The sequence below is a fragment of the Pecten maximus genome, chromosome 11, assembly GCF_902652985.1.
Source record: "Pecten maximus chromosome 11, xPecMax1.1, whole genome shotgun sequence".
In the NCBI taxonomy this organism is placed as follows: Eukaryota; Metazoa; Mollusca; class Bivalvia; order Pectinida; family Pectinidae; genus Pecten; species Pecten maximus.
Window position 1 is genome coordinate 23,899,414 of NC_047025.1, and position 114,448 is coordinate 24,013,861.

Genomic DNA, 114,448 nt, shown 5'->3' on the forward strand with positions numbered 1-114,448 from the left:
GTTTATCTAGCATTACTTCAAAGTTGTATACAGTATCTGCATCTATAATATGTTGCGGCAAATTATTCCATACATCTATTATTCTGTTACTGAAGAAATTCTTTCTTAATTCTAGATTACAACGTTTCTTAAAAATGTTCTCAGAGTGACTCTCGTCCTACTAGAACTGTCCATTTGGAAAAAGTTCTCAGTTACTCTATAATCATAAAGTTTTTTAACTATTTTAAAAACATTGATAATGTCCCCTCTAGTTGTCCGATGTTGTAAAGTTGGAAGATTTAGTCTCTCTAGACGTTCCTCATATGTAAGGTTTTTGAGTCCCGGAATAAGTTTTGATGCCCTTCTTTGAACGTTCTCGATCAGGTCGATATCTGCTACTCGATATGGGTTCCATACACTTGCCGCGTATTCCAGGTGTGGTCTGACGAGAGCTTTAAATAATAACTTGAACATTGACTCATCAAGATATACAAACGATCTTCGTATTAGTCCAACTATGCTGTTCGCTTTGTTTACAATGTTATGCAGGTGAGTTTTGGAATTCAGGTCCTCATCGATGGTAACCCCAATGTCCTTTTCGTGTGTGATGTTTTCCAGCTGAATCCTCTCTCCTTCCTGTCCATTCATATAGTAATGTCTTTTCTTGGAAGCTTTTATTGATATTACTTTACATTTGTTGGGGTGGAATTTGAGTAACCATTTGTTCGACCAAATTTGGAGTTTATCCAGGTCCTCCTGGAGGATTCTCACATCTTCCTCGTTCCTAATCCGTCTGTATAACTTTGTGTCATCTGCAAATAGCGGCGACGAAGATGTTGGTATTTCAGTAACTTGTTTTTCTTCTTATTATTATTCTTTCTCGTGTTTTTGCCCGGAGCATATGTCAGTTACTACTGATGATTTTTTTTACCAAACTTTGCTGCAATGCATGCATACTCACTGTATACAATGTGTAAGTGCATTTTTCATTTTTAGGCCGACTATCCAAGATGGCCGCCATGGCCTCTGATTGGCCAAAATCATATCCATTAACAACTGTTCTTTTATTTGAAGGGTCGCTTTGTAACTTAGTGTATAAGTTGATAATGGGACATGCAGCGTGGTTTTAAAATAGGTTGTATGACAAACGGCTATATATATAGGCCATAACGGTCATCTGACTCTTAAGACCCTTCCACTTTTGCATACTCTGTTGCAAGTATAGTGACACTGTTGGCCATGGCGGTCATCTTGATTTTTTTGACCGACTCAAAAAATACCAACACTTAGTCAGGACCGTCACAGGATCATTTCTAGTAAGTTAGAGCTGAATTCCACTGATAGAACTTGAGAAGAAGTTTGAAATAGGTGTTATCCAGAAAAAAAACATGGTTGTGCAATCATGTTACAAAATGACCGCCGTGGCTGCCATGTCAAAGTTTTTACGAGGCTGAAAAATTACAACACTTTGTTGGCTACCCTAGCTTCCTTAACATCCTCACCAATTTCCAGCTCAATGGCACCAGTGGAACTGGAGACTGCCATGGCGCCCATCTTGGATTTCGGACCGAGCAGGAAAATAATAACACGTGGTCAGGACCATCTCAGAACCATTGATGTTTTACGAGAGAAAATGGATTATACTTTTTAATTAAACCTATGTCTGATCACATTTGTATGTTTGCAAATAAAATATGTTTAATTAAAAAGTAGACAAGGACATACATAGATGTACGTGTACGTCCCCGAAACCAGTAACTAGATTCACTTTTACCGAATTTTGATCTAGCCCCCCAAGACGTCTCAAAATGTGCTATACACACTGGGGTAGATCCAAATACATATGTAGACTGTAACAAGTCCCTGTGTCAATGACGGACACATACCCATTTCGTCGACATATCCTGTAGTTTCACAACATTTTTCTTCAAAACTCATTTAAATATACATTCATTTTGTGGACCACAGATGACATGTACATCTTTTCTATAATGGCGGTTTGTTGACAATAAGTCCAGACTCGGTTAATTCAGTTACTTGAACGGAAATTTCCTTAAAAGTTCACGTTTTACTTAAAGGCAAAGGTCGTCGATCAAACCGGAACAAAAAAAGTAAGTTCTCCACCGATGTCAATACTCATGCTGGGGAGTTTGGATAACCGTCCCTTTTTTGATACTTCATACTGGTGTGCAGATAACAGATCGCAGAACACAATACACCAGCTGTAAAATATCGAAAATAATTCATTCTGTAAAAGTGATATTTTTGAAAAAACATCACTTTTTCTATCACTTTTTTTCTGAGAAAAAATGATAGAAAGTTATATTTTTCAAAAATATCACTGCTTACAAACGAAAAAAAGGGGAAATGAAAAGCTGACGATGTATATTTTGCTATAAAAATGTAATAAAAAGAATATGTAATGGTGTCTTCAGTGCGCACTCCTGAAAAATATCAAACTGAAGACATTGATAGATCTATATCCTCTATATTATCTTTCTATAGTAATTATTATATCGATCACCAAGCCGTTGAATGACTTGCACGCTGAAATTCAGTTTGGTATGTGTACAAATAAAGTTGTCATTTGGAAAATTGTAGTCTAGCATATATAAAAAAAAGATAATTACCACGTTTCGCTTTCAATAGGAAAGGATATGAGGAAACGATTTGTCGGCAAAGATGCTGCTTTTCATGAACTTTTTCAAACAAAGTTCAAATAACACACTTGACAATAAATAACACACCATCACCTAACAACTCACCCCTAAAATACAATGTATACAAGTTACTAAGACCAAATCATCATCATATGTCCTGTACACATTTTGTATATAATTCTCTACACTTTATATGTTTATGAGAATAAAATATTGTCATTGTCAATCAATTTGTGTAGCAAGGGGCTGCAGTTTTCATGTGATCATTGCTACAACAGGGCTCGTCGAGCTTGTATTGCGGAATTTGTTGGTATTAATTTATAGATAAAAAGATGCACGTGTTAGGTCTCTGATACAAGTAGGTCTTTGATACACTCAGGAATTGGCAATCAATTACGATCAAATGTAAGTAGATATGACGTAATCGCCCGTTAAGGATGCAAGCTGTTCCGATAAATTAAACTTTCTTTCCCATTACCTTTTAAGTCTCGTTGATATTAGCATTGCGATCGATAGTATCCCGATTCTCACCTGAGTATCACTTAATTTGCTTTACAAGTTTAAACTTATCTGGCAGATGTCGTCGACCAAAGGGCGCTTACACTTCCGGAACACGCTAGTCTTATTTTCCCTTGTAAATGTCTCTTTGTAATCTTCTCGTCGTTTTTTGGGTATTGATGATAAGATTCAGACGCAAATATTTTTAATGAACTAGAGATCGCAGTGTACTCTTGGCGTCCAATATCTTAATTATTGGTTCGATGCAAGTTTGAACTGCCGGTTTTTTTTTATTTATCTTAATCTTTTCTCTTAATCACCTGTCTTATGGTCTACGTGCGATCCATTTTTGTTCTTATCATTCCGCGAAAGTAGCATAACTGGAAAAGGAGGAGCATACAGAAGAAATTTAGGGAAAATCAAAATAAACCTTTCCAAGAACGAAATAACAATATGAATATTTATCTGTCAAAATCCAAGATGGCCGTCTGTCAGCCATTTAGTTTATCTGATCAGTCTGAAAATTGAATGGGCACAACCAACTGAGTCTAAATCGGTTACCGCCAGTTGGCTATTTTGTAAGATCAGTGCAGTAAAACAGATACACCAATATCTTTAATTGTCAAAATCCAGGAACAAGAAATTCTTAAAACAGGTTTTCTAATAAAGTAATTATTTTCACTGGCCTTTAATGATTCACAATCTGCTATGCATGAAAATAAACAAAATGAATATGAATAACTATTTTAAAATGAGTTTTATTGAACAAGACATATATAACTAAACATAAATAAATTAGAACAAAAACTGATTAATTTAAGGCAACTGTTTTATATATGTACATAATGTACTAGTTCATTTACCACTGCTCATCATATACATTCTCTTTTTCGACTTACAGACATGCTTTTATTTAATATCAAACTAATATGGTCAAAACATATGTGAAGTTAATTTTTAATTGATATAAGGATACCACATATGTAAGACACCAATCATGTACAGTAGCAAGTAACCAGTTATCTGAACAACAACAGCTGACTACAGTTTTCTCAGCTCTTATTACAAATCACTTACAACAAGAGTACTGTAGGGTGTCCGTCCCATGCCAAAGAGAAATGCATTCATTATATCAAAATGAATAGTTTGAAAACTGAGGGAGGATCGTCAGAAAAGATCAACAATGATCAAATACATAATGAACTGAGGATAACAAAGGGCAGTAACTGTAGCAAATTTAGTCCAATCATAATGACATTCAGGGAAACACAACTACATATCATGATTATAATGCCTATAAGATTTCGAAGGGATCAGTTGAAATACGCAGAAGGAAATCTCAGGACGGAAGGACAGACCACGCCATACCATAATATAACTGTCAAATTTTGACAGGTGTTTAAAAATCATAGGCAATTCATTAATTACTCCAGATGACAAAGACACACTGAGATCAGATAAGCAACACTCCAGAATAGAAAATATTGACAAAAACTGTATACGCTCTCAAAATGTCAAGGGGAGCATATAACTCAATATTACAAACCAAGGGAATCTTCGTATGTAATTTGAGACTCTCAATATGTATGATGTATTACAGGCCAATTCATTTAACAGCATACTAATGACATCTTAACACATTCAACATTTTATCATAATATAAGTTTACCAGATCAATATTAGCTTCAAATAAAAGAGATTCCCTTTCAAAACAGGTTTACAGATTAGAAGTCTGAATAAAACAAACCAAACCTTACACAAACTCAAAGCCTCCCTGTGTTTAATGTCACATATATCATGAAAATCAGATGTAAATGGGCAACAAATTAATTTCATCATATTGGATATAATGAGGAGTTACGATTTTATATGTTGCATCGTTTTAAAATTCACAAAATATATCAATATTGCTAAAGTCAGCATACAAATACGTTAACTAATGCAAAACCTGCATCATATGATGTGTCTGGGTGATATAGATGTATATTACATTAACATAAATGATCAGTTGTAATTCAGGATGTTTACATATCATGCAGTGTAAAAACATTTGGTATGGAAAACGTAACAACATCAAAGATGTGTATTAGTGTAAAGGGTATAGTGTTCAGTGATCTTCACAGACTGGTCAGTGTCTATTACAACTGAATCACTGTACCATTTTACTTCAAAGCTTACTCTCACTAACTTTCTGTTTTACTTATATTTGTTTGTATACAATCTGCAGTCATTCTGACAAAAAATATCAAGATCTTTCCTATAATTCATGGAGGCTTCTGTCTATCTCACTATAACTTAAGTCTGTGTTTAAGTTGATAAGATAGAATATGAAAATAAACAAGGATGGATAGTATTGCAACAGCAATACAAAGTCCCCTGCCTGACCCAGGAGTGCAACTATTTATTTCCCATTTTTTAAACTACGTGTTATACTGATCACGTATACAAAGTTTCGTTAAAATCAGAGTAGTACTTTAGGATTGTCCGGACACGCCTCAACCAATGAGAAACCGGCGGCCATTTTGAAAAATGTTTTTTTTCGAAAAGAAAAATTGGGATGCACAATTACATGTGATACTGATAATGTATACCAAGTTTCGTTAAAATCGGAGTAGTACTTTAGGAGGAGTTGTCCGGACAAGTCTCAACCAATGAGAAGTTGGCGGCCATTTTGAAAATTGGTTTTTCGGAAAAAAAATGTAGGATGCACAACTACATGTTATACTGATCATGAATACCAAATTTCGTTAAAATCGGAGTAGTACTTTAGGAGGAATTGTCCGGACAAGCCTCAACCAATGAGAAGCCGGCAGCCATTTTGAAAAATGAATTTTTGAAGAAAAAATATGTGGGATGCACAACTACATGTTATACTGATCATGTATACCAAGTTTCGTTAAAATCGGAGTAGTACTTGAGGAGGAGTTGTCCGGACAAGTCTCAACAAATGAGAAGTCGGCGGCCATTTTGAAAATTTGTTTTTCGAAAAACAAAATGTGGGATGCACAACTACATGTTATACTGATCATGTATACCAAGTTTCATTAAAATCGGAGTAGTACTTTAGGAGGAGTTGTCTGGACAAGCCTCAACCAATGAGAAGCCGGCAGCCATTTTGAAAAATGAATTTTTGAAAAAAAATAAATCCCATCAAATCAGAATCCTTTGGACCACTGGGGCTAGCAATGATATATATTCTTATCCCATATAAATCATTGTTAGTGCCTCTGTTTTTACTTTAGTGAAAACATACATTTTGTGCCTATATATATAGTCTTCCATTTGAGAATAAGAAAATATAGTTCTGGTCAGTGGTTAAGCAAACACTAAATTATATTCCAGCAGTAGTCAGACTTATATAATTAGGCCATGAAGCATACTTACTGAATTTGTACATTAAACCAAATGTACACAACAAGTAAGTTGAATCTGTTTAGAAATCAACTATAAATGCAATATCCAGCCAAAATGGCAATGTACCTTTGTAAAATGTAACTTCATCAACAATATTTTTTATCATATTCACCAGATTTTTGTGTAATCTGGAGCTTACAGTAGTATTATGGTATTATCATTCTACAGTTCAAACAAACAAAAAGGAAAAATGCAGTAGTTTATTTGGATAAGATGTCAAAAGATGTTTAAATGAAACAGGAAATCTGTTCAAATATAAGAGTAGGTTAAGTTTATTATTTAGATAAATTAAAACACATTTTGGTGACCTTGGAAGTAAATCAAGATCATTCAACTGAACATCCCTTTCACCACAGCACACTACTGACCAAGTATCTTGACCCTAGGCATCTTGATTAATGAAAATAAGAAATTTAAAGATTTTAACACATAAGACCAATTTGACCGACCAATTTGACTGACCAATATCTTGACCGTAGTCCTCATGGGTATTGAGAAGAAGTTGTTCAAAAGATTTTAACACATCTGACCCATGTGTCATCTTCAAATTAGTTCAAGGTCAGTCACTCAAAATTAAGATAAATCTATAGCTGAGTCCAGAAAGGATCTCTGATAAAAACAAAAAGTCTGATTGATGGATAACACCAGAAGCTTACACTAAGATTACTGTTGAGCAGATTGATACATGTCAGCATGAGCTTTGAGAAAATTATCTGTTCCCTGTAACACTAGATCCCCGTCTGATGGTCCGTAGTCATCCAGGTGGGTAGGACAAGTGATGTAGCCATGGTCATTTGCCCCATTGGATGTGACAACCACCTGGGTGGCCACCATTGAGTCTGGATTGTCCTGCATGGCAACTGCCACAGGAATCAGTTCACTTACAACACCGCCTACAGCAGCCACACTCTGTGCTAGAGATTCAGCACCACTGACAGTGGCCATTTGCATTGTGATGGGCTCTACAGTGTTGTTGTCCAGGCCTGTCATCATAGGCAGGTGCATCGGGACATGCTGGGCCTCTATAATGGTGATGGGCTGCATGTTGGTGTTGGTTCCATGTTGGTGAGAGACAAGTTGTTGGGAGGGGTGAGGCATTAGGTGTGTCTGAATGTCCTGCCCGGTGGCGGTGTTATTGTTCTGTATGTGTACAGTAACATACCTAGGCGCCACTGGAGGGGGAACGGGAGGAGGAGCACTCACTTTTACACAAAATTCAGGTTTTTTGCCTGATGGTGTTATGTTATTGCTTCGTGAAATACGCTTTTCTGGAACGGTTGATAGTTCTCCTCCCTGTTCCTGCTCATTCATACCTGCCACTAGCTGCTCATTCACATAAATACCACCAGATTCATTCCTTGCTTTTTCCTTCTGAACAATCACATTGTGTGCATCTCCCATAGCATCAGGTGCTGTAGATGATTTTTCCTCTTTATTGTCTAGCGTCATGGTATTTTCAACCTTAACACCATCAGTTTCAGAAGGAACTCTTTTCTTCGGACGGCCTACTTTCCTTTTGTTTCGAGGCTTAAATACATGGGCCTGGCCAGGCTTTAATGGGTGACATTTATGATCATGAAAAAGTTTAGGCCGGAAAAATCCTTTTCCACATGTTTCACATTTGAATTTAAAGTCTGCTCTATGTCCACGTTCATGCTCTCTTAAATGTGGTTTCCGACCAAATGACCGACCACACTCTCGACACTTGTAGGGCTTTATTCCACTATGGGTGAGAATGTGAGACTTCAGCTTGTCTGGACGATTAAATTCCTTCTGACATCCTGAAAATAAAAATAAAAGATAAACATATTTAAGATGAATATTATCCTGTTTAATTACAATGTACATAATTAACAGAACCAACTAGGAACTAGATTACTGACACGTCAGTGAGGGCCCTGCAATGTCTGATTCTATACCCGAACTTAACTTGAGTGATACGCTGACATAGAATTACTACTTATATGCTGCAAATATACAAATTACACTAAGATCTTGACTTTAACATTAGCAATTGTTTTGGACAGGCACATTGATTACTAAAGGGCACCCACATTTTCATGGGGGGACTTAGTATAAAAGTCAACTACAATAGCAATGTATCTTATGAATTTAAAGTAATGTATCTGCTTCACTATATACACTATCTTACAAATTTGGAATAATGAAATAAAGCAATTTTCCAGGTCCCAAGAATGTTGTTATAAGCACGTGTACCATTTCCATCATATAAAGCTGTATTTCTACAAGCATTATTAAATAATGGACAAAGATTATGTAAGAGAGAGGATCAATGGTTAGTTAGCATTAATCTTCATTAACCAAAACTGGATCTGACTTCTGTACTACATAAAATAAAATTTCAGAATTTCTATGAAAATAATGCATTCTTCTTATTTGAAATTTTAGGTAAAAACACTAATTCTTTCTAATGTTTAAAAATTTATTTCCTATAGAAATCTATGGTATAATGGAATACAGTACCTGTGAGGGCTTTGAAAGGACACCTATAACGTTTGTTTGAGTCATGTATTAGCATGTGCCGTTTGAGTTTGTCTTTCCGGTTAAATGAAGCAGAACAAACATCACACTGGAAAGGTTTCTCCCCACTATGTATCAACATGTGCATTTTAAGGTAATGCTCTCCCTTAAACCTCTTGTTACATGTTGGACACTGGAACTGTCCTGTAGAGGAAGAACAAAGTAATGTATTATTACAATTCTTGTTATACGGCATTTGAAACATTTTCCTACCCAGCTGGAATAAGAAGATGTAATCACAGATATCTTCTATTCATAGCCAAGTTAGGGCTATTCTAGTAAAAATTACATCCGATGGGAGGACTCCAGAAATAATTCTATACATGGTGGGTACTGGAGACAACACAGCTTATTATAATGATAGTGTTTGAATTAAACCACTTCTATTGGTGGTCCCTGTTTGACAAACCTGGAGTCCTCCCATAGGAGTTTTACTGGAATAGCCCTAAGGATATCAAATATATCCAAGATACAATATGCATACTATGCAAATATCAAAGATATAAGTCTTACAACTTCTACAGACATATTCCTGTAAGAAAATAAGAATCAAAGGAAAGCAATGTTGCAAATATTGATATTTCAATACCAGAAAAAGATTATTACAGTTACTTATATTAGCTAACAACATTTGATTCTGCACCAATAATTGGAAATCAGTAGACCAATGGTAGCTGTATTATCAATGTACATGTATAATACATGTATAAGCATATTCCATATAGAACGTAATTACTGGTATAATTAAACAGACGTGGATCAAAGAGTTTTTTATCCCACAGTAACGTTTTTTGCAGATGAAGGACAGTGACACTGTAAACGTGGTTATTTACACTGGGGGAACATTTCACAATATTTTACATCAAAGCCATTTACGCAGGGGTTATTTATACACAGTTCCGACAAGACTGAAATATACTTTGCAGTGTTATCTCCCTTAGTCCATGGTATGAGTACACAGGTAAGTATGTGGTCTCCTGACAGATGACAATAAAAATATATAAATATATGTGTCTTATTTTTTGTATTCCCAAGGAAACTGTCATAATTTATTCATTAGTGAGGAAGGATGTCTATCTTAAAATATCTAACAAAAACACTGACAAAGACTGTTCATGTGAAACTTGTTCATAATAAGAAAGCACTCCTTAAAACTGCTTTCAACTATGTTGGCATAGTTACCTAAGCATCTGGTCTGTGTCGACCCCTTGTGTATCCGGACTAAGTGTTTATTGTTGATGCACTCGGATTATTTATGACTTTCTCACATCATAAATACAATTATTTGTTTTTATTTGTACAGTAAAAATACTATCAGTCATATTGTAAATTTCTATTGTTGTTTTTATAGCAGCACTCGATAATGTATGAAACGTATTTAACACACACACGAAAAAAATATCACAAGTGGCCAAGTTGATATGCAGAGACGGGACCATACCCGCAGGGGGAAATTTACCAGACAACCCAGCTCTGCATAATATGTGTAAATTACCTCCCCCCCCCCCCCCGCACCTAATATTCCAAGTTCACAGTAATTAGCAAATACTGTTTGGAAAAATTAGTAAACAACATGATATACATAACCTTATTATACTCATTATTAAACAATTTATCTATAAACGGTGTGTTAAAGGGGAACAACTCATGTTTGAAAGTGTAAAGAGAATACATCAAACATAAATAGTAAGTACACTCTATTCATTTATAAATGGAAGCTTTTTCAAAATCTTTTTGATCAATAGGCAGAAAAGAATTGTTTCATGCATTTTTGTCATTGGTTGTGAAACATAAATTTATACTAAATTATGCTGCCTTTCTATGTAAAGTTTTTTTTTTCATGTATCATTCACCTACTAGCTATTGCTAAGCTACCTACATTCACATTGTATTCAAGATATATACAGTTTGTGTATGTAAGTGTGTGTGAAAGTTGTCTTTGTTTCTTTCTGTATCATGTGAATACTTTATGTGGAAAATCTGAATAAAAATGTCAAAAGTGAAAAAAAAAAGTTTACAGTAATTATTTATATTTTACTATCATTAATATTATGAGCCTCTCCCACATAGACCTAGCCACATCTCGGTTACTATGGTGCCCTTCCACCTAGGCTAACCATGACTCTGGGTACTACGGTTCCCACACACCTAGGCCTATTGATGTCTCTGGGTACTATGGTTCCCTCCCACCTAGACCTAACCATGTCTCCGGATACTATGGTTCCCTCCGACCTAGACCTAACCATGTCTCCGGATACTATGGTTCCCTCCCACCTAGACCTAACCATGTCTCCGGATACTATGGTTCCCTCCCACCTAGACCTAACCATGTCTCCGGATACTATGGTTCCCTCCCACTTAGGCCTAATGCTGTCTGGATACTATGGTTCCCTCCCACCTAGACCTAACCATGTCTTTGGATACTACGGTTCCCTCCCACCTTGGTGTAATCATGTCTCTGGATACTATGGTTCCCTCCGACCTAGACCTAACCATGCCTCGGCTTACTACGGTTCCCACACACCTAGGCCTATTGATGTCTCTGGATACTATGGTTCCCTCCCACCTAGGCCTAGTGCTGTATCTGGATACTATGGTTCCCTCCCACCTAGGCCTATCCATGCCTCATGGACAAGGGTTCCCTCCCACCTAGGCCTAGTGCTGTATCTGGATACTATAGTTCCCTCCCACCTAGACCTAACCATGTCTCTGGATACTACGGTTCCCTCCCACCTAGGCCTAATCACGTCTGTGGGTGCTACAGTTCTCTCCCACTTTTTTTGCACTTTCCTAAGGCACAAGAAGAGGTATTAATCAACTATTAATTGATAATTGTAACATCTTTTGTAATTGTTGTAAAATAAATATTATAAAGCTAACATTTACTTCTATAACAAACCTACCTTCAGATCCATGGGAGGGAAGATGGCGCCTCAGGTATCTCTCACAGGTGAATGTTTTCTCACAGTGTGGGCAGGAGTGATTGTGAGTAGAGGTTGCCAAGTGGTGTTCTAAGGCTTCTGGAGTGGAGTACTTGTTCATACACTTCGTGCATTGAAAATGCCTGAAAGCAACAAGGACAGCTTTTAAATATCTAAAAAGTTTCCCAGTTATAAGTTTATTATTTCTATTTATCATTATTTTAGTTTTATTACCATATAATGATTAATGATTTTTTCACGGCCTGATGTTATCAAGTTATCATTTCCTTAGACACTGGTGATATAAACTTTAGTCTGACAGACTAATTTTAATTTAGAGAAAGTTTGTTTATTCAAATGAATATATTTACAATACAGATAACGTATTTACTACAATGATCATTCAAGAATATTATTGATTGTGATGATATTAGTATTTTCATTTCATTTATTCCTAACAATTTCCTTCTATTCCAGATATGTCACAGTCTGAATATAATATTAAGCGTTAAAAACAACTAATCTGATATTAGTTAATTGATTAGTAGCCTGGTACTCACCGCGGCCCAGGTTTGATCCCCTGATTAGGGTAAAGGCTGTGAGTGTACTGATGGACACCAAGGTCGTACAAGGTCGGGAAGAACTTGTTGCACATATGACACCTGTAGGTCATGTCTTCCTCATGCGACTTGATGTGCTCTAAGAATGAATCCAGGTCTTTAAAGGTATCATGGCATTCCTTCACCACACACTTGTACACCTACAGATATATATTTACCTGTACTTACCAGTTGTTACACTGACAAAACCCTTACAACAGTCGCACGGTAAACAAATAACTTAAACTACCAATCATTATTGCAGAAGATTTTCAAACAAATATATTTATTTTCCTGTTGCTATCGGACTCTCAATGCTAATAATGAACTTCAGTTTACATCTAAAAACCATGTTGGAACAATTCCTTCTTTACTTTCGCAGTTCTGGCCTCTGACATCATTGAAGAGTACCAGAAGGATGAAACAGCTGTAGGATGCAATGTTATTGATCATTACTATATACTATTACTAAATTGTAACTTGTATAATCTTTTCTAAGCTTTTGTATGAACTTGACAGTTCAAAGTAGCAAAATATATTGAAATAGATAAATCTTAAGTTTGACAAGTATATCAATCTGTCTACTTTCAGATCTTACCTGCTGATCCTTATGATGAACCATATGCGTCTTGAGCTGGAAATAAGTCCTGAACTTAGCACAACAGTATTGACACAGGTAAGAATTGTCTACAACAACCTTTACCTTGGTATTCTCTGCATCATCTGGTGGCTGAAAGAAAAGCAAAATCAAATGAAACAGCTTAATGACATTTGTCTGCAGTTTTAACATCAATGAGAGACTTTGTTTAAAAGTCTTAATTCTTTATTTGAATTCAGTCCATTAAAACGGACTATAATCACATGCACAGCCTCCGAAATTCTGATTGGTTGCCTGTTCAGTTACCTACTCTCCTAAGCCTGGGAATTGGTCATGGAGCTGGCAACACAGCCTCTGAGGAAGTTTTGATATAACGGGATGTTGGGATGAAAAATCTATACTGTGGTCATATGTAAAATAAATTTCACTCATGTTCCTGCAACATACCAAGTCTTCAAGCTATGGACACTAACAGTTCTATCAATATGCACCAATGAGAAAATGTATCACTACCTTGGAAAGGTAACCCAACATGACAAACTAAAAATAAACTTATGTGCTTCTGGTCACCTTTTCTTCCAACATTTGTCCAGATTGTTGTAATCCACATGGATCAACAACTGTTGGATCCACAATAGGATTGTTATCCATGACGACCACCTGTGGAACATCAGTGATATGAGCAAGAGAATCTTCATGGGTCATAAGTTGGTTCTGGTTCAATTCCTGAGATGGAGGTGGATCTAGCGAAGATTCAAGAGGAGGCTCATCTTCCTCTATCAACAGTGGTGATGGCTGGTTTGGCAGGGTGGATCCTGCACCTGCTGGCCATACCTACAATAACAAAACAAATATGGTCTAAACTGGTGTAGGTTTAATTCATTGAGGTAAATAACAATACCAACAAGAGATCCCATAAGGGATCTTGGCGTCCACAATTTAATGATCTTTATTGGATCTAAGTCAGACTGATCTTCTCTCTATTTTTCGCTTCCTTCTTCTTTTCTTCTTAATAATCCGATACCAAGAACAAGTGGAACCTACATGTGAAGTTTGAAGAATATCCCTTCAAGTAATAGTGATAACAAACTTCCATTCTCAAAATCCAAGATGACCACTTTTTTCTTAATTGATTGGGTACAACTAGGGACCTAGGAAAACTCACATATGAAGTTTTAAGAATTGTTGATCATTTTGTTCAAGTAAAATGGCACTAATTTTCCATTTCTAGCATTTTATAGTAAGAGTTGTGTAACTTTACCTTATGTGTTGCCATATGTTTTTTGACGTTAGATTTCTGTGCGAAGGCTCGTCCACAAACAATACACTGGAAGGGTTTTTCTCCTGTGTGTGCTCGCACATGTTGGTTAAGATCAAAGTTCTTAGCAAATGTTTTATCACAGTAGTTACAACGAAGTTTCTTCTTCTCATCCAACACCATGTTGCCATTTTTACTGCGTTTGAGCTTTACTAGTGAATCAGCTGAAACAACTGTTACAAGGCTAGCTTGGGCTGATTTTCTTCCTGAGTGAACAGAAAATACGTTGATTTACACTCATTTAACAGAATAAATTGTATTGAAAAAAATATCACACATAATTTCATTTCAATTTGTTTTATCCGAATGAAAACTAGACCAATGAATGTCTTTTAGAAATATCACCTGTAATATTGTGGTGTCAAACTATATTATTCTTTATTTCAGTGAAATATCTACCTAAGAGGAGGACTCCTGGTCCCAGTTTCATCAATATTCCTTTACCTTATGAAAATCCTTAACTTTCAATTTTCAATAGGAAAACATTACAAAATCTGAGAAAGTTTCATTACAAGCATTTCCTCCTTAAATCCAATAATGCTCATCATATGAAAGTTAAGAAATTTCCATAAGTTAAGCAAGGTGGATGGAAACAAGGCAAGATTTGTCAAAAAGGAACCAGCAACAGAAGCGATTCAATTAAAGTAAACCTTATAACAAAAAACACAATTTCTCACGTACCAGCCTTAGTCGGACTAGGTTTAGCAATGTTTCCCATATTAGGGGCTATAGGTTTCTCGGGGAGAGTTGTCAAAGTGATTTGTTGCTGCACTGGCTGCAGGTGAATCTGATTGGTGGAATGGACTGTGCTGGTGAAGGCGGAGCCACTAGAGGGCAGTGATGTGGTCACAGGACTAAGAATGGTAACATTGTTTGGTGACCTTGAAGTGAAATTTGCAACCTGAGATAGAAATGGGCCAGCGGACTGTAAAGTGGAGGCTTGCTATAAAAAAATAAAACAATCTGTCAAGTTGGTCAAATATTATTTTGCTACATCAATTAATGTCATTGAATAATCTGTCTTGTGCTACTTGTTTTTATTTCCAAATACTTGAATTTTGAGAAAGTATCATTCTCTACTGTAAGACAAATTGTATTATAATTTTTATATTGCATGCATTTGAAGAAGATATCCTAAACATTTCATACCAGTTGCAATTGCACCACACAAGTAAAATATCTTAGCCATGTAAACTGATGGTATCATTTACCTTAAAGAGAAATCAGTGACATTATCATAACCTGTGAAAAGCACAGGATTAAAGACACAATGAGGTGGACACCATCTTACCAGTTGAATGGCTGATGTATCTACATTGGCAAAAGACATGAGATCATCAGTGAGGACCATATTCTGTGGAAGCTGGGTGATGGAGGTCTGTGGTGTGTAAGACGTCTACAATACAAAAACAGCATGTGACTATCAAATATAAGGTGCAAATGCCATCCTCTTAATGATTGGTTGAACAATATCGAAAGTCATATAAAATTATCAAGATCTACTCAACATTAGAACAATACATATGCTCTAATCAGATACAATTTTGTTTAATTTGAATAATTAGGATCTAATTGTTCACCAACACCAACAATATATAGCCTTAAACATAATGTTAAAAGTGTTTTCAGTTTTTAAAGAACATCAAATTTGTGATTCACAAAATATCACAACCTATTCTAGTTGATAAGGTTAATGTAGATTCCTGACAGTTGATTATCGCGGGCTGTTACAGCATGTGACAGAAGCTACCCATAAACATGGCCATACATTGGATGTGGTTATCACAAGAGAAAATACTTCCATTGTCCACAGAGAAGTTTTCGTGGCAGATCTGTGTCTGAGTGATGCATAGGGAAACCCATCTTATGACTATCTTGCTGTCTATGCCACACTGAATTGTGGTAAACCAAAACAAGCAAGGTAAAAGGTAAACTTCTGCAAATTCCACAAACTTTTTGTACCAGATTTCATCAAAGACATTCAGACTTTTTCAATCTTCCAGTCTACTGACAGTGGAGGTGACTGTCTTGTTGAAGCATACAAATCAAGTGTTGATGCTTTAATCAAGAAGCATGCAGTTCTTCAGACAAAGGTGATTAAATTGAGACAAAACACTCCTTGGTACAATGAGCAACTTTGTGATGCAAAACAAATATGAAGACCATCCACTTGCAGATATACTGAGAACAATGTTGGTTAGTCAGTTCATTTCTTATTCATTGTATGAAGTGTTGTTATTCTGGTAAAATCGCAGAATGTTTTTCGGATCAAAAAGAGCTTTTAAGACTTACCAGAAACCTTATGGGCAATAATTGTGAAATACTCCTACCAAACTGTTCTGAGAAATCTCTGTCCAACAATTTCAGCGATTTTTTTCCAGGATAAAATCAACACAATCAGACAAAAGTTTAATGTTGTGAATTCAAGTTCTGTCACCAATATCTCCGGTCAGCATCCAATTTGATGGCAAACTTTTGACACAGTTCACATCAACAACTGAAGATGAGTTGCACAGGTTCATTACATTCTTGCAATCGAAATCCTTTGAACTGGATCCACTTCCCACAATTTTACTGAAGCAATGTTTTGAAGCACTGCTCCCCTTGATAACCTCAATGGTGAACCAGTCATTAGCTGAGTCAAGGGTCCCATTGTGTTTCAAGAAGGTTCATGTGAGGCCACTATTGAAGAAGCCCGAAATGGACCAGGACGAATTAAGTAACTACCGTCCAGTGTCAAATCTTCAAAGATCTTGGAGAAGATTGTGTCCCAGTGTTTATAGAGGTTAATCTCCTCTCCATGCAGACAGAGCCTCGCCATGCAAACAGTCTCCATGACCACTTGCAATCAGCCTCCCACACGGGACATTTCACTGCCACCCTAGATAACAAGTGTAAAGCACTTCTAATCATGCTTGATCTGTCTGCTGCATTTGACGTCATTGACCATGGTATACTTTGAAACATCTAGAGTGCTCTTATTGGGTTGCTGGTGATGCACTCTGTTGGATCAAATATTACCTGAGAGAATGACAACAGTGCATGGTCATTTAATCAGCTGTGTCAGATGGCAAAATCTTAAGACTTCTGGGTTCCTCAGGGGTCTGTACTTGAACCAAGAAAATAATGTCTTTATTCTCAACCAATTGGGGAGATTTGTTGTCGCCATTGCCTTCAGTACCATTGTTATGCTGAGGACATGCAAATCTATATGATTATCAGACCACAAGACAACTAGGACACAATAAAAGTAAGTCTAAAAGCCTGTCTAAATGACATCAGTACTTGAATGAACTCCAACATGCTCAAATCAGTAAATGACAGAACTAATGGTCTTTTCCCAGAGGTGTCAGCACACTAAAGGTCTCTAGCTAAAGGTTGGTGCCTAAACTATTAAACTATGATAATGCTTTGCTCTTTGGTGTATCTGATACACTGGTTAGCTGCCTGCAGAGGGTCCAGAACACTGCAGCACGCCAGGGCTTCCCGTACTCGAAAGAGGGAGCACATCACACCAGTGCTTTATTCATTGCATTGGCTACCTGTACATTTCAGGTCACAGTATAAGATTTTAATTTACACATACAAGGCAATACATGAAAAAGCTCCGTAGTTTTTACAGGAACTTGTCATCCCCTACCAGCCGTCACAATCACAACGATTGGAAAGCAGAACCCTGTTATGTGTTCGAAAACCTTGTACTATGACTTATGGCCTATATGTTAACGAGTGGTTTGGAAAGGTAGTGGTCACTTTGTGGAACGGCTTACCATCGGTTGCGATGAAGATGAAAACCCTGGCCAAATTCAAGGAGGTTAAATCACACTTGTTTGTACATGTGCTTTTTGGAGTCTCTTGCAGACATCATGTACACATTATCATAATACTGCTCAAGTTGATATAGCTTACATATGTTCTGTACATTGTACAACACTTGAAATAAAATGTATAATCATATCATGTAATGTGAAGCACAGAATAATTTCACAAATTAGATAGTGTGCTATATTAATGTTGTATATCATTATTATTATTATCATCATTTTAAAATGTTCTGATATAAAATCTTACTGAATGCTGGATACAAAGTAAAAGAATGCTATATTTTCCAAGAATTCTCTGATGCCATTTGTCTCTCTACCTGTATGAGTTGAGGCCCTTTGTTGACGTTTTGGATTAAGCTTGATGATACAGGTACAGTATTGACAGCACTACAGATAGCATTGGTCATCTGCTGAAGGGTTTTCTGAGCAACACATCGACTCTGTTTGTGGTTTACAAAGGCACCAAGAGATGTGAACTGTTTTTTACACTTTCCACATTGAAAGACATCATCTTCGTCAACTACAAACATCATTGAAATGAAAAGATTAACAATATTTTTAAGTATAAAGCTGACTGAGTAAAATGATCATGCTGCAGATTTTCAAATAAAACTTTGTTTTAAAGAGGCACGTTAGCTTGCAGCAATTTTGTATTCAATTATAAAAATACACCATATGAATATATATTTGATTTACACCGATCAATGTTATAATTATTTAATCCACAAACTTTAGAATTTGGTGAACCATCTTGATTTAACTTAGGGGTGGACTTGTTATTTGTGAATGCATTATTATTTCTCTGATATCAGATATTGTAAACAACAAAATTAAATTTCTTAATTAGATTCATTTGTTACAGGAGAGGAAAATTGCAATGACCATTTTAGAACTTGAACCTGGGACCTCCAAACTCTATTTGGACACTTTAACCATTTGAGCTTAACCTGGACAATGACACTCAGCCCAGTCCAGTTCCACTAGATATATAATTTATTAACTGAATGAGAGCTTTTATCCATTTCTTTAGTAACCTGGCGTGGAAATACCTTATTTGAACTCTTAAAAGGTATTTATTATGTATAACAATAACAGGACACTTACTTGGTGAAGCTTCACTAACTGTAGACTCCAACAATGACTGAACTGCCACTGCAGTCTGACAATCCATCCCAGACACTGTAATATAAAAATACATTACATTATACTACATCCGAGACACTGTAATATAAAAAATACAATACAATATACTACATCCCACACACTGTAATATAAAAAATACATTACATTATACCACATCCCAGACACTGTAATATAAAAAATACATTACATTATACCACATCCCAGACACTGTAATATAAAAAATACAATACAATATACTACATCCGAGAAACTGTAATATAAAAAATACATTACATTATACCACATCCCAGACACTGTAATATAAAAAATACATTACATTATACCACATCCCAGACACTGTAATATAAAAAATACAATACAATATACTACATCCGAGAAACTGTAATATAAAAAAATACATTACAATATGCAACATCTGAGACACTGTAATATAAAAATACATTACTTATATATATATATATATGTATACCATACAGATACACTGTAATATTAAAACAAAGTACACCGAGGATATCTCAGTGTGTTCAGTAATACCAAATATATTTCATGAGAGTGGCTCATATTTTGATATTTTTCACAAGTAGTGAGTACTATATGTAAGATATTCTGTTTATTTCATTTAATAGCAAAATGTACTGAGGCTCACAGTCTCTCCCAGAATTCATTGCGGTCTCCTGTCAACGGCTCACAAATGTACGCCAAATCGTGACGTTATGTATTCTATCTTGCATTATGAGGTGCATATATATAACATGACAGAGAGCTATCTGCAAATCTTCATAATGTAATAATGTAATGTTATAAATTACATTATACCACAGAGAGCTCCACAATCTTTTATTGTATTTTGTTATTTGACATATATTGAGCATCATATTAAGGGAAAAAAACTTCATCAACTCACCCTCAAAAAAAAAAAAAAAAATGAGTGAGATAAAGTCCTAGAATGTCATGGCAACATTACTGACCAGTTTGCTGCTAATGCTATATTTGTGGCGTATTGATAAACAAAAACATAGTGACCTAATGTGGTAACAAAGTACTAAGAATTGTATCCTTAGGATTGCATATAAGGAATCAATGTATATGCCAAAGCACAATAGGCTATATTTAATTGGTTACTACATTTGTAAAAGATAAACTATAAACTTTTCCCCTTAGTCTTGCTTATATGTGGATATGTGAAAAAAAAATTAAAATATTTCTGTGGACTTTAATTTCCATGTATTGAACAAAGAATTTTTGACAATGCGTGGTAAAGTAATAGTTTACATTAGTTGAGAATTTCTCAAAATATAATCTGTATTTATAGACATTAAGAAGATGATAAATCACTACAACATCATTTATGTAAAAATAAACCAAAACGTAATAGAATTGCTTTTAGAAGAATAAATCTATCAGCACATACTCTAGTGCATTTTCAAACTTTTAATAGTCAATATGGAAGTACTGTGAGAATTAATGTTTCTCAGTGCAGAGTTTGCAACTCGGGTGACATAGAAGATTATATCACTTTCTGTTAATTTGTGCAATTTTCAAGTCTTACGATCAAGATGTATTAAAAAGTTCTATCAGAAAAAAACACTAGTTGATCCAATTAATTTAGTACAACAAACTTCAAAGATTTATCAATGTTAAATAAATATATATTTATGTGACTATACGATATCCCACACAATTAGGGGAAAACATGATCGATATTAAATGTCTAAATTTGTTGATGGATTTGTCCATTCATAGATATTGATACTACACAGCTATATTGCAGTGACCACCTATATGTTGTATGTTATGTACTGAAAAGTCAAAGTCAATAAATGAATTGAATATAAATCCTGTATTTTACCCTTTATATGAGTTATGCCCCTTTGATATTCAAGAGTTCTTATTAAAGTCTGCAGGCATATAATTACCTGGCATTAGCCACCTGACATATTTGTTATCCTAGTTGTACATTTCTTTTTATATTTGATTATTCTAGCATTAGGGCCGACCATTTTATTAGCATAGTTGTACATGCAACTTTGCAGTTTTAAAAAAAAAAATTATTTTCAAATGTGTAGACTCTAGAGATCTATACCTTTTTCAATACATTTGTTTTTATTATTTTGTTTCCGTTTAAAGCAGTTAAGATCCTTGTAATTTATATTGAAAACTAAAAATCCTTTACTTTTTTTTTTTTTATTTTCATCATGCAAGTTTCCTGGTAAACCTGTGATGATCTTCATGGTCTTACAAAATATACTGTAACACAAGTAACGAATGAAAATTAATGTTTATCAAGATAAGCATGTTTATGATAGACAAAATTGCATGAGTTTTTTTCCCCCGGATATGATTATCCGTGTTACGGTGTAAAACTAGCAGTTCTGGGTGGAATAATCTGACAAGTTTGTGACCCAGTGAGGTGAGGCTATTCTGTGTAATGTAACCCCCCTGTAAGATACGTTATATCTGGCAAGTTGGCCATTCCAGAAATGTTATTCACACCCATTCATGACAACACACAATTTCCATCATTTTACATACTGGTTCTTCTCTTTCGCGAAATCAATACATCCATCACAATATATACAAAATATGCAGACAATAATTAAGGAAGTTATATTTTTGATCCGTTGGGAGGCGATTTAATATTGACGTTTTCATGACAGCTATCTCAATATTTTGCGTGGAAATCAAAATGGCGGAACACCAACAACATGCAAATTTCAAGACTCCTCCATGAATGCTCGTATTCGGGATAGTTCAAAATAACAGTAAATAGAAATAATACGGAAACATTTGTCGAACAAATTGAAAATGTTCATGACCTGAAAAGGGCTCCAAAAACGTTTGCGCCATAATTTCTTTTTGTGTTTTTCGCCTTCAGATCTGCTGTTCCATCAATAGCGCCATCTACCAGAAGTGTATGAGGCATTAAAAGGGGGTAATTTTAGATACAAGATATGGTATTAATTATATAAATAGATTCGGGAATATATATTAGACAAATTTAGGTTGATTGATATATATGAGAATGTATGCTAATTTGTTTGAAACGAAATATGATTTATATGATTTTATACATTTTATGAAAAACCTTTAATGAGCCTTTCATTGCATTTAATCACGTGATTTGTCATGTGATATCAGTCATGTGATTAAACTGCTTTGCAGTCAGAACCGGGCGCTTTGCTTGAAAAAGATCGCCAACATGTGTCATAACACGTGTATCGTGTTGATATTGATGATGCTGAAAGTAAAGGACGGATACACAACAGAAACACCTAATGTCATAATAATGTTGATGGACGATGTGAGTGTTGTGTCAAAAACAGTGACGACATACCGTATCTATATATATAGATGTGTGTCCCCGGTCAGACTTGCAATATGTCACTGAACGTGAAAGCTTATGTACAGCTCTTATAAACTATAGCCTAGGGACTCAAATAGCATCTGTAATTGTCAATTATTTTCTGGCGATTCGGATTTTCTAACCAGATACTTACATAGAATGAAGAATTCTGATAATTATCAAATCCTATGGTCTATGATCAGTTCATACACAGGGACATGTCTAGTTTTATAAGTCTAGCTAGTTTTAAAATAAAATAAATATAAAACCAGACATGTCCCTGTGGTACATTATGAGTGTCGATCACTACATGTGTTTTGGAATTCCTCTAACAAGTTCAATAATTTGATGTGTCGACAGGAGTCTGAAGTGGGTGTCATCTTGAATTTTAACAAGTTTATTCAATACCATACCTGCATTGAAACAAGTGTAAAATTCAATTTAACACAAAACTCTAAATAACTTCAGAGGGGGGATAAGCCAACATCAGATCGAGATCAGTGCATGGGTTCTCATAGTGTGGAACTTCGCGTTGAGTATGGATACCCCGGAGATATGTACCTGGTAGTTAGGGCAGATAAACTAATTATAGATTGAAAATAATAACCACAGCATACTCTAGCGTTACCTATTAGTATTATTAGACTAAATGAAGTCCCAACTATAGGTATAATGCTTGAGTATGTTGCGGTTATTATCTCCTACCTATATATATAAAACTTGAAATATTTAAAAGAATTTACTCTCATTTATTTCTGTATATATAAGGCTGCTTAATTTTGACTATAACATTAAGTTATACACCACCAAAACAGTAATATGGCACAATCATTATTAAACTGGTGTTAAGTGAATGTCTCAATTGATATTTATGACATACGACTTGACAGCACATGCCAGCAAAGGCAGTTATGGTAATTAATAACTTTCCATCGTTAAAATATATGTTTCCAATATCCAATCAAATTGCTGATTTTACTGTGAAAACAATTCTGGATCAAAAGTAGTATGTATACATATACAGTCAAACCTGCTCTAACGGCCACCTTGAATAAGCGGTCACCTCCGTTATGTGGCCAGTCTGTGGTCCGCCCGATGGAAAACACTATACGTATAATGAACCTTAAATAAGTGGTCACCTGTCTAACGCGGTCAACGGCCACAAAAATCTGCCCCGAGTCGTTGTATCGTCCTGTTTTAAGCGGCCATTTTGTCCATCCGCGATGATCACATTACCAGGTATTTTTATCAATCGTCACATGAACGTGACAAACTATATGTGAAATGTACAAGTAAACAAACTACAATTGCAGATTTCTCTAAGAAACAATAAATTCATCAAAATATTGATCTTTGTTGGTTTTCATTTCAAAATACACTGTACATGGTATATTGTTATCAATATCAAAATATATGTATGAATATGTGAATTATAATATGATAAATTCAATAAACTGTTGAAAAAAGAATTGGGCAACAGGCCGTTTCTGGCCAACCTGGTTTAAGCAGCCACCTATCTTAAGCAGCCAATATCTGTCGGTCCCTTGGGTGACCGCTTAATACAGGGTTGACTGTATGTTGGATTTATCGTGCCATGAACACCTAGGCCACTTTGAGGCAGGGTATAATGTAGTAGCTAGAGGCTGATATGTATATAGGGATGCCGATATGTATATAGGGATGCCTATATGTATATAGGGATGCTGATATGTATATAGGGATGCCTATATAAAACAAATGTCATGCCCGACAATACATCCATGACGGCACAGGATGGTCTACAATCTCAGCTTCCTGAGAAAGGCAAACTACCAGAATAGGGATCAAATCACACACCTCAGACATTTACCTGAAGACTAATTGTCTACCAAATGATCTAAAAAGGCCCCCTCCATCTAGATGATAGTTCATCTTTATGTTCAGTCAACTATAGGGATGATTCCATGGTGTACGACATGATCCACTCTTTAAGATAATAAGTCATAAATTAATTAATGTAATATCTTAATGCATAGATTGCCTTAAAATAGACAACAATGTGCTAATATAAGTTATTTTGTACAGATGGGCTGGGGAGACCTTGGTGTATTTGGTGAGCCCAATAAGGAGACCCCAAACCTCGACAGGATGGCCAGTGAAGGAATGCTGTTTACTGACTTCTACTCTGCAAATCCTTTGTGTTCTCCCTGTAAGTACTGACTACAGTAGAAATAGGTCTAATTCAACCATAACTCCGCCATCATCTTGACTGAAAATATTCTTGTGGTGTTTCTCAAAAATGCTGTCCCCTTGTACTCTAGTTGTACATATGTCTGTTTGTTCACTAGTTTTATCACTCTGTCAACAGCCAGGGTCATTTTGAGGCTGAGTCTCCTTTCAGTGGCTGTTTATTCTCTCGCTGTAAAACATACGAAAGGCCTGTAACATACTGTCCAGAATAAATGGAGTTTTACACAAAGACACAATCACATCAGAACAGTCTGAGCTTAATTTACGGAGAAAGGCAAACAGCCCTGTGTCCAAATATGACACACCTTCCAAGATCTTCACCAGAGGTTAAATACATTGGTCTGATGTCCTACCAACTGATTAGTCAGATCTTCACCGGAGGTAACATTGGTCCGATGTCCTACCAACTGATTAGTCAGATCTTCACCGGAGGTAACATTGATCTGATGTCCTACCAACTGATTAGTCAGATCTTCACCGGAGGTAACATTGGTCCGATGTCCTACCAACTGATTAGTCAGATCTTTAACAGAGGTAACATTGATCTGATGTCCTACCAACTGATTAGTCAGATCTTTAACAGAGGTAACATTGGTCTGATGTCCTACCAACTGATTAGTCAGATCTTTAACAGAGGTAACATTGGTCTGATGTCCTACCAACTGATTAGTCAGATCTTCACCGGAGGTAACTTTGATCTGATGTCCTACCAACTGATGAGTCAGATCTTCACCGGAGGTAACATTGGTCTGATGTCCTACCAACTGATGAGTCAGATCTTCACCGGAGGTAACATTGGTCTGATGTCCTACCAACTGATTAGTCAGATCTTTAACAGAGGTTACATTGGTCTGATGTCCTACCAACTGATTAGTCAGATCTTCACCGGAGGTAACTTTGATCTGATGTCCTACCAACTGATGAGTCAGATCTTCACCAGAGGTTACATTGGTCTGATGTCCTACCAACTGATTAGTCAGATCTTTAACAGAGGTTACATTGATCTGATGTCCTACCAACTGATTAGTCAGATCTTCACCGGAGGTAACATTGGTCTGATGTCCTACCAACTGATAGTCAGATCTTCACCGGAGGTAACATTGGTCCGATGTCCTACCAACTGATTAGTCAGATCTTCACCGGAGGTTACATTGATCTGATGTCCTACCAACTGATTAGTCAGATCTTTAACAGAGGTAACATTGGTCTGATGTCCTACCAACTGATTAGTCAGATCTTCGCCGGAGGTTACATTGATCCGATGTCCTACCAACTGATTAGTCAGATCTTCACCGGAGGTAACATTGGTCCGATGTCCTACCAACTGATAAGTCAGATCTTCACCGGAGGTTACATTGGTCCGATGTCCTACCAACTGATTAGTCAGATCTTCACCGGAGGTAACATTGATCTGATGTCCTACCAACTGATTAGTCAGATCTTTAACAGAGTTTACATTGGTCCGATGTCCTACCAACTGATTAGTCAGATCTTCACCGGAGGTAACATTGGTCTGATGTCCTACCAACTGATTAGTCAGATCTTTAACAGAGTTTACATTGGTCTGATGTCCTACCAACTGATTAGTCAGATCTTCACCGGAGGTAACATTGATCTGATGTCCTACCAACTGATAGTCAGATCTTCACCGGAGGTAACATTGGTCCTATGTCCTACCAACTGATGAGTCAGATCTTTAACAGAGGTAACATTGGTCCGATGTCCTACCAACTGATTAGTCAGATCTTTAACAGAGGTAACATTGGTCCGATGTCCTACCAACTGATAGTCAGATCTTCACCGGAGGTAACATTGATCTGATGTCCTACCAACTGATTAGTCAGATCTTCACCGGAGGTTACATTGGTCTGATGTCCTACCAACTGATGAGTCAGATCTTTAACAGAGGTTACATTGGTCAGATGTCCTACCAACTGATCAGTCAGATCTTCACCGGAGGTTACATTGGTCTGATGTCCTACCAACTGATCAGTCAGATCTTCACCGGAGGTAACATTGGTCAGATGTCCTACCAACTGATTAGTCAGATCTTTAACAGAGGTAACATTGGTCTGATGTCCTACCAACTGATTAGTCAGATCTTCACCGGAGGTAACATTGGTCCGATGTCCTACCAACTGATTAGTCAGATCTTTAACAGAGGTAACATTGGTCTGATGTCCTACCAACTGATTAGTCAGATCTTCGCCGGAGGTTACATTGGTCCGATGTCCTACCAACTGATTAGTCAGATCTTCACCGGAGGTAACATTGGTCCGATGTCCTACCAACTGATAGTCAGATCTTCACCGGAGGTTACATTGGTCCGATGTCCTACCAACTGATTAGTCAGATCTTCACCGGAGGTAACATTGATCTGATGTCCTACCAACTGATTAGTCAGATCTTTAACAGAGGTTACATTGGTCCGATGTCCTACCAACTGATGAGTCAGATCTTCACCGGAGGTAACATTGGTCTGATGTCCTACCAACTGATTAGTCAGATCTTCACCGGAGGTAACATTGGTCTGATGTCCTACCAACTGATTAGTCAGATCTTTAACAGAGGTTACATTGGTCTGATGTCCTACCAACTGATTAGTCAGATCTTCACCGGAGGTAACATTGATCTGATGTCCTACCAACTGATAGTCAGATCTTCACCGGAGGTAACATTGGTCTGATGTCCTACCAACTGATGAGTCAGATCTTTAACAGAGGTAACATTGGTCCGATGTCCTACCAACTGATTAGTCAGATCTTTAACAGAGGTAACATTGGTCCGATGTCCTACCAACTGATAGTCAGATCTTCACCGGAGGTAACATTGATCTGATGTCCTACCAACTGATTAGTCAGATCTTCACCAGAGGTTAAATACATTGGTCAGATGTCCTACCAACTGATGAGTCAGATCTTTAACAGAGGTAACATTGGTCTGATGTCCTACCAACTGATAGTCAGATCTTCACCGGAGGTTACATTGGTCTGATGTCCTACCAACTGATCAGTCAGATCTTCACCGGAGGTAACATTGGTCTGATGTCCTACCAACTGATCAGTCAGATCTTCACCGGAGGTAACATTGGTCAGATGTCCTACCAACTGATTAGTCAGATCTTTAACAGAGGTAACATTGGTCTGATGTCCTACCAACTGATTAGTCAGATCTTCACCGGAGGTAACATTGGTCCGATGTCCTACCAACTGATAGTCAGATCTTCACCGGAGGTAACTTTGATCTGATGTCCTACCAACTGATAGTCAGATCTTCACCGGAGGTAACATTGGATCTGATGTCCTACCAACTGATGAGTCAGATCTTCACCGGAGGTAACATTGGTCTGATGTCCTACCAACTGATGAGTCAGATCTTCACCGGAGGTAACATTGGTCTGATGTCCTACCAACTGATTAGTCAGATCTTCACCGGAGGTAACATTGGTCTGATGTCCTACCAACTGATTAGTCAGATCTTCAACGGAGGTTACATTGGTCAGATGTCCTACCAACTGATGAGTCAGGTCTTCACCGGAGGTAACATTGGTCTGATGTCCTACCAACTGATTAGTCAGATCTTCACCAGAAGTCATATTGGTCCGATGTCCTACCAACTGATTAGTCAGATCTTCACCAGAGGTCATATTGGTCTGATGTCCTACCAACTGATGAGTCAGATCTTTAACAGAGGTAACATTGGTCTGATGTCCTACCAACTGATGAGTCAGATCTTCACTAGAGGTAACATTGGTCCGATGTCCTACCAACTGATTAGTCAGATCTTCACCAGAGGTTACATTGGTCTGATGTCCTACCAACTGATTAGTCAGATCTTTAACAGAGGTTACATTGATCTGATGTCCTACCAACTGATTAGTCAGATCTTTACCGGAGGTAACATTGGTCTGATGTCCTACCAACTGATTAGTCAGATCTTCACCGGAGGTAACATTGGTCTGATGTCCTACCAACTGATTAGTCAGATCTTCACCGGAGGTAACATTGGTCTGATGTCCTACCAACTCATTAGTCAGATCTTCACCAGAGGTCATATTGATCTGATGTCCTACCAACTGATGAGTCAGATCTTCACCGGAGGTAACATTGATCTGATGTCCTACCAACTGATTAGTCAGATCTTCACCGGAGGTAACATTGGTCTGATGTCCTACCAACTGATTAGTCAGATCTTTAACAGAGGTTACATTGGTCTGATGTCCTACCAACTGATTAGTCAGATCTTTAACAGAGGTAACATTGGTCAGATGTCCTACCAACTGATTAGTCAGATCTTCACCGGAGGTAACATTGGTCCGATGTCCTACCAACTGATGAGTCAGATCTTTAACAGAGGTAACATTGGTCCGATGTCCTACCAACTGATTAGTCAGATCTTTAACAGAGGTTACATTGGTCCGATGTCCTACCAACTGATAGTCAGATCTTCACCAGAGGTCATATTGGTTGATGGATGAGCTCCCTATTTGTGGATAAAAAGAATTATATGAACACTGGGTCTTGGATTTCAGGTTCATTATCCAGAAAGTATTAGGCAAATCTGATTTGGACGACGTTTTTTTCTTGGAATCTTGTTATAAAGAAGACTATAGCGTCCAAACAAAATTGTTCATCAAAAATCCTGTCCATCTTAGAAAACATTGTACCTGTAGTCAATATTTCTCTGGAAGTACATGTAGTATGGGACTTTTTTTTCAATTTGTAAACAAAGCCTGTCAGAGTTTTGTTTTGGCTGCTATAATTAAGTTGGTCCAATATGACTACATATTAACGGTATATAAAGAATTAGTTGGCTGCCAATTAACCATCTTAGATTTCAGGATCAACAGCCTTTTTTGTTCACCCAAGACAAAGTATTAAGTGACCTATCCTGGTCGCCTTATGTCTAGCGTCATGTGTTGTGCATCATCTGTCGCAAACAATTTACATTTACAACTTCTTCTCAATAACCAAGAAGCCCAGGGTCAGAACATTGGGTTAATAGCAAGCTGGGATGAAGGGCTGAAAGTTTGTTCAAATTAATGACCTTGACTTACTTTCAAAGTCTTAGGGGTCAAATGTGTTAAAACATTTAAACAACTTCTTCTTTTAGATAAAAAAAACTTTGTTTTTAAGATCCGGAAACTTATCATTTGAAATTTTCAACATTGAAATGGATAACGGTGAAACGTGAAATATAATTGTTAAGTTACCTATAAAACCAATATTTTATCAGCCTGAGATGATTGGTTAGTAGAAGAAAGTACTTGATGAATCACACTGGAATGTACACATTGATCCTAGTTCTGTCATGGCGCTTTGGTGCACAGGTGATCCAAAAGATGAAATACATGTATATAATTATTTTAATACAAAATATATTGTAAATTTCATTGTAAAGTCATAATACCTGCTGGTGTACTATAAACATTGGTTGTAACAAAATCAACATAATCAAGATAAGTCTACAGATAAAAATGGCAATTGACTGAAGTTATGTTGGTGATTATTTACATCACTTTATAAGGAAGAGTTCTGTGATGTATTGTTTTTGATATCTTAAGCTTTTAAAACAAAAAATAGCCATGACTTCAATCAAATTTCTCTGTGTTGTAGCTCGTGCAGCAATGTTGACAGGGAGACTTCCTATTAGAAATGGGTTCTACTCTACTAATGCTCATGCTAGAAATCGTAAGTCTTGTACATTATTCTCACACAATAAAAATAAGTTTTGTAAATTGTAAATAAGATCATAACAGGAGTGGGGGAAATACTATAGCCAGATAAAAGTCTAACCTTTGCTCTGGTCTTTGAATATTATGTCTGTTAGTAATCCAACCCAAGTTTTGAAATACAGTACTACCTAAAAATATATCAACACATGGAGACAGCTCTAGCCGTATATCAGTTGGCTGTCACTTCACTGTTCGTGGATGTGGATTACCAACAACAAAGAAACACAAAATATCTGGGCCTGGTCTCATCAACTTTTCTCATATTTAGGAGCCCATAAGTGATGAAATGCCCATGAAACTCATATCTATGGAAATCTTGAGCAAGGAAAATCGTTTTGGTTTTAAATTAAAGAATGTTATTGAAATAGGGCCCTGAAAGTGTCATTTTAGTTAAGATGTAGATTTGAGCTATTGTTTTCTGTAGAGTTGATACTTGGACTGACATAGATTTGAGCTATTATTTTCTGTAGAATTGATTCTCGGCCTAATATAGATTTGAGCTATTGTTTTCTGTAAAGTTGATACTCGGCCTGATATAGATTTGAGCAATTGTTTTCTGTAGAGTTGATACTCGGCCTAATATAGATTTGAGCAATTGTTTTCTGTAGAGTTGATACTCGGCCTAATATAGATTTGAGCTATTGTTTCCTGTAGAGTTGATACTCGGCCTGATATAGATTTGACCAATTGTTTCCTGTAGAGTTGATACTCGGCCTAATATAGATTTGAGCTATTGTTTCCTGTAGAGTTGATTCTCGGCCTAATATAGATTTGAGCTATTGTTTTCTGTAGAGTTGATACTCGGCCTGATATAGATTTGAGCTTTTGTTTTCTAGAGTTGATACTCGGCCTGATATAGATTTGAGCTATTGTTTTCTATAGAGTTGATACTTGGCCTGATATAGATTTGAGCTATTGTTTCCTGTAGAGTTGATTCTCGGCCTAATATAGATTTGAGCTTTTGTTTTCTGTAGGGTTGATACTCGGCCTGATATAGATTTGAGTAATTGTTTCCTGTAAGGTTGATACTCAGCCTGATATATATTTGAATAATTGTTTTCTGTAGAGTTGATACTCGGCCTGATATATATTTGAATAATTGTTTCCTGTAGGGTTGATACTCGGCCTGATATATATTTGAATAAATGTTTTCTGTAGAGTTGATACTCGGCCTGATATATATTTGAATAATTGTTTTCTGTAGAGTTGATACTCAGCCTGATATAGATTTGAGCTATTGTTTTCTATAGAGTTGATACTTGGCCTGATATAGATTTGAGCTGTTGTTTTCTATAGAGTTGATACTTGGCCTGATAAAGTTTTGAGCTATTGTTTCCTGTAGAGTTGATTCTCGGCCTAATTTAGATTTGAGCTTTTGTTTTCTGTAGGGTTGATACTCGGCCTGATATAGATTTGAGTAATTGTTTCCTGTAAGGTTGATACTCGGCCTGATATATATTTGAATAATTGTTTTCTGTAGAGTTGATACTCGGCCTGATATATATTTGAATAATTGTTTCCTGTTGGGTTGATACTCGGCCTGATATATATTTGAATAATTGTTTTCTGTAGAGTTGATACTCGGCCTGATATATATTTGAATAATTGTTTTCTGTAGAGTTGATACTCGGCCTGATATAGATTTGAATAATTGTTTTCTGTAGAGTTGATTCTCGGCCTGATATAGATTTGAATAATTGTTTCCTGTAGGGTTGATACTCGGCCTGATGTATATTTGAATAATTGTTTTCTGTAGAGTTGATACTCGGCCTGATATAGATTTGAATAATTGTTTTCTAGAGTTAATACTCGACCTAATATAGATTTGAGCTATTGTTTTCTATAGAGTTGATACTCGGCCTGATATAGATTTGAGCTATTGTTTTCTGTAGAATTGATACTCGGCCTGATATAGATTTGAGCTATTGTTTTCTGTAGAGTTGATACTGGGTCTAGAGTACTGTAGGTTAAGTATTTGCTAGATGTACATTGTATCTCAGCTAATATTTGTACAATAATTTACTGAATGCCTGTTTATGGTTTACTGTTTTAGCATACACACCCCAGGACATTGTAGGAGGTATACCCGACTCTGAAATTCTCCTACCAGAACTTCTGAAGAAGTCAGGATACCGCAATAAACTTGTCGGTAAATGGTAGGAGATTTTACTTATATCAGTCAGGATAACACAATAAACTTGTCGGTAAATGGTAGGAGACTTTACTTATATCAGTCAGGATAACACAATAAACTTGTCGGTAAATGGTAGGAGATTTTACTTATATCAGTCAGGATAACACAATAAACTTGTCGGTAAATGGTAGGAGACTTTACTTATATCAGTCAGGATAACACAATAAACTTGTAGGTAAATGGTAGGAGATTTTACTTATATCAGTCAGGATAACACAATAAACTTGTAGATAAATGGTAGGAGATTTTACTTATATCAGTCAGGATAACAAATAAACTTGTAGGTAAATGGTAGGAGACTTAACTTATATCAGTCAGGATAACACAATAAACTTGTAGGTAAATGGTAGGAGACTTTACTTATATCAGGATAACACAATAAACTTGTAGGTAAATGGTAGGAGACTTTACTTATATCAGGATAACACAATAAGATTGTAGGTAAATGGTAGGAGACTTTACTTATATCAGTCAGGATAACAAATAAACTTGTAGGTAAATGGTAGGAGACTTTACTTATATCAGGATAACACAATAAATTTGTAGGTAAATGGTTGGATACTTTACTTATATCAGGATAACACAATAAACTTGTAGGTAAATGGTAGGATACTTTACTTATATCAGTCAGATAACAAATAAACTTGTAGGTAAATGGTAGGAGACTTTACTTATATCAGGATAACACAATAAACTTGTAGGTAAATGGTAGGAGACTTTACTTATATCAGTCAGGATAACACAATAAACTTGTAGGTAAATGGTAGGAGACTTTACTTATATCACTCAGATAACAAATAAACTTGTAGGTAAATGGTAGGAGACTTAACTTATATCAGGATAACACAATAAACTTGTAGGTAAATGGTAGGAGACTTAACTTATATCAGTCAGGATAACACAATAAACTTGTAGGTAAATGGTAGGAGATTTTACTTATATCACTCAGGATAACAAATAAACTTGTAGGTAAATGGTAGGAGACTTTACTTATATCAGTCAGGATAACACAATAAACTTGTAGGTAAATGGTAGGATACTTTACTTATATCAGGATAACACAATAAACTTGTAGGTAAATGGTAGGAGACTTTACTTATATCAGTCAGGATAACAAATAAACTTGTAGGTAAATGGTAGGAGACTTAACTTATATCAGTCAGGATAACAAATAAACTTGTAGGTAAATGGTAGGAGACTTAACTTATATCAGGATAACAAATAAACTTGTAGGTAAATGGTAGGAGACTTTACTTATATCACTCAGGATAACACGTACAATAAACTTGTAGGTAAATGGTAGGGGATTTTACTTATATCAGTCAGGATAACATGTACAATAAACTTGTAGGTAAATGGTAGGAGACTTTACTTATATCAGGATAACACAATAAACTTGTAGGTAAATGGTAGGAGATTTTACTTATATCAGTCAGGATAACAAATAAACTTGTAGGTAAATGGCAGGAGATTTTACTTATATCAGGATAACACAATAAACTTGTAGGTAAATGGTAGGAGACTTTACTTATATCACTCAGATAACAAATAAACTTGTAGGTAAATGGTAGGAGACTTTACTTATATCAGGATAACACAATAAACTTGTAGGTAAATGGTAGGAGATTTTACTTATATCAGTCAGGATAACAAATAAAACTTGTAGGTAAATGGTAGGAGATTTTACTTATATCAGGATAACACAATAAACTTGTAGGTAAATGGTAGGAGACTTTACTTATATCAGGATAACACAATAAACTTGTAGGTAAATGGTAGGAGACTTTACTTATATCAGGATAACACAATAAACTTGTAGGTAAATGGTAGGAGACTTTACTTATATCAGTCAGGATAACACAATAAGATTGTAGGTAAATGGTAGGAGATTTTACTTATATCAGTCAGGATAACAAATAAACTTGTATGTAAATGGTAGGAGACTTTACTTATATCACTCAGGATAACACGTACAATAAACTTGTAGGTAAATGGTAGGAGATTTTACTTATATCAGTCAGGATAACAAATAAACTTGTAGGTAAATGGTAGGAGACTTTACTTATATCAGTCAGGATAACAAATAAAACTTGTAGGTAAATGGTAGGAGATTTTACTTATATCAGGATAACACAATAAACTTGTAGGTAAATGGTAGGAGACTTTACTTATATCAGGATAACACAATAAACTTGTAGGTAAATGGTAGGAGATTTTACTTATATCAGTCAGTATAACACAATAAACTTGTAGGTAAATGGTAGGAGACTTTACTTATATCAGTCAGGATAACACAATAAACTTGTAGGTAAATGGTAGGAGATTTTACTTATATCAATCAGGATAACAAATAAACTTGTAGGTAAATGGTAGGAGATTTTACTTATATCAGTCAGGATAACACAATAAACTTGTAGGTAAATGGTAGGAGATTTTACTTATATCAGTCAGGATAACAAATAAACTTGTAGGTAAATGGTAGGAGATTTTACTTATATCAGTCAGGATAACACAATAAACTTGTAGGTAAATGGTAGGAGATTTTACTTATATCACTCAGGATAACAAATAAACTTGTAGGTAAATGGTAGGAGACTTTACTTATATCAGTCAGGATAACAAATAAACTTGTAGGTAAATGGTAGGGGATTTTACTTATATCAGTCAGGATAACAAATAAACTTGTAGGTAAATGGTAGGAGATTTTACTTTTATCAGTGATGTATTATTTTAGTATACTTTTCTTTTTTATAACAAAAAACAAATAATTAATGACCGCAGCCTCATTGAATATGAAACTTATACAACCTCAGAATAGGGGCTTTATGTCCGGGTACCTGCGGGTAGACATTTAGCATGGGTCCTTGCCTTTGCATGCACTTGTAATACTAAATTTTGGCTGTGGCCATTGTCATATACTAAATTCATAAATTAATAAGCCTGCTCGCCATATTCTGAGGTTGTATAAGTTTCATATTAAATGAGGCTGCAGTCATGGACTACGAGCGTGAGTGCTATACTTTTATGCTGCAGTCTCTATTTCAGGGTGGGATATGGCGGGCAGGCATATAATTATAATTTTTGGTGTCATATGTATTTAATTCTGGTGGTATTAGTTATACTAGACTGTCCTCTGGTCTGCCAATAGTCTTGTTATGGCTTACCCTGGGGGACTAAATCTTGCTACGGAGGTATCCTAGGAGTTTCTGGCAGGCCAGTGCTAATTAAGTCTTAATATAATAATCCTGATCTGATAATGCTTGCCACGTGATATCCTGGGAGCTAAAGGCAGGATTATGGTTTTCTCCAGACTGGAGAAGTTGGTTCCTCTTGCGAGAGGTGGTTTCGATTTTTTACAAGTGCAGGCAAAATCTGCTAGGTCAGAGGGCAAGGGTACCTGTGGGTAAACATTTAGCATGGGTCCTTGCCTTTGCATGCACTTGTAATGCTTAATTTTGGCTGCGGCCATTGTCATACTAAATGCTTAAATTAATAAGCCTGCTCGCCATATTCTGAGGTTGTATAAGTTTCTTATTAAATGAGGCTTCAATCATTTTCTAGTGAAGTACTACATGTAAAATGTACCGGTACTGTGTATATATGTACCTTAATAAAGTACCTGTACTGTATATATATGTATCCAGTAAAGTACTACATTGTACCTGTACTCTATATATATATATATATATTTCTCTCGGTACAACTACGACAGGAAATTCAAATCTATATCTTCGGATCACCAACACTATATATATATATATATATATATATATAATTAAAAATATATAATGTCCTTGTGATGGATATACATAGTAATAATAATAAAAAACACAAACCAGAAATTCACACTAGCGCTTTCACATGCTTTGAGAGCAAGCTCTTCAGGTGAAAAGACAATAAGCTCTCAAAGCATGTGAAAGCGCTAGTGTGAATTTCTGGTTTGTGTTTTTTATTATTATTACTATGTATATATATATATGTATATGTACCTATTAAAGTACTACAATACATCTGTACTAGGTTTTCTGCCTTAATAAAAGTGTTACATTTTCCAGGCATCTTGGCCAGCAGCCACAGTACCATCCACTCCGACATGGCTTTGATGAGTGGTTTGGTTCCCCAAATTGCCACTTTGGGCCTTACAATGACATCAACACCCCAAACATTCCAGTCTACCGTGATGCTGTCATGGCCGGCAGGTTTGTACATGTGTTGTCAGTCATCTGATACTAATGACCAAGATAACAAAATCATTCATTTATTATATGATTATCAATAATGAAATAAGATGTTGGTAATGTGCAGCACCAACAGTTATGATTAAAATAAATATTTTCCTGCCTTGGGGGTGTGACAAAGAAATCACAACCCGAGACTTGCCGAGGGTTGGACATTTATGAAGTCCCGGAGGGATAAGATTTCTTTGACACACTCTCTAGGTAGGGAATGATTTTTAGTCCCCCACTGGAATCCGGGGGGGACTATAGGTTTGCGTTGTGTCCGTCCGTCTGTCCGTCCGTCCGTCCGTCCGTCCGTCCTTCCGCACACTATTTGTCCGGGCTCTATCTCCCATACTATAAGACACTGGAACTTCATACTTAGTGTGTGGGTTCCCTGTGGGAAGGCGGTGTGTCGCATACAAAAACCGGGTCACTGTGACCTATATTTTGACCTCTGACCTACATTAAAGAAAAAGCTTGTCCGGGCTCTATCTCCTACACTATAAAGCACTAGAACTTAATACTTAGTAGTATTGTTCTCTGTGGGAAGGCAGTGTGTCGCGTACAAAAACCGGGTCAATGTGACCTATATTTTGCTATTTTTTGACCTCTGACCTACATTAAAGTAAAAGTTTGTCCGGGCTCTATCTCCTACACTATAAAGGACTAGAACTTAATACTTGGTAGTATGGTTCCTTGTGGGAAGGCGGTGTGTCGCGTACCAAAACCGGGTCACTGTGACCTTTATTTTGCTATATTTTGACCTCTGACCTACATTAAAGTAAAAGTTTGTCCGGGCTCTATCTCCTACACTATAAAGGACTAGAACTTAATACTTGGTAGTATGGTTCCTTGTGGGAAGGCGGTGTGTCGCGTACAAAAACCGGGTCACTGTGACCTATATTTTGACCTCTGACCTACATTAAAGAAAGAAAAATTTGTCCAGGTTCTATCTCCTACACTATTAAGGATTAGAACTTTATACTTGGTAGTATAGTTCCCTGTGGGAAGGCGGTGTGTCGCGTACCAAAACTGGGTCACTGTGACCTTTATTTTGCTATATTTTGACCTCTGACCTACATTTAAGTAAAAGCTTGTCCGGGCTCTATCTCCTACACTATTAAGGATTATAACTTTGTACTTGGTAGTATAGTTCCCTATGGGAAGGCGGTGTGTCGCGTAACAAAACCGGGTCACAGTGACCTATATTTTGACCTCTGACCTACGTTACATAAATACCTTGTCCGGGCTCTATCTCCTACACTATAAAGATCTCGAGATAACAACCCGGTGGGGGACTGTAATTCGTTGAATTATCTTGTTTTTTCTCCCACATTTTTAGATAATTGCATATCCTGTCGATGTTCAAGGTCTGATTGTAAACAAATGCACATGGTCGGTGCACGAATATCCTCATTTGAAGAAGTACCCGTCACAACCCCAAGAAATTGCATATCAATATCATTACACAAGAAAACATAGGTCTAAAATTAATTTACAATATTTATTAAAAAAGACACTAAAATAAGGTGTCAGTGATACTTTTTTAATGTTAACAACAATACATCTTGTCATTTCATAAAACTTTGTGTCTCTTACAATTAATTAACATTAAATAACAACGCGGGAACTATAGTGACGTCACTCAAAAAGTACTCCTGTAAGTACTTCCAGTTCAGAAGGTTAGTGTGTGCAATCTGTCATACCCTAGGGGTTGACACAGAAATCTCTTACGTCTAAAACTGAAGATAAGTCAGTGAACTGTGGGAGAAAGGAATTGTTATCTTGAAATTTCAAAGAATTGTATTCCAAACAATACAGTTGTATCACTGTCCATCACATACAAATATTACCTATACTCCATATATCTATTGACATAACTATAAATGAAGATCAAGCTTTTAACTAGATGATAATTCTTATTACAGAAATATGACCTTACAACCTTGACATTACCTGATTATGTATGATGACCTTGACATTATCTGATATATTTTATATTATGACCTTAACATCAGAATGTATAATATAGGTTTATGATTGACTAGATATGTTGTTTAAATGAACATGAAAATCTGGACAGAAAATATAAATAATAACCTGTGATGTTACAGATTCTATGAAGAGTTCCAGATCGACAAGAAGACCGGGTTATCGAACCTGACCTTGTTATATTTAGATGTAGGTATGACCAGGTATTCTCATTAGATGTAGGTATGACCAGGTATTGTCTTAAGGTGTAGGCATGAGCAGGTATTCTCATTAGATGTAGGTATGAGTGGTTATTCTCATTAGATGTAGGTATGAGCGGTTATTCTCATTAGATGTAGGTATGACCAGGTATTCTCATTAGATGTAGGTATGAGCGGTTATTCTCATTAGATGTAGGTATGAGCAGTTATTCTCATTGGATGTAGGTATGAGCGGTTATTCTCATTAGATGTAAATATGAGCAGGTATTCTCATTAGATGTAGGTATGACCAGACATTCTCTTCAAATGTAAGTATGAGCGGTTATTCTCATTAGATGTAGGTTTGATCAGGTATTCTCATTAGATGTAGGTATGACCAGGTATTGTCTTTAGATGTAGGTATGACCAGGTATTGTCTTTAGATGTAGGTATGACCAGGTATTGTCTTTAGATGTAGGTATGACCAGGTATTGTCTTTAGATGTAGGTATGACCAGGTATTGTCTTTAGATGTAGGTATGACCAGGTATTGTCTTTAGATGTAGGTATGACCAGGTATTGTCTTTAGATGTAGGTATGACCAGGTATTGTCTTTAGAAAGACTTATGCCTGCTATGTATATGGCTATGTCTGCTATATGTATATAGTTGTGCCTGCTGTATGTATATGGTTATGTCTGCTATATGTATATGGTTATGTCTGCTATGTTTATATGGTTATGTCTGCTATATGTATATAGTTATGTCTGCTATATGTATATAGTTATGTCTGCTATATGTATATGGTTATGTCTGCTATATGTATATGGTTATGTCTGCTATGTTTATATGGTTATGTCTGCTATGTTTATATGATTATGACTGCTGTATGTATATGGTTTTGTCTGTTATATGTATATAGTTATGTCTGCTATATGCATATAGTTATGTCTGCTGTATGTATATGGCTATGTCTGCTATATGTATATAGTTATGTCTGCTATGTTTATATGGTTATGTCTGCTATATGTATATAGTTATGTCTGCTATATGTATATGGTTATGTCTGCTATATGTATATAGTTATGTCTGTTATGTGTATATAGTTATGTCTGCTATATGTATATGGTTATGTCTGCTATATGTATATAGTTATGTCTGTTATGTTCATATGGTTATGTCTGCTATATGTATATAGTTATGTCTGCTATATGTATATGGTTATGTCTGCTATATGTATATGGTTATGTCTGCTATATGTATATAGTTATGTCTGCTATGTTTATATGGTTATGTCTGCTATGTGTGTATGGTTATGTCTGCTATGTTTATATGGTTATGTCTGCTATATGTATATAGTTATGTCTGCTATGTTTATATGGTTATGTCTGCTATATGTATATAGTTATGTCTGCTATATGTATATAGTTATGTCTGCTATATGTATATAGTTATGTCTGCTATGTTTATATGGTTATGTCTGCTATATGTATATGGTTATGTCTGCTATATGTTTATAGTTGTGCCTGCTATATGTATATGGTTATGTCTGATATATGTATATAGTTATGTCTGCTGTATGTATATGGTTATGTCTGCTATATGTATATGGTTATGTCTGCTATATGTTTATAGTTGTGCCTGCTATATGTATATGGTTATGCCTGCTATATGTATATGGTTATGTCTGCTATATGTATATAGTTATGTATGTTATGTTCATATGGTTATGTCTGCTATATGTATATAGTTATGTCTGCTATATGTATATAGTTATGTCTGCTATATGTATATAGTTATGTCTGATATATGTATATAGTTATGTCTGCTATGTTTATATGGTCATGTCTGCTATATGTATATGGTTATGTCTGCTATGTTTATATGGTTATGTCTGCTATGTTTATATGGTTATGTCTGCTATGTTTATATGGTTATGTCTGCTATGTGTGTATGGTTATGTCTGCTATGTTTATATGGTTATGTCTGCTATATGTATATGGTTATGTCTGATATATGTATATAGTTATGTCTGCTATATGTATATGGTTATGTCTGCTATATGTATATAGTTATGTCTGCTGTATGTATATGGCTATGTCTGCTATATGTATATAGTTATGTCTGCTATATGTATATGGTTATGTCTGCTATATGTATATGGTTATGTCTGTTATGTTCATATGGTTATGTCTGCTATATGTATATGGTTATGTCTGCTATATGTATATAGTTATGTCTGCTATGTTTATATGGTTATGTCTGCTATGTTTATATGGTTATGTCTGCTATATGTATATAGTTATGTCTGCTATATGTATATGGTTATGTCTGCTATGTTTATATGGTTATGTCTGCTATGTTTATATGGTTATGACTGCTGTATGTATATGGTTTTGTCTGCTATGTTTATGACTGCTGTATGTATATGGTTATGTTTGCTATATGTATATAGTTGTGCCTGCTATGTTTATATGGTTATGTCTGATATATGTATATAGTTATGTCTGCTATGTTTATATGGTTATGTCTGCTATGTGTGTATGGTTATGTCTGCTATGTTTATATGGTTATGTCTGCTATATGTATATAGTTATGTCTGCTATGTTTATATGGTTATGTCTGCTATATGTATATAGTTATGTCTGCTATATGTATATAGTTATGTCTGCTATATGTATATAGTTATGTCTGCTATGTTTATATGGTTATGTCTGCTATATGTATATGGTTATGTCTGCTATATGTTTATAGTTGTGCCTGCTATATGTATATGGTTATGTCTGATATATGTATATAGTTATGTCTGCTGTATGTATATGGTTATGTCTGCTATATGTATATGGTTATGTCTGCTATATGTTTATAGTTGTGCCTGCTATATGTATATGGTTATGCCTGCTATATGTATATGGTTATGTCTGCTATATGTATATAGTTATGTATGTTATGTTCATATGGTTATGTCTGCTATATGTATATAGTTATGTCTGATATATGTATATAGTTATGTCTGCTATGTTTATATGGTCATGTCTGCTATATGTATATGGTTATGTCTGCTATGTTTATATGGTTATGTCTGCTATGTTTATATGGTTATGTCTGCTATGTTTATATGGTTATGTCTGCTATATGTATATAGTTATGTGTGCTATATGTATATAGTTATGTCTGCTATATGTATATGGTTATGTCTGATATATGTATATAGTTATGTCTGCTATATGTATATGGTTATGTCTGCTATATGTATATAGTTATGTCTGCTGTATGTATATGGCTATGTCTGCTATATGTATATAGTTATGTCTGCTATATGTATATGGTTATGTCTGCTATATGTATATGGTTATGTCTGTTATGTTCATATGGTTATGTCTGCTATATGTATATGGTTATGTCTGCTATATGTATATAGTTATGTCTGCTATGTTTATATGGTTATGTCTGCTATGTTTATATGGTTATGTCTGCTATATGTATATAGTTATGTCTGCTATATGTATATGGTTATGTCTGCTATGTTTATATGGTTATGTCTGCTATGTTTATATGGTTATGACTGCTGTATGTATATGGTTTTGTCTGCTATGTTTATGACTGCTGTATGTATATGGTTATGTTTGCTATATGTATATAGTTGTGCCTGCTATGTTTATATGGTTATGTCTGATATATGTATATAGTTATGTCTGCTATATGTATATGGTTATGCCTGCTATATGTATATGGTTATGTCTGCTATATGTATATAGTTATATATGTCTGTTATGTTTATATGGTTATGTCTGCTATATGTATATAGTTATGTCCGTATATGTATATAGTTGTGCCTGCTATGTTTATATGGTTATGTCTGATATATGTATATAGTTATGTCTGCTATATGTATATGGTTATGCCTGCTATATGTATATGGTTATGTCTGCTATATGTATATAGTTATATATGTCTGTTATGTTTATATGGTTATGTCTGCTATATGTATATAGTTATGTCCGTATATGTATATAGTTATGTCTGCTATATGTATATGGTTATGTCTGCTATATGTATAGTTATGTCTGCTATATGTATATGGTTATGTCTGCTATATGTATATAGTTATGTCTGCTATATGTATATGGTTATGTCTGATATATGTATAGTTATGTCTGCTATATGTATATGGTTATGTCTGCTATATGTATATGGTTATGTCTGCTATATGTATATGGTTATGTCTGCTATATGTATATAGTTATGTCTGCTATATGTATATGGTTATGTCTGATATATGTATATAGTTATGTCTGCTATATGTATATAGTTATGTCTGCTATATGTATATGGCTATGTCTGCTATATGTATTTAGTTATGTCTGCTATATGTATATGGTTATGTCTGATATATGTATATAGTTATGTCTGCTATATGTATATGGTTATGTCTGCTATATGTATATGGTTATGTCTGCTATATGTATATGGTTATGTCTGCTATATGTATATGGTTATGTCTGCTATGTATATGTGGTTATGTCTGCTTAAGATTATGACATCAACTTGTCGGTTTATAAAAGATTATTAGTATGCTATACAACTTGTATACAGGAAGCTGTCCAGTTTATTGAACAACAACACACAAAGAAGCAGCCATTTTACCTTTACTGGACTCCGGATGCTACACATGAGCCTCTGTATGTGTCTGAGAAATTCTATAACACCAGCAGACGTGGGTTGTGAGTAATATTAAACCTGCCATCTAAATCAGCTAGCTTTTCTGGTAGACACCTTCTGAAACATTCTTGAGAATTCATCAATTTAAACAAGATTTTATATTTATATATTATGTATATCCAGATCATATGTACTGTATACCTGGAATCTTGTAGTTATATACTCAAGTGAGTGTGACCTCACATGTTACATGTTTATAGGACAATAAACACAGGACAACCCCATAGTTCATACAATCAGTCCTGTGACAGGAGTATCATACACTGCTGTTTTATACCCAGGTACGGAGATGCGGTCCGAGAACTGGACTACGCTGTTGGAGAAATCCTGAAAACTTTGGTGAAACTTAGGCTTGATAAAAACACTTTTGTATTTTTCTCATCAGACAATGGAGCAGCAGCTTACGCAAAAACCTCAGGTAAATGAATTGTTGTTAAGAGGATATATTATGTATAAGCTTGGCCCTGTAGATTATTAGCAATGACACACCTGACCTGAAGGGGCATTCACTGTAACATATATCTCAGTAAAAATAGGAATAGCAAACACAAAGAAGTCTGACGTCAAACAGAAGTGGCTATCAGCCATTATTTAATGGATAATTTTTCTTTTCCAAGCTAGGTGAATTGACAAAAGTTAAAAGTTTCATGTTTTTCCTGTTAATATGTTTGTTTGACAGAACATGACCAGGCACTACTGGTTGAGTTTCTTGTAAAATTTTGTGTCAATATGTGTTTTTGTGCATGCCTTCCATATTTTAAACATAAGTACAGTAATTCTAAAATATCCCAAACATCAAGGTGGTATTGTTGGGGCCTGTTCATTTATCTAGACAAGTCTGTTCTATGTTTTTAAATGTAATATTTCAGACATCGATCTTGACGGACCTGTAGATGTTAATATAGGCCTTGGAAGTCTTTGTCAAGGGTGTCTGGAAACAACATAAAATCATCAGTTCCATCCTTATTTCACAACTCATTCATAACTCTGGTCCAACCATTTGGACCACGATAAAGGAAAATGACCCTGGTTTAATATATGAAAAATAGAAAATTAACAGATGAATTAAGTCAAGACCTGCAATAATAATAAATTGGAGATTATCAAACTTTAAATGACATTAAAATATCTGCTTTTAATCTGTGATATATGATGATTACTGAAATGAGTTTGTAAATAAGTAAAATAAGATGTGTTTTCTTCCAACCATCCCAACAGGTGGTAGTAACGGGCCATTCCTCTGTGGAAAAGAGACAACATTTGAGGGTGGTATGAGAGAGCCAGCTATAGCATGGTGGCCAGGGAGGATTTCACCAGGCCAGGTAAAATGTATTCTTATCACATAGAATGTACCATAATTTATATAGAATCAAATATATCTTCACCCGTCTGTATGGTAAAGTATAATGACTTAGTTCCTTGGCTAGAATGTGGAAACTGCTGAGATTACAAACTTTTTTTACTATTATATACTTGTATGCAAATGCTGGACATTGACACGGAAGATGGTTCTGTCTGTGTAGTGGTGTTGATGTATTTACAGGTATCTCACCAGGTGGCGTTGGTGTTCGATCTGTCTCGGTAATAGTATTGATGTATTTACAGGTATCTCACCAGGTGGCGTTGGTGGTAGATCTGTCTAGGTAATAGTATTGATGCATTTACAGGTATCTCACCAGGTGGCGTTGGTGTTCGATCTGTCTCGGTAATAGTAGTGATGTATTTACAGGTATCTCACCAGGGGGCGTTGGTGGTCGATCTGTCTGGGTCATAGTATTTATGTATTTATAGGTGTCTCACCAGGTGGCGTTGGTGATTGATCTGTCTGGGTAATAGTATTGATGTATTTATAGGTGTCTCACCAGGTGGCGTTGGTGATTGATCTGTCTGGGTAATAGTATTGATGTATTTACAGGTGTCTCACCAGGTGGCGTCGGTGATTGATCTGTCTGGGTAATAGTATTGATGTATTTACAGGTGTCTCACCAGCTGGTGGCATTGATGTCAATCAGTGAATCTGTCTTGGTTCTAGTATTAATGTATTTACAGGTGTCTCACCAGGTGGCGTTGGTGATTGATCTGTCTGGGTAATAATATTGATGCATTTACAGGTGTCTCACCAGGTGGCATTGATGTCAATCAGTGAATCTGTCTTGGTTCTAGTATTAATGTATTTACAGGTATCTCACCAGACTGGATCACTGATGGACCTATTTCCCACTATACTTGACCTTCTGGGGCTGCAACCTCCTTCTGACAGACTTATTGATGGCATTAGTCTCAAAGATACACTATTCCAAAACACTCAAATTCAAAGGTAATTTGCAGTATAGAAACACAACTTTCTCATAATTATCTGGTAAATATTCACAATAACCTGAAAGGTATATTTTTATAATTTGATATTTGAATTGGATTAAAAAATGCCTTAAAATGCTCAGGTAGCCATGAATTAATTGTCAAATCTATACCTGTAACTCAAAGTATAGTATGTATAAGGTAGTAACATGTATACAGTCAAACTTCGATGTTTCGTAGTTCCAGGGACTAACAGAAAAACTTCGAATTATTCATGGTTGACAATAGATTGATGTTTTCTTGATAATGACCATAGCTGTTAACGTTACAGTACATGTCCTCCGTGTCTTCGTGTTGATCGCCGCCTGTGTTTATGTTATGTGCATCTAAAATACGGAATGCCGATCAGTTGGAGAATGCATGATTGAATGATAAATAATTGATTTAAATGGATATTTATGTATAGGTTTGAAACGTGACACTTTGAATATGAGTGAAGACATCACTAATTATTTGTGTTTAAAATTGATCTGCTTGTTTTACTCTTCCGTAAAATTTACTCACCAACCGCTGATTTCAATGGTGGCGGAGATACTCAAAGACGACTATCGGTATGGTATACCAGAGTGATTAAATGCCATGGCTTCTAAATACACCATTTATCTATCAATTTAGTCTGATTATTAGTTAACCCCATGATCAGGACTGACAAACCACGCTATCGTTATCCCTATTGTCAGTCAGGGCATTTGTGGGAGGGGTGTGAAATCTTGCCTCGGGGGTCACGACAAACACCTGTCCAGTGGTCAGTATAGGTAAATTTTTTGTTCGAATCATGAGATGTCAATTACATATAATATCATAGCTAACGGGCCATGAAAAAAGTTCGATACATCGAAAACTTCGATTTATAAAAATTTGAATCATACATAGGTTCGTTAGTAGCGTTATATAGTGAGGAAATGGGACCAAGCAAAAAGTTCGATACAGCGAGAAATTCGAATCAACGAAGTTTGAATCATCAAGATTTGACTGTATATAGAGGTTAAACAATGAGTGGTTTTTGGATATGGAATTTATTTCACACGAGTAAGTTATTCTTTAAAAGTTACAAAAGACAGGAGCTTACGAGCTAAAAGCTCGTGTCTTTTGTAACTTTTAAAAAATAACTTACTCGTGTGAAATAAATTCCATATCCAAAAATCCAGAGTCATGTGATCTGTTTCTACCACAATAATATTGGCGTGAATCAAAGCAAAATGTTGCCAAGTCTTACTTCACGTATACAAATAAGGTGTACAAGTGACGGCTGGGACCCAGTGATGTGACGTCATTCGATAATTACAATTGCAGCTCGGATCAAAGTTCGAATTCTTGACCAATCAGAAGACCGGAAGGTCATATTCCACTAGTGGTATATAACATATATTTATCCAACTGTCGGGCCGTTTATACAATGGCTTGAGAGTGGAATAACATAGGGTCTTGTGGTAGAAAGTAAGTTACATTACACAGTACAATATTTGAGCGAGATAACTCTTCTTTTGGTTCAAAGGAGAGGTATTATAATTTTGTCCAATCTTTCTGTTAGTATTCAATTGAATCCATGTAAGTGCTATTTGTAATCAGAGACTGATAATACCTAACGAAATGTGACTCATCATGCAAGGGTCATTCCATAATTCTATGGAGGTTATTCTAATGGAACATACTGTCTGGTGTCCTCAGTGACTAACATATTATTTGCTGATGATAATTAAATCATTGATATACCAAAGAAATTTTGTAGATGTTACACAACATGTACATGTCACACTGTCACAGCTGTCTAACTCCACACCAGGTATATATCACACTGTCACACCTGACTGACTCCAAACCATGTGCATATTACACTGTCACACCTGACTGACTCCAAACCATGTGCATATTACACTGTCACAGCCGACTAACTCCAAACCATGTGCATATTACACTGTCACAGCCGACTAACTCCAAACCAGGTACATATCACACTGTCACAGCCGACTGACTCCAAACCAGGTACATATCACACTGTCACAGCTGACTGACTCCAAACCAGGTACATATCACACTGTCACAGCTGACTGACTCCAAACCAGGTACATATCACACTGTCACAGCTGACTGACTCTAAACCAGGTACATATCACACTGTCACAGCTGACTGACTCTAAACCAGGTACATATTACACTGTCACAGCTGACTGACTCCAAACCAATTTCATATCACACTGTCACAGCTGACTGACTCCAAACCAGGTACATATCACACTGTCACAGCTGACTGACTCTAAACCAGGTACATATCACACTGTCACAGCTGACTGACTTTAAACCAGGTACATATCACACTGTCACAGCTGACTGACTCCAAACCAGGTACATGTCACACTGTCTCAGCTGACTCCAAACCATATACATGTTACATTGTCATAGCTGACTAACTCCAAATAATGAACATTGTATGTTTGCATGTTTATATTGTATGTGTGGTATTTATATTGTACGGTCGATATTAACATTGTATATGTGATTCAATATTGTATGTGTGATGTGATATTGTATATTTGATGTTGATATTGTATGTATGATGTTTCTGTTGTTTGTGTGATGTTTACATTGTACATGTTTACATTGTACATGTTTACATTGTATGCATGATGGTAACATTGTGTGCGTGATGTTTACGTTGTATGGGTGATGTTTACATTGTATGTGTGATGTTAACATTGTATGTGTGATATTTAAATTGTATGTGTGATAATTACATTGTATGTGTGATGTTTACATTGATGTTTATATTGTATGTGTGATGTTAACATTGTATATGTGATGTTTACATTGTATGTGTGATGTTTACATTGTATATGTGATGTTAACATTGTATATGTGATGTTTACATTGTATATGTGATTCAATATTGTATGTGTAATGTGATATTGTATATTTGATGTTGATATTGTATGTATGTTTCTGTTGTTTGTGTGATGTTTACATTGTACATGTTTACATTGTATGCATGATGGTAACATTGTGTGTGTGATGTTTACATTATATGTGTGATGTTTACATTGTATGTGTGATGTTTACATTGTATGTGTGATGTTTACATTGTACATGTTTACATTGTATGCATGATGGTAACATTGTGTGTGTGATGTTTACATTATATGTGTGATGTTTACATTGTAGATGTGATGTTTACATTGTATATGTGATGTTTACATTGTATGTGTGATGTTTACATTGTATATGTGATGTTTACATTGTAGATGTAATTGTGTTGTTATATTGTAGACCACTGTTTTATTACCGTGGGGACACATTGATGGCAGTGCGTCTAGGGCAGTATAAAGCACACCTCTGGACCTGGACTAACTCGATACAGGAGTTTAACAGGGTAAGTGTGTAGGAGGTTAACAGGGTAAGTGTGTAGGAGGTTAACAGGGTAAGTATGTAGGAGGTTAACATGGTAAGTGTGTAGGAAGTTAACAGGGTAAGTGTGTAGGAGGTTAACAGGGTAAGTGTGTAGGAAGTTAACATGGTAAGTGTGTAGGAAGTTAACAGGGTAAGTGTGTAGGAGGTTAACAGGGTAAGTGTGTAGGAGGTTAACAGGGTAAGTGTGTAGGAGTTTAACAGGGTAAGTGTGTAGGAGGTTAACAGGGTAAGTGTGTAGGAGGTTAACAGGGTAAGTGTGTAGGAGGTTAACAGGGTAAGTGTGTAGGAGGTTAACAGGGTAACTGTGTAGGAGGTTAACAGGGTAAGTGTGTAGGAGGTTAACAGGGTAAGTGTGTAGGAGGTTAACAGGGTAAGTGTGTAGGAGGTTAACAGGGTAAGTGTGTAGGAGGTTAACATGGTAAGTGTGTAGGAGGTTAACATGGTAAGTGTGTAGGAGGTTAACAGGGTAAGTGTGTAGGAGGTTAACATGGTAAGTGTGTAGGAGGTTAACAGGGTAATTATGTAGGAGGTTAACAGGGTAAGTGTGTAGGAGGTTAACAGGGTAAGTGTGTAGGGGGTTAACAGGGTAAGTGTGTAGGAGTTTAACGGTTGTAGGAGGTTAACATGGTAAGTGTGTAGGAGGTTAACATGGTAAGTGTGTAGGGGGTTAACAGGGTAAGTGTGTAGGAGTTTAACGGTTGTAGGAGGGTAACAGGGTAAGTGTGTAGGAGGTTAACAGGGTAAGTGTGTAGGAGGTTAACAGGGTAAGTATGTAGGAGGTTAACAGGGTAAGTGTGTAGGAGGTTAACAGGGTAAGTGTGTAGGAGGTTAACAGGGTAAGTGTGTAGGAGGTTAACGGTTGTAGGAGGTTAACATGGTAAGTGTGTAGGAGTTTAACATGGTAAGTGTGTAGGAGGTTAACAGGGTAAGTGTGTAGGAGGTTAACAGGGTAAGTGTGTAGGAGGTTAACAGGGTAAGTGTGTAGGAGTTTAACAGGGTAAGTGTGTAGGAGTTTAACAGGGTAAGTGTGTAGGAGGTTAACAGGGTAAGTGTGTAGGAGGTTAACAGGTTAAGTGTGTAGGAGGTTAACATGGTAAGTGTGTAGGAGGTTAACAGGGTAAGTGTGTAGGAGGTTAACAGGGTAAGTGTGTAGGAGGTTAACAGGGTAAGTGTGTAGGAGGTTAACAGGGTAAGTGTGTAGGAGTTTAACAGGATAAGTGTGTAGGAGTTTAACATGGTAAGTATGTAGGAGGTTAACAGGGTAAGTGTGTAGGAGTTTAACAGGATAAGTGTGTAGGAGGTTAACATGGTAAGTGTGTAGGAGGTTAACAGGGTAAGTGTGTAGGAGGTTAACAGGGTAAGTGTGTAGGAGGTTAACAGGGTAAGTGTGTAGGAGGTTAACAGGGTAAGTGTGTAGGAGGTTAACAGGGTAAGTGTGTAGGAGGTTAACAGGGTAAGTATGTAGGAGGTTAACAGGGTAAGTGTGTAGGAGGTTAACATGGTAAGTGTGTAGGAGGTTAACAGGGTAAGTGTGTAGGAGGTTAACAGGGTAAGTGTGTAGGAGGTTAACATGGTAAGTGTGTAGGAGGTTAACAGGGTAAGTGTGTAGGAGTTTAACAGGGTAAGTGTGTAGGAGGTTAACAGGGTAAGTGTGTAGGAGGTTAACAGGGTAAGTGTGTAGGAGGTTAACAGGGTAAGTGTGTAGGAGGTTAACATGGTAAGTGTGTAGGAGGTTAACAGGGTAAGTGTGTAGGAGGTTAACAGGGTAAGTGTGTAGGAGGTTAACAGGGTAAGTGTGTAGGAGGTTAACATTGTAAGTGTGTAGGAGTTTAACATGGTAAGTGTGTAGGAGGTTAACAGGGTAAGTGTGTAGGAGGTTAACAGGGTAAGTGTGTAGGAGGTTAACAGGGTAAGTGTGTAGGAGTTTAACAGGGTAAGTGTGTAGGAGGTTAACAGGGTAAGTGTGTAGGAAGTTAACAGGGTAAGTGTGTAGGAGGTTAACAGGGTAAGTGTGTAGGAGGTTAACAGGGTAAGTGTGTAGGAGGTTAACAGGGTAAGTGTGTAGGAGGTTAACATGGTAAGTGTGTAGGAGGTTACCAGGGTAAGTGTGTAGGAGGTTAACATGGTAAGTGTGTAGGAGGTTAACAGGGTAAGTATGTAGGAGGTTAACAGGGTAAGTGTGTAGGAGGTTAACAGGGTAAGTATGTAGGAAGTTAACAGGGTAAGTGTGTAGGAGGTTAACAGGGTAAGTGTGTAGGAGTTTAACAGGTGTAGGAGGTTAACGTGGTTATGCATTAGGTTGCAGTGTGCTGGAAGAGGATTGTCAGATATATTTGACCGATAAATGACGGTACATTACTGAGCCACAATTTGTTTTTTATTTCATATCTATGTCATTTATATTTACAAATTGATTGCATATGTCAGATAACATGAGATCTACTTCTGCATTGCCATCTGATATGTTTTGACAGGGAGTTGATTTCTGTCCGGGGGAGGAGATAAAGAATGTAACAACACATGATCAGATTCAACATGATCCGCCATTACTATTCCATATCACCAGGGACCCAGGCGAGAAATACTTAATCAAGTAATTTAAGTTATATTTTAAATGGATTTGAAAGGGTATATTTACAAGCTGTATTTGTCTTACTGTTTGTTATTTTGTGATTTGTACTACAAAATCAGCATTAATATTTCATTGGTTATATATCTTTAAAACAAACAAAATGAAAAAAAGGAAACAACCATGGGTTATTATTGTTAAATGTGCAACAATATCACCAAACATAATGAAAAATTATGTTGAATTAATAAATAATTTGATTTTCAGACAGAACACAGAGGAGTATCGGAGTGTGATGCCAGATATACAGTCTGCTGTAGCTACACACATCAAACACCTGGTACCAGGCACGCCCCAACTAAATATGTGTAACAGAGCTGTCATGGTAAGGTCAAAGGTCATCACTGGTCTGTTGGTATTGTGTTGTCCACTTAATTTTGAGGTCGTAGGTAATTGTTGCTACTAAGGTGACACCTAAGTAAGATGATTGTGTCCAAGTAGCTATTGAGGTTGTTCGAGGTATTAGGTCCTCATAACCACTAGGGTGATACCTGGGTGAGCTGGTGTCCATATAGTGTGTGAGGTTGTTCGAGGTAGTAAGTCCTCATAACTAGGGTGATAGGTAAGTTGGTGTCCATGTAGTTTGTGGTTATTTGAGATGGTAAGTCCTCATAACTACTAGGGTGATATCTAGGTAAGCTGGTGTCCATGTAGTGTGTGGTTCTTTGAGATTGTAAGTCCTCATAACTACTAGGGTGATTGATATCTAGGTAAGCTGGTGTCCATGTAGTGTGTGGTTCTTTAAGATTGTAAGTCCTCATAACTACTAGGGTGATATCTAGGTAATTAGATGGTGTCCATGTAATGTGTGGTTCTTTAAGATGGCAAGTCCTCATAACTACTAGGGTGATATCTAGGTAAACTGGTGTCCATGTAGTTTGTGGTTCTTTAAGATTGTAAGTATTTGTAACTACTAGGGTGATATCTAGGTAATTAGATGGTGTCCATGTAGTGTGTGGTTCTTTGAGATTGTAAGTATTTGTAACTACTAGGGTGATATCTAGGTAATTAGATGGTGTCCATGTAGTGTGTGGTTCTTTAAGATGGCAAGTCCTCATAACTACTAGGGTGATATCTAGGTAAGCTGGTGTCCATGTAGTGTGTGGTTCTTTGAGATTGTAAGTATTTGTAACTACTAGGGTGATATCTAGGTAATTAGATGGTGTCCATGTAGTTTGTGGTTCTTTAAGATGGTAAGTCCTCATAACTACTAGGGTGATATCTAGGTAAACTGGTGTTCATGTAGTTTGTGGTTATTTGAGATGGTAAGTCCTCATAACTACTAGGGTGATATCTAGGTAAGCTGGTGTCCATATAGTGTGTGGTTCTTTAAGATGGTAAGTCCTCATAACTACTAGGGTGATATCTTGGTAAACTGGTGTCCATATAGTGTGTGGTTCTTTAAGATGGTAAGTCCTCATAACTACTAGGGTGATATCTTGGTAAACTGGTGTCCATATAGTGTGTGGTTCTTTGAGATGGTAAGTCCTTGTAACTACTAGGGTGATGTCTAGGTAAGCTGGTGTCCATGTAGTGTGTGGTTCTTTGAGATGGTAAGTCCTCATAACTACTAGGGTGATATCTTGGTAAACTGGTGTCCATATAGTGTGTGGTTCTTTAAGATGGTAAGTCCTCATAACTACTAGGGTGATGTCTAGGTAAGCTGGTGTCCATGTAGTGTGTGGTTCTTTAAGATGGTAAGTCCCCGTAACTACTAAGGTGATATCTGGGTAATTAGATGGTGTTGAAATAGTTTGTGTGGTTGTTTGAGGTTACATTAGAAAATGAGATAGTACATGTTTGTCTACTTTTTCAGTCTATCCCTCTTCATGTTTGACAGAGTTTACTGATACCATCACTTTTCTCATCAAACTGGTTTGGTAGACCCATTTTCTGGTACAGTATAACCTGTCCAAACTGGTTGTCACCGGGTGATGATGTTGATGTTGCAGGTTTAAAGTCTCAATTTAGGTTACAACCTCTACTCACGACTCTAGGTTAGAACATTAGTTCGGGGTGACTGTTAGGTGTTGTCAGTTGGTGTTCCCCTCCTCCTTTCTTGTCACCACAGGACTAGAATGTTATCATATTTGTAAACCCCTTCCCCCCCTCTCTGATATTTTATAATCTCCCCCAGATACATTTATGATGGCTATCATATTTGTATCCCCCTGATATTTTATAATCACCCCCCGGATACATTTATCATGGCTATCATATTTGTATTATTTGATGGGCCAAAATGTATCCGGATACCTTTTTGATGGGGGATACAAATATGACATGACACCGGTTTACACAAGTATATAGAGATTGGTAATAATCAGCATCTGAGAAATGGGTTTTGACATAGATTTAACTACTGTAGTATATAGATATAGATAAAACAAACAAAATGTACATCTCAGCTATTCAATTGCTTACTACAAAAAAAAAAATTCAACTTTTGTGCAAAAATGTCTGTAATTGTTTTTTGTGTCTTAAAAGCAGAATAATTCTTTTGTCACCGTTTTTAAGTCCGATACAGAACGTAAATATCAATATCATTATTCATTGCAAACAAGAAAAAGAATTTTCTAATGAACCTGTGAGAACACATCTCACCTATGTCCATGTCGGAACCCAAGTAAGTCAGCTCAGATTTTATCACTGCCTTGCTAGGCACACATAAATTCTGGGTTGTCCTCTGTATCAACGTCTGGGCATTCTTATGTCTGCATCAACCAGACACTCAAAAGGCATGCGTGTGGTTTATTTTCAAATAATCAATTTTGAAAAGTATTCACAATGTGTGACGTTAATCCTTTCGGAGAGGTGAACCACCACGAGATGCCAATTATAATTACAGGTAAATCACATCTGGGGGCACCTCAGTCAGCAACATGGCTGTTACCTTTGAAAAATTGATTGTTGCTTGGTGAGATAACATGAAGGCTGGTTTGACAAGTCGATTTTAGAAGTATACTTATACCATGGTTAGTTAAACAACGCCGGTTTTCAGAACAGACAGGTTTTAACTACTAAAGTATAAGAAGGAAAATGCTGGTGCCAAACAATAAAGCTGGAATAGAAAGGGATCCGGATTAGACAGGGGCTGGTTTTGACAAGTTATACTGTATTTGGATATTTTGTTCCAAAATAGTTAATTGCCTCTCTGAATGTATGTATTTTATGTGTTATTATTTGCCATCCAGTGAGTAATATTCACTCCTCTCAACTTACAGCTCGAGCACGAGCTTGACCAGTAAAATGACCCCTCATTAGCATAAAGTTTTCAATGGCCAGCCTTTAGGCGCCTTTTTGGAGTAGCGCCTTCCAATTTTTTCTCTCACTTCCATTTAGAATCCTGAGGTGTCCGGACAGATACCATTGTATCTCCTTTCTTGAAAAAATAGGTATTAGGTATTAGTGAATATTGATGGACTTTTAATATATTCGAGACATTTGATCTGGGATGAAAGGGCTTTTTGTATACTTTATTATCTTATTTCATTAAATGGCAAAACTTTAATTATGTCTTTGTTATATATATATATAAGGGGAGGTAATTACAGTACTATGTTATTCAGTGGTTGACTTTGGTAAGAAAATTGGAAAAACATTCAATATGTAGCTCAATGTAGACAAATTTCCTACAGTGATAATACACTGATACTACATCACATCATTATTTTATGTTTCTAGAACTGGTCACCACCTGGATGTGACAAAGTAAACAAGTGTTTAATCCCACCTGCCTCCAAACCTTACAAGTGTACCTGGACTCATTAGGGAATCAGAAAGATAACATATCAGTGATGCACAAGGCTGCTACAGACCATACAACGACACCATACAAGGCTGTTACAGACCATACAACAACACCACACAAGGCTGATACAGACCATACAACACCACACAAGGCTGTTACAGACCATACGACACCACACAAGGCTGATACAGACCATACAACACCACACAAGGCTGTTACAGACCATACAACAACACACAAGGCTGATACAGACCATACAACACCACACAAGGCTGATACAGACCATACAACACCACACAAGGCTGATACAGACCATACAACAACACCACACAAGGCTGTTACAGACAATACAACAACACCACACAAGGCTGCTACAGACCATACAACACCACACAAGGCTGTAACAGACAATACAACAACACACAAGGCTGTTACAGACAATACAACACTACAACACCACACAAGGCTGTTACAGACAATACAACACCACACAAGGCTGTTACAGACCATACAACAACACCACACAAGGCTGTTACAGACCATACAACACCACACAAGGCTGTTACGGACCATACAACAACACCACACAAGGCTGTTACAGACCATACAACAACACCACACAAGGCTGTTACAGACCATACAACAACACCACACAAGGCTGCTACAGACCATACAACAACACCACACAAGGCTGATACAGACCATACGACACCACACAAGGCTGATACAGACCATACAACAACACCACACAAGGCTGTTACAGACCATACAACGACACCATACAAGGCTGTTACAGACCATACAACAACACGACACAAGGCTGCTACAGACAATACAACGACACCATACAAGGCTGTTACAGACCATACAACAACACCACACAAGGCTGTTACAGACCATACAACAACACCACACAAGGCTGTTACAGACCATACAACGACACCACACAAGGCTGTTACAGACCATGCAACAACACACAAGGCTGTTACAGACCATACAACGACACCACACAAGGCTGTTACAGACCATACAACGACACCACACAAGGCTGTTACAGACCATACAACAACACACAAGGCTGTTACAGACCATACAACAACACCACACAAGGCTGTTACAGACCATACAACACCACACAAGGCTGTTACAGACCATACAACGACACCACACAAGGCTGTAACAGACCATACAACGACACCACACAAGGCTGTTACAGACCATACAACGACACACAAGGCTGTTACAGACTATACAACGACACCACACAAGGCTGATACAGACCATACAACACCACACAAGGCTGTTACAGACCATACAACGACACCATACAAGGCTGATACAGACCATACAACACCACACAAGGCTGTTACAGACAATACAACACCACACAAGGCTGTTACAGACCATACAACGACACCACACAAGGCTGTTACAGACCATACAACGACACCACACAAGGCTGTTACAGACCATACAACGCCACCATACAAGGCTGTTACAGACCATACAACACCACACAAGGCTGTTACAGACCATACAACGACACCACACAAGGCTGTTACAGACCATACAACGACACCATACAAGGCTGATACAGACCATACAACGACACCACACAAGGCTGTTACAGACAATACAACGACACCACACAAGGCTGTTACAGACCATACCACACAAGGCTGTTACAGACCATACAACAACACCACACAAGGCTGTTACAGACCATACCACACAAGGCTGTTACAGACCATACAACGACACCACACAAGGCTGATACAGACCATACAACGACACCACACAAGGCTGATACAGACCATACAACGACACCATACAAGGCTGATACAGACCATACAACACCACACAAGGCTGTTACAGACCATACAACAACACCACACAAGGCTGTTACAGACCATACAATGACACACAAGGCTGTTACAGACCATACAACGACACCACACAAGGCTGTTACAGACCATACAACGACACCATACAAGGCTGTTACAGACCATACAACAACACCACACAAGGCTGTTACAGACCATACAACGACACCATACAAGGCTGATACAGACCATACAAAGACACCACACAAGGCTGTTACAGACAATACAACACCACACAAGGCTGTTACAGACCATACAACAACACCACACAAGGCTGATACAGACAATACATTAACACACAAGGCTGTTACAGACAATACAACACCACACAAGGCTGTTACAGACAATACAATGACACCACACAAGGCTGTTACAGACAATACAACGACACCACACAAGGCTGTTACAGACAATACAACACCACACAAGGCTGTTACAGACAATACAATGACACACAAGGCTGTTACAGACCATACAACACCACACAAGGCTGTTACAGACCATACAACAACTGTTCAAGTGGAGCAGAATCTCATCAGGACATGCAGTGTCAAAGCAATTATAAACAAGTGGTGATCATAATGACTGTGAAGATTTGACACTCTGAAGGATTGTAGATGTTTCACACCAAAACTTTTTAACTCATTTTCATTTCATTTCACCCTAATTCATATGTTTTTACCAAAAAGAAATTTTCACCATAAAACATTTTCACTCCAAATGTTTTAACATCCTTGGATTATGCTAAATCGGAAACTTGCCTCCTGGCAGGTAATGTGACTTTGGAACATAAATCTAATATGTACGTCCATAGGAAAGAAATTAAAAAAAAGTTGTTAGCTCACCGGTTACGAGTAACCGTGAGCTAATGCTGTACCCCCGGCGTCGGTGTCCCACCCCACTTTAAAGTTTTTGGGATCAGTTTTTTGAAAGCTTGTAAGTCCAAAAGTATACACCTTACACCCTTCTAATTTGATTTATACAAAAGTATACACCTTACACCCTTCTAATTTGATTTATACAAAAGTATACACCTTACACCCTTCTAATTTGATTTATACAAAAGTATACACCTTACACCCTTCTAATTTGATTTATACAAAAGTATACACCTTACACCCTTCTAATTTGATTTATACAAAAGTATACACCTTACACCCTTCTAATTTGATTTATACAAAAAGTATACACCTTACACCCTTCTAATTTGATTTATACAAAAGTATACACCTTACACCCTTCTAATTTGATTTATACAAAAGTATACACCTTACACCCTTCTAATTTGATTTATACAAAAGTATACACCTTACACCCTTCTAATTTGATTTATACAAAAGTATACACCTTACACCCTTCTAATTTGATTTATACATTCATTAGAGCTCTAGGAGTGATGTAATGGCAAAATCATGCAGAAAAAGTTTGTTTTTTTTGGCATTTTACCATTTAGTGGACTTAATTTTTTTGGCACCAAAACCCACTTTAAAGATTTTGGGGGTAAGTTTTGGAAAGTTTGTAAGTCCACACCCATCTTATTTGGTTTATACATCCATTTGAGGTCTAGCAACGATATTATGTGACGTACAATTTCAAAATAACATGCTTATACATACATAAAAAATAAATGCATAGTGTGATTGCTGCCGCCGGTGAGCTTTCGCAATCATTGATTGCATTTGTTTTTAAATTGCTGACAAAGTCGGAATTATTTATGTGGATGATTAAAACAAGGACATATGGATTAACATTTGGTGTAATGTAATCAGATGAAGGTAATTATGACTTTTGGTATGGAATGGCAGAGGATCAAAGGGTAAAGTAGAGGTTTGGTTTATTTTGTTTAACATTCTATTAACAGTCAGGATAATTTAAGAACGTGCCAGGTTTTGGAGGTGGAGGAAAGCCGAGGTACCTGGAGAAAAACTACTGACCTACGGTCAGTACATGGCAACTGCCCCACGTGGGTTTCGAACTCGCAACTCGGAGGTGGAGGGCTAATGATAAAGTGTGAGGACACCTGAACCACTCCACCACCGCAGCCCCTAAAGTAGAGGTTAATCTTTTTTTTTTTTAAAGTTGACATTAAGTCATAAACTAAAGTAACTGTTTATATTTTAAAAAACAGGAGTAAAGGCTAATCTTTAATATAAACAGTAATTTTAATTAATGACTTAATGTCAACTTTTTGTCGCAGTAATAGCTCTCATGAGCTAATGTTGTCTGTATAGCTATGTGACTTTAAATTAAGATTATTGTCTTGCATTTTTCTACGAAACTGTTGATATTTTTATGAATGTGTTGGGAATAAATTATTATTCTAAGTAACTGAAGTTTTCCTTTGTGGTTTAAATCAACTAAATCTTATTGGACTTTACATTAGTTATAGTGATGGTAACTTCTATAACTAGCCTGGCCATGTTATACACCAATACCAAACCTGTTTACATTAGTTATAGTGATGGTAACTTCTATAACTAACCTGGCCATGTTATACACCAATACCAAACCTGTTTACATTAGTTATAGTGATGGTAACTTCTATAACTAGCCTGACCATGTTATACACCAATACCAAACCTGTTTACATTAGTTATAGTGATGGTAACTTCTATAACTAGTCTGGCCATGTTATACACCAATACTAAACCTGTTTACATTAGTTATAGTGATGGTAACTTCTATAACTAGCCTGGCCATGTTATACACCAATACCAAACCTGTTTACATTAGTTATAGTGATGGTAACTTCTATAACTAGCCTGGCCATGTTATACACCAATACCAAACCTGTTTACATTAGTTATAGTAACTTCTATAACTAGTCTGGCCATGTTATACACCAATACCAAACCTGTTTACATTAGTTATAGTAACTTCTATAACTAGCCTGGCCATGTTATACACTAATACCAAACATTTTAAAATTAGTTATAGTGATGGTAACTTCTATAACTAGTCTGGCCATGTTATACACCAATACCAAACCTGTTTACATTAGTTATAGTGATGGTAACTTTTATAACTAGTCTGGCCATGTTATACACCAATACCAAACCTGTTTACATTAGTTATAGTGATGGTAACTTCTATAACTAACCTGGCCATGTTATACACCAATACCAAACCTGTTTACATTAGTTATAGTGATGGTAACTTCTATAACTAGCCTGGCCATGTTATACACCAATACCAAACCTGTTTACATTAGTTATAGTGATGGTAACTTCTATAACTAGCCTGGCCATGTTATACACCAATACCAAACCTGTTTACATTAGTTATAGTGATGGTAACTTCTATAACTAGCCTGGCCATGTTATACACCAATACCAAACCTGTTTACATTAGTTATAGTGATGGTAACTTCTATAACTAGCCTGGCCATGTTATACACCAATACTAAACCTGTTTACATTAGTTATAATGATGGTAACTTCTATAACTAGCCTGGCCATGTTATACACCAATACCAAACCTGTTTACATTAGTTATAGTGATGGTAACTTCTATAACTAGCCTGGCCATGTTATACACCAATACCAAACCTGTTTACATTAGTTATAGTGATGGTAACTTCTATAACTAGCCTGGCCATGTTATACACCAATACCAAACCTGTTTATATTAGTTATAGTGATGGTAACTTCTATAACTAGCCTGGCCATGTTATACACCAATACTAAACCTGTTTACATTAGTTATAGTGATGGTAACTTCTATAACTAGCCTGGCCATGTTATACACCAATACTAAACCTGTTTACATTAGTTATAGTGATGGTAACTTCTATAACTAGCCTGGCCATGTTATACACCAATACCAAACCTGTTTACATTAGTTATAGTGATGGTAACTTCTGTAACTATTCTGGCCATGTTATACACCAATACCAAACCTGTTTACATTAGTTATAGTGATGGTAACTTCTATAACTAGCCTGGCCATGTTATACACCAATACCAAACCTGTTTACATTAGTTATAGTGATGGTAACTTCTATAACTAGCCTGGCCATGTTATACACCAATACCAAATGACATCTCCAAAACCAAAAGGCCTAGAATTTGGCCGATTGGTTCCAGGGATGGAGCTCCACAATGTGCATGTATATGAAAAATTATTTTTACCCATATTCAAGGTCACGTGAGTCGCTTAGACATCTTCTCACAAACCAAAAGGCCTTTAATCATATTTGGCTGGATGGTTCCTGGGATGGAACCCCAAAAAGTTTGCGAAAAGAAATGACCTTTAACTTTTAAATGATGTTTTCTTTGAAACTGAAAGTCTAGAATCTTTATTTCTATTTACTAAAAGCAACGAATCCTCGGAGTGAATACTAGGTGCAATGCAGTCCCATTGGGCCTCTTGTTGAGAAGAAGTTGTTTGAATAATTTAATATGTTTGATCCCAGAAACCTGAAAAGTAGATCAAGGTTATTCATTTGATTAAACTTGGTAGCCATTCATCCCAGCACTCTACTGGCTCAACAGTGAGAGACAATGTGCATGCTTTGTCATTAAAAGTTGTGTAATGTTCATGCCATATAACCTAATCAAGTTTGTTCCATTATGCCAAATACAGTAGAGTTATTTCCCCTGATTCACTATGTGTTAGGGGCACAGATCAACAAAAAAATTTTTAGTTTTGGTTTGGATTTGAAAACACATTTTAACAAAAGGAAAACATAATGCATAGTGAGGGAAACAATAAAATTTATTAAAATGTCCAACAAATATCTCAGACAGCACCATCATCACTGTCCTATCAGCCATATTTTCAAACAAAATATCATGTTGTACATCCAGTTAAAGTCTAATGATTTCAACTTTGACCTTCATTTAATGATACATGAATTATACAATATGGCCGATAAGAAAGTTATTTCAGTGTTTTTTTAAAATCAGATTCTGTAGCTGTAGTAGTCGGTATTAATGCCCCGTAAACATAACATGCATTTGAATAAAGATATTTATGACTAGTAGTGGTCGAGCAACTGAAATACTGTAATAATTTATCTATTAAGGATCAAAGATCCAAAAAATAGCAGGAAAAATGAGACGAGGTTCTGACACATGAAACAATACATCATGGTCAAGTCTAGAAGAATTATATTCATCAGGGTGGGGTTTTAATCAACATCTTCATCTGCGAGAATTTCTAAAACATGATAAGTTAGCTTTATACTGTAAAATCAGAATTCTTGTTTAAGTGAGCTTCACTGGTAAGGACATATATCTTAATTCTTCTGTCTCTTCTGGATCTGCGTCCTCATGAATGAAAGTTGACCTTCCGATAAACCAAAAGTGTTGCATTCCTGGAATTTAGTGAAAGAATTATCAAATGCTTCCTGTCAGAGATCTGAAATCGAACTGAAGTCTCCATAATAAAAATTTAGCATGTGTCCTACTTTACTAAAATATTCCAATATGTTGCTTTGTTCTTAATATAGATAATTGTATTCTGTATACCATCTCGGATACTATGTGCTTATGGTCAATACTGATCAATATACCTGGGTAATTATAGTGTAGAAATTCTGAAAAATTCTGCTCAGTTTAACTTTTGTCCATTTGCCCAATTCTTATAACATTATCATATTAGTGCTAAGAATTGATCTTTGATATGTTAAGCATTGGGCTAATATATTATTCACTCTATCAATTTTTCCTGTTCTGACTTTAAGAGAAAGATTTCTTGTTAACTAAACACATATTCATATAAAGGTTAATCTAAAATCCTTACCTGATCAAACTGCTTTATTGAGCCATAACCACCAAGATAGCCATTGAGTCTGGCAGTAACATGAGAAGTCAAAATGTCTTCATCAGAAAAATTCAGTTTTTCTAAAACTTCATTGTGCTGTCTCAGCATGTACTTCTGGTGATAGCTACAAACAGAAATAAACAACTTATTGCTAGAAAAGAAAAGTTTTACATCCTAACAGCATAAAACCTTGTCTATATCTTAAACAAACATGAATTTACAACACAAGGACCCCCCCCCCCCCTTTTCGGAGGAGGAAAATCTTAAAAATGTCTTGGCAGCCCCCAGACCCCTCGCCAAAAAATAATTTCGGCGAGCAATTGGGAAATGGCTTCATATGAGTTTGAAAGCCTTTGCCCAATCCTTTTGTATATATTGATGCAAATAAAACATGTTTTAATCAAATCGAAAAATAATATGGCCGAAAGTTGAAGCTTAATATATATAAACGGTCACGAACGCGCAACACACTGCAATCTCCGATTTCTGATCTGTTAGCGAAAAAAATGTTTTAAAAGCCTTTTATTTTTGTTTTAGTCCATGTTGACTTTATAAATATGGTGTATTAACGAAAAGTCAATAACTTTCTCTACACGAGCAAGTTACAAACTTTCGATATTATTCTCGCACATAAAAGTCACGTCAGATATAACTTTGAATGCATCGATGAATTTGTGCAACTTACTCTCCAGAAAGCGATCCTGAATGATTGCAAATTTGCTATATTCATTTTCAGCCAGGGGGCTTTACCCCCCTGGAACCCCCTACCAGGGCACTGCCCTGGACCCGCTGGGGGCCTTGGCGGCCCCCACACCCCTCGCCAAAAAAAATCGGCTCGCGCCTATGGTGCTCGCATTATCACTAAATTACTGGACACCCCCCCCCCCCCCCCCCCCCCCCTCGAAAATCCTGGATCCGCGCCTGTACAACACATTTACCTATAATATCTATAAACCTATAACATATGTAAACCTACAACATTTGTAAACCTACATCACATGCACACCTACAACATTTGTAAACCTATAACACATGTACACCTACACCATTTGTAAATCTACCACATTTGTAAATTTATAACACATGTACACCTATAACACATGTACACCTACAACATTTGTAAACATAATCACATTTGTAAACCTAACAACATTTGTAAACCTATAACACATGTACACCTACAACATTTGTAAACATAATCACATTTGTAAACCTACAACATTTGTAAACCTTTAACACATGTACACCTACAACATTTGTAAACCTACATCACATGTACACCTATAACACATGTACACCTAGAGCACACTTACACCTAACCTTCAACATGTGTACTACACTTACACCTACAAGACATGTAAATCTACAGCACATATACACATACAACATGTGTACACCTACAACACATGCACACCTACAATACACATGTACACATACAACACATGTACAGCTCCAACATCTACACTACTACATGTGTATTATAGTGTGATGTATCCGTATTTGTTGTTGTCACCTACTTCTCAGCATTGTAGAATATGCCAGCAGGAAGAATTTTAGTAACAATTGGTCTTGAAACTTCTTTTTGGAGTTTGTCCCTCGATTCTTCTGCCATCATCTTCTGTTTTGTCCCATGATAAAAGATAGCAGACATATATTGGTTTCTACTTTGAGTATAAGGGCTGTGATTTTTCCAGAACATCTCAAGTAGCTCACCATAGCTGATCTTCTCTGGGTCAAAGTCCAAGGCCACAGTTTCAGTGTGATCACCTCTGAAACAGGCAATTGTTTCCCTTTGACCATTTTTCTTATAATGACGCCTGATAAAGGACCTTCACATTGTATGAATTTAAAAACCCTAATCATATAATTTCAGCAAATAGTCCCCTCTAATAAGCTCTCAGATAAACACAGAATAATATTAGATAAGTCAATCTCTTCAAACATTATGATACAAACTCTAATGCTATAGTTAAGTTCCTGTCAATTTGAAGATTTTTACTGAGATTACTTGTATTTCAATTTACTTAAAAGCAAAGAAAGGAATTCAAACAATGTTACATATTTCGATATGTTGCATCCTTTGTTGAACCACCAGTGAATCCAACTCGGGTTTTAACCACACCAGGAACACATCCGAACTGGGCCTCTGGGAACCAGAATCAGCTCATGGCGAACGTGGCCTTCTCCAGTCTACCGCCAATTATTGTCTCGGACATTATCTACATATGAAAATAAATATTTTGCTTGGATTTTGTCATCATCTCACCAATAACAGGGATACCTTTTTTTAATGTTACAGGGGATACAACAGAGGGAGATATAACAGTTATGAGGACAAGCTAGACAGATCACTCTTTATATAACGTTTGAGAAAGTTTTAGTAAATGAAACATTGTGAAAAATACTTAATTAAGATTTATCACGGTTTATAAGTCATGGCAAATGGAGCGTAATGCCCCTATGATGCACAAATCGTTATATAAGAAAACATTTCATACCTTCGATGTCGACAACTTCAGAGATGTTTACCCTATTTTATGCAACCGCGAACCAGGAAATGAAAACAACAATGTTACATCACATGATGTACATGTGATTGTCGTAAATATTAGGAACTAAAATAAGCACATCCAGTTATATATGAATTTATCTCAACTAACCGTTGTCCGATATATTTAGTTATTCTAATCTGATGGTGTTCTTTTTAAATCATTTATCTATTAATTATTCAATGTTTACGACAACTGTAATTTCGGTAGCATCTCCGAAACGTTTGTGCTTCACGAAACTGTTTAACCGAAGCGTTTTAACGACGTTGAATGCCTGTCAAGAAGCTAGAGGAACCCAAGAAAGAAAATTCTTGCTAGGAGAAGGATAAGACTAAATCCTATGCATACGTATCTAAGTCTCATAATTTCTCCAATACACTTCAGGTGAGCAGTTGATATTTCGAACTGATGGTTGAACTGTCTTAGTAAATGAAGCAGAATGCGGAAAATGCTTCCTGGTATTGGTGTGATCGGTACCACAACATCAATACGGTCTTACGTTCCACTGCTGAAATCATGCGGATTTCACGTTGCCGCATTGTGGGGGCGAACGAAAGAGGAGGCAGACGAGCTTGCAAAAGAATTAAACATACCATTCAGTACAAACAGAGTGGATGAAGTCTTGCTCAACAGGGACGTGGATGTTTTAGTAATTAGCTGCCCTCCTCATCTCCAATCTCCTATAGCTGTAAAAGCCCTGGGAATAGGCAAGCACGTGCTGTGTGGGGCACCCGCAGGACCATCTCAGGTAGACGCTTTAAGGATGGTCAACGCCTCCAGATATTATCCACGATTAATGTCATTTATTGTTTTCGGATTGCGCTTCTTGCCAACAATTTGCAAGATGAAACAACTAATGGAAGATAGTTTTATTGGAGACATGACTATTTGTGAAGTCAACATTCATTTTGAAGCAAGCCCAAAAGAGAAGTTTGATTGGATGTGCGATGAAATGATGGGAGGTGGAGTTCTTAATACAATAGGAAGTAATATAATAGATGTCATTTCTTATCTGACTGGACAAAAAGCTACACAAGTCCATGGAATGTTGAAAACATACACAAAACAAACTGAAAAAATCAAAGGTATCAGAGAAATAACAAGTGATGATTTCTGTTCCTTTCAAATGGAACTTGACAAAGGATCCTGTGCTACTGTTACTATCAACAGTCATATACCTGGCATGTTCCTCCAGGAAATACTCATGGTTGGGACCAAAGGCCGTCTGATTGCCAAAGGTGCAGACTTGTATGGTCAGAAGCACTCTGAAAAGAAAGAGAGACTTATACACTTTGATCCAATCAACTTCAAAGAGGAGGAAAGACATGGAGTTTCAGATAAAACTAGAGCCGAGATTGCAACACCATATTTAAAGGGCATCATAAGAATGATTGAAGCAGTGAAAGATGCATTTGAAAAGGAAGAAGAACGACAAAGATACTGTCAAGATCCAGTGTTGCAAGCAGCAAATTTTGAAGACTCGCTGTATGTTCAGACTGTTGTAGATGCCATTAGGAAATCAAATAAAACCAAAGAATGGATGAAGGTAACTGTGATGAAAGAAGAGCCTGATCCTAATCCGTTTCTGTCCTCATCTATTCGCAGCAGCACATACTCACTGCACTAGGCTTTTTACACAGAAACTGTTAATATCCTTAATGTGTTTCAAGGAAACAGTTATCAATCAATTTTAAGTTAACATAATTACTGAAAGAACAAAATGTTGATTAGTTAATATCACACTAATCACAGAGATTATATATACATGTAATGAGCAAGGGTCCAGTTAATTATTAGCCATGAAACAACACTGAAATGACCCATAATTATAACATCTGAGAAAATTTAATATGTTAAAATTATCTTCACAAGATCTGACCCAATTTTTCAATGAATAACAGATAAAAAAGTGAATGCTTAAAAATCCATGTTATTATTAATTACCATGTACATGAGCTCCTTTCTGAATAATTTATCAATTGCAAAATCTTACATAAAATCAAAGAGATTACTTAAGTGTTCACAGATTTTTTTGTTGTGATATTTTAATATGTCTATATTGATAAGCCTAGACTTTTCTCTGGATTAAAAAGAAAACATCCTTGATATATTTCTCACTGGTTAAGTTTCACTGTTGTATTTAAGATGTTACTGTTGAAAAGGAAATGTGCAGTACATGGACCTGTTCCACTTTCATACCAACTAAAATAGAATTTGATGTTAACCCACATTATTATGAAGTTTTACAGTGATTGTTAAATTAAATCATACTTGTTGGTCCAGATGGAGAATAATTTCAACAAAGTGTTCAAATAGTTTTTATTTTAGCAATTTAACCTTTTTCTTTCTCTTCCAAATTCAGTCATTAACAAGAGAAATTGATAAGAAAATCCGTAAGAGGTATATTGGTAATGATTTATAGGATTAGATTATACCTTAAATATGTATTTTGTCATTTTATACATAACTTCTTACATGAAAATTTTCTGAAAATAATTATATATATAATGCAGCAAATTTGAAATATATACTGATAAAAATGCATGCATTGGAGATAAAAATAGCATTGCTGTCCATCATCCAGCAAAACATTATATATCTGTATTTGTGAATAGAAGTTTTAAGACGTTGTGAAATGATATTGAACATTAAGTTGCTTACAGAATTGATGATTGGTTTGATAAAAGTCAGTCAAAGTGTATGGGGAATATTTATAATGGATAATGTATGTGTGTGGTAGATAGTCTGTGTGTATGGTGGATTGTCTGTGTGTATGGTTGAGGGTCTGTGTGTATGGTGGAGAGACTGTTTGTATGGTGGAGGGTCTGTGTGTATGGTGGATTGTCTGTGTATGGTGGAGAGTGTGTGTGTATGGTGGATAGTCTGTGTGTATGGTGGATAGTCTGTGTGTATGGTGGAGAGTGTGTGTGTATGGTGGAGAGTGTGTGTATGGTGGATAGTCTGTGTATATGGTGGATTGTCTGTGTGTATGGTTGAGGGTATGTGTGTGTGGTGGAGAGTCTGTGTGTATGGTGGATAGTCTGTGTATATGGTGGATTGTCTGTGTATGGTGGAGAGTGTGTGTATGGTGGATAGTCTGTGTATATGGTGGATTGTGTGTATGGTTGAGGGTCTATGTGTATGGTGGAGAGTCTGTGTGTATGGTGGATTGTCTGTGTATGGTGGATAGTCTCTGTATATGGTGGATAGTCTGTGTATATGGTGGATAGTCTGTGTGTATGATGGAGAGTGTGTGTGTATGGTGGATAGTCTGTGTGTATGGTGGATTGTCTGTGTATGGTGGAGAGTGTGTGTGTATGGTGGATAGTCTGTATGGTGGAGAGTGTGTGTATGGTGGATAGTCTGTGTATGGTGGAGAGTGTGTGTGTATGGTGGATAGTCTGTATGGTGGAGAGTGTGTGTATGGTGGATAGTCTGTGTGTATGGTGGAGAGTGTGTGTATGGTGGATAGTCTGTGTGTATGGTGGAGAGTGTGTGTGTATGGTGGAGAGTGTGTGTGTATGGTGGATAGTCTGTGTGTATGATCGATGGAGAGCTTGATTCTGTGTGTTTGGTGGATAGTCTCTGTGTATGGTCATGGAGAGCGTGAGTCTGCATGTTTGGTGGATAGTCCGTGTGTATGGTGGAGAGCTCGATTCTGTGTATTTGGTGGATAGTCTCTGTGTATGGTAATTTTTTTGTTTGATTCTGTATTTATACATTACCTAATGACTGGTTACAAATGGACAAATTGTTATTGATCATGACTTTTCAATATTGTATATGAATTCATGACAAGTTAATGTTATTTTTAGAGCTGGTAAGACAGTTGATTACAATCTATGTTTGTTTTGTATTGTGACTGTAACAGTTCTACTTTGTCTATGACATCATTTCTAGAATGCTTTTCTCTGTAGTTTGTAATCATATGCTTAATATAAAATATGTTGATGCTTCATGACATAGTTTGTACCATAGTGAATCAGACAGAAATATTATACACTTTGTATATGTAAACATCTACATGACAAGGTTACTAAATATCCACATTAGAATATTTTAAATACCTACATTTACCAAGATTACTAAATATCCTCATTACCAAGGTTATTAAATATCCTCATTACCAAGGTTACTAAATATCTAGTATCAAGATTAATAAATATTTACATTTCCATGGTTACTAAATATCCACATTACCATGGTTACTAAATATCCACATTACCAAGGTTACTTAACATTCAGTTTGATCAGAAAAACATGTTACTGATACTATAATTTATGTATCAGTTCAATTATCTTTTTTTTTCACATTTACTTTTGATTTTATTTGCGTCCATCTTTTTAGAATGCCTGATATTAATTTATTTTTGCATCATTATATTTCCGTTTGTAAGATTAATTACACCAAAAGCAGAATGAGATTCTTTATTTTCCATGTTTGCAAATATTAGAAAATGAATGTCCCTTTTTTCAGTGTTTGAAGTATTTCTCTACAAATGGATCTGAATTGACTATTCAGGAGTATGTTGATATTTTTCTGTAACTATTATAGTGTACTAGATACGTATATGTTGTTATGTATATACCTGTATGTGTAGGACCCAGCTTATTAATTCTAGTTATATTAACTATCAAACTTAAACTACACTTGCACACATGTACAATGAAAATATATGTTTATTTATAGAATTGACATTTTGTTATATTGGTCATTCAAGGGACATAATTCCGTCATGACTGTACTCTTATTTTAAGATGTTACTCTTTTTCTTTCAAATCCTGATCAAGTTATTTAAATTTTTTAACTAATTACCTTGATTCCTAAATTCTGCACAAGGTGTGAAGATATAGGTTCCGTACTGATCGTTGTATTCTTATGAACAATGTAGGTTCTGTATGGTCGCTGTATACTTATAAAAAAATATAGGTTCTGCACTAATTGTTGTATACTTATCAGCTCTTGTCTACATTCCTTATACGCAACTGTTGTTTCTTCTTTGAGTGTTTGCAACTTGTTATTTTGTTGGTGTCTGTTTAAAATATTGCCTTGTGGTAGCTGTATGTATATATACAATATATAACTTGTATTCCTGGCAAATGTACTTACATAATTATTAGCATGGGTTCTAAGTCACTGTATTGTTTCCTAAGGATTGGCTGCTGTATATAGAGATTGTATCACACAATTGTAGTTATCAACTTTACTACATGTGTATAAACTTCTTATGTGCTTGTCAAATTTGACGAGAGTATTATGGAATGGCATCATCCAACCGTTTGTCTGTCATAAACTTTTGTTTGGCAGGATATCTCCTACATTTTTTGGCTGATCTCTTTGAAACTTGGTATATAGATGGGGTTTTTTCCAGAGAGGCCTGATAATTTTACAGTTTTTACAGAAATTGTTGCCCTTTGTTTCAGTATTTGATATGTTGTCCTGATCTTTTACATTTTTCTGCTGATTTCTTTGAAACTTGGTAGGATTTATAATTATACCATGAAGTGGTGTTAAATGAGTTGGAGACTAAATCCTGATTACTTGTATTCCTGAAACTGTTAGAAGAATAAGCATTGACTTTGTAGTGACAGATGAGGGTTATAGGATGACATATTCCAAAGTACTCGCGTTATGACACATACAGTTATAGAGACTTTACATTATCATTCTTGTTGGCATGGGTCGAAGCATGCAGGGGAGAAGTTTGGAAAGACACCAAGGAAGGGTGGAAAGACATCAAGGAAGGGTGGAAACACATCAAGGAAGGGTGGAAACACACCAAGGAAGGGTGGAGAGACACCAAGGAAGGGTGGAAAGACACCAAGGAAGGGTGGAAAGACACCAGGGAAGGGTGGAAAGACATCAAGGAAGGGTGGAAAGACACCAAGGAAGGGTGGAAAGACACCAGGGAAGGGTGGAAAGACATCAAGGAAGGGTGGAAAGACACCAAGGAAGGGTGGAAACACATCAAGGAAGGGTGGAAAGACACCATGGAAGGGTGGAAAGACACCAAGGAAGGGTGGAAAGACACCAGGGAAGGGTGGAAAGACATCAAGGAAGGGTGGAAACACATCAAGGAAGGGTGGAAAGACACCAAGGAAGGGTGGAAAGACACCAGGGAAGGGTGGAAACACATCAAGGAAGGGTGGAAAGACACCATGGAAGGGTGGAAAGACACCATGGAAGGGTGGAAAGACATCAAGGAAGGGTGGAAAGACACCAAGGAAGGGTGGAAAGACACCAAGGAAGGGTGGAAAGACACCAAGGAAGGGTGGAAACACATCAAGGAAGGGTGGAAAGACACCAAGGAAGGGTGGAAAGACACCATGGAAGGGTGGAAAGACACCAAGGAAGGGTGGAAAGACAACCGAGTACCTGGGAAAGCCTACTTGGTTGGACAGGACTCTACCCCACCCCCTGTTAACTTTTTGTGTCCTATCTGATTCAGGTCTCAAACCTCAGTTGGCATGGTGAAAGGTGTGTACAATACCAACTGTACATGTATACAGCAGTCAATCATTTGGAAAAGTAAATTTTGAGCAGTATATGTGCTTACTTATATGGAACCTAAGCTCAAAGAAATTAATAACCAAACTTATTACTTGATGTGTAGTTATAGTTTTTGTTGTAATGACTGGTTGAAGTTACCTGTATTGTAATAGTAGTGAAAATGTGCTATTTTAATTTATGTTAGAGTACAGCTTTGAGGTTTTGGATATAGATTAAAGGATAAATGTATTTAAGCTATACAAGTGTAGTTTGATAAAAGAGAACTTTTGAAGGTTAGTTTGAAATATATACATGTACCTGGAATATCCATGAAAAATTTGTCAGTGAATTAATTCCTATAAACATAGATTCAGAATGATAATTGTCATACAGTGGCATGTTTATAATAACATATGAAGGAAGAATCAAATTCCATTATCACAGTTGACCATTTTGTCAAAATACTACCATCTTCATTTTACAGATGTTGAAAGTGCAATAATATAATTGTGTTCAGAAGTGACATTAGAATAATGGACAATTTGTATCATCGTTAAATGCATTGTATTACAGTATACAGATTTCCTTTCCTGGATTTACTTTAAATTTTGCATAAAACATGTATGCTAATGTGAAATAATTCCATTATGGGACAAAGTGCATGTGTATGCTTCCAATTTTATAACTGAACTTTTTTATCTGCTTCTAATGTTGTTTTTATGTGGTTTTGGGAATTTTCTATACTTATATGGATAAGGGAGTATAACATTGAATTTTCATAGATGTAATAATTTAAAACTACAATGTATATAATCCACTTACCAAATAAGAATAACATTGATTCTCATATATTAATTTTAATAGCTTCGTTGTCTTCTACATCAAGATCATGTTGACATTTTTGGCAAATATGAATTATTCAAAAAATAGAATTTTGAATTTTATGACTTCTTTGCTGTTTACTTGTAAAACATTTATAATTACCCAGGTATTTAAAATTGTAATGGCATTGTCTAAAGATTATAACAATAGGACAAATAGGTTTCCTGGTAAACTTGTCTTTTGTAAGTGTTTTTTGAAACATATAGAAATAACCTCCTTTCTGCCTAAATTCATATTTTCCTTGTTTTCGAAAAAATTCTGCAATATTTTCCCAGTCAAAAAGTCAAAAAGTCACAAATAGCTGTAAAGTGGTGATCAAAACAACACTGTCGGCCAGCACTATATCACATTTCATCTACCGGTATTGGTGCCATATTGTAACTGAAGATCAGGATGATTATAAAAAAAGATTTTTTTTTTATTTATTTGGGGTTAGAGGGAGTAAGACAACATAAAATGTTAATGATACATGTAATATGTACTAGTACATGTATTTAAAAGTAAAGCCATAGGATATACAATGTTTTCTCACAAAAATATAGTCTGTTTTGATTGAAATAACTGTAAAATTGGTAATGAAAAAATGTATGAAACTTTCTTTTACCTTGAATATTGATAGTTGATTTTTGTATGTTGAAAATCGGTATGTAGTTATTATCAGTAGCTTAATAATGAGTTGATAGAGAACAGTCATCAATATCTCCTTAATTATGTTTTCTGACCAAAAAAAAACATGTATTTTTCATGTCAATATTCAAATCCCTTGACTCCGAGTAATTATTCTTACCCACTTTGTCTATGTAATAAGTCAATATATTATTCAATACACCCCAAACAAAATGTGATGATGAAACCAACAAGATTGCTTGGACCAAGGTCAAAGGTCGACCAATGCCAAAGTTCATACAGGACCAAGACAAACCCTTCTCTACAACTATTCCATGTTTTGCCATTAGTAATTGTGCCATTAGTTACTGAACCACGTTGTTGTCAGTATTATTTCTATTGTTGAACTTACCTATATAGAAACTGATGTTGAATATTAAAAATACTAAAACAATTCTATGTCTTCTTCATTTCCTGTATCATAAGGGTGGATATGCTTATTTGACCAATAAGTATCCGAGATAGAGAGCTACATATTGAGTTCAATCAATGTCAATTAATTGAGTTGAATTGGTCAAAAGTGTTTAAACCCTTTAAATGAAATAAAATGTTTTATATATACCTAGGGCCATATTTGATATTTTATTATCATATAGCAGATATAAGGTGCTATCTTATTTAAGGTCATAGGGATCAAATCATTTGACCAGCATGTAACTGGAATGGTAAGTCACGAGAATTTTTGTAAAAATAAACACTTGAAATATCCTGTTCTGAAAAATACAGTTATCCTATTACTATTAATCTTCTGGACCAATTTAGTGGCTGGAAGGATTCAATCGGGAACACTAACCTCCGTGTTACTATGGAGAAGCTTGAAAAATCTCATTAGTTCGTTTAATATACGATGTGCAGGTAAATGTATTTATGTGAAGAACGTTGATTTCATAAGCTCGCATGTCTAAAGGGCAAGTTAGCTAATGCAGTAGTCTGGCATCTGTCGTCTGGCCGGTAGTGTGTTTGACAGTTTGTGTAAATAAATGACCTTGATCTATTTCAAAGGTCACAGGAGTAAAATGTGTTAAAATCTTTAAACGACTTGTTCTCTTTAACCAATAATATAATGATGGTCATTAACCAATAAGTCCAGGGTCTTGATATTAGACGTCAAATCCAAATATATGCTGCTAAAAAATTAAACAACATTTCAAAAAACGAGATAAGTCATACACATAGCTAATATGAGTACTGGCATGAGAATTTATACTTATCGTTCAGCCTATGGTGGTGTAAAACACAGTTTTCTCCCATGTACAAACAATCCCTGGAATATACAGGATAGGAAATACCTCGGAATGAAGACTCGCTAACATGAACATTTGTGAAAAGTTTTAAGTTTTTATTACCCGATTATTTTCGAACAAACAAAAAATGATTTATTCTGGAAACATTGTGTGCGGGGTAAATACCTAGTTTCATAATATATTACGAAAATAATCTATTAATAGAACGCCCAATGTTGGTTAAATTCAGACAATTGTATCACAGGCTAATGTTGAGGTGATTGCCAAATGGGTGATTTATGTTAAAAGAGGAGGCATCAGTACGATTGAGAGATACTTGTTGACACGTTTTGTTCACCGGTATGATGATGAGAGATTTCCCTTTAACAGCGTCTGTGGAAATTTTACGTTACCTGACTTAAATCGATACATACGTTATTTAAACGTTGAAAATGTATAGTTTTTGTAAATTGGAAGGTATGTAAGTCTCTTATTGTAGATTTGACAAATAAATATCGTCTGTGTTATGTTAGAAGACCATCATTATAAAAACACAGGAACATACCACATGTCACTCTTTATACCGGCCGTCAGCTGTTTCAGTGTTCGATTCATACGATGCAATAATTTAAAAAATACGTAATAGGCCATTCAGTTACTCTCTCAATAAAACTCATCAGTTTTATATTGTAAAATAATTCGGACACGAATAATTCTCTGTTTGAAAAATGTGATAAATCCTATTTAAAAGTTTCTCGGCATTGACTATATCCGACACGAATTTCATTATTTACTTTAATGTACAACATTGTCTGCTCGTAGAGTTTTACAGACAAATATTATTGGTCAAGACCAAATATTATTGAGCCTAATAAGCTGATGAATACAGCTAATATTAAAACTCTAATGAAAATGTGTATACTTTTATAAGAATAAGTAACATTAAAGTAGTATTTTGAAACAGTGCTGTGTATCGACTACGAACACTACAATAATTGCTTGTATTATATTGTAAATATGTTTTCTCTATGCATTATCTTTGTGAAATAGAAATAAAATTAATTTGAATTTGACACAATTAAAGTTGCCTCTAGCACATTGTATAGGTATTGATGGGCAATGAAAATATATTGTCACATACCGTTGTATAAAAACCTATATAGGGCACTACAACGTATTCATACAGATACAGATAGTTTTATAAACTACACATTTATATTACGTTCTTTTTTGCGCATGCGCAAAGACATTTGTCACATTGTTAATTCCAACAATGAATTTAATGCTTGGACTTAAATGCCTCCAACTGTAGATTGGTCGTAACACATTATAAAACAAAAGGTTTGTTTTTTTTTTATGAATACCCCTCCCCCCCCCCCCCCCCCCCAACCCCTTTCTCCTTCAATAGGCATCGAAAATATGTGCACTCAATTGACCTTTGACCTGAAAATGAAGGTTAATTGGACCCGAGTATAGTACACTTCACATCGCCTGTTTGTGATGCTTTTAGTGCCATCATGGTTTCTTTAATTGTTCAAACGTTATGTCCCGGACAAGATTTTACTGGAATAACACCAACAAGAAGTGATAAGAAGTCTGAAGAACCAATATCTTTACCTTCACTTCAAGTCATTTGTCGTCATGGCCAACAGCACTACACATCATCTAGTGGATGATAAAGGTATGTATTCAGCTTTTAATATTTACCAGTTTAAACGTACTGTGGCCCAATGGCAGTGCAATTCAGATAGGATTTAGGTGATGCAAATAAATGTATATATTGCAAGTTTCGTCAACATATTCTAACGGTTTAGAAGCCATGGCCTGGGCAGAATTCACTCATTTGACCTTAAGCCTTCAGGTCAAGGTCGCAGAGCACTGCACGTCGCCATTGGGTGATACATGTGTACAGCAACTTCCATTGAGCTATCTTTAACGGTTTAAAAGTTATCGCCCGGACAAGAAATTATTTGGGAAAATCCCACTTATTTGAGCTTTGACCTTGAGGCCACGGTCGCAATGATCCAATGACAGAGCATTGCACTTTTGCCATTGGGTAATTAAGGTATACAGCAATTAGCATTAATACATACTTAACGGTTCAAAAGTTGTTGACCGAATAATAATAATTATTGGATTTTTTTGCACTTATTTGACCTTGAGGTCGAAATCACAGTGCATCAGCTTTAGGGGGTGCAAGTATACTGCAGGTTATGTTAGATATCTTCAAGGATTTAGCCGTTACAGTCCGGACAAGAAATTATTTAAGAACCGGTATTAATACAATTTATATCCCGTCATTCGAAGGAGAGACCTAATAAAGCATCGTTGAACGGTACTAATCCCCCGATCGATTTATTTTCCAGGAACTGTTTTGTTATTTTCAGTAATTGTGACATTTGCATTTGACCCTTGGCCTTTTGCATTGAAAACCAATTACACAGGCACTGCTAATGGGGAAGCAGTATGTAAGGTGTCCATATACGTTTCGTTATCTTGTGAAATTTGTGATCCGAACGGAAGGATATGTCCAACAGAGATCATGTTATTGAGCAAAAACGAATTTCCTATTCATAGTAACAGTGACCTTGGCCTATATTCTGTTTACCCGAAAAAACAAGTAAGCGCACCCAATAAAGGAGCGGTGTGTAAAGTTTGTGCTTCATCGATCCACATGAATGTTGTCCGAATAAAAAAAACACACAACAATTTTCTATATATAGTAACAGTGACCTTGACCTTTAACCTTTTGGAAAGAAATCCCAATAAAACCCTTTTGATGCAGGACCAGTGCGTGAAGTTTGAGATTGATAGCTGCACGTGAATTTGAGTTGGAATGATTAAGGGACGGATATCATCGTTACTATAGCCCCTTCCTATCAATAGTTGTATGTATTAAATTGTAAATATGGTATCTCTATACATTATGTGAAAAGAGAATAAAATTAGTTTGAACAGAGACCTATATACTATATAGGTCTCTGATTTGAATTTGAACTCGAATATTTTCGATCGGTAGGATATCTGAAACTCCAGTCATGCGATGACTTAATCGAGACACCCAAGAACTATCAAATGTATTTTGTTATAATCAATGATTGTTTTTAGTGGGAATAGTCCATAAAAAATGACTGTGTGTACCATTCAACATTACCTGTTTTCGTAATACATGTATAGCCTGTGTCCGATATATATAATTGTGGTTTATCCCAGGGAGAAATCATTTTTTTATGTTGACTTTTTGGAAATGGACCTGATTGTTTGAGTTTACTGCTTTGTAAAACCATGGCTTTTCAATGTGTTCGAAAAGTTATGCTTCTATGACCATACACAAAATAATAGCCGTATAATATTCTTTTGGCCCGGATATGACGCGACAGGTGGCGTTACTGGTCAAGATGAAGTATTTGATTGGTCAATGTAGCGGTAAATGCAAAATGCAGTTCAAAACGAAGTTAAGATTGAATGCAAGCCGAATAAGTGGATGTATCTTTTCAAATGACACATTTATAAAATTATATTCCTGATTCAAATGCAATCTTATTATCACCAAAAATGATTCAAACTGTATAATTTTGTTATTTGTGCTGAAACACATTAGTTCGTTCATTTATTTCACCAGCAGTTTTATAGTATAACCACCAGCATTAAAACTATGCCGTTTATCTTTTTAAAGATATTTCTTGTTTTGTCTATGGAATCATTATGAATATTGTTATCACACAGGAACATGAACTGAGGTTTCCGAGAGTACAAATATGACTTGATTTCTGTGATGATTAACCAAGTGGGTATTGCTTATATTATGGTATGAAGAAAGCCTCTCGCAACATCAGGTTGCATATAATTTTTGCATTTCGTATATTTTGCATCGTATCCCCTGCATACTCGTTGCCTTCCTTCATGTCTCCATCACTCCCCCCCCCCCCCCCCCCCCCCCTATTCGATTCGATTCAATACCAGTAATTACGTAGAACATGACGATTTGTGTCATAAGTAGAACTCCTGGCTATCTGACGCCAGATTCGTGACGACCTCTCGTAACCGTTCTTATGTGTTATATGCTCTGACGCTATCCAGGCGAGGGGGAGAAGATGGGAGACCCCTGGCCTGATAACGTGGTATCTATGGTACGAAATGTGGTCTACCGTATCGATTGAACAGCTGAGCCAAGCATTGTCTCGACAGGAGCTTATATACCAGCATGTCCTTGGGTACACGTAACGGTACACAAAAGTGGGTCACTCTTACACATGCATCGGTACCAGGGGACCATTAATAGAGAAAATTCTCGCTTTATTTTATAATGACTGCATATGTTTCCGCGCATGTCTTTATATAGGTTTTACCATGTATAGTTGTGGTAATAAGATGCATTGTATGTACATGCATAATACGTATTATTAACATTATGACGTCATTCAATTGACGTAACCTGTATTGACGGTAACGCGTACATAGTCCTCCGTGATAATGAATGGAGCTACATTTGATATTAAACGTGTGTAAATAATAGTCGTGTCTTCCATATCTAATTAAAATCTGGTTTCTCCTAGAATTTAGATTAGTCTCTAGTCTCAATTATAGTCCAGAGTCTATCGAATCATCGGACGAAATATCGGCAAAATAAACTTGGTGTATGTATACGTCATGGAATATATACATTATTTTTCAAATCGGATTAAATTACCTTTTTTTTTCATAAATCAGAACATCAAATTCAATAGATAAACGTATGTAATTAGATAGTACACAGGTATGGATCTAATTAAATTGATTGATTGATTTAATTGTAAAAATATGATCGACAGGTGTGCTTCAAAAAACCTTAATACAAAATGTATATACATAATACATGTACATGTATGGCTGAAACTGCATGATCTTTCCTATCGGATTGATATTGTGTAAATTAATTGCGAAATTTAAAGACCATCCTGTAAGATATTTTAACTTAATAGCCGACAATTCATATATATTATCCTTAATTGGCTTACCGATGGTTGGGCTATCATAAAAAAAAAAAAATAAGATAACATTTATAATTGAACAGACTGATTGACAGCTGTCCAGTATCGAATAACCGTGTATTCTGAATAGCGCGTGAAAAATATCAATCAATTTAAAAATGTACCTTCTGTGAAAAATGTAAAGGTAAGGGATACGCTGTAAGAATAACTGCTTTATATTTGAAAGTCAGAATAGTTTTGTGACCTTTCAACAACAAAGAATAGGGTCATTCATGTCCATACTACCACGGTTTAGTAATATTATTGTCGCATAAACGTAAGCAGCATTTATTTCGTTATTGTGTTGTTGTTTTCTTCATAGTTAATATATTTATAATTATATTATATATATTTCTATCAAGCGGGGTTGGAAAAAAATCACTCCCCAGGGGAATTAACTCGCAGAAAAAAAAACCAGGGACACTCCCTAAATCGCTGTGTAGCTGAGTATTGAGTACATCATATTTATATCGCTGGCTTATTTACATGTAGTAGCATTGTGTTCCTCTGTCTTCATCACCAGGAGCAATGGATTTTATTAATCGGCATTTTAAGACGCGTCTTTGATATGGTGTCCACTCCCTACATTTAATATGTGGTGGTCAACCAGACATAAAATAAAGATAATTGACTACAGGAGACTATATTAAGGTCTCTGTATGATCAAGTCGGGTATTTTATGTACTCCGAAAACTTAAAAAAAAAATCAGTTCCACGCGGAGACATAGAGGCAGTAGGCAGTAATACACAAATTTGAAATGAAATTAACACTAATATCAATAACAAAATCCTTGCTTGCCATGATCTTCTAGACTTAACGTTATTGTTTCTTTTTAAAATGGGATTTCTGGGATTTCGCTAATGTCATAAGTTCCATTTGTTCCGGGGCCACGTATCAGCAGTAGTTATTTTTTCCATTAAATCTTTGACATGTACATCACGTGTATATCTCATATTACATATAAATGATCCAATTAGCGAGGACTGATCAATATTTTACAACTGTCAACAAGTGGAGATTACAGTAGTAAATGTGTTTGTATCAATTTACATGTACTGATAATATCCAGGTTCTAAACGAGTCTGCTACACATTTTCAGTAACTACCGTGTTGACTCGGGATGAGGCAAACTGTATCGGTCAAGTTAAACTATGTAAAAAGGTTAATAAATCAGATACCTATGATAGCTGGTTATATCGGTTTCTGGTAAGATTTACTTAAATAATTAAACAATGATGTGCTTTCAGTTTTATATAAAAAGACGTTTGAACCGAGGAAAACAAAGTACACGTATGTATACATTTAATACTGCATAAGTTTGTTTTTAATCTTGTTTCCTTGTCTCTTAAATTCAGCACAAATTGAAAAATTGTAAAAACAATAATGAACTTTTAATTGAACGTAGTTTGATTTCGCATTAAAAACATGACTGTTAACCATTTGTCCCTGTCTATTTATGTTAATAATAATTTAAGGCTCAATAGTGTTTTCCGTTAGCTGTAGTGCTTACATCCATCATTATCATTCATTTCATGGTCTACATCTTTCAGCGCAAAATCAAAATAGATTTAAATTTTAATCGTCCGATCATGGTTATCTTAAATTTAAAACCAATATATTTCTTAATAACATGTCAGTGTCTTGTTTTAGAGTCTTAGGATATGTGTCTTATAAACGTAGATCTCGAGGTTAGAGCTGGTCACGACCTCATTTCGGACTCCAAACTGTTGATTTATGAGTGTTCACACGCCGTACACAGATGGAGTGCCTAAGGCTATGTCCAGCTATCGTAGCTACTCACGCAGAACCTTGCCAGCCCTGAACCATGGACATGAGTCCAGTAATGGACACATACCTATTACATAACACATGCCCGAGTGATCCCCACCCCGCCCCTTATTTGCGTTGTACAGGAAATCCTGCATTATTTTGCATTATTTTGATATATTAGGAGAAAGGGCAATAAAGCTTATGGTCTTCAGCATGCCACGTATAAAAATAGCAAAATAATGTTTTATAGATCGGTTCAAATAATACACTTTGTTATAAATATGTAGCACTTAGAACTGTGCGGGTCATTATGTAATTTCGGAAGTGACCACATGAATGAAAATGATAACAGGTGTGTCGTGTGATTTGATTGGCTGACGGAAATGAATGACAGCGTGGCAAAGTAGGTTAGAAACGCCCACTTATGATATTGGAAGATGGCGCCGTACAGAGGAAACGAGGACAACATTGCTCGTTTTGAGATGAGGTGCGTTTGTGCTTCGAATTACACACCCAAGTCGTGATTGATACGTAAGTTTACAACATTTTATATGACTTTCATTCACACTGACCTCCCAAAACTGTGTAGAAACATTAGAAGTTGACTATGACCTACTCTTAGCCGGAGAACTCCGTGGTTGGCAGGTTACCAACCTCGATCCCTTTCGAATGGTGCTCTGATACTCTCAGTTACGTACGCTAGAGACACGCAATGTAAGGATCAACTTTTTACGTTCGATTTAACCAATCTACCTCATGCTCTACCTCGCCGATGGCCGCATATGCCGACTCGATTGGGGAGCAGTTGGGATGCCCTCTCTGCCACAACCGATTTGACGACCCTCGAATATTGCCATGTCTCCATTCCTTTTGCAAGCGATGCCTTGAACAGGCCACACGGGACCAGGGTCCCTCCCCGTCTCAGCCAGGACAGGAGTTTTCGGGACCCCTAGAATGTCCGACATGTCACCAAGTCGTCCCCCTTAACTCTGGGGGGATCGACAGCTTGCCTTCCAACTTAATTGTGTCAAACATTTTTGACGTAATGGTATCAACACAACATGATTTAGAAGACTCCTCTATAGATTTGGAACGACAACGACCCATAACAGGTACGAAGTGGTGCAACTCGTGTGACGAGGGTAGCAAAGCAACGTGCGTTTGTAAAAACTGCAGCGAATACCTGTGTGATAACTGTGTACGGGCACATCAAAGAGTTAGGCTCACTAAAGATCACTTCATTGAACGTTTTTCGATGTTAAATCTACAATCAAGCAGCATTTTACATCTAGGTACAACATGCCAACCTCGACTGAGCTCACCATCAATGCAACAACAACAGCAGCAACAGGAATATCAACAACAAAAACAACAACAGCAACAAGCCATAGCTCACCCTGATCACCAGGACAGTTATTGTACTCGACATGAACATGGAATATTGCGTTTATACTGTGATACCTGTTCAAGGGCAATATGTGGTGATTGTACCATGAATGAGCATGTTGGACATAATTTCATATACCTTCAAGATGCAATAGATAATTCCAAAACAATAACATTGAAACTTCTCGCAGATGCCAAAGCAGGGATCAAAGCTCTTGAAGAAAGTATTGAGCTCACTCAGGGAATGGCCGAGCGTGTGGAAGTTAGAACTCAGGCAGTTACAACAGAAGTGAGAACTATCATTCACAGACACATGGCAGCGCTGGAAGAAAGAGAACGCGATTTATTGCGTCGTGTAGAAAAAATTCGCCAGGTCAAAGGAAAATCGTTACATATACAAGTTGATGATCTTAAACAGGGACTTTCTTCACTTATGCAAACAGTCAGTGAAGTTGAAAAACTTCTAAATACGGGTACACAGATTGATATACTCAAAACCAAAGACCAAATGGTTGCAGAAATGCAGAATGTTCGAAAATTGCGTGGTCACTTACAACCACATGAAGATGACTGTATCATGTTTACACCTCCAGATTTGGCATTGTATAATGCTATCGGCAAGATGGGAATAATCAGTAGTAGTGCATATGCACCGAATTGCATTGCTACTGGTGATGGGCTAAAGAAAGCTTTAAAAGGAAAAGTTTCACTTTTCATGATTCACACTAAAGATCATCATGGGGAGCCTCGCGTAATCGGTGGGGACCCAGTGGAGTGCATCATTCATAGTTCAGATGGTGCATTCTATCGGGCAGAAGTAATAGATCGACAAAATGGCACTTATGCAGTCACATATCGTCCACAACTAGAAGGACAGCATATCATATCAGTGACAATACATGGCAAACATATAGCAGAGAGCCCTTTCACTGTCAATATTCGCAGTGGACGTAACTACGCAACAATAGGACCAATGTTGTTCGAGTTCGGAGGGGAGGGAGAGGTAGAAGGAAAGCTGTGTCGACCCTGGGGCGTTTGTTGTGACCGTGATGGAAATGTTGTAATTGCAGACCGAAGCAACAATCGTATCCAAGTCTTCAACTCGGACGGCACATTTTGTCACAGGTTCGGAACCTCTGGTACACGAAATGGACAATTTGATCGCCCAGCAGGTGTCGCATGTGATAATCAAGGGCGAATAATTGTGGCAGACAAAGACAACCATAGAGTGCAGATTTTCACAATAGATGGGACATTTCTGTTGAAGTTTGGTGAAAAGGGGAATAAAAATGGCCAGTTCAATTACCCATGGGATGTAGCTGTCAATAGTGATGGCAAGATTCTGGTTTCCGACACCAGGAATCATCGAGTTCAACTTTTTTCACCAGATGGACAGTTTGTGAACAAATACGGGTTTGAAGGATCTCTTTGGAAGCATTTTGATTCACCACGTGGTGTGTGTTTCAACAACGAGGGTCATATGGTGGTTACCGATTTCAACAACCACCGACTTCTGGTAATCCACCCAGACTTCCAAACAGCTCGGTTTTTGGGAACTGAGGGTAGTGCAAATGGTCAATTTCTACGACCACAAGGCGTGGTGGTGGACCAAGAAGGGAACATCATTGTAGCTGATTCTAGGAATCATCGCATTCAGGTGTTCCAACCAAATGGCAATTTCCTGTGTAAATTTGGAACCCCTGGAGCAGGCCCAGGGCAGCTTGATCGTCCCTCTGGTCTGTGTGTCTCCCCAGAAGGCTATATTATTGTGGTGGACTTTGGAAACAATCGCTTACAGGTATTTTAAGAAATACTAAAAACTAAAGTGGTACATTGTACTGTGTCGTGGAGCTAGCTTCTACTCTTTAAGGGTATGCTTTTTGCATTGCTGCTCAGGTGTACAGTAACGTTTCATTATTTGCTAACTCAGGTTTTGTACTGCCAAAGGCAAACATAAAGCTCAGGGATAAAGTTAGTAGATTGTAGTATTACTAGTACTCTTGTCACATGCCATTGATTCTATGTGTTTTGTATAGTTTATTGGTAACGGAAACTGGAGATTATTTATTGGATTATTCAAAAGAAAAAAATATTTTCAGTTTTACATGTACTTTTCAAGGAACTGTGTTTTATATTTTACACATTTTCTCTTCCTCTTATTTTTCACTTTTTTTCCTTCAATACTGACTGTGTAATGCCTAGCATTGAATTGAATGTCTTGACAACACTCTCTATGCCAGAAAACTCAGTTTTTTTTATTATGGAATATTTTGGAGAGAGAAAAATTATAACAAATTACCTCCCCTTATTACATTTTTCTGACTACTACCTCATTGGTTTTGAATTATGTTGTCATGCTCCGTTTTCTAATCATGAAAAAATTCCATATTTTGTGGCAATAAATTTGTTTTTAGATAACTATAGATAGTCAGTTCTTTCGTAATCTTGGGTGAATATTATTCAGCACTTGCCACACACACTTCAAGAGTAGGAGGGATATTTTATATGTTGTTTACATAATTTTTTAACTGTATTCATTTCAATCTGCGACAGTTTGTATGGCAAGTAGACCTCTGGGACACAATTTGCCATAGGTGTTTGTTGGAGTTATAAACTCCGTGATAGAACCGAAAGGCCTTATGAATGTTAAAAAAGACATGCATTTCAGAGTAGTGATTTTTTTCATTCAATAGAGCAAAAAAATTGGCATATATTTATATATATATAATATTTATATATATAATTAGTATTAAAATTCAATATGAAACTTATCCATTTCCCATACATCGTTAATGTGTGATAGGATGTACACAATTTAGCTATATTTCAACCTGAGAAATAGACATTTATATATAAATATGTATGAGAAAAATAGAAACTATAGCTATGCCAATTAACAAGACCAACTGGATTCAGCATATTTGCCAATTTACATTATTTTTGCAATTTTTGTCCCAAATTTTAAAGTATATTTTAACGTAGTTAAGCTTTCACCTTGCACAAACATGAATATTATTGAAAGTGAACTCCACACAATTCTCAAATTTAAAATTATTTTCATGAAAACTCATCTAAAACATAACATTACATTTAATATGCTTCTTTAACATGAAAAACAATAGATTTTAGGTGCTTATCAATTTTAATATAGTGGCATAAAAGGGTAATTCATGTAAAAATTTGTATAAGGTTTCCCTGTTGGGAACCTCACTTGTGCTGCCATGTGGTAGAAATCCCCAATACTGATAATCAGTACATAGATCTAGTATACCTCTACACAATGGGCCCTGTGTGTACCAAGCCACTGGTCAGTTGTGACTGTGTAGTGGGCAGGCAGCCTGTTGCATAATACTTGACCAATGGTTTCAGGGCTTAGCAGCTAGGTCAGGTGACCAGGTAAACTGTGTTTATGAAAATGGTCAGTGCTTTATATTTATACAGTAAACATTTTCCTTATCAAACATTCATGTGCTTACAATTCCCTAGCAAATTGACTTTCATGATGAGAAAGGTACAACCTATATATATTCATGATAATTGTGTGGATAAAGTATTCTAATATTCAAGTGTAAGCTATAATAAAACAATTTTATTATTATACTTTGTCACCTATGCTCATCATCAGATCAATGTTTCTGAAGTAAATAGTGTACACAATATATGTACACCTGTTTTTAATGAAGTTAATCATGTTAACAGATGCTTGTATGCTTTTAAAAGTTTTTACTACAACACTGTTAGTAATGACGCACTAATCAGTTTAAGCTTTTGCTTGTGCTCTGTTTTTTATGAAATACCCAGTACAGTTAATCAATTAAATTTATTAAATGTTTATAAATAACTAACCAAAGTATATTATAATAAATGTCAGTATGATGGCCGTTTCCTCAATGCTCAAGATATTTACAAGTTATTTGCATCCATCAGTAATTAAAAAAAAAATCTTGGAAGATCCTCATACTCACCTGTATACACGATTCAGCTTTTATTTATGGTTTTAATTGAAAATGAGCCTCCAAAAAAAAGAGAAAATATACAGAAATTAAATGGCAGACACAACATAGAAGTAACGCAAAACTTTCGGGAAGCGTTCAATATCCAAAATTTTGTTTAAAATAAACTAGAACTGCCTGGGAAGCTTATTCGATTGAACACTGAGGTCAACTGTAATAAGATGTGCAGGAACTGTGTGTAAAAATCAATACCACGATACCTACAACCATGTACAGCTATGTCTATGTGGAGATGGCTCCATCAGCACCAGGCTGGGGACAAACCGTTTTACAGAATAACAGGAGATATTTTCTCAAACAGTTGTGTTATAAGGCAATGAAAGTTTTTAATCGCATCACCATTTATAAGGCTAAGTGTTGGAGATTGTTTGGAAATAAAGAATTCAATTTTCTGTTCTGTTGTATGGAATATTTAAGTATAAAGATTTTTTTATAGTTTTTCTTAAATTTTGCAAATATGTAGTTTGGGAAGAATGGAATACCTGATAAATAGGCTTGGGAAAAATATTTATAATGAAGTACACTGCAGTTATTAAAAGGTATTAAAATAAATTACTGCTATAGTCCTCACTCAGATTTATAAAATTAGGAGAAAGGATATTGTTTTTGTAATCTAAACAAATCTTCCTTGCTAAAGATGTGTAATTGCTGTATAATCTAAAGATATGCTACCATTTGATGACTTTTGAAGATTATTTGTTGAGACTTATAAACGGATATGTATTGATAGGGAATATTTTCTCATGATGGAAAAAATTGATATGGAAAAATGGGGTTTTATAACTCTACAACAAATGTGCATGTCACACCTACGCATTTTGTACATGCTCCAATATATGTACATATGATTCTGGTATTGATAATATACTGCTGGTATTGATAACAGAGATCTGTATACTTTACTAGCTATGTATAGTACATAAACACACACACATACTTGGTGTGTGAGTGTGTATGTGCTAGGTCAGGAAACACAGGTCATTCTGCTGTTGACCTCTAGATCTACCACAGCAAAATTCCCCTGTAGGGTACACATACCATGCCTGGTCAGCCCAGTGGACACTGGCCACCACTATAGTTAACAGAGGCTTAGTCCACCATTGGGTCATCTGATAGTCTATTGACTCACTCTAGTTCCAGCTAGGATATTGACAATGGGATTATTTCACTTTAGACAAATTTGGTTTTAGTTGAAAAGCAACTTAAAAAAAATATTCACACATGATGGGACAGTGCATAACCTACAGCTACATATCAGTTATGTCTTTGATTTTGAGAAAGTTTTTCAGACCAGGAACTAATAATATATATATATCCTTATTTCAGACACAAGTTTGGATGAGAATTCTGAACATATAGAAAAATTGTCAATTAGTTAGTTTTGATTTTGCTAGTGGGTAACTATTGAATTAAAGTTGTAGGTAACTGACTTACATCATCGCATCTTCAAAGTCTGTAGATTAAATCTACATAGTGTAGCGGGACTGGACTGGGTCGATCATCGGTGACCAGCTGGTAGCTCAATTGGTAGAGCATCTGGCTAGTGTTCGTAGGTCCCGGGTTCGAACCCCGGTCTGGACGCTACATTTTCTCCTCTCCTGTTACAATAGCATTAGCTGTGTATATATCGTGAGCTGTTGAGGACGATTCCTCCATAGTTATATATATATGCACATTATTTTGTCATTGATAATGGCTACATATATTTCCTAGTATAAAGCAGTCTTCGTATGCTGTAAGTATCGGAAACTAGAGCACTCATGCTGTCATACCCCTGTTATTATCCATACCGTAACTTGTGTATTTCAAAGCTTTCTGATTGTGATTAAAATCAAGTAAATGCACCGGTGAGAGTCAGTTACCATGTAAGGGGTGGCGTAGTATATTCATATATGTAAGTAATGTTATTGATTTTTGTGGATTTTGTTTCATCGTCAAATGGCTGTTGAATTGAGCATTATGTCTTTCTGAGGGTTCAAAACTAAATAGCAGTACCATATGTAGGGTGGAGTAAAATGAGGCTATGCCTTACATACTGATGTATTGTCTAACCCTGGAGTTGCTACTGTCGTGTTATAGACATGTTGTATTTGTATATAACCTTGCAGAGGTGTTCATCTTGTTGATTTTTCATTTGAGGAAACATTGGTAGATTGTTTTGCTTAGGCATAAAGAGACATTTCTTCATGTAATTGATTTCTTTATTTTCAAGAGGAAATTTGATTAGCTTTGATTTTCAGATTGTAAAATGCTTCTTCTCTGTTGTTTGAACTACCACTTGTATTATTCTGGTTTGGAAATCATATTTGAAATGAAAATCCGTAAGATTTGGTCTCAAAAATCAAAGTTAAACAAATTGTTTGTAAAATATCTTCAAGTATATACCAAAGGTGACATTCACAGAACAAGAGCTAATTTAAGAATATTTCTTTTTTACCTGAAGAAATCAAAACATTCAGTAATATGTTGTTTAAATTTTTTGTAAAAGATTTGCATTGAATTCTTTGTTAATTTACTTTTTATAAATTAATTTTCCCGACTATTCGCTTACATCCAAATTGATGAAATTTTACATATTTCTGAAGAATTTAAAATTTTCCCAGCATTGGTAATTTATATGATCATCTATAATACTCTATTTATCAAATTCATTTTATTTTATTTAACAACTTAACTTAACAACTTCATTATGTTAAAAAAAGTGCGGTTTATGATTTGGCGCAAAAAGATATGGACGAATTAACTAATGTAAGAAACTGAGAAGCATTAGATTATCAAAATGGAATGAAAAGTAAAGGAAAATAATTGAAAAAAACCGTAAATTAACATAGAACCTACAGGGTTTTCTTAACCATTTTGTATGCTTTTGTATGGAAAAATGAAAAAGTGGTTAGGATTTGATTGAGAGTAGGGGATTTGTCATGTCATTAAATGAAGATAAAGGAATGGAGGAAATGTTTGTAATGATCTTGTGATATCTACTTCTCTTGTCTTCCTGAATGGGATAGCTGGCATCCCTGTGTGTTAATATAGATATATACGATGTGTTACAAATTATACCAAAGTTTTATACTGGGAAATTCATAGCCAAACCAGTATTTTACATTTAACTCTATCTTATACGATTTTACACATAACACCATTTTATACACGACACCATTGATATCTATCCCATCAGTAACACCACGGCCGTCTTATAACACCACCTTACATGGTTTTACACATAACACCATTTTATACACGACACCATTGATATCTATCCCATCAGTAACACCACATCCGTCTTATAACACCACCTTACATGGTTTTATACATAACACCATCTTATACGATTTTACACAGAACACCATTTTATACACGACACCATTGATATCTATCCCATCAGTAACACCACGGCCGTCTTATAACACCACCTTACATGGTTTTATACATAACACCATCTTATACGATTTTACACATAACACCATTTTATACACGGCACCATTGATATCTATCCCATCAGTAACACCATGGCCGTCTTATAACACCACCTTACATGGTTTTATACATAACACCATTTTATACATGACACCATCGATATCTCAAAACAATTTTATCAATAACATCATGTTATACCATTTTAAGCATAACACAATGCAAATAACACCATTTTTACACTATGACCACACCATTCACTATATATATGCTGCACATGTATAAAACTAATATTCTTCTACAGAGGAAATAAAAGTAAATGTTTTATGTTCAATTTCGAAAAAATAAATCACCCTTTATTCAACAAACGGGAATCACTAAGAATATTTATTTTTCAATATTGTTTCAGTAGGAGTGTACATGTTTATATACCACACTGGACAATTTCTAATTGGGAAAGAAATTGAAAAGTGTATCAATATGATGAAGACAGAACACTTTGACGTTTTAACGTAGCACAGTTGCTGCTTGTTCATATATATGTTGATGTAAATATAAAAGTTTTGTACATAGCTGGTTGTTATGTTGGACAGGCTTATAAGTAACTGTGAAAACCAAAATCTACCTCAGATTCTTTTGTTTCCTTATTTTTGGAGCATGTAGCATTACTATATATAGTGTGTAGGTTTGTATATGTCTGATCTAGATGTCTAGTATCATAAATGTTAGTCCATGTACCCCGATAGATATTCACGATTACTGTTTTATGGTGTGTTGATACTAAGGTAAATATGGTAATGAGTGTAAGGTACTGCAAATATGCTTGTGTTGTACTGGTACGTGTGTACCTGGATAAAGGTATGTTGTTTATTCACAAACCAAGCTTTTTTACCCCTCATTCACGCATCTTCTGATCTTCCTAAATGTTACCTGTGTTATACATGGGAAGATAAAATTGTTGTGACTCTTACCTCAACACTTTTTAAATTTGAGTAGTATTGTTACATTATTGGTCGTGGTTATCTGAACATAAAATCCAAATTTATTAATATTAGGGTTAATTTGTAATGTTATGCTGACTTTAAAATGAAATAAGAGTTAGTGAAAAAGATTTTCTATCAATCTAGTTTGAAATGTATTACCTGTGATTTCAAAGTTGAAAGTAATTTAAAACAAAATTAATTAAAAAAAAATGTTTTTGAGAAATATTGGGATCAAATAACATTTAGAGCCTATATAAATATGCTCCTGTAATCCTTAAAATGTTCAAACAAAAACAAAAAACCCTCCAAAACCCCCCCCCAAAAAATCATGCAAAAGAAAAACAACAACAAAAAAACAAACAAAAAACATTTGAAGTAATTTTGTATCTTTTAAGAATTATACATGTATTTCAGAACCTTATTTTTAGCTAAATGATTCTCATAATTTCTTGGAATGCTTCTGACAACTAACATTTTTTCCCCTCACATATAACAGCAGTCTTGTTTAGATGTATTTCCAAATTCAGGTTTCATTCTTTGTTACGGAAACAATGCAAAAGAGCAGATTGATCTCCAGATACTTTTACCTCAGACAACTAAGGGGATATTTTATTGAACCTTATTTTAACGGGCAATTGTGTGATTTTAACCGATATACAATGTATACCAGGTACATACTGTGAACATTTCATTTTAATCTATAGAAATCTTAAGCTTCAGCAACTGCATGAACATTGCTGAGGAGGTGAAGAAACAATGCTAAAGCTTAAAGCTACTTTACATATGTTTTTAATGATGTTGATGTGAAGAGACAAAATGATTTGCAAATTAATATGTTTTGTATATATAAATATATATATATATATGCGGGTTTACATGTAGGGAGTAGTAGATCATATCCATGTTTATATTTCATCGCTTCACCAGATACACAGATTTTAAAGTCGTGAACATTTGTGCTTTTTCTAGTCTGTGGTGTTAAAAAAGAACATCACTATATAAATTATTAATGGACATGTGTTTTAGCATATTGGTGAAAAAATAATCATGTTTGAAAAAATCACAATTTCACTGCTAAATTGTGTGAAAATTGATGATCACAGAGGTCATTTATTAGCGGACTTGTTTGCTGTCATAATGTTGTAATACCATAAAAATTAACTGCTCATTTAAAATGAAAATTGCGTTTCTTTCCCCTGGCTGCTTGTAGCTGACATGCTTGCAGCATGCATGTCGCAACCTGCGTTAACTTGATGTCAAATTTTATCATTTAATTACTACACACTTTTTTTGTCGTAACTTAAAACATTAGTGTTAAGAGACCAAAAAAATGTTGGAGGGTCGATTAGACCCATAGAATTGTGGTGGAGCGGTGAGACGGATTGACTGCAGTTTCCATTAAAGTGACAAGGGAGGCTGATGATAACAGGCGTGTTATTGGCAGCCCACAGTTCCAGGATTGGGGAGGCTGGCAAATTAGCAAAATCGAAAAAAAAAAAAAAAATCGAAAAAATCTTAATATTATTATTTCAATATTTGAAGAAATGAATGTCTGTTTCAATTTAAATTTGATGTATATTGTTTTAATAGGTTCATTTATTTTAAAATTTAATTGTTTCAAATCTTTTTAAAATCAATTCGCACCAGTGACTATAATGGAAGCTCCGGTTCTAGTAATGAATACTTATCCTTAAACAGAAGTAATAATAGCTCTCAAAATTTAAAAATATTTATAGGTATAAAAAAAATCATGAAAACCTTATCAAATCAGCTGGGGATCAGGAGAATACACAAGTGACTTAAGTGTTTTATTCTTTGTGCCTGAACTTTTCAGTGCTTCACTGGTAATGTCACATTCTCTAGACAATAATATGTTATTAATTCCTATTAATGTATTACCGGTAATGTTGCCAGCTTTGATGAGGGTGATATGTTTATTACAGCAGCTGTGATCCTATTAGCCTGTGTAGAATGTAGACCATTGTTTATCCTGTTTTATTGTATGTGAAAAAAAATTGTATTATTCTGACTTTTTAAGACCTGATAGGAATAGTATAGCTATGTTTCATTTATAGAACTTGTTTAGTTTGATAGTGTTAGTATTTAGCACTGGTTCTTTAATACTTTCCATCTTTTTGTTTGCATTGGCATGTTAAAGTTTCAGATATAAGCACGGGTTTTACTTTATTTCAAATATTTTTTTTTCATTTATTTCATCGGCATGTATCTGTTAATTAATATTTCATCCAGAGTATCACTGTAGCGCTAATATCATTGCATGTACACTAATTTTAGATAGAAATTAATTTTGTGATATTACTCTTTGAGCCAACCTCAATTTTTAACAATGTTTGTTATTTTTGATAAATATGACAGAAAATTATCAGATTGAAATTTTCTCACAGATGGTTTCTGGAGGTGGTGTTTAGGTACATTTTTAACATCTAAAGCACTGCTACAGACATTTCCCAAGATATGTTAAATTTTGGCGATGTCCCCAGCAGTCTATAGGTAGACAGCATCCTGCTACCCCCTAAACCAGTAATAGACTTGCCAATTTCACAGGAATGATGAGTCTTATCATGGAATTGGAGGGTAGAGGTTGGAATTGAAAAAAAAAATCCATAATGCTTACTCACAGTATACATGTAAATTTACCAGCCAAAAACGTGCATAAGGAATATGGCTGCAGGGAGATCTGGCTTCTGATTGGATAATGATAAGGAAACCACTTGCCCTTATTTGGTATGGCGATAACAGTTAAAACAGGAAAGATGGACTGAAATTTCACTGTCTGTTCAAAATCTGTTCAATTGTCTGTTCAAAAGCAGTAAAATAGAATAGATAAACTGTAGAATTACTTTTGTCTGTTTAAAAACAAGACTAATACATTAGACTTATGTTCCTCTTTCCATCTCTAATGCATGCTTACTGTGGCATGGTTGTATACAAACATGTGTACATACAGCAAACAGTTCCTCTGTTGTAAGTTTACTAATATAAGTATAATTATAGATTTGTATAAAAATTGAAGTAGCTAACTAGCCCAGTTATATGTAAGGTTGCCTATGTATGTGTTTTAAATGAGCATTTTTGAGTGATGGTTAATGTTTGGAGTAGTGTATACCTGTAGTATATCGACACAAGTGTTAGAACAATAGGTTACATACATGTATTGATCCTACCCATGAATTCTTAACACAGTTACCCAGCAACTAATGCAGAATGTATCAGATTGATATTTAAAATTTTATATCAGAAGAAAAATCAGACTACAACATTTGTATTCTGTTAATCCTTGTTCGATTTGTAAAGATATGCTTGAAAAGCTACTATTTCTAGTGATGTTTTGAACAAAAAATTTTCAGTTTTGGACTTCGAGTCTTTGTGTTTCGGACTTTTGACATTCTGAGACCTACCACTCTTTTGATAATGAGATTCAATAATATTTTGAAAATGTCGAAGTTAAGTTCTTCCCTGAAAAGGTCCTAGATTAGTGCTAAAAAAAATTCAGATGGGTCAAAGATAATAGCTCGGGGCGAATTCATTATTTCTAACTTGTGTAGGCAAATGGGAATTTACGTAACTGATTAAGTTTGATTTCCAGCATTATGTTAGAAACTCTTGTTTTTGTCATTAAAACGGGTATAAACTCTTACGAATGTTAATTTTATTAGTCAGTTCTTTGATGTTATCCCAGTCATTTTAACCATGTATTAATCAACCTGCTTGAAGCACCTGTTATAAAAAAAATGGTGACATAAGTATGATAACCTATTACCTCCTCGCATAGATGTATATGTCTGGGTAGACATTATAACTGGTGTGTGTATTATATATATAAGCATTGTTAAATGTTACCTAGTTTCTTGTTAAAAACTTCATATTGCGCATTTCAACAAATTATAACTCAGGCAGCGGCGTGTGTTGATGAAGGTATCGCCAAAAATATGTGTGTATATTTCAGTTAATGTCCATTGCTTGTGAAATGCTTCAAGGGTTGCATTTTGCAGTCAAATGCCATAGTGTTTGCATTGATTTTTTATATACATATTTTTTCTTTTTATTCTATAGTGTACTGTTTCTTGTTTGGTCAAAGACCGCTTTGCATGCATGTTTTGTGCAGGAAAGTGTATAACTCCGCTCAGAGCGGTGTGTACTGCCATTTGAAAATATTTTGGAGAAAGAAACAGCAATTTTTTTTGCGAATAAACCACCAATGTTCTTCTTTTGCTTGAAAAGCATTGATTGTACATGTATTTGTACTAAAAGCTTAGCTGAAATAATATACCCAGTGAGAACTTGCTTGTTAAAAAGTTGATGTGTAATTTGTTTGTGAGTAGCTTGCAGATAGTGTTATTTGTTTCATCATTCTTCCCTCTCTTGCAAATCTCAACATTCATTTGTTGTAATTTTTAAAATGGAAGCAAAATCTTCAAATTTTGAATTAAAAGACCAAAATATTAAAGAAAATCCCATGTTATTTTATTCCTTAGTATTACGATTTGGACATCAATTATGTTGTGATAAAAAAGTCAAAATAACTGAATGGCTGAATTTATATTTGAGAATTTAAAATTTAGAAAGAATAACCAGCGCAATTTTTGTTGGATTTTTTAAAGCCATAATTTTACATCACAAGCACATAAAAGAAAAACCAGAAGTGGAAAAAATCACTTTAAAAAATTGATATGTGCTTTTTGTATAATGCATGTGCTATCATAAAAATGAAAAACACAATATGGAGTGCTCATCAGAAATTTGCAAAGCAAAGACATATACATGCCATAATCACTAAGGATTTTTTAATTTATTTTAAATAAAATGATTTTTTCTTTTCAAAAAAACAATCTTCTGTAAGTTCTGTATTGTATAAAAGTGATAGCTAGAGTAACAAAAAAAAATCATATTTCTCAATCCACTTTTACTTCTGTCAATTTATTTTTTGGTTGAAAGAAAACATAAATATTTTGATGTAAGAAAGATGTTCTTGTTTGCTGATATAAATGGGCTGATCCCCATGGACAGAGAATGGTGCTGGTTTTGATGTTGTTGTGATGCCCCTTCTCTACAAGAGACTAGCAAAGGTGAAATCACTTGTAAGGTTGCAAACCATAAACCAAGCAATGTCATTGTGTTTTGGATCCAGAGCTACATTATTAGTGTTCTGTTGTGTGTACCTCCGGATCTTTTTGTCCTTATTAATACCCTAAGCTGACTGTTATAAACACTGTTTTGTCTGTCTTTATCTGTCACTGTGCAATTGTCACATAAAAAAAAATGTTTGAAAATAAATCCTCTTTCCTGAACTGCTTTCTTCTGGTTTTATGTTTAAGTTTTTTCCGCACCTTAAATAAAGGACTTGCAACGTGTTGTCAATTAAATGTTTAAGACATACGTACGTACGTCTGATGGAAACTTCTCCAGATTATTGATACAATGGAAAGATCTTTCAGAATGCATTGTTAGCTCACACGACACAAAGTGCCAGTGAGCTTATATGGTATGGTGCATGGGTGAGATGTCTGTCGTCTGTTTATCCCCAACTTTTAACTTCTTCTAGAAAACTATAAGCAACTTGGAACTGATATTTGACCAGGAGGTATATGTGAAAGAGTACATTAATGTTTCCCTGTATAAAGACTTAATTTCAAGGTCACAGCGGTCAAATATATTAAAAACTTGAAGAATCTTCTCAGAGGCCTGATATGTTGCCAACAAGTACCTAGGATGGAGTGGTCTTTTCCTCATATAATGACCTTGACCTATTTTCAAGGTCAGGAGCCAATAAGTTAAAAATTAATTTGCAAATCTTCTCCGGATCTAAAAGACACAGGGTACACATTTTGGCCAATAGGTTTGTGTTATGGTCTGATATGGAATTTCCTCATATCAATGACCTTGAGCTGTTTTCAAAGTCACAGTGGTCAGATTTGTTAAAAACACCAATGATCTTTTCAGGTTACGAATGACTCGCATTCATATTAGATTTATCCAGCAGGTAACAAGGATTGAGAGCTAAACATTTCAGCAGCCAAGTGATCTGAGCCTGTTTTCAAGGTCATCAGTATTTTTGTAAAACATTAAATGTGACCATGTATACTCTACTACACCTGATCAGCAACATCCTTCACATTGCTATGTGTAATGGGTTAAAAGTCATGATCCATGGAGTGATTTGACATATTTTCATAAAAACTTCAAATGTCAAGTTCACAGTTGCATTGAAAACCTAGAAATGACTGAATGTCATAAGAATTATCTCACAAAATCTCACCAGAAACATTGGTGTTAACATTTTTTGGGAAAATGTCAAAAATTGATGTCAAGGTCAGAGATTCATTAGAATATTAGAATGTCTAATTATCTTAGGAACACTTCATGCTATGTTTATGTACCGGGTATGTTATCCATTGGCAAATTTCTAGTGACTAAGGCTTTTATAACAAAATTGTTTTGACCTGAATTGACACGGCCATTTGTTTTGATATTACGATGTCAGTGCTTTCTTTCGACAATAATCTATGTCGGTAATTTATTTTGGTCTGCATTGACGTCAGTGTTTTGTTTTGACATATATCGACGTCAGTGTTTTTTTTTTTTACACAAATTGACGTCAGTGTTTTGTTTTGACCTGTATTGATGTCAGTGTTTTGTTTTGACCTGTATTGACGTCAGTGTTTTGTTTTGACCTGTATTGACGTCAGTGTTTTGTTTTGACCTGTATTGACGTCAGTGTTTTGTTTTGACTTGTACGTGTATTAACGTCAGTGTTTTGTTTTGACTTATACGTGTATTGACGTCAGTGTTTTGTTTTGACCTGTATTGACGTCGGTGTTTTGTTTTGATCTGTATTGCTTCAGTGTTTTGTTTTGACCTGTATTGACGTCAGTGTTTTGTTTTGACCTGTATTGACGTCAATGTTTTGTTTGACCTGTATTGACGTCAATGTTTTTTTTTACATAAATTGACGTCAGTGTTTTGTTTTGACCTGTTTTGACGTCAGTGTTTTGTTTTGACTTCGTACGTCAGTGTTTTGTTTTGACCTGTATTGACGTCAGTGTTTTGGTTTGACTTATACGTGTATTGACGTCAGTGTTTTGTTTTGACCTGTAATGACGTCAGTGTTTTGTTTAGATCTGTATTGACGTCAGTGTTTTGTTTTGACATATATTGACGTCAGTGTTTTGTTTTGACCTGTATTGACGTCAATGTTTTGTTTTGACCTGTATTGACGTCAATATTTGTTTTGACATAAATTGACGTCAGTGTTTTGTTTTGACCTGTTTTGACGTCAGTGTTTTGTTTTGACCTGTATTGACGTCAATGTTTTGTTTGACCTGTATTGACGTCAGTGTTTTGTTTGACCTGTAATGACGTCAGTGTTTTGTTTGACCTGTAATGACGTCGGTGTTTTGTTTTGACCTGTATTGACGTCGGTGTTTTGTTTTGACCTGTATTGACGTCAGTGTTTTGTTTGACCTGTATTGACGTCAGTGTTTTGTTTTGACCTGTATTGACCTCAATGTTTTGTTTTGACCTGTATTGACGTCAGTGTTTTGTTTGACCTATATTGACGTCAGTGTTTTGTTTGACCTGTATTGACGTCAATGTTTTGTTTTGACCTGTTTGACGTCGGTGTTTTGTTTTGACCTGTATTGACGTCAGTGTTTTGTTTTGACCTGTATTGACGTCAGTGTTTTGTTTTGACCTGTAATGACGTCAGTGTTTTGTTTTGACCTGTATTGACGCCAGTGTTTTGTTTTAACCTGTATTGACGTCAGTGTTTTGTTTGACCTGTATTGACGTCAGTGTTTTGTTTTGACCTGTATTGACGTCAGTGTTTTGTTTGACCTGTATTGACGTCAGTGTTTTGTTTTGACCTGTATTGACGTCAGTGTTTTGTTTTGACCTGTATTGACGTCAGTGTTTTGTTTTGACCTGTATTGACGTCAGTGTTTTGTTTTGACCTGTATTGACGTCAGTGTTTTGTTTGACCTATATTGACGTCAGTGTTTTGTTTTGACCTGTAATGACGTCAGTGTTTTGTTTTGACCTGTTTGACGTCGGTGTTTTGTTTTGACCTGTATTGACGTCAGTGTTTTGTTTTGACCTGTATTGACGTCAGTGTTTTGTTTTGACCTGTAATGACGTCAGTGTTTTGTTTTGACCTGTATTGACGTCAGTGTTTTGTTTTGACCTGTATTGACGTCAGTGTTTTGTTTTGACCTGTATTGACGTCAGTGTTTTGTTTTGACCTGTATTGACGTCAGTGTTTTGTTTTGACCTGTAATTGACGTCAGTGTTTTGTTTTGACCTGTATTGACGTCAGTGTTTTGTTTTGACCTATATTGACGCCAGTGTTTTGTTTTGACCTGTATTGACGTCAGTGTTTTGTTTTGACCTGTATTGACGTCAGTGTTTTGTTTTGACCTGTATTGACGTCAGTGTTTTGTTTTGACCTGTATTGACGTCAGTGTTTTGTTTGACCTGTATTGACGTCAGTGTTTTGTTTTGACCTGTATTGACGTCAGTGTTTTGTTTTGACCTGTATTGACGTCAGTGTTTTGTTTTGACCTGTATTGACGTCAGTGTTTTGTTTTGACCTGTATTGACGTCAGTGTTTTGTTTTGACCTGTATGACGTCAGTGTTTTGTTTTGACCTGTATTGACGTCAGTGTTTTGTTTTGACCTGTATTGACGTCCAGTGTTTTGTTTTGACCTGTATTGACGTCAGTGTTTTGTTTTGACCTGTATTGACGTCAGTGTTTTGTTTGACCTGTATTGACGTCAGTGTTTTGTTTTGACCTGTATTGACGTCAGTGTTTTGTTTTGACCTGTATTGACGTCAGTGTTTTGTTTTGACCTGTATTGACGTCAGTGTTTTGTTTTGACCTGTAATGACGTCAGTGTTTTGTTTTGACCTGTATTGACGTCAGTGTTTTGTTTTGACCTGTATTGACGTCAGTGTTTTGTTTTGACCTGTATTGACGTCAGTGTTTTGTTTTGATCTGTATTGACGTCAGTGTTTTGTTTTGACCTGTATTGACGTCAGTGTTTTGTTTTGACCTGTATTGACGTCAATGTTTTGTTTGACCTGTATTGACGTCAATGTTTTTTTTTACATAAATTGACGTCAGTGTTTTGTTTTGACCTGTTTTGACGTCAGTGTTTTGTTTTGACCTGTAGTACGTCAGTGTTTTGTTTTGACCTGTATTGACGTCAGTGTTTTGGTTTGACTTATACGTGTATTGACGTCAGTGTTTTGTTTTGACCTGTATTGACGTCAGTGTTTTGTTTTGACCTGTATTGACGTCAGTGTTTTGTTTTGACCTGTAATGACGTCAGTGTTTTGTTTTGACCTGTATTGACGTCAGTGTTTTGTTTTGACCTGTATTGACGTCAGTGTTTTGTTTTGACCTGTATTGACGTCAGTGTTTTGTTTTGACCTGTAATGACGTCAGTGTTTTGTTTTGACCTATATTGACCGCGGTGTTTTGTTTTGTCATGTCGGTGCTCGAAGGACAAGTAAGCTTATGCTCTGGCGAGGCACCTGTTGTCCGTCTGACGTCAACGTTTACTTCCCAGTAACAAATTTAAGAGGCTCGTGCCATGATTAAGTAAAATCTGTGTAAATTTATCACCGCGACTTATTTACTAATGGTGTTCTTCGACGTCAGTGCATTTTTCTTTTTACATGAATTGACATCAAATCTTTATTTTTGACGAGAAATAATTTATTTATACATTTTGTATTAACTTAAATTCTGAAAAAAACCTGTTACAATATGAAATTTATCATCATATATTTAATTGATTTTGGGAACAATTCAGGAGAAATGTCCCTAGGTCAGAGCTAAAATCGGTACAGCGGCGGAGCAGGAAGCTGGGGTGGCGTGTTCGATCCCTGGTAGACTGCCTTTCCCGTTACAACTATCAAATAGATTAGATTGTAGAATCTGAACCAGGCACGCTGAAATGGTGTCGGGTAGAGAGATGTATGTTTTAATTCAAGTGACATGTACTTGTAGATTATTGAACATCCCTGGCCTATATACATGTAAGGGCGTCGATCCTTTGAGTATTGATGCATGGCTCTACTGTATTGACCTGGCAGACAGTATGTGTAAATGATCATTTACTGTTTAATAACAAATCCTGAGTAAGTCACCCTTGCCAACTGTGGAAAATATGGATCAGCTACTTTTGGAAAATCTGTAACATATGATACACTACCTTGTCACCTTGAAGATCAATGATGCAGGCACTTTGGGCCTCTTTATATGTGTTAAGTTCAAAGGAAAATGTGTTGTGTTTCCTGTGTTTGTGTATTTCACTGTCCACGTGTTGTGTATTCAACAATTTCTGTGTTCTTATATTCCACTATATCTCTATCCTATTTTGTATGTCTAATGTAAGACGTTTCAGAATTAAATTTTAAATATTTAACATGATATGTTAACCAGTAGGTAAAACATCTCATTTTTAACAGGCTTTCTATCGATCCTTATTTAATACTCGACCAGAGATTCATTGTGTACACGGATAGAAATTGTTGAATTTTAGGCCATGTATAACATAAACCCGGGATGTGTTAGCTATAAAAAAGTAACGCGTGGAATTTGTCTTAGTATTTTGCTTCCAGCCACTAACCTCATCTCGATATGGTCACAGTCGTGAAGTGTTACTCCCGTCCCAGACTGTCACAGTCCGGAAGTGTTACTCCCGTCCAAGACTGTCACAGACCGGAAGTGTTACTACCGTCCCAGACTGTCACAGTCCGAAAGTGTTACTTCCGTCCCAGACTGTCAAAGTCCGGAAGTGTTAATACCGTCACAGACTATCACAGTCCGGAAGTGTTAATACCGTCCCAGACTGTCATAGACCGGAAGTGTTACTCCCGTCCCAGACTGTCAAAGTCCGGAAGTGTTAATACCGTCACAGACTATCACAGTCCGGAAGTGTTACTCCCGTCCAAGACTGTCACAGACCGGAAGTGTTACTCCCGTCCCAGACTGTCACAGCCCGGAAGTGTTAATACCGTCCCAGACTGTCACAGCCCGGAAGTGTTAATACCGTCCCAGACTATCACAGTCCGAAAGTGTTACTACCGTCCCAGACTGTCACAGACCGGAAGTGTTACTACCGTCCCAGACTGTCACAGACCGGAAGTGTTACTCCCGTCCCAGACTGTCACAGACCGGAAGTGTTAATACCGTCCCAGACTGTCACAGACCGGAAGTGTTACTCCCGTCCGAGACTGTCACAGCCCGGAAGTGTTAATACCGTCCCAGACTGTCACAGCCCGGAAGTGTTAATACCGTCCCAGACTATCACAGTCCGAAAGTGTTACTACCGTCCCAGACTGTCACAGACCGGAAGTGTTACTACCGTCCCAGACTGTCACAGTCCGAAAGTGTTACTTCCGTCCCAGACTGTCACAGACCGGAAGTGTTACTCCCGTCCCAGACTGTCACAGACCGGAAGTGTTACTCCCGTCGCAGACTTGCATGCAGGCGACGTTATCCCCTACATTTGTTTCTGTGTTACGTCACAATTTAGAACGATTATGTAATACACGTGTATGTAAATACGTTTATATAATATAATTACATGTATGTATGAAAATGGTTTAACATCTTTATACACATGGAAAGTAATATATTTTGGCTTGTAAAACACGAGTCTAAATAGCCTTAACGATCTAATGTTGTGGAAAATTCAATTGTGGATTTTGTAATTTCATGTTGACCACTTGATCTCGCGTGAGGGATGACGCCGATCCGAGACAGATAAACACTATTTGGAATCTTTGTCAGTATTCTATCAGAAATCTACAGACACCGTGTCTGTGCGACTCGCGTCTTGATCGGATTTTGAACACATACACCTATATTTTGTTAATATAAAAACAAATGATAAAAATACATTTTCTATATCCCTTTAGCGAAAATCTCCCGCCCAGTGGTCGGCGGTGACGTCATTGATAAGGTTTAGAAGCCACGAGTGCATATGAACTGAAACAAGCAACAGAAGTAAAAATATATAAACACAAAAAAGCATTGTGGATATCATTTAAAAATATATAAACACAAAATAGCACTATGGTTATCATATAAAAATATATAAACCAAAAATAGCACTATGGTTATCATATAAAAATATATAAACACAAAATAGCACTATGGTTATCATATAAAAATATATAAACACAAAATAGCACTATGGTTATCATATAAAAATATATAAACACAAAATAGCACTATGGTTATCATATAAAAATATATAAACACAAAATAGCACTATGGTTATCATATAAAAATATATAAACCCAAAATAGCACTATGGTTATCATATAAAAATATATAAACACAAAATAGCACTATGGTTATCATATAAAAAAATATATAAAAATATATAAACACAAAATAGCACTATGGTTATCATATAAAAATATATAAACAAAAAATAGCACTATGGTTATCATATAAAAATATATAAACCCAAAATAGCACTATGGTTATCATATAAAAATATATAAACCCAAAATAGCACTATGGTTATCATATAAAAATATATAAACACAAAATAGCACTGTGGATAGCATATTAAACATATTGTAAAAGGCCGTTTGGTGCATTGTTTGGACGCACGTACTGTTCACAACCTGATATATTGGGAATCTTGAACGCATGAAATTATACTATTGGTAATTTAATTTTGGACACTTTGGCCTAAAGCCATATTTAGCCAACTCATACTTTGCTGCACACGCATGGATGTACAGGATTGTTAAAACATGCCTAAATACGGACCATGTGTTGGGAATTTCTACAAAATTTCTGGTCAGAGGCGTTTTACATATTCACCGTTTTATTTTTGACCGATAGACCATATAAATGTGTTGGACATATTTTACCATTACTGTTTTCAATTAGACATTTGACATTTTATGTTAAGGTCTTTATATAGAACAATGTTAGGACGCGTGTGTTCATTTTATGTTAAGGTCTTTATATAGAACAATGTTAGAACGAGTGTGTTCATTGTATGTTAAGGTCTTTATATAGAACAGTGTTAGGACGCGTGTGTTCATTGTATGTTAAGGTCTTTATATAGAACAATGTTAGAACGCGTGTGTTCATTGTATGTTAAGGTCTTTATATAGAACAGTGTTAGGACGCGTGTGTTCATTTTATGTTAAGGTCTTTATATAGAACAATGTTAGGACGCGTGTGTTAATTGTATGTTAAGGTCTTTATATAGAACAATGTTAGGACGCATGTGTTCATTGTATGTTAAGGTCTTTATATAGAACATTGTTAGGACGCGTGTGTTCATTGTATGTTAAGGTCTTTATATAGAACAGTGTTAGGACGCGTGTGTTCATTGTATGTTAAGGTCTTTATATAGAACAATGTTAGGACGCGTGTGTTCATTGTATGTTAAGGTCTTTATATAGAACAATGTTAGGACGCTTGTGTTCATTGTATGTTAAGGTCTTTATATAGAACAATGTTAGGACGCATGTGTTCATTGTATGTTAAGGTCTTTATATAGAACAATGTCTGGACGCGTGTGTTCATTGTATGTTAAGGTCTTTATATAGAACAATGTTAGGACGCGTGTGTTCATTGTATGTTAAGGTCTTTATACAGAACATTGTTAGGACGCGTGTGTTCATTGTATGTTAAGGTCTTTATATAGAACAATGTTAGGACGCGTGTGTTCATTGTATGTTAAGGTCTTTATACAGAACATTGTTAGGACGCGTGTGTTCATTGTATGTTAAGGTCTTTATACAGAACAATGTTAGGACGCTTGTGTTCATTGTATGTTAAGGTCTTTATATAGAACAATGTTAGGACGCGTGTGTTCATTGTATGTTAAGGTTTTTAGCCCACCATCATCAGATGGTGGGCTATTCAAATCGCCCTGCGTCCGTGGTCCGTCGTCCGTCCGTCCCTCCGTCCGTCCGTCCGTCCGTCCGTCCGTCCGTCCGTCCGTCCGTCCGTCCGTCCGTCCGTCCGTAAACAATTCTTGTTATCGCTATTTCTCAGAAAGCACTGAAGGGATCTTTCTCAAATTTCATATGTAGGTTCCCCTTGGTGCCTAGTTATGCATATTGCATTTTGAGACCAATCGGAAAACAACATGGCCGACAGGCAGCCATCTTGGATTTTGACAATTGAAGTTTGTTATCGCTATTTCTCAGAAAGTACTGAAGGGATCTTTCTCAAATTTCATATGAAGGTTCCCCTTGGTGCCTAGTTATGCTTATTGCGTTTTGAGACCAATCCGAAAACAACATGGCCGACAGGCAGCCATCTTGTATTTTGACAATTGAAGTTTGTTATCGCTATTTCTGAGAAAGTACTGAATGGATCTTTCTGAAATTTCAGATGTAGGTTTCCCTTGGTGCCTAGTTATGCATATTGCGTTTTGGGACCTATCCGAAAACAACATGGCCGACAGGCAGCCATCTTGGATTTTGACAATTGAAGTTTGTTATCGCTATTTCTGAGAATGTACTGAATGGATCTTTCTGAAATTTCATATGTAGGTTTCCCTTGGTGCCTAGTTATGCATATTGCGTTTTGAGACCAATCTGAAAACAATATGGCCGACAGGCAGCCATCTTGGATTTTGACAATTGAAGATTGTTATCGCTATTTCTGAGAAAGGACTGAAGGGATCTTTCTCAAATTTCATATGAAGGTTCCCCTTGGTGCCTAGTTATGCATATTGCATTTTGAGACCAATCTGAAAACAACATGGCCGACAGGCAGCCATCTTGGATTTTGACAATTGAAGATTGTTATCGCTATTTCTGAGAAAGTACTGAAGGGATCTTTCTCAAATTTCATATGAAGGTTCTCCTTGGTGCCTAGTTATGCATATTGCGTTTTGAGACCAATCGGAAAACAACATGGCCGACAGGCAGCCATCTTGGATTTTGACAATTGAAGTTTGTTATCGCTATTTCTGAGAAAGTACTGAAGGGATCTTTCTCAAATTTCATATGTAGGTTCCCCTTGGTGCCTAGTTATGCATATTGCGATTTGAGACCAATCGGAAAACGACATGGCCGACAGGCAGCCATCTTGGATTTTGACAATTGAAGTTTGTTATCACTATTTCTGAGAAAGTATTTAAGGGATCTTTCTCAAATTTCATATGTAAGTTTCCCTTGTCGCCTAGTTATGCATATTGCATTTTGAGACCAATCTGAAAATAACATGGCCGACAGGCAGCCATCTTTGATTTTGACAATTGAAGTTTGTTATCGCTATTTCTGAGAAAGTACTGAAGGGATCTTTCTCAAATTTCATATGGAGGTTCCCCTTGGTGCCTCGTTATGCTTATTGCATTTTGAGATCAATTGGAAAACAATATGGCCGACAGACCGCCATCTTGGATTTTGACAATTGAAGTTTGTTATCTCTATTTCTCAAATTACTGAATGGATCTTTCTCAAATTTCATAAGTAGGTTCCCCTTGGTCCCTTGTATTGCATTTTTGGACTAGTCTGTCCTGAAAACAACCTGGCAAACAAACAGCCATTATCGTTAAATCTCAAATTTCTTATATAGCTAGGATTCCCTTGTTTGAAAAGTACTGGAGGGATGTCTCAATTTGCACAGATTAGTAAAATGAAGGGAAAAGTAGAGAAAAGATCAATCTGACATGGAACCTATGAAGATCATTCAATGGTGGGCGCCAAGATCCCTCTGGGATCTCTTGTTTTATAGAACAATGTTAGGACGCGTGTGTTCATTGTATGTTAAGGTCTTTATATAGAACAATGTTAGGACGCATGTGTTCATTGTATGTTAAGGTCTTTATATAGAACAATGTCTGGACGCGTGTGTTCATTGTATGTTAAGGTCTTTATATAGAACAATGTTAGGACGCGTGTGTTCATTGTATGTTAAGGTCTTTATATAGAACAGTGTTAGGACGCGTGTGTTCATTGTATGTTAAGGTCTTTATATAGGACAATGTCAGGACGCGTGTGTTCATTGTATGTTAAGGTCTTTATACAGAACATTGTTAGGACGCGTGTGTTCATTGTATGTTAAGGTCTTTATATAGAACAATGTTAGGACGCGTGTGTTCATTTTATGTTAAGGTCTTTATATAGAACAATGTTAGGACGCGTGTGTTCATTGTATGTTAAGGTCTTTATACAGAACAATGTTAGGACGCATGTGTTCATTTTATGTTAAGGTCTTTATACAGAACAATGTTAGGACGCGTGTGCTCTTTTTATGTTAAGGTCTTTATATAGAACAATGTTAGGACGCGTGTGTTCATTGTAAGTTAAGGTCTTTATATAGAACAATGTTAGGACGCATGTGTTCATTGTATGTTAAGGTCTTTATATAGAACAATACATATTGTTATTTAGGTGCTGGTATTTAACGCGCTTCATCAAATTTGCCTTTGTCCAGTTGGCATTATCAGCCCATAACTACAACTCTGTACAGTTCAATGCTTATATTTACCACTTAAAATATCACAAAATCACTTTGATTAACGGAATTCAGGTTTCCATACCATTCTTGGCTGTGAAAAAATCTACCATGTAATAGTGTGTAAGATAATAGAAAACCAGACAAGATCAATCAATGTAATATAATATTTTATGTAATAAACATTATGATCATGCAAAATATAAACTGTCCGTCTAGTTTTTCAAAAAGAAAATGTGTATTTGATATTTTTTTCGCAACTGCGGTGTCTTCGCTTGGCACATTGTTAATACGCCGGTTCGCACTTTATGAGGTTGTTATATAGTGACAATGTCAAGGAGTGGTCAATATAGATCAATGTCTGGACGCTTGTGTTCATTGTATGTTTAGGTCCTGGTAGAAAACAATGTCTGGACGCTTGTGTTCACTGTATGTTTAGGTCCTGGTATAGAACAATGTCTGGACGCTTGTGTTCATTGTATGTTTAGGTCCTGGTAAAGAACAATATCTGGACGCGTGTGTCAATTGTATGTTTAGGTCCTGGTAAAGAACAATGTCTGGACGCTTGTGTTCATTGTATGTTTAGGTCCTGGTATAGAACAATGTCTGGACGCTTGTGTTCTTTGTATGTTTAGGTCCTGGTATAGAACAATGTCTGGACGTTTGTGTTCATGGTATGTTTAGGTCCTGGTAAAGAACAATGTCTGGGCGTTTGTGTTCATTGTATGTTTAGGTCCTGGTATAGAACAATGTCTGGACGCTTGTGTTCTTTGTATGTTTAGGTCCTGGTATAGAACAATGTCTGGACGCTTGTGTTCATGGTATGTTTAGGTCCTGGTAAAGAACAATGTCTGGACGCGTGTGTTCATTGTTTGTTTAGGTCCTCGTAAAGAACAATGTCTGGACGCGTGTGTCCATTGTTTGTTTAGGTCCTGGTATAGAACAATGTCTGGACGCTTGTGACCATTGTTTGTTTAGGTCCTCGTAAAGAACAATGTCTGGACGCTTGTGTTCTTTGTATGTTTAGGTCCTGGTATAGAACAATGTCTGGACGCTTGTGTTCATTGTATGTTGAGGTCCTGGTATAGAACAATGTCTGGACGCTTGTGTTCCTTGTATGTTTAGGTCCTGGTAAAGAACAATGTCTGGACGCTTGTGTTCCTTGTATGTTTAGGTCCTGGTATAGAACAATGTCTGGACGCGTGTGTCCAGGTATGTTTAGGTCCTGTATAGAACAATGTCTGGACGCTTTCTATCTTCTAGTGATACTGCTATTTCTTTTGACACATACATTTGCACGTGTTATTTCTCTGGTGTGAACACCTCTCGCTCCACGTTGATGGAGGGCGTTCTACACCCATTTCTCCGAGAATCGATAGTTAAACACACCCTCGGCCCTTCTGGCTCATTCTCCGTCAGATGAACGTTTTCTCCGCGCCGAATTTTATTCTAGATCTAAATTGATTTTGTCGGTTTTACTTTTTGAATCCCGCAGGATTGGACCAAGATGAATCCGAGATCGAACTCACTTCGTCGTAACTTATGTTTCTGTACCGTGAATCAGGGTGATTGGCCAAATATACCAAACAAGAGTGCAACAACAGTCCAGGATTCAAAATGGTAACAGTTGTCGGTTGCCTGTGGCAACTCTTCCATCTACATCCTGTATAAAATCCGTATCGGTTTCTATCTGGTCTATAACACTATTGCTACAAGGCCTAGACGCACGAAGACTGTCTAGAATGCATACATGTTTTTCATGCATAAATGTTATTAGCAAGTTGTATCCATTTTCGGTCCTGCCTATATCGTACACAAAGCACTATTCGTGACGTGACCCATGTGTAACATAATCATGGCCCAGATGGACTTCGGTCATCACTTTTTCCTCGGGATGGTTAGTTTCCCGCGGTGACCAGTTATGTGTATGCTTACACACGCATGCACGTGACGGTCAATGGTCAATAAAACGTCCAGCTGACCCCATTTCCTGTTACGGGTTTTAATCAGACTCCAGCCAGCTTTCTGGCCTCTATACAGTATGTTATTATATGTTACGTAAGCAGGCAGTTTTGGACAGTGGTCGAGCACCCATAGTAACAGGGGTCCATTGTGGGGTCAATAGTAAGTGTCTATTTCATTGATTTATGGCCAAGATGGTCCTGTCTACTCAGGGAAATTAGGAGCGAAGTACAACTAATTACTACTTAATACAACATTTGGTACTTATGTCCACTTCAGAGTCGGATCACAGGGACTTGGTGCGAGTTCCAAAACCAAATGTCCATATAAAATACATATTGTACATGTAAATGAACCGTTGGCTGGAATCCGTGCCCTGTTAGTTGGATAAAAGTTACATAACTGAGATATATTTTCTCATTGAATCTTTCCCATAGAAATTTTTAATTTGAGAAATTATGGAGGCTGAGCTGTCTATTTGAAACATTTTTACAAACTTCATTATTTTACCCTGCTTAACTCGAAGTAAAAATTCAGTCTCGTCATTAAAAATTCTACATTAAATCGGTTACATCGAATACTCGGGATAACTAGAGTTTTTTTTCGTGACCCCCACTGATTTCGAGATAACAAAGGTCGACTGTACCCCACAGTCTGTAGTAAAGAGGGTTGTACCCTACAGTCTGTAGTAAAGAAGAGGGTTGTACCCTACAGTCTGTAGTAAAGAGGGTTGTTCCCTACAGTCTGTAGTAAAGAGGGTTGTACCCTACAGTCTGTAGTAAAGAGGGTTGTACCCTACAGTCTGTAGTAAAGAAGAGGGTTGTACCCTACAGTCTGTAGTAAAGAGGGTTGTACCATACAGTCTGTAGTAAAGAGGGTTGTACCCTACAGTCTGTGGTAAAGAGGGTTGTACCCTACAGTCTGTAGTAAAGAGGGTTGTACCCTAGTCTGTAGTAAAGAAGAGGGTTGTACCCTACAGTCTGTAGTAAAGAGGGTTGTACCCTACAGTCTGTAGTAAAGAAGAGGGTTGTACCCTACAGTCTGTAGTAAAGAGGGTTGTACCCTACAGTCTGTAGTAAAGAGGGTTGTACCCTACAGTCTGTAGTAAAGAGGGTTGTACCCTACAGTCTGTAGTAAAGAGGGTTGTACCCTACAGTCTGTAGTAAAGAGGGTTGTACCCTACAGTCTGTAATAAAGAGGGTTGTACCCTACAGTATGTAGTAAATAAGAGGGATGTACCCTACAGTCTGTAGTAAAGAGGGTTGTACCCTACAGTCTGTAGTAAAGAGGGTTGTACCCTACAGTCTGTAGTAAAGAAGAGGGTTGTACCCTACAGTTTGTAGTAAAGAGGGTTGTACCCTACAGTCTGTAGTAAAGAGGGTTGTACCCTACAGTCTGTAGTAAAGAAGAGGGTTGTACCATACAGTCTGTAGTAAAGAAGAGGGTTGTACCCTACAGTCTGTAGTAAAGAAGAGGGTTGTACCCTACAGTCTGTAGTAAAGAGGGTTGTACCCTACAGTCTGTAGTAAAGAGGGTTGTACCCTACAGTCTGTAGTAAAGAGGGTTGTACCCTACAGTCTGTAGTAAAGAAGAGGGTTGTACCCTACAGTTTGTAGTAAAGAGGGTTGTACCCTACAGTCTGTAGTAAAGAGGGTTGTGCCCTAGTCTAGTAAAGAGGGTTGTACCCTACAGTCTGTAGTAAAGAGGGTTGTACCCTAGTCTAGTAAAGAGAGTTGTACCCTACAGTCTGTAGTAAAGAGGGTTGTACCCTACAGTCTGTAGTAAAGAGGGTTGTACCCTACAGTCTGTAGTAAAGAGGGTTGTACCCTACAGTCTGTAGTAAAGGGGGTTGTACCCTACAGTCTGTAGTAAAGAAGAGGGATGTTGTGTACGATTCTGTGATTCAAACATGCTGGTCCTTTGGTTTGGCTATAAGATGAAAAACATGGGACAAGCATTTTCTGAAATTATCTAATAAATACAAACGTCGTTCATAAAAAAAACTAGCGATCTGCTATAAAAAACACAGGGATTACGAATTCCCAACATATATACATGTAATATATAATAATTATGTAAATGAACCGTGGGTTGGGAACTCGTGCCAAATCCCTGTGCACGCCACCAACACTGATACGAGTCCCTGTGTGTATCATATTTACGTTTATTAATATCAAATGGTATTTAAATCACTCCAGTGTGATGATAGTATATATTTTAGGTTATATTATCTAATTATAGGACATATAAACTGAATACGAATCGACAGCAAGTTATAGCACAAGTTGAGTAACATATTCATTTACCGGAAGTTAAAACATCCTTTTCCTTTTCCTTAATCCTTTGCCCAATTAAGAATTCAATTTCAGTACATCATGAATAGAAAACCTTATCCATATTTTGACTGTGGACCATTAACCCAATTGAAATCCTGTCCCTTTTATTCATCATTACGGCTCGATAAGTGTAAACGGAGATACTAAATTGTCCCAATTAGTGCATATGTGTGTGTTTTTTTTTTTTTTTTTTCATGTTCAATTAAATCGTTTCAAAATATTTAGAAAAGCCACACTGCTATACTTAATTGAACTAAAATTCCATTGACAAATTTAAAGGTACGTAAAGAGAAGTACTGTATGCGTCATTTCGTAATAAGGACATCTAAATATGTAGAGGCTCATTGAATAACCCATTCTCTTTGACCGATTTATCTGGTCAGTTACGTCATATCGGATAATTATGATGGTGAAGGTTCCGATCAAATATTACAGTCCAGAGACTTGTATATCTGGTATATACGTCTCTGCACAGTCCAAGTAAATCTGATTAAAATACAGACCCATCACTACGCGATCTTCACAGCGTAATGATATATTTACTCAGATAGGGTTCAGGTTTCACTATCTTCTTAAAAAATGAACATTAAAAGATATATTGGAACTAAAAAGATTAGGATTATCTGGTGGCATCAACAGATGTTACTCGTAACGAGATAAATAAAAAACATCAGATGAGACTCTCTCTCTCTCTCTCTCTCAATGATGATGATGATGATGACGAATGCAGTCTTGAATTAAATGCATCTCCTGAATAAAATTATAGAAATTAATTGGTCACCAAGGCATTCGCTGATTTATGTAACCCGATCATGCGGAAATTAGTAAATCTCGCCGCTATCTGGCCAATACGGTGGTCGATTTGGTTAGTAGAAAACCTGTAAACAAATTCCAATGGGTAGTACATTTGTTGATAACAATGCGGCATTGTGTCACTACCACAGGGACTCATCCTCGGTACATATGATTATATATACGATACATATGGGTTTAGTTAAGAATTAGTGGCAAGTTCGTGTGGTCACTACGTATATTGGAGGTGGATATCAAAGCGTTACCGCATATGGAATTTGTTTGGGATGGCTAGGACAAGCAAGGATACCACGTCACAACGCAATGAAATAGAATTATAGACTTTCATTGTACTTAGACTCGGAAAATAAATTATTGCTATCTAGAAACTATAATAATTCTATTTTTAGAATTTACTGTACCAGAAACCACAAGGCTAACGCTGTGTGCATTGTGCCGATCTTGAGTGCCCTACTTACACAACACAACGTGACGCGGTGGTGGTCAGTTCAGTTAACGCCCCCTTCGGCCCCGATCATGCATATGTGTATAGCGTGGCCTATTACGTCAAATTCTTCTAGTTACATATCAACCACGAACCC

General features: G+C 36.1%; 7 protein-coding genes across 7 annotated transcripts; 5 read left to right on the forward strand and 2 right to left on the reverse strand.

Moving 5' to 3' along the window:
- Positions 1-6,278: 6,278 nt before the first annotated feature.
- Positions 6,279-22,397, reverse strand: LOC117337646 (zinc finger protein 341-like). The gene is made up of 12 exons (XM_033898734.1): positions 22,312-22,397; positions 19,457-19,531; positions 18,670-18,872; positions 15,820-15,924; positions 15,210-15,471; positions 14,472-14,734; positions 13,781-14,044; positions 13,211-13,342; positions 12,574-12,773; positions 11,996-12,156; positions 9,036-9,236; positions 6,279-8,332 (listed from the first exon to the last, which is right to left on the reverse strand). The coding sequence occupies exons 1-12, from the start codon at positions 22,340-22,342 to the stop codon at positions 7,215-7,217; spliced, it is 3,015 nt and encodes a 1,004-aa protein (XP_033754625.1). The 5' UTR covers positions 22,343-22,397; the 3' UTR covers positions 6,279-7,214.
- Positions 22,398-22,652: 255 nt separating this feature from the next.
- Positions 22,653-56,559, forward strand: LOC117337667 (N-acetylgalactosamine-6-sulfatase-like). Its single transcript, XM_033898762.1, has 14 exons — positions 22,653-22,796; positions 24,903-25,026; positions 30,683-30,757; positions 32,855-32,957; positions 37,051-37,194; positions 39,330-39,396; positions 43,981-44,108; positions 44,388-44,524; positions 45,325-45,428; positions 46,287-46,423; positions 49,726-49,828; positions 52,341-52,459; positions 52,703-52,820; positions 56,180-56,559. Exons 1-14 carry the CDS (start codon positions 22,695-22,697, stop codon positions 56,264-56,266), a joined length of 1,548 nt encoding a protein of 515 aa, XP_033754653.1. The 5' UTR covers positions 22,653-22,694; the 3' UTR covers positions 56,267-56,559.
- On the forward strand, positions 56,293-59,044 carry LOC117338509 (mucin-6-like). The gene is made up of 4 exons (XM_033899865.1): positions 56,293-56,337; positions 56,408-56,460; positions 56,558-57,899; positions 57,983-59,044. Exons 1-4 carry the CDS (start codon positions 56,293-56,295, stop codon positions 58,703-58,705), a joined length of 2,163 nt encoding a protein of 720 aa, XP_033755756.1. The 3' UTR covers positions 58,706-59,044.
- Positions 59,045-62,827: 3,783 nt separating this feature from the next.
- Positions 62,828-66,507, reverse strand: LOC117337174 (peptide methionine sulfoxide reductase-like). Its single transcript, XM_033898022.1, has 5 exons — positions 66,394-66,507; positions 65,954-66,114; positions 65,413-65,664; positions 63,875-64,019; positions 62,828-63,446 (listed from the first exon to the last, which is right to left on the reverse strand). The coding sequence occupies exons 3-5, from the start codon at positions 65,592-65,594 to the stop codon at positions 63,369-63,371; spliced, it is 405 nt and encodes a 134-aa protein (XP_033753913.1). The 5' UTR covers positions 65,595-65,664; positions 65,954-66,114; positions 66,394-66,507; the 3' UTR covers positions 62,828-63,368.
- Positions 66,508-66,644: 137 nt separating this feature from the next.
- Positions 66,645-74,876, forward strand: LOC117337173 (glucose-fructose oxidoreductase domain-containing protein 1-like). The gene has a single exon (XM_033898021.1). The coding sequence runs from the start codon at positions 66,884-66,886 to the stop codon at positions 68,069-68,071; it is 1,188 nt and encodes a 395-aa protein (XP_033753912.1). The 5' UTR covers positions 66,645-66,883; the 3' UTR covers positions 68,072-74,876.
- On the forward strand, positions 72,077-72,919 carry LOC117338511 (41 kDa spicule matrix protein-like). The gene has a single exon (XM_033899866.1). It carries the CDS (start codon positions 72,077-72,079, stop codon positions 72,917-72,919), a length of 843 nt encoding a protein of 280 aa, XP_033755757.1.
- Positions 74,877-82,918: 8,042 nt separating the features above from the next.
- Positions 82,919-97,590, forward strand: LOC117338551 (E3 ubiquitin-protein ligase TRIM71-like). The gene has a single exon (XM_033899908.1). It carries the CDS (start codon positions 83,258-83,260, stop codon positions 85,676-85,678), a length of 2,421 nt encoding a protein of 806 aa, XP_033755799.1. The 5' UTR covers positions 82,919-83,257; the 3' UTR covers positions 85,679-97,590.
- Positions 97,591-114,448: the final 16,858 nt, after the last annotated feature.

What these genes read in the sequence shown, in the direction of transcription:
- LOC117337667 (XM_033898762.1), top strand. Translation starts at nt 22,695, where the DNA reads ATGTGTCATAACACGTGTATCGTGTTGATATTGATGATGCTGAAAGTA. An exon ending in AAATCCTTTGTGTTCTCCCT is followed by an intron (nt 25,027 to 30,682) that starts GTAAGTACTGAC and finishes TCTGTGTTGTAG; the next exon opens with CTCGTGCAGCAATGTTGACA. An exon ending in TAATGCTCATGCTAGAAATC is followed by an intron (nt 30,758 to 32,854) that starts GTAAGTCTTGTA and finishes TTACTGTTTTAG; the next exon opens with CATACACACCCCAGGACATT.
- LOC117337646 (XM_033898734.1), bottom strand. Translation starts at nt 22,342, where the DNA reads ATGGCGCAAACGTTTTTGGAGCCCTTTTCAG. An exon ending in ATACATCAGCCATTCAACTG is followed by an intron (nt 15,472 to 15,819) that starts GTAAGATGGTGT and finishes ATTTTTTTATAG; the next exon opens with CAAGCCTCCACTTTACAGTC. An exon ending in GACAAATGTTGGAAGAAAAG is followed by an intron (nt 13,343 to 13,780) that starts GTGACCAGAAGC and finishes CTTTTCTTTCAG; the next exon opens with CCACCAGATGATGCAGAGAA.
- LOC117338551 (XM_033899908.1), top strand. Translation starts at nt 83,258, where the DNA reads ATGGCCGCATATGCCGACTCGATTGGGGAGCAGTTGGGATGCCCTCTC.
- LOC117338511 (XM_033899866.1), top strand. Translation starts at nt 72,077, where the DNA reads ATGACACATACAGTTATAGAGACTTTACATTATCATTCTTGTTGGCAT.
- LOC117338509 (XM_033899865.1), top strand. Translation starts at nt 56,293, where the DNA reads ATGCACAAGGCTGCTACAGACCATACAACGACACCATACAAGGCT. An exon ending in CAACGACACCATACAAGGCT is followed by an intron (nt 56,338 to 56,407) that starts GTTACAGACCAT and finishes AGGCTGTTACAG; the next exon opens with ACCATACGACACCACACAAG. An exon ending in ATACAACACCACACAAGGCT is followed by an intron (nt 56,461 to 56,557) that starts GTTACAGACCAT and finishes AGGCTGATACAG; the next exon opens with ACCATACAACAACACCACAC.
- LOC117337173 (XM_033898021.1), top strand. Translation starts at nt 66,884, where the DNA reads ATGCGGAAAATGCTTCCTGGTATTGGTGTGATCGGTACCACAACATCA.
- LOC117337174 (XM_033898022.1), bottom strand. Translation starts at nt 65,594, where the DNA reads ATGTTCTGGAAAAATCACAGCCCTTATACTCAAAGTAGAAACCAATAT. An exon ending in ATATTCTACAATGCTGAGAA is followed by an intron (nt 64,020 to 65,412) that starts GTAGGTGACAAC and finishes TTCTGTTTGTAG; the next exon opens with CTATCACCAGAAGTACATGC. An exon ending in CAATAAAGCAGTTTGATCAG is followed by an intron (nt 63,447 to 63,874) that starts GTAAGGATTTTA and finishes ACTAAATTCCAG; the next exon opens with GAATGCAACACTTTTGGTTT.